This window comes from Larus michahellis, chromosome 4, assembly GCF_964199755.1.
Source record: "Larus michahellis chromosome 4, bLarMic1.1, whole genome shotgun sequence".
NCBI classification, from domain to species: domain Eukaryota; kingdom Metazoa; phylum Chordata; class Aves; order Charadriiformes; family Laridae; genus Larus; species Larus michahellis.
The window spans coordinates 40,501,505-40,604,397 of NC_133899.1; the positions used below are offsets into that span (position 1 = coordinate 40,501,505).

The 102,893-nt window shown below is 40.9% G+C and overlaps 6 protein-coding genes and 1 long non-coding RNA gene across 18 annotated transcripts; 4 read left to right on the forward strand and 3 right to left on the reverse strand.

The window, feature by feature from the left end:
- Positions 1-346: 346 nt before the first annotated feature.
- CPSF2 (cleavage and polyadenylation specific factor 2) lies at positions 347-15,007 on the reverse strand. Of its 4 annotated transcripts, none has more exons than XM_074584186.1 (15): positions 14,851-15,007; positions 13,094-13,279; positions 11,445-11,604; positions 11,251-11,356; positions 10,003-10,132; positions 9,559-9,674; positions 8,791-8,978; positions 7,994-8,284; positions 7,145-7,245; positions 6,620-6,820; positions 5,830-5,982; positions 5,034-5,259; positions 3,106-3,405; positions 1,999-2,133; positions 347-1,893 (listed from the first exon to the last, which is right to left on the reverse strand). In XM_074584186.1, exons 2-15 carry the CDS (start codon positions 13,240-13,242, stop codon positions 1,801-1,803), a joined length of 2,349 nt encoding a protein of 782 aa, XP_074440287.1. In that variant the 5' UTR covers positions 13,243-13,279; positions 14,851-15,007; the 3' UTR covers positions 347-1,800. The 4 variants fall into 4 exon arrangements, with proteins under 4 accessions (XP_074440287.1, XP_074440285.1, XP_074440286.1 ...); XM_074584184.1 differs by lacking the exon at positions 14,851-15,007 and adding an exon at positions 13,833-13,922; XM_074584185.1 differs by lacking the exon at positions 14,851-15,007 and adding an exon at positions 13,829-13,911.
- Positions 15,008-15,011: 4 nt separating this feature from the next.
- Positions 15,012-16,289, forward strand: NDUFB1 (NADH:ubiquinone oxidoreductase subunit B1). Its single transcript, XM_074584187.1, has 2 exons — positions 15,012-15,151; positions 15,953-16,289. Exons 1-2 carry the CDS (start codon positions 15,012-15,014, stop codon positions 15,987-15,989), a joined length of 177 nt encoding a protein of 58 aa, XP_074440288.1. The 3' UTR covers positions 15,990-16,289.
- A 1,332-nt stretch (positions 16,290-17,621) lies between these two features.
- On the reverse strand, positions 17,622-22,295 carry LOC141742286 (interferon regulatory factor 9-like). Of its 3 annotated transcripts, XM_074584190.1 has the most exons (9): positions 22,197-22,295; positions 21,386-21,567; positions 21,044-21,227; positions 20,595-20,695; positions 20,438-20,501; positions 20,251-20,325; positions 19,526-19,927; positions 18,919-19,034; positions 17,622-18,751 (listed from the first exon to the last, which is right to left on the reverse strand). In XM_074584190.1, exons 2-9 carry the CDS (start codon positions 21,554-21,556, stop codon positions 18,668-18,670), a joined length of 1,197 nt encoding a protein of 398 aa, XP_074440291.1. In that variant the 5' UTR covers positions 21,557-21,567; positions 22,197-22,295; the 3' UTR covers positions 17,622-18,667. The 3 variants fall into 3 exon arrangements, with proteins under 3 accessions (XP_074440291.1, XP_074440289.1, XP_074440290.1); XM_074584188.1 differs by lacking the exon at positions 22,197-22,295 and having other exon boundaries at positions 21,386-22,166; XM_074584189.1 differs by lacking the exons at positions 18,919-19,034; positions 22,197-22,295 and having other exon boundaries at positions 18,587-18,751; positions 21,386-22,174.
- LOC141742287 (fibronectin type III domain-containing protein 11-like) lies at positions 21,576-30,543 on the forward strand. 2 transcript variants are annotated; one of them, XM_074584191.1, is made up of 3 exons: positions 21,646-21,673; positions 26,919-27,019; positions 29,593-30,543. In XM_074584191.1, the coding sequence occupies exons 1-3, from the start codon at positions 21,646-21,648 to the stop codon at positions 30,541-30,543; spliced, it is 1,080 nt and encodes a 359-aa protein (XP_074440292.1). The 2 variants fall into 2 exon arrangements, 1 of the variants encoding a protein (XP_074440292.1); XR_012586658.1 differs by lacking the exons at positions 26,919-27,019; positions 29,593-30,543 and adding an exon at positions 24,687-25,373 and having other exon boundaries at positions 21,576-21,673.
- Positions 30,544-34,972: 4,429 nt separating this feature from the next.
- Positions 34,973-47,845, forward strand: ATXN3 (ataxin 3). 5 transcript variants are annotated; one of them, XM_074584194.1, is made up of 11 exons: positions 34,973-35,066; positions 38,584-38,748; positions 39,286-39,330; positions 40,665-40,750; positions 41,162-41,228; positions 43,598-43,685; positions 43,937-44,069; positions 45,164-45,339; positions 45,747-45,870; positions 46,626-46,705; positions 47,347-47,845. In XM_074584194.1, exons 1-11 carry the CDS (start codon positions 35,043-35,045, stop codon positions 47,439-47,441), a joined length of 1,083 nt encoding a protein of 360 aa, XP_074440295.1. In that variant the 5' UTR covers positions 34,973-35,042; the 3' UTR covers positions 47,442-47,845. The 5 variants fall into 5 exon arrangements, with proteins under 5 accessions (XP_074440295.1, XP_074440296.1, XP_074440298.1 ...); XM_074584195.1 differs by lacking the exon at positions 41,162-41,228 and having other exon boundaries at positions 35,000-35,066; positions 47,347-47,819; XM_074584197.1 differs by lacking the exons at positions 38,584-38,748; positions 39,286-39,330; positions 40,665-40,750; positions 41,162-41,228; positions 43,598-43,685 and having other exon boundaries at positions 35,049-35,066; positions 47,347-47,588.
- Positions 44,869-46,902, reverse strand: LOC141742291 (uncharacterized). The gene is made up of 2 exons (XR_012586660.1): positions 46,756-46,902; positions 44,869-46,040 (listed from the first exon to the last, which is right to left on the reverse strand). It is a non-coding gene; the product is annotated as an uncharacterized LOC141742291 (long non-coding RNA).
- A 5,769-nt stretch (positions 47,846-53,614) lies between the features above and the next one.
- TRIP11 (thyroid hormone receptor interactor 11) lies at positions 53,615-88,679 on the forward strand. Of its 2 annotated transcripts, none has more exons than XM_074584192.1 (20): positions 53,615-54,005; positions 56,475-56,551; positions 57,368-57,478; positions 58,643-58,918; positions 59,761-59,829; positions 60,550-60,715; positions 62,968-63,330; positions 64,003-64,043; positions 65,054-65,257; positions 66,360-69,395; positions 71,220-71,360; positions 71,569-71,762; positions 73,276-73,439; positions 74,868-74,971; positions 75,312-75,411; positions 81,132-81,213; positions 82,014-82,128; positions 82,684-82,806; positions 84,137-84,284; positions 86,401-88,679. In XM_074584192.1, exons 1-20 carry the CDS (start codon positions 53,867-53,869, stop codon positions 86,607-86,609), a joined length of 5,862 nt encoding a protein of 1,953 aa, XP_074440293.1. In that variant the 5' UTR covers positions 53,615-53,866; the 3' UTR covers positions 86,610-88,679. The 2 variants fall into 2 exon arrangements, with proteins under 2 accessions (XP_074440293.1, XP_074440294.1); XM_074584193.1 differs by lacking the exon at positions 86,401-88,679 and adding an exon at positions 84,519-84,648.
- The last annotated feature ends 14,214 nt before the right edge of the window (positions 88,680-102,893 follow it).

Consider the following 102,893-nt stretch of genomic DNA (forward strand, 5'->3'; position numbering starts at 1 on the left):
AAGGTCAATATGATTATGTACAAAGTAACTCACTTTATAAAAGTTCATTAGTATCAGCAACAACAGTAATACAATAGTATTCACTAACAAGCATCCAGTATCATATAGATTTACATAGCATTCCTACCAAACAGCTACAAAACCAGGGCATTTCTATGAAGTTCTCACTATCAACGCAATGGAAAATAAACATTTTTCTACACTGTTTAAAAAGAAAGAAAAAAAAAAACACAAAACAACAGCGTTGAGCTATTCAGTCATTCCTAGCCAAGATTTTCTTTGTGTAACAAAATACATTCTCACTCAGCATTAAATTTTCAAGTTTTTTTACATTTTTAGTACATCGTTCTAGCAGGTGTTTTGGGTTTTTATTTTTTGGGCTTTTTCTTTTTTACATGCAGTTCAGGTCTAAGTTACTATTTTAAACAGAATAGTCTGTAGATCAGATAGAAAGCTATTTGTCAAGAATGAATTGCAAAGTAAATTATCCTTCCATTGATAGCCCACAGGGCTATTTTTTCACACTTTTGAAAAAGGTTTTATTTAAACATACACGCAGAGAGCACATATTACATTGCTGTTGTATGCAAAACCAAGCAAGCAACCCTCCACTGCCAAAGCTGGTGGTTCACATGTGAAAAGGGGAAAAAAAGGGATTAAAGAAACTCTCAAGAGGCCATTTGTTTGCATAAATTCATTTCTGAGAAATTAAGACGCCCAAAACTGTGCTCGTCTTCACCTAAAAAGTAAGGTTAATTCTTAGTATCAGCAGCTACAGTAAGACCCACTGTCAACTAGAATGAAAAATGGCACAAAACATGCAACTAGAAGGAAACGTGGCACAAAAGCATTAGAATACATCACATGAACTCAGATTTCAAGATAAAGGATCTTCTTGAACTTGGCTCATAGCACTCTGAACAAACAGCAGTGCATGGATAATACTTTCAAAGTCTGAAGCCTTAAAAACAGAATTCAGAGATTTTATAGTTAGCATAATTTTGCAAAAGCCAGAGGTTACAAATTCTGTAAGTTTGTACAGAAGTTACTCTGAAGCACACAATTACTGGATTTTAAACTGCCCGACAATATTATCCAGCCTTCTTAGAGTACCTTTCCAAAGCAATTTTTTGATCCTGCCGATTAATATTTTATATAGAATATGAAATGCTGTTCTGGAACAAATCAGTCAGATGGAGCAGACACAACATTAAGACGCAGCCAGATTAACGCTGGGGGAAAGTTTAGGTAGTCTAGCTTTAAGTGGGCTATTAAAAATGTACTTTAACTAACCTCCAGAAAAAAAAAAAAAAGAAAGAAAAAGAGACAGACTCAAGACTGTCACCTAAATTGAAGTTATTTAAAAAAACCAAAACAATAAACCACCACACAAAACCCAAAAGGAACAAAACCAAAAGAAACCCACAGTTCCCTATCTAATCTTATTTTAGAACAGAATGACTTTTATATATTTTGTGCTCTTTGGCAGGGAATCTATGAAATCAAAACATGTCCTGACAAATTTAACCTTTCCTGAGAAGGGTTCGTAGTCATAAACTGATTTATAATGTTATGTGGGAGACAGCAAGTCGTAACAGTTTGAAAGTCAACTACATGGAATGTACCAACAGATTTATGAAGAACGACAGCAGCAGTTATTTACATGTTCAGGGTAGTTAATTATTCTTTATGCATTAGGTTTCCCCTGTATAAATTAGAAAACTACAAAAAGTCAAAATTGGGAGAAGTCTCCATAGTCTTTTTAAAAGTTCAAGTAAAAACATCTTTGCAGCACTTTCCTTAGACAATAGCGTATTGCTCATACAAAAGGTCTCTTATCCTATAGAAGTCTTGACAGAGGCAGCCTTCCAATCCAATGCGCCCTGTTTCAGTCTGAAACAAAAGACATGTTTCAATTTATTATCTTTGCACTAATGAGAAAGTTAAGTTTCATTTAGAATATTATTTACCAAAGAGTTTAAGACATAGAACACCTACCCTGCGAACAGCCACCAGGTTGTTGCACACAAGCACTCCTCCTACAAATTCAGCCTGTATACCTTCTCGCAGGAGAACTTGCTTGAAGTCAGACAGTCTCGGCTCATTCATAAACACAGACTGATGTCCAAGAACCTTTAAATAACACATACAATTTTAATACTTCTCCTACTTAACTTCCATTTTTCCAAAGACCTCCTTAGCGTTGTGTTGGCGGCAGTGTTGCCCAGACTACAGGACTATAAATGAAAAGATTGGTTCTACTTCTGTTCACCTATTTCCAGGGTAGGAAGGCCTTAGAATTTATCTGACAAGTAAAGGAAAAGTTCCCTTCTTTGCTCACATATTGAAGACAAATAGAAAGTTGCCATTGAAGATCCCTCTTCCAAGCCATGTTATGCCAGGGACAGAGCTGCAGGAAGCTGTACTGGTGACCAGTACATACTTCTATGACCATTGTCATGAATGTGAACAGACTTTAGAGTTGTCTCCACACTTATCTAGCGCCTAGAACAGGCTACATTTAAGACTGTGCAACAATATCTTAAAAAGCAATTCTAAGATTAGAAGGCACTGTAATCATTCAATGAAAAGATAAAATAATATCTGCTCGTATGCAAAGTATTTTAATTTAAGAGTAAAAATAAATTTACAGAAAAGATTAATGAACTCTCAAATCACTACTATAGAAGCAGACGTATGAATTTCAAAGATTTGTATCTCAAAGATATATATGGAAGTATCCTCCAAAGCATCAACGAAACATAATAAAATCTAAGAGTGACTAAGCGCCAATTAATTTCCAACTCTTCAAGTAGGAACTACAAATATGAAACATGCTAATTAAAAATCTTATCTTCATAAATAGATGGCACTGTGCGCTAGGCACTGTTAGCGGATGCAAAAGATCATCCTTGCTGAAAAGCATAAAATCTGAACAAAGAACCGCACCAGGTTTAACAAAGAGAAAACCAAGCATGAAAATCCAGTTTCAGTTAGGCTTTCATTTGAATAGGATCACAGTATCAACCTCTAAGCACTAGAAAAACACAAATGAATACAGGAACTCTTCAAATAAAGAAGTCCAGGTCAGCTTAATTTCTGTACCTCATGAGGCGGCAGAGGTTCCAAAGTAGGAATGATCTCGGTCTCCTCACACATCTCCTTGTCATCATCACCAAAGAGGCTTTTCATGGCCTTCTGTTGTGCAATGACACTAGAGTCTGAAGAAGGCATATCCACTTGCATTTCTAAGTCTTCATCTTCCCTCAGCTCTCCCTCTTCCAAAATAACTCCAGTATCCACTTTGGAAACTCGCATGTCCAGAACACCATCTATCCAAGCCAACTCAGCATCCTTGGCTTTACAGAACTGAAGGGAGCTGACAAGAGAATCTTTTAACCTGACCTGGGTTGCACAAAAATAGAAGTACTATTAGTTTGATGGAAAACACAGAGAGACGTCTTACTTCAAGCTTTCAAAATCAGCAGTTTTCCTTTCGCTGTCTCTCCACATAGGTTTGATTTTGGGGAGGAAAAGGAGGTAATTGGTATCGCCAAGACAAGATGTTCTATACTTTCAAAGCATAATTTGTATAACCCTCATATCACTACTCAACTTAAAAGACAGCAGAGATCAATACCTTTAACTTGAGTTAAAGTTACAGCAAGAGCAATCAATTTCTTTTAAAACATCAGAAACCTTTTTTGCAGCCAAGGAACTCCTCAGTTGGCCTTAGTAACTTCAAGGAAAGTTTCTACCGATACATTTAGGTTACTAAACAGCAGTTCCAAATTTCAACTCTTCGAAACAATTAGAATTAATATTTTATTTTAAGAAGGGATGTTGTAAATATCGGATTTTAAAGTGACCAAAACATTACTTTACCCTGATTCCTCTGGGGCATTCCAGAATTTTAACCCATTAAATAAAGCCCTACTCTGAAAGGCTGTTACCCACATGAGATTGTGTGCGATCCCCATAGTGGAATCAAGGCTGCAACTGTATGAAGGACACTGCAGCTAATTATCCACCTGCAGCACAGTCCACTCAAAAGACTCTGATGCCCCACTCACATCTATTATTTTCTAATTCCGTGTCTCCAGTGTACTTCAAACAGAAAAACAAACTAAAGCTAAGCAGAAGACTGAATTTCCCTTTTTATATAAAGGTTGAAATTAAATACAAAGCAATTACAATTTTACTCAGTTAAATATTTTGTGAAAAGTTACAGTTGTGTGATTTCTTACACGTTAGCAATCCATATAGCTCAAAAAAACCCCAACAAACCAAACCAAAACAACAAACCAACAAAAAACCCAACAACCAACAAACCAAACAAAGAAAACACCACTGTTTTAAGACTGTCAGAACTGCATATCTCTAAATAATTGGAACTTTCCACTTCCTATAGGGTAACAGATTTTTCTCTCGAAAGAAGCAGAAGTGTAATTTTTACAATTCTACTGATGTTTTTCTATTAACTTTAAAAGGACAGAAGGAATAAAAGACTAATGCCTAAACTGCATGTGAGAGACTTTCCTCTAAACAACTTCAAAAGCTGAATTGGGACCATACAGAGTTTTCATATACTTCACACAAGTTACCCAAGCTTTTTGTTTAGAGCTTAACCATGAAGATTAAATGTAATATATTAATGCTGTGCAACACATTATCATAACTTCACATTCCAAGAACCATCACATTAACTCTTTTCTGGGGGGTAGGGGCATCCTATTTATTTATTTTTAACATTAACTTGCTCCTATCTTTACACGTTCATTCACAGGTACTATTTAGTTTTTTCTTTCCCCCTCTTTGCTCTTTAAGGCTCCCCTTCGGACTCCAAAAAGAATCCTGAACTGCAAGCAGCGTACAGTGGAACTCTAAATATAAGCATTATAAATCTATGAAGACTTGAGTAAAGCAAACTGATGTTCCCACGGACAAGAACCCTTCCTTTTGCACTAGAGGTAAAAATACACTGATCTCATGTTTAAGCTTTTAAACACAACTAACAAATTCCAGTACCTTACCTGGTAAATGTGAGTTTCGCTGGTTGCATCTACAGTTTCATGCAGTTTCGGCACGTAAACTTTAATATCTTTTCCACCAAAAGCTCTGCAACATTCTGCAAGGTCCTGACTGGCCTCAGGTGGTCCATGGACAATGATCAGTTGTCTTGGTTTCATTTGGTTAATTATTTTTTTAATTGAGTCCCCATCTGAGCGTCCTTCATAGTCAATGTACGTAACCCTGGCTCTAGTTTGAATTAAAACACCAAGAATACATTTTTTTAGTTTAAAAGATTAAACCTTCGAATGCTCCAAAATATTTCATTTAAAAATAGAAGACATTTTGAAATTATTCTACATCAGCAAAAGCTGTCAGCACAAGTTATATTGTGCATCAGTAAAATACAGAATTGTCAATCATCATCATGTACTGAACACTATAAATTCCCAAAATTCACTTACATGATCCACTTACACTTATCCAAAACATGATATAAGCACATTTGAATAAGTTCTTCTTTTAACAAAATATATATACATTAGAGTATCTATGCTAACATGTGATTGTATTGGGTTTTTTTTCCTCACTCTCTGACTTGTCTCCGTTAGACAGGGAACAATTAAGAGTGGAGAACTATAAGGCTCTGTACCATGCTGCCAGAAAGACTAGTAAAAAACTAACTTAGACAGCGTGGGGGCAAAACCCAAAAGCAAGTCCGTTCCCACTTTCTTAATTCCAAGCTATCCCTTTACCCAATTTGCACTGTACTCATGTCTCCATTTGAGCAGAACTGACAAGAACAACAAAGCCACTCACTTAATTTCCATCGATTCTGATGCAGAAATACATTTGGTAGGAACATCTGATAAATCCTGGTCCATAGGCTCTTCTCCATTTGTCAAACCAGATTCTAATTTGCTTTTTTCTTCTTCTGTTGCTTGAAGTTCTGGAACTAGAAAATCCTCAGGTCTAAAGGATGAAATGTATTTTGCTTTTAATAGTCTTACAGTAAAACCAAAGCACTACATAATATAAAAACAAACAATGCTATTACTACTGATTCGTTATTGACAACAATTTTACTACACTTGCCTTCAATATTTCCATATTTGAACAGAGCTCATTTGGAAAATATCACTTTCCTATCTTAAAAAAGAACTTTGATATCTTGGGAAATACTAGCAAATGGAAGTTTTCTAGCAAGTATTCTTTATGCAAATAAGACAAGTATCGCTAGATTTTTCTACGATGAACAATGTTCTTTCCCCTCATTACAGATTTATGAAAATTATGTGTAATTTAAAGCAGAAAAAAGAAGTCATATTAAAAAAAAATCTTCTAAGATAAAAGTCAAAAAAAAAAAAGCCTGGAGTGGAAATACATCCCTAGAGGTGTGAGCACAGGTCAAGGACCAGCACTCTGCAGCTTCAGTCCTATCATAAGCTTCCTGTGAGATTTAGCACAAATTGTCCTAACTGTTCAAAAGTACTGCAGTTGTAAGACTATACAGCAGTGCTGCAAAAGGCACAAAATTATGGTTTTTATTACTTCTATTTTTGAATTATTTCATAGCTACCACATGTTAGTATGCATTACCACCACATACTTGATAATCTCGCCATATTCATCCCATTTAATTCTTTCTTCAGGGGCTGGAAACATTGGATAAGATTTCTTTGCCTGTTTGAAGAAGCTTCCTTTCCGACTACCTTCACCTTTCATCATCAAATCATGTTTGGTCTTATGTACGGTTGGCTGATCAATATCCTCTTCAGCATCGCTCTCATCACTAGAATCAATATCTGCCCTGAAACGATATTCAAAAAATAATAGCACTTTCTTTTTCTTCTGGTTTAATATTACACAAACACACTGACTGGAAAATAACAGTTGACATATCACTGACCAAGGCCAAGGGCAGTTCATGTGTCTGAGAAAGAGCTCCCAGTCAAATGGCAGATGAAAGAGGTCTATCACACAACTGATTAAAGACAACCATTCCTGATTCCTCAGGTCTACCAGAACTAGGATCTTCATTTATCCCCATAAATGGTTGCAACAGCACAATGATCACAGAGAAATCTCAACTCTGACTGTAACAGCAGAATGCAGGAACAGCCAATATACTTACTCTTTAGACTGTTCTAGCTTCTTAGCTGCTTCTTTCTTTAGTTTCTCCTTTTCTAGGTATTCTTCAAGTTCTTTTCCTTCCAACTTGACACGTTTTCTCAACTGCAGATCAAATTAAAATTAACACTACTCTGAGCAGTTGACATGATTTTAATACTTCTCTTACATGCTGCTGACAAGAATATTTGTATTTAAGTACCAAAGGCAAGTACAACTTGACTTGTATGTCACATACAAGACAAGATTATGCAAACGTGTTGCACCTTGGCGTGGCAACATCATGACAACGTTATCAACTAGTAAAGTTTACTTTAAGAGAAGAGCATTTCTGAAGGTATTAAAATAAACTTGCTTTACAAAAATTTCTTAAAACATCTTCAGGAAATACTTTTCCAATAAGTGAACACAAATACTCTGAGATGAGCAGTGTTTTTTTTAATTTCTGCGTCACTAACATCAAACCAGAAGAACCTGGCAAGTCATACTAGCAGGCAAAACAATGGTAACTTTTGTGTTCTTGTTTTCTGAAAATAAAATTAGAGTATAGGTCACTTTACAACAAAAACACAAAGGAAAGTGGAGTCTAAAGATAAATATTTAAAAGCAACTTCTTGCTCATGTCTATTATTTTTACCACACCACCAAAAAGCATTTTGTAGTTCCTAATAAGACACCTATTTTTATGTAAGTTTATCCCACAATTGGTTAAACATGCAACATACTGATTTCAGATTTCCCCTTTCCACTAGAAACGTTTTCAGTAGTCAAAAAGCAAACTGTAAGTTTACTTTTGGTCATATTCCCCCAGATGGCCCACAGTAAAAAACTCTGAAATATACAGACAACTCACCTCAATATCTATAACTTTTTCAGAAGGATTATCAATCAGGAATCGTGCTAATGTTCCAGGCGTAGTGCGATAAGTTAAAATTATAGAGTTTTTAGAATCCTGGCACCACTGAATGAAAAGATCTCTAGAAAAACCACACTCTAAGTCAGGTTGACTGGCAAGAACAACTTTTGGACTAGACACTCGAGCCAGATCAGACAGACTGTGACATAAGGAGAGATGGCGGAACTGAAAAGGATTGTTTCTCTTGTCTTCAAAGCACCTCATCAACTTGTCACTCATCCATTCAACCTAAAATAAGTATTAAGAAAGAGTTAGCTATAAGAACACAAGTTCCACAATAACGTACAAACCTGATATGAAGAACAGGATGTAATATGCACGTGATTACATCAATACTTCTCAGCAAACGTAGAAATAATGCTGACCATAAACAACGCAGAAACAAGTACTTTAAGCCCTCTTTTTTAACAGCTATAAACTATGTATTTGTGGGAGGTGTCCCTGCCCATGGCAGGGGCTTGGAACTAGATGATCTTTAAGGTCCATTCGAACCCGAACCATTCTATGATTCTATGCTAACGACTCTTGTGATAAAAACAGAAATGAGTACCAAGAAACATGCCCATAGCCATGACTGGACTCTGTGTTACTTAATCAAAAGAACTGAGACAAACATGCACTATAGAATAAGGACAACGCCCAGTATTTAGCCATTCTTTACTGTTAAAAAGAAATGCTTTTGCATACATGTTCCACTGCCCTCTTCATAATTGCATTTAAAAATCAAAACAAACCTGTGATTTAGAGAACTCCACTACATTGTAGCTGACGTTATTCAAAAGTGCTAGAGAGTAGACTCCTAATCCTGCGTCTTTCGTTCTCCAGATCTGATCAAGAAGTTGAGCAAGTTCCAGAACTCTGCCTGCTGTATCCACGGCTATTAATACGTTTCCATCACCTCGTAATGTCTCCAAAACATTAGCTAAGAAGAATTAACAACGAAACAAAAACCTACTTAACCTTTGAACCAAAATTAGAATGTTTATGGCTTGGTTTTTTGTTTGTTTTATCACACTAGCAATCATAATCAAAAGCAAATTGAACACAGAAATAAACTAAACTTCAAAAGAGATCCAAAACCACATTTCTACCAAAATTAAAGGGAGCTGGAGTTTTCTTGGTAGCTCTGAATATCTCACTGTCTTGATGCTACATTTTTTTTCTTTTTTTTATTAAAAAAAAAACCAACACAACAAAGCCACTAACTAGTAAAACGGAGTTTAAAAAAAAAGTGTGCTGAAGAAGGTAGTTTAAAAATCCCTTAAGAAGACACTAATTGATACCGGGAAAATACACTGTTTTCAAATACCATTAATCATTTTCAGGAAAATGTTTAACCCACAGTGTCAGTACCATCAGAAAAGCATAATTCAAAATTTTTAAAATTTTAATAAAGGGTCTTAGTTTGGATGCTGATGAATTTCTCATAGAAAAACAGTTTAAATATACAGTGGCTAATAAATCTCATTACTGCTAGTTTCAAGCCCAAACAGAATACATACTCAGTAGCTGTTCATCCCTTTGCTTCCTCCTGGGTTGTACATAAGTAGCATTAAATGAGTCTGTAATAAGCAATGAAGGCCTGCTCAACATTTCCAAGGAACATCCATTCAGATGGCTGTGGAAAAAAGGCAAAATCTCACTTTTTTGCATTTCTATTTTACAAGGAAAATAGAAGACAGCTAGCTTCCGGATGTTTGTGTGTACAGAAATCAAACTACTCAGTAGCTGAATGTTTCCTGCTTCAAACTTACAAATACACAAAAACTGAGTGGAATGAAGAAACCCAGTACTAATGCTTGTTTCAAACTGGTTAATCTGAATGCAAGTGAAATCAGTGGTCTTATTAAAGCTGGAAAGGCCCTGCTACTTCCGTATCTGTTTATCATACACTAAATGATGTACACTTAACATCTAAGAAATATATATTGCTATGTCAAACTTACATCTCCCTCTTGTGGTTGAAATCCACTGCATAAACAATTTCTTCCTCTCCATCCTTGACAATCTTCCAAATTGTGCCTCCTATCATGTGGCCAGCTGGCAATGGTGTGATTGACAAACCGTGTCCTTTGCCTACAAAAGTTTTCAGTATTTTAGGTATATTACATGTATTAAAATCCATTACTCTGAAAAAAAGATAGTAGTTTTAAACAACTGCACACCAAAATTATTACTGGGAAAAAAGTCAAATGAAGTATGAAAAGTCAGTAACACATCTGTCCTTCCCATTTAACCAGTAATTTGGAAATTTTTTGCAATTCACTTAAATTTTGCCCCCAGAAAAAAGAAACTAAAGCGAAGATCACTTCTTCCTTCCACCTCCCACCGGTTTTCAGAGGCGCTGCAGAGCTTACAGCTTTAGCAATAACTAAAACATGCATTATCTACTTTGATGCATCCATCACGTCTTTTTGAATCACTTCCGTTAAATATGAAAAAAGCAGCATGTTTTCAAAAAGTTTTAAGATGTAAAAGTTGGCAGCACAGACACAGCCTTGCTACAAATATCTTGAAAAAGGGCCAGCAGCCTCTCAAGGATGGCATTCCATTTCTGTTTTCCAAATTACGGGGCAAGTATTTTGGCAGATTCGGGAACTGGCAGATGCTGCATCTCAGAAGCAAGCTGCTGGTGGTCAGCTTGTACGTGTCTTTGTTTAAGAACAGGGCTTCCGTTTCATTCTGATCTTTAAATTCAACAAGAGTGAAAAGCTGCTGGTTCTCCAGATGCCAGAGTTCCCAGCAATAAGCTACAGAGTACCATTCAGAGTCAGTGAAGACATCATTAAATCATCCACACGCCGTAACTTAATCTCTGCAACCTACTGATTCTGTAGAAAGCCTTCGAGTTACTGGTTAGTGAAGGGTTCTGCGGTGTCCACCACCAGGCACGAGCAAATGGTTTTGAGACACATGAGCAAATTCCAAGTTACAAAAAAACACAAAAGAGAAACAAACGTCTAAATATGCTTTGTCGTGACCCCCTCCTCAGTGAGTGGAAATTCTATCCATTTCCACATACAATTACTGAGGCAAACGTTCAGCTGATATAGACTGACACTGGGCTACTGAATTCAGCCCTGCGAAATGTACATTTCGAAACCTACTCCCTTTAAAAAAAAGTTACTTTAACTTGTAATGACTCTGTTGCCTTTCACTAAAAGTCACTTATTGAAACTTGGTGACAACTTTACCTTTTAAGTTCACAATCTGAGAAAACTTCAGCTGTTGTATCTTATCAAAGGCTGCATCTACATCATCCAATGTAAAGAGTGTGAAATCTTCAGTATTATGGCGGGACTGAAACAAATAAGTATAGAGCATTCAAGAACTGGAGCAGTCTACCATATCAAAGACATTGTGTATGAAAGTATCAACTTAAATATACCTGGTAGAGATCATACATAAACATCTGTCCCATTTTATATACAGGAATAGTTGCATAAATGGCACAATTCAACCCCATTTTTCCAACTGCATATGGAAGAGCACCAAGGTGTAGAGGGTCAGGGTGAGAAAGAAGAACAGCATCAACCTGGTGTACATGTCTACAAAAAGAGGGATAGCAGAAGTCGGTGAAAAGAGCTCTGTATGGTGTTATATACTCCTTATTATGGCTTTTTTGAGAATATATACCCAGTCCGAATGCCAAACAAGAAAACTTAAATACTTCTACGTTTAAAACAAAGTTTTTAAAATAATAATTAAAAGTTATACATATTTCCAAATGTTTAAGTACTTAAAAATGCAGATGACTTATGAAAACATAATTTCAAGGTCTGGAAGACGTAAGTTTTCTATCAAATTCTTGATTAGAAAGACCTTAATAGATACTTGGACACCAGAAAGTACATTAAATGAGAGGCCAAAAATATTGTCAGTGCAGACGTGCTACAAATTATTTATACATCTAAAAACCTAAAACAGACCACAACTTTTCTTCTGATAAGAAAGACCAAGTAACAGGACCAAAAACACAACAATCCTTAAACTGGTATGGGTCAAATCAACATGTATTTCTACAAAAACAGAAAAGGTCGAATACATCATGTAAGAAAAGTGGCACATAAATTTCTGGGGGTTTATTCATTTTAAAAACAGAAGATTTTTTTCTTGCAAAGTGTTACACAAACTAAGAACACAGACTAAAAACTTATTATCTATCATAACTGAAAAACTTGAGGGTGTGAAACATACGCAACAAATGAAAATACAAATTGGGCTGAAAGCTTTTTGTTCCCTCACATCGTAACGAGAGCACACACATTCTTCTTGATGGCTATTATTAAAAAGATGATTTTTATCTAATTGCTTCTCAGATAAGACACTCAAAAAATTTTATAAATTATCTTTAGTACATAATAATCCTCAATTAAAAGACTTCAAACATGACATGTCTGTCAATGCTAAAAAAGTGAATCTATAAAAACAGCATCACAAAGCTTAGTTTCTTTCAGGAATTTACATGTTTCAACCCTGTAATCAATGCTTGCATCAGCAAAGCTCCTTGCTGTGAACCTGCAGAAGTTCAGTACTAAAGTCTAGGCAGGTTTATTTCTTTGCAGGGCTGGGACAACTAACAGGAGCCGTTTTCCTGACTGACAAATCTATTCAACCTGAAACAAGAGGCATGAGTTGAATCACTTTGTATTCAGCCTACACACACTAAGGATTCTCTCATTTAAAACTTAGTTAATCATTCCAAATTAGTTTAGAGCCAAGGTCAGTCTCCCATAAACTCTGCTCTGTTTCATGTTTATGAAAAAAACAAAACATCCAAGCCAAAACAAACACACAGCAGTTTGAGAATTACAGTTAACAGAGGTAACTCATTAGACTTACAAGAAAACAACCAGTTTTTACTGGAAATATTTCAGCAGCATCATTCCCTTCACATAAAACATACTTTAAACAACAAAAAAGAACAATTTTGGATTTAACATCACCATACACATATCATTGCATGGTAGTTTGAAAACTTTCAGAAAAGGACAAGACCTAGTAAAAAAAAAGAAGTGTATGAACTGAACTACTTACTTCCTCAGGGAATCAATAATATCCATAGAAAAGTTTTCATCCCAGCCACAGTCCAAAAGAAAACGAAATTCATCTACTTGCAAGAGATAGCAAAGGGCAGATTCCTCCTGCACCCCTGAAAGCGTAGTCAACTTGATAATCGACGTCATTTTGCTCTCCAAGCGTTTAATCTCCAAAAGAACTAATCTGGATGGAGGAAGAAAATGTTTCATTGACTAATGCAAAGGAAAAGTCTATTTATTTTGATCTAACTTCATGCGATTCTGAGAATACGCAGGTAACAGTTGTGAATACTGTTCAATACAGCTACTGCGTATTAATTAAGTCTCGGATATTAATTTTTGATTGATGTAGGTCTTTTGTTATTGGAAAGGTTGTGGTTGGTTTTTTTTTACAATAAAGTAGAAGGTATCACGCGGAGCAGCGCAGTTAACAGCAGCCCCAGGGCCGGACGGGGACACCCGGACATGGCGCGCCCGGGGCCGCCCCTCAGGCCTGGCGGCTGCCCGGCGCGTGGGAGCGCACAGCACCGGGCGGGTCGGGGGCTCTGCAGGGATGGCCCCGCCGGGTCCCACCGTCGAGACAGCGGCCGGCCCTGATGGGGTGCTCCTCGCCGGCCGGGCCCGGCCCCGGCCCCTTCCACAGCCGAGAGGAAGAAGAGGAAGGGAAAGGAGGACTCGGCTCGGCGCGCCCGGGACCAGCCCGCCGCGCTGCCCCCCGAGCTGCCGCCACTACCTGCCTCGAGGCCTCCCTCAGGGCCGGCGGGGAGCGCGGCCACCGGCTCCACCCGGCGCGGCGCCCTCCGCCATCTTGGGGAGGCGGGGAGAGGGAGGCGGGAGGGTGAAAGGGCAACGGGCGGCACCACCGCCGGGCCGCCGGGGGGGAGCACCCGCCTCCCCCGCCTCCTGTGGGTTCTCCCGGCCTGCTGGTGCCGCCCCCTGCCCTTGGTGTGGCCGCTGCGCAAGGCCCGGCGGCGGCGAGGAGCGGTAACGGGGGGAGGAAGCAGGAAAGGGGGGAGGCTCTGCCGTGGTACCGGCCTTCACCGGGAGCTCGGCGGGCACGGGCGGGTCCCTAGGCGGGCCGGGGGCAGCGTTTCTCCGCGCCCAGCGGAGCCGGGAGGCCGGCGGGGCCCTGCCGTGGGTCAGCACCGTGAGCGCCGGCCCGAGCCCTGGGCAGCAGCCTGGGTGGCCGAGGGCACCCCTGGGTGACCTGCGGTGTCCCTAGGCGGGCACCCATGGGTGACGTGGGATGTCCCTATGGGTGGCCATGGGGGCACCCCTGAATGGCCTGTACTGGCCATGGGGGCACCCATGGGTGGTGTGGGGCATCCCTGGATGACTCACGAGTGACATGGGGTGGCCCTGGGTGATGTGGGACATCCCTAGTGCGCTCATGGGTGACACAGAGTGTCTGTGGAGCACCGGCGGCAGGTGATGTGCGGTGGCCTTGGGCGACCCACAGGTGATATGCAGTGGCTGTGGGACACCAATAGGTGACACATGGGGTGGCCACAGGTCACCCACAGGTGAAACAGGGTGGCTGTGAGGCACCCACGGGTGATATCACTGGAGTTACTTTAACGGGTAAATAACTCCAGAACATTTAAACAGAGCTGTTTTGCCAGAGATGTTGTAAGAGATGTCATATTTCTCTCCTGTTTGGGATAAACCCCAATTTCCCAGGGCTGGGAGTTGGTGAGGGGTATTTCTGGGAGACCTATGCATGGATTTGAGAGCCACAGGTCTCTGGAAGCTCACCGTGTCCTGCAGGATGGGTCCGATGGCCCTCCTGTTCGTTAGGCTGCTGTTGCATCTGAGCAGGATTAGAAATACTGGGCGTGCAGCAGTTCCTGTGTGCAGATCTCTCGGGATTTATCAGATTTTAACTCTGCTCTGTCCCGCTGCTCTCTCTAGCAGCCATGGTGAACTTCGCCCAAGCTGTGCGGGACCACTGGGTCCACATCCTCGTTCCCTTGGGATTCGTGATTGGATGCTACTTGGACAGGATGAACGATGAGAAGCTGTCTGCCTTCAGGAACAAGAGCCAGCTGTACCGGAGGTCAGCTTCACCCTGCCTCTAGGGGATACCCCATTGTTTTGCAAAGTGCTTCTCTGCTCTTTTTGAGTCTTAAGTATGAAAAATAAAAAATTGTTGATGCTGTCAAAATATTAAAGGGAAAACAGCCCAAAAGACTTCCAGCCAGTGTTGCTGAAGGGTTGAGGTCACCAATGTCCCCTGACAGCTGGGGCTTCGGAAGCTGCCTCTGCAAGCTCGTTCTGCATCCTGCAACGCGGGAAAACATCCTTTCATCTCTAAAACTTCAGCAGGAAACACAAGGCTTGAATTTTAATTTTCAACTTTTCAGTGGCTTATAGCAAACTTTTAAAATTATCAAAGCACTTTTTAACTAAATACTTTTATAAATTTGTGTCATTTAAAAATAATAACCAAGTTTTTGAAAATTAACATTTATGTTGGCAGCTGCTCTTATCTTCACTGGAGCTGCAATTACACATTTGGGGGGACTTCTCGGGGAGAGTTTAGATGACATAATGCATTACCTCATCTGTGTCAGGTCTAATTCTTTATTAGACCATGGGGCTAACGAAACAGCAGGAAAAAAAATCATGCTGCACAGCACGACTAACTAGTAGTAGCTTGTTCAGACGACTCAATCCATTGAAGCTTGGAAAAAAAAAGAAAGACTGAAAGATTTTTAGCTGACAACGATTGCAAGGAAAGTTAAATTTATGCATAACTCTAAGGTACTCTAGAGTAATTAATTGCATTTATTAGTAATTATTCTAAAAAGATTATCCTAATTTTAATCTTTCCTCCATTTTTTTCATTTCCACACAGAGAGCTTAAGCCTGGTGAAGAAGTTACATGGAAATAAAGGCTGCTGATGAGATGGAAAGTATTTTCGTTTGATTCATCGTCTTATCTCACATGTTGGAAGAATGGGATTATGGGGTTTATCTTGAGAGAATACGTAAAGCTACAGAAAAGGACACCTGCAATCCATCAGGGCTGGCTTAATTTCCAATCTTACTTTTCAGAAGATGTAATTACATGACTAATAGGCGTCCAGGAATTACATTAGTCCACAAGCGTTGAGAACCTCCTGTCCCCAGATGTCATGCTCTGGAGGGGGGGAGAAACAGCTGTGTAATAAAGAAAAACTATGCAAAAATCATTGATGTTGTTCTTGATCTGTAGGGTGTGGAATTCATGTATTTATAGCTAATTGATGAACTAGCCTTCAAAGGAACACATCACATAGACACAGAACCTGTCTGACAGCAATTTGGGTTGTAACTGAATCTGAACAAGTGTCCCAGGGTGTCACTGGGTGCCAGTGCCCCACGGCCAGGCAGAGCCCCCATTGCAATGTCCTGTCTGTCCCTGGGCCAGGGCATGCTTTGGGGAGACAGCTATGGGGCTGTGGGGTAGTCTGGGGGAGCTATGGGGCACTGTGGGGTGCTTTCAGGGGGCTACGGGGTGCTGCTGTGCAGTTACGTGGTTGGGCAGTATGGTGGGTCTATAGGGGTGCTGTGGGGCAATTTCAGGGGGATATAAGGCACCGTTGGGATCTGTGGGGCAGTTTGGGGGACCGTGGGGCAATGTTGGGGGTCTATCAGGTGCTGTGAGGCAGTGTTGGGGGGGTTATGGACCACTGTGGGGCAGTGCTAGGGTGCCATGGGGTAATTTGGGGTGCCACGGGGCAGCATGGGGGGGGCTATGTGGTGCCGTGGGCTCACTCACCGCCGGAGGCAGATGAGGTCGATGTTGGGGAGGCAGCGCCATGCCCACTGCAGCCGCCTCAAGATCTGCGCTGCCTCCTCTCGGGGGGGAAAAAAAAACACACCCCAAAAAACCCCTTGGGGACCCACATCAGCGCCCAGACCCCCACAAACCCCCCCAGCACTCCATAGCCCGCCATACCCACACCATTCTCCCCGTTCCTCTCCTGTACCCCGCAGGCCCGCGCCAGCCCCAGCTGCAGAGAGCAGCGGGGGGCGGAGCCCAACGGCGGGGCGGGGCCTACCAGCTCCCTCAGCCAATCACGACGCCGCGCAGGGGGAGACCGACACGGGGCAGCGGCGCCACAGCAGCGCCCGTAGGGCCCATTAACCCCCAAATCCCCCCAAAATCCCCCCAAAATCCCCCCAAAATCCCCCACGCCACCTCCCCGCCGCCGTACCAGATGCGATGCTGCAGCACCTCGGGGCAGTAGAACATGGCGATGGACCCAAAATCCCCCGGATTCACTCCAAAAATGGGGCGGGGTCGGACAGAGCCCGGATCGGGCTGATTAATCCCCTAAAAAACGGGGAGCCCCGGGCGGCTCCCAAATGGGGTGAAAAAACCCGTATTGGGTTAACGGCGGCGACCCCAAAACGGTTTAACGTATACTTAGGTAAAGTTTAAAAAGTTTTGTATTTAAATGACTTTAAATAATAAATTTATATTTAAATAAATTTGTATTCGAGTAAATTAGCATTTAGTAAACCTACATTTAATTACATTTAAATTTAATTAATGCGTTTTATTTATTGTTTTTATTAAATTTAACGAATTTCATTTAATTAAATCCAACTAAATTTAAGCGAGGTTTTAAAAAAACAATTCTGTGCCCTAAACCTGCCCAAAGCCCCGCAAAAACCACAAAAGATCCCAAAACCAATATCCACAGAGTTTAAATATAGCAATTTAAAATTATAACCGGGTAACATAAAAAGGTGATTTTGGCCCCAAAATCCTGGTAAATGGCCCCAAATCCAGCACCACCCCACTTTAAGTATGAAGATATTTAATGTATAATTTGAATACCTAGATTAAAAAAGCTTTTTGTCGCAAATCAGCCCCACCCACCCCCAAAAGTGGTAACCCCAGACTTTAAATGTTGCTTTATGTAAGTTAAATCTTAAAAGCTGAATTCAACATCATACCTCTCAAACCCCTGCCCCTCGTTACTTAATTTAAACCGCCGTTTCTCTCCACTAGCTCTCGGATAGTCACTGAGGCGTCTCAAGGGGTTATTAGTCAGCTAACGAAGCCCAGCCCTATTAGCACTGGGGCTGAGGGGAGCGCAGGACGCCAGAGCCTGAAACGCCGTCCCCAGCTGCCTGACTAATCCCACACGCTTCGCGCCTCGTCCTTTATAACGTCGCTCGTCCCGCCCCCCAGCCACCCTCCGGCCAATAGGCGAGCCGCTCGCCTCAGCGCCGCTGGCCAACTCCCGCCTCGCTGCCGTTGGCAAACCTGGGCGAGGGGAGGGGCAACCCCGGAGGGAAACCGGCGACCAATCAGCGCCTTCCTCTTCCCCGCCGGGAACAGCCGCGCGGGACTGAGCCAATAGGAAGCGTTCCCGCCTTGCGCTGCTGGCTAATCAGCGGGCGCCGCCGCTTTCACGCCCTTTCACCTCAGCGTGGCGGCGCGGCGGGAAGGTGGTGGCTGGGGCGAAGGTAGCGGCTCTCCACACACCGACCGTGACTGGGACGCAGCTTTATTTAATGCTGGACGTGCAGCCCCATGGACACAGGTGAGGTCCATGGGTACTGCATGGGAGGCTCAGGCTTGCATGAGGAGGTGACAGGGGTGTCCCAAGGCAGCTGGGGTGCCGTTGAGAAGTTCCTGGGCAAAGGCTTGTTCGAGCTGCAGAGGGGAAAGAGTGGGGCGGTGAGGGGCTGAACCACATCTGTGCTCCCCCCACATCCTTCCCCAATCCTGCCCCACAGTCTTCCCCACATATGCTGCACATCTCCCCCTTCCTGCCCCACATATAACCCACATTCCCCACCTGTCCTACAGCTGCCCCTCACCTGCAGGACAAGGGTGCGGTTGTGGGGGCCATCATGGGGGCCCAGCTCCTGCCCCACAGCCAGCGTCACCCAGTGTTCAGGGCGGGGGCCCAGCCCAGCGCGGTATCGCCCCACCTCTGTGGATGGGAAGGAGGGAGGGCGTCAGAGGGGCATGTGGGGCAGAGCCTATGGGGCAGTTAGGGGGTACCTATGGGTCATGTACAGGGCTGCTGTAAGGTTATGTATGGTGCATCTAAGGGGCAGGTACAGGGCTGCTGTAGGGCAACCCATAGGGTGGTTATGGGATATCTATGGGGCAGGTGTAGGTCAGTGTGGGGCAGTTCTTGTGGTGGTACTTATGGGGAAGTTATGGGGCTGCTATGGGGCACTTATGGGGCAGCTATGGGTCAGTGATACAGCATTTACAGAGCAGTTATAGGGAACCTATGTGGTACTTATGGGTCAGTTATGGGGCAGGTACAGAACTGCTATGGAGCAGTTATGGGGCTAGTATGGGGCAGTTAGGGGCCACTTACGGAGCAGGTACAGGACTGCTATGAAGCAGTTGCAGGGTACTTATGGGGTACCTGTGGGGCAGCTCTAGACTTATAGGTCTGTGGTTACTCACCCTCCCGGAAGCGCTGGGCGTCGAAGGCCTGCACCAGCTCCCCGTCCTGTAGGGGACCTCCCTCTGCTGTGGGGCTGGCGTGTGGGGCACGGCAGTGCACCCCCAGCTTCCCGGGCCGTCGCCGCAGGAAGAGCCCTCGCCGGGCGCTGGCCACCAGCAGTCCTGGCCGAAGCCCTGCCAGCAGCTCCCCCACGGCAGGGGGGTCCCCGCTGGCCCCTGGCCCCGCAGCTTCGGAGGGCAGCGTCTCTGGGGCGGGCAGCAGCAGCAGGCGGGGCAGCATCCCGGGGCGGGGGGTGGCCCCCGGGGGCGCGGGGGGGCCTAGCAGGTAGTCACCGGGGGGCAGCCAGCCCTGCCAGGACAGCTCCCCCCCCAGCCACAGCCGCAAGCCCAGGCACGACTCGCCTGTGGAGGGAGGGGTCGAGGTGGGGACACGCAGACACCCCCCCCAAGCAGGGGACCTGCCCCCACCTTGGTGGTGGTGGGCGGTGGGGAGGGGGTGTGGCCTGGGAGGGGGCGGAGCTAGTGTCGAGCCGGGGGTGACATGAGGGGGCAGGGCTGGGGGCGGAGCCGGGGTGGGAGTGTGTGGGTGTCAGGGTAGGGGGCGTGGTCAGCGCTGGGGGTGGAGTCAGTGCTGGGGCGGGGCCGGCATGGGGGCAGGGTCAGCTCTTGGGGCCCGGCTGGTGATTGGGTGAGGGTGGGGCTTAGTACCCGGGGGCGGGGCTTACCCTGTGTCGGTGGGAGGGGCTCAGTGCTGTCCACCACGATGGCCAGTCTCAGAGGGTCTGGGGGCGGTGCTTCGGCTGGGGGTGCAGGGTCAGATGGGGTGACCCCATCATCAGCTCTACTGCTCCACAGCCCCCTAACCACCCCCCTGTTGCCCTCCCCCACCCCTCAAGTCACCCCATTTCTCACAGGCATCCTCGGTGTCCCCATTGGGCTCCTTAGCTGACACCTCATTGGGGCTGGTGGTCGACACCTGGGGATGGGGGCAGCTGTTGGCAGGCTGCTCAACACCCCTCATAACTGCACCACATGCATCCCATAGCACCACCCCCTACCCCCCACTTACCGTGGTGCTGTAGGGCTGGGCATCTCCATTGCTCCCCTCCGTGGGGCTCAATCCTGCCTCCTTCTGGGGCTGCCAGCCGCCATGCTTCAGGGGCTGCCTGCCTGTTGGGTCCAGACACCTGGGTCCCCTTCCCATCCCCTCCCCATGTCCGCTGCTCCCCAGATGTGAGTTCCCTCCCCCACCTACCCCCAACCCCAGTCCTCCCCCACCCAGTGCCCTCCAGCTATGGGTCCCACATCCCCTGCTCAGATGTGGGTCCACTCCCAAACCCAGTGACCCCCACATTTGTGTCCCCACTAAAACCCAGGTCCCCCTCTCCCACACCTGGTGCCCCCTAGATAATGGGTGCCTCACACCCATGTGCCCCCACACACCCAGTGTTCCCTCCCCATTAGTTCCCCTGACATTTGGGTGCCCCCGTGGTCCGTCTCCGGTATGTCCCCCCGCACCTGGCTTTTGGGGCAGCGTCAGGAGCTGATAGACCTTGTACGGCCGGGGCCCCTCCAGGCGGGAGCGCTCCGGCACCTCCTGTAACTCAGAGCTCTTGTTGAGGGCACAACGCAGCCGGGTCTTACAGCTGGCGGGGTCTGGACGCACTCCAGGGCGGAGCCGCCCCTTGAACTCCGCCCATGCCTGCCACACCCACAGGGGGACATGTGATGACGATGTACATGACAATGCAGGACGGCAACATGTGAAGGCAGATCACAGGGACAGAGGTGAGAGGGTGGGGTCTCAACCCCGCCCACCCCGAGCCCTGCCCTGCCCACCCCAGGCCCCGCCTGTGTCACCTGGCAGAGGGCAATGCAGGCCCCGCCCCTGGCCCCGCCCTTGCCCGCATGCTGCCAGGGTATGCGGATGGCTGTGTGACCAGCGTCGTCCCACACCAGCCCGGGGAAGTGGCCACTCTGCACCTGCGCCACCAGCCAGGGACGCAGCCGCCGCCCGCTGTGCCCTGCCATCCTGGGGGACACTGTAAACAGGGGACAAGGGGACATCAGCATCGAGATCATGGGGGTGCCAGGTCTGTGGGGACTTGGGGGCATGGACCATGGCCACCAGGACCTCAGGGACAGCAGGTCTGTGATGACGTGGTGACATTGGGACCATGGGGACTCCAGGGCCATGGGAACATGGGCGCTGGATGCCAGGTCTGGGGGGACTTGGGGACAAGGGACATGGGAACATGAGGACACCAGGACCACAGGGAGCAGGACCATAGGGACACAGGGATGGGGACACATGAGCACACCCTGTGAGGACATGGTGACATGGACACCAGATCTGTGAGGACATGGGGATTGTAGGGACATAGACACCAGGACTGTGGGGACTTACAGAGAAGTACACCCAGTCTATGGTGACATGGACCCCGAGACCATGGGGATATGGGGACACCAGGACCATGGGGATGTAGGGACATGGGGACACCAAGACCATGGGGACACCAAGACCATGGGGATGTGGGGACATAAACATCAGGACGATGGGGACACCGGGACTGTGGGGACAGGGACCGCAGGACCGTGGGGACATGAGCACCAGGTCTATGGGGACGGGGACCATGGGGACACGGGGACCCGCAGGGACGGGGCCACCTACCTCCCGTCGGTTATCTGCGCGGCGCCGCTTCCGCGAAATCACGTGACGCCGCCTGGCACCGACACGGCTTCCTTAAGCCCCGCCCTTCCTTCGTGCGCCCCTAGGACGCAGAACGGGGGGGTGGGGCCGCTCCGCCCTTATTGGTCCGCCCCCGCAGCCGTGGGGGGCGCGTCCCCAGCTCGGCCGGCGCGTGGAGGAGCGCCGCGTCCCGGCGGGGCTGGGCGATCAGCCGCAGCAGTTACTCGGTGTCGTGCCCCTTGCCGGCGGGGAGGTCAGCCCGGCCGTTAACTCATTTTTACTTTGCAAAGTTTTAGTTTTGGGTTCCAAAGCCTCATTTGCAGGCTCCAAAGCAGAATTTGCAGGATCCAGCTCCTGATTTTATGGACCAAATGCTCATTTTAAGGCCCAAAGACTCATTTTTAGGGCCTAAACCCACGTATTTATGGCCCAAAGCCTCACTTCTAGAGATCAGAGCCTCATTTTTATGGTCCTAAGGCTCTGTTTCAGTTTGCAAAGTCTCTTTTTTAGAGTCCAAAGCCATGTCTTTAGTTTCCAAAGCCTCATTTTCAGGCTCCAAAGGGGCATTTTTGGGATCCAGACAGTTGTTTTTAGGCTCTAAGCTGTATCTTGTGTGTCCAAATCCTCGGTTTTACGGTCCAAACGGCTCATTAGGTTCCAAATCCCTCATTTTTAGAGTCCAAAGCTTTGCCTCCAGTGCTGAAAGCTGTGTTTTTAGGCTGGTAAGGGGACATTGCAGACAGGTCAGGTGCAGGAACCTGGCTTGTGCAGGTGCTTCTGATGTCACTTGTAGAACAGTTCCTGATTGGGCAGGTGCAGGAACCTGGCTTGTGCAGGCATTTATATCATTGCCATCCTAGTACCTGATAGGGCAGGTATGGGAAACTGGCTTGGGCAGGTGCTTGTGATGTTACAGGTGGTAGGATTTTTAATTGAGTATTGATGGAACCTGATCATGTAGTTCTGTATGATGTCACACCTGGTGGTGTAATTAATATGGCAGGTGCAGGAGTCAGGCTTATGCTGCTGTTTTAATGTCACTGGTGGCTCTGTAGCCCATGTGGCAGGCGCAGGAACCTGGATTGTGCAGGTGTTTATGTCACTGCTGGCTTTGTCCCTGATAGGGCCGGCCCGTGTGCCTGGCTTTGTGCCTGTGATGTCACAGGTAGCTGACAAGGTGATAGCACAGGTGTGGGAACTTGGCTTTTGCAAGGGCTTGTGAAGTCACTTGTGGCACAGTTCCTGAGCAGGCAGGGGCAGGAACCAGGCTTGTGGTCAAAAAACAACACTGCAGACCTCATCACTAAACTGTCTGTTTTGCTGTATTTCCTAAAGGTGTTTTCATGTATTGAAAGTTAAATTCATTCCATGTGAATTGTCGCTTTAGTAGATGAATCAAACTAGCACTGAGGTATTCATGGGAGGCCTCAGAGAAATTCATTCCATAGGTCTGTGCTATGAATTCTTTACAGCTGAACATTTTATAAAGAGAGTCTTCTTCCCAAAGCAGCAGATAAATTTTTCAGAAGATGGAATCATGGATGCAAGCTGCTTTGTGATGGAATAGTTTTATTCTTCATAAACTAAGTTTAAAAAAAAAACAAAAAAGCAGCATATTGTAGACCTGTACATTGCTTACATAGTCATCAGAAGTACACGACTTTCTGAAGAACCACAAAAACCTTCGTAATGTGATAATTCTTGAAAACACAGAAGAATAAACATTACAGCTAAATATAGATTTTCTCTTTGTAGCTCGGCTTATGTTTTGCGCTCTAAATACTGGAGAGCAGCCAAGACTGGGCCTCTTGAAATTTCTCACTTGAAATTGGTTGGGTGATTGCCGCCATTACTCCTGACAATAAACCATGTTACATTTGATAACAGGTAACTGCAATTGTTTGGTTGCTTCAGAAAGTCTTCAACTGGTGAAGTACTTACTGTCAGTAAGAACTAGCTCTACGAGGATTTACGTGGCATTCCCCATTTATTAAAGTAGCTCAGGACTACACACGGAGGTTTAAATTAAATTGGTTTTCAAATAAAATACTGGAACCATTGCTTCACTAACAAGAACACAGATGTCCCATCCACCAAGGTGTGCAGCTTAATGAACCATCTAGTTCAGGCTAGGTGATCAAATCACCCTCATTCTTAATGTGTGGGGCTTTTTTGGTGTGGCATAAAGCATCCCTTGTTCTATACAAAACAGAAGTGCTCCAACAGGTACATAGAACATACCTGTCACTTTCAGTTTTTCCTAATTGATGTTTTCATTCTCTCTTTAAACATGAACTTTTGTCATCAAAGATGAACACCTGTGTATTGAAGTCTCACACAATTTTATAAAGCACCTGTTTTTAACCTGTCCGTGGGCATTGTCCATGGCTCCTAGGAAACGACAGGATGGACTTGGAGCCAAGAAGAAGCTGCCAGAACAAGGCTAAAATAAGATCATCGCTGTTTCTCCAGGCACCATGATTTGACCCCTGGAGAAGGTGCTGAAAGCCGAGGCAGAGAGAGCATTTCAATGATGAAGCTGGGAAAAATGAAGAGCCCATTATCTAGAGGCATGGTGGGCCTAAGAAATCACCAACCTGAAGAAAACGTGCCCAGGAGACAAGAGGACAATGCCCAACTCTCCAAGAATTTGGGTTTGGGGGCCTTCTGGCTTGACCATGGCCAATGGTGTTTGTTGCCAAGTCCAGTGGTAGCCAGCAGAGGGTCTCTGTCCGTCAGCAAAGCCCCACAGCGTTGGGATGGGGACCCCCTCACCAGGGCTGTGCTGCAGTATCCAAGCTGATTGTCCCACCTGGGATAACGGTGTCTGGCCACACTCTGCCTGTCCCAGCCAGGGAAAATGCCAGGCTTGGCCATGGGCTGGCCCTAGCTGGGATGTGCCGGCACAGGCAAGGCAGGTACTTCCCGATGTTTTGGGTTATTAAAACGATTTTGCAGCTAGACTCTTGACCTTTTGGAGACTTGATTCCACAAGACTCATGAAACCTGCCTGCTCTCCCCAAATCCAGGCCAAGTCTTGTGTGGGACAGGCTGGGCTAACTGGCACCAGCATTCCTGGCATTCCCCCCCAGCCCGGACACCTGTGCCACAGACACCTATGCCACATTCCCGCTGTCCTCTTCACTTGGATGTGTCACCCCCCACTCACAGGAAAAAGAAGGGAGGGGTAAGTGACTCAGATTCATAAGTCCCCAACAGCGTGGACTGAAGTGAGACAAATCTCAAGGTCCATATACAAACATACATTAATTTCCCAAAATGATTAGCGTAGGTCTTAACTAGGTCCATGATGATTGGTTAGGTATAATACCTATATGGTTAGTGGTAAGGTACACATTATGTTATTTAGCAACAGGTATACAACAAATTATGGTAAGCAGTAAGGTACACCTGGCATTATTTAACCACTCTAACCATTACTTAACAACTGTAAGGGGAAATAGAAACAGAGGGCTAGAGAAAGGAAAAAACAGAGAAAAAGATAACGAGATCACCAATCCCAGTTCCAGCATTGAGCCAGTCAATCATGGGGGGGTTGTCTTGTAGGAGTGCTCCTCTGTGTATTCCCCTCTTTACAAAAATCCCCCATTGTACTCATCTTCCTCCCTTTTATGTTTGCCAAATTAGCACAGCCCGCCCACCTCATTATGGGGCAGCCTTGTCTCAGGTTTCTCCCCCCCCAGGTGACTCCCCCACCCAGGTGACATGTAGCGTGATTTGTGTGGGGAGATGAGAGCTATAGTCATACATGTTTAGCATGATGTCTATAATCTTCGTTAGCATATGCAGGGTGTGCACTTTCATATGCATTTCACAGAGAATGAGGCAAAGGTCACTTCGGACACTATGGCCTTGGACAGAGAACTAACAAGCTCATCACACAACCGACAAACCGTCTTGTCTTCACAAGGCAATCTTCCCACTGCTTTTCAGGTGCTTGTGAGCCTTATCAGTTCTTTGAACACCAGGCCTGCATTACTTATCTCCTTGTGAGTGTTTTGAGACCTTCGAGCTCTCACCGTTTCTTTCAGGGAATTGACAAGCTGTCTCTTACAGGATGGTGGGACACGCACAAGCGTTTCCTTCTGGTGCATCTGCCGCAGATGCATTTTCCTTCCAGGGAGACCCAGAGGATGGTCCCAGCTCCTCCATGGACCCTACTGGCACAGTGGGGTGATGCTGCCTGGACCTTCCTAAGAGATGCTCTGTGCTCTTGTCTTCAAGCCTTCTCCCATCCCTGTGCTGGCCCTGGGGCAGCCCCCAGGGGGGGAATGCCTGGCCTGTGCCCTGCCCGGTGTGGCTGCGCTGCCCTCCTGGCAGCAGCTCCGTTCTCCACCCTGGGGGGAGTCAAGCCCTGTCACCTGTGGCCTGGCCTAGCCCCAGCTCCGCAGGGAAAGGAGATGTCACCAGAGATCAGAGGGTCAGGGCTGATCTTGGTGTTTCCTTTAAAAACAAACATTTCTTTAGCGTTTCACTGAGCCTGCAGTGGAAGAAACAGGGCAGCGCCGTGCTGGCATAGCGCTTTACCATGGACTCCCTGCAGAGTGCCACCAGCACGACCTTAAGGCTTCTCAGGATGGAGCCAACTTTTCTGCGCAATGCTGCACTCTCTGCACCTTGCAATGAGCTTGCATTTACCATTTTCTAGCTGTCCTGCCTTAACTACTTCATCTCTCTCTGCAGAGACCGGTGGCTCGAGGCTGTGTCCCTGCGGTTCACTGCTGAGATCTGGGCTCTGCAGAGAGAAGAGGGCTCTTAAACCAGCCTATGGTGAAGCAGCTCAGGTAGGCTCCTTGGCCTTGGAGCTCAGGCTCATAAAACGCTGAGGCTGCTGCCTGGCTTTGTAGAGCAGAGGCAAAACATGCTGGAGGAGCAATGTGAACATCTCGCATAGGGAAGCAAGGCTTTGGAAATCATATTTTGGATGCCCCAAAGATCACAAACCCTGTGGTCCTCAGCACGTGGTCCTTTCTTCTGCTTAGCACTCCCATCGCAACAGCAAGGGCACGAGATGTGAGCGAAACAAAATATGCCTGTTAAGGGGGAAGCACGGAGCCCTTCGCCCCTCTAATCCCCTCTTCTCTGCCCTCCGATATGATGGGAAACGGCCTGCGCACAGCCCTGGGGTGGGGGACGGAGCCTTCACACACCTTGAAGTGCAGAACGCCCAGCCCAGGATCACACCAACTCCATGCCCAGTGCCAGGAGATGCATCACATTGTGACTACAGGAGACAGTCATTCTGATCTGAGCCACCGCTGTCGGTATAGAAACAGACAACACTAATTAAGCAGGCAGAGGAGAGGGTGGCTGTGCTCCTCTCCTAATGCACACAGCCATCTCGCTTCAGGGATGGCCTGGTGTCACTGAATCCACAGCGACCCAAGGTACCACCTTTCCTCAGGGACCCGAGGGTGAAGGCAGAAGGGTGCAGCTGAGGAGCAGATTATGCAGATCTATGGAGGAGAAGGTACAAATGATTTTGAGGGCTACAGCCCTGTAGACAATTGGTGTATGTCCCCACAAACCACTGCTGCCAAGAGCAAAAAGCATCACAGTGAAAAGCAGGGGCTGGGGGGAGACATCAGTGGGTGCAGGGGGCTCAGCCGGGGCACAGCTGGGGGTGGAAACCAACAGCAGGGAATAGGGACAGCATCCACATCCACCCAAGATGCTGGAGTCTTGCCCCCGGGTGATTTGCCTGTGGCTCCCTGGGTCTGGGCAGTGGTGAGAGCAGGCAGGGACCCCCGGCACTGGCCCCGCATGCCACAATGCATCACCATGGCCAGGCCAGGGCCACTGGATGGAGCTCCCCAGGACCTGGCAAGGTGGTTGGGGCTCAATGGGGCAAGGTAAGGCAGGCTGGGGGGGGCCAGGGCTTGTCCCCCAGCCTGGGGCAGTATGAGGCGGTGGCTTCCCTGGGATGAGGGGGCTGGGTTTGAGCCACGGGGAAGGCGTTGGGGTGGTTTCAGCTCCCCTAGGTGTCCCCTTCCATCCCCTCCAAACCCTGGCCTGGGAGAGCCAAGGGCCACGCAGCCCCAGGCTTGGGCAACTGCAGGCTCCCAGGCTGCAAACATAGCAGCGCTACTGGGAAAACAGCCGTTTCTGGCAAGAAAAAAAGGGATATAAAAACAGAAAGGGAAAACAAGCACAATCTCATCTCTGTGAGAAAACAGGCTGTTCTAGAGAGCCACATTGCTCTGAAAGCTGGGTAATGTCACCCGGGGCACGTGCTGTCCCTGTTGCACTCCATACGGGGATGCCAGGAGCTGGCACTGCTTTGGCCTAGGGTTGTTTTCTTTCTGTGGAAAGAGAAAAGTGAAAGGGAAACACAGCTTGTTTTTTAAGTTGACAGGTCTCTTGGAAAAAAAGGTTGCTGCAAATGAGTGAGTTAGGGTAAATTGTCATGCAGCTAGGGGCCAGACATCTGAAAGGTTTACAAACGCTTGAAATTCCTACGAGGAAGTGCTATTAGTTCTGTTACGTATTTAGGGAAAATGAGGCTAAGAAAAATTGCTTCTTCAACTAGATATCACCATCTAGCTTCGACAAGACATGTAAGAATTAAAATATCCCGGTTAGATACTACAAGAACTGAAATAATTGTAACCAGAAATTTACATATAATAAGGAAAGCTACCCATTGCTAGATCATATCATTGCAGTCTGACTGGGGTCACAAAAATACTGTGATGTATTGGGCTGAAGCAATGATGGTGTCAGGTTATGACTGTTAATCCGCTGTTGAAGGTAGAGGTGCAAGGAAAACCACTAGCATCCTCCTGAAAGCTGTTGTGAGGTGGCACTCAGTGTATTGCATGGTTCTGGCTGCTGCATAGCAGGTCACCTGAGGGGCAGAGGGTGGTGTGATTGTGTAGCTGTAGGAACTGGCTCAGATGGGTCTCAAACCTCAACAGCCTGGCAGATTACAAAGAGAGAAAAATAAACAGAGATGTAGAAGAATGGAAAGAAATGGCTTACAGGAGTAGAAAGGCATCTAATTGGAATGAAACAGAAGATAATAAGATTGGGAGAAATTTTGGCAGAGTGTACCAGAGACTAATTCCTGACAGTGAATCTATTAAGCAGAGGTAGAACCTCTCAAGGGGGTGGGTGGGGAGAGGTAGCAGGAGACCAGTTGGTTGGAATATGTAAGACTATAGAAAACATCAGAAACCATACAACTATAAAGGAAAATTCCTCTGGAACTACACCTATTCTACCAGTTCTTTCCCATCCATACGTTTATAAGCTAAGCTTTATAATTAAGAGAGGAGAGAAGAGTCACAGCCATGATTATACTCCCTCACAAGTGCTTTTCCTTTGGTTCTTAATGTTATTATTGCTGCTTACAAAGCAACTGAGCTTTGGAATCATGGCTGTGAATTGGAATGAATTTGAAAGCAGCTCGGAGAGTACTGCACACAGCAGAGAAGATGGCAGTGCCAGCTGGGAGCAGTACTTGGAAAGGAGAAACCTCGTTCTGCAGTTCCTGCACTCTGACCTGAGCCTCCACCACCTTCACCACCAACGGAAGAAAGCTGAGCTTTTGAAGAAGTGTTGCTTTTACTTGGAGATTGAGCCCAAACACATGACTGTGAGAGAACATAACCTGCAGGTACGTCACATTGACATCTTGGAACTAATAGATCCCATCCAATGGGAGAGGATGAAGCAAGTGGGAAAAAAACAGACTGAAATCCAGCTGTTGCTTTTAACTGAGCTGTTAGAACAGCTGGAACGAGGTCGGGAGGAGCTGAACTGTTGCATAGAGACCTGTGACATGAAAACTTTCCTCTCTGGGTGGGACAGGATTATGCAGAGACTGTCCAAACTCTCTGAGTTTATGGAAACTCTCATTCCCTTGCAAGTGCCAGGACAGGTCTATGTCAAGCATCGTTTGGTGACACGTGCAGAACTCACATATATAAACCCCATCATTAGGCTTTCTCTTAGTACAAAGATGCCACTGATTTTTGATCGTGAAGAATCATTTGCACACAAGGACTGGGCCAAGCTCAAGTGGTTTGATGAAAATCCAGAGTCAGGCGTCGAACAATGTGAACTGCAGATTAAAATACTTACAAATGGGAGTCAGGCAGAAGCAGGATACAGCAGGCTTCAGCCAGTCAGCTCCAACGTGTGTATAGTCCAGGACCTGCAGCCTGGCAGATCATATGAATTCACAATTAGAAGATCACGCACTCACACATTTGTCTTTGGAGATTGGCACGACAGCATTACGTTGAAGACAAAAACTGACGCTGTTGAAGACGTGGACAGCAGCACTTGGACACTAGAAGGATAAGGTGGCACACAAGAACATTTTTCTCATTTTATCCATTTGAAAAAGATGAAAGAGAAAAACGAAACCTTATATTTAAACATTTTGCGTAAAACTGAACTCATTCTGTTTTCAACGACAATTTTACAAGTGCCTTCCCCAAATCTTCCCAGGTTAACAGTAACCCATTCCAAATTCCTCACACAAAACAACATCCTTAGGCAGCATTCAGGACTCAACACTCACTTCCCACTGCCAGAACTCACAGGTGGGAGCAGCCAGAAGTAGGCAGTTTTGCAGGACACCTTGGATGCAAAGTGCAGGAGATAGAAGCATCTCCATCATGCAGTGCTTTCCATCCACCAAAAGACGCCCAGTGTCAGCTTCTTGCAGTGATGTTGGTTTGGGGTTTTTACCCCAAGTTATTTTTCTCCCTACATCCTTCCTTCAGAACACCTGAACCACATCCTGAACGCTTAGCATAACTCACCCTAATTTATCTCCCATCGTTGGTTCCTCTCAGCATCTACACCCTGTGCCTTATAAGTACTTAAGCATGATTTCATGCTCAGCCCTCCACAGTGCATGAAAAGATCACTCTGATTGAAAAAACAACAACAAACTGACCACCCCCATAAGCCCCCACAACAAAAAGGGAAGGGTAATATGTCGACATGACCAATATGTAGAAAACAATCTTTTCTGCCATGTACTGCAGTTAATACTCATTTTCTCTTTTTTACCACTTGGTTCAGTCCAAATATAGCTGTCCCCACGCAGATTCTAGTCAAACCATCACATAGACAGACCTTTTAGTAATAAAATTCATAATTTGAATAAATTCAAATAATTTTTACAATTATGGCTTAAATATCAAAAAGAAATGTTGAGATTCATTCTTCATTCAGAGGAAAAAAAATACATCTATTTTCTTATAACACAGAGGTGACCAAGCAAAGTATTTCAGTCTAGGCTTTACCCTCCAAGGAGTAGCAGTAAACATACTTTCCCCACTGAGAGAAAAGAGATGTTTTGTGAGGTCTCTCTTGGTCTATACAAACACATGGTCAAACCACACACAAGTGCATTGGGCTGAGCCACCGCACTTGGGGTGAGTCTCCTCATTCGTGTTACATGTAATGCAATAACCATCAAAAAAACCAGGGGAGAGACTCTTCACTTACATTAGATCATGAAAATGAGACCCACTGGTTCTAAAGGGACCAAGATGACTTTATTAGAATAATACTGCCACTATGCTCAAGCATTTACCCCAACAATTCCACCATCTTTGGCAATTCTTAACATCATCTTGGAAACACACAATTGTATTTCAGTAGTCCACAAAATTATTCCCATACAAGCTTATTTTGGAATTGCAGTAATATTTGCAAAATCAGGCTGGCACAGAATCAGGGATGACATCAAAGAGGAGCAATGAATTTTACATCTTACCAGCCTTTATCAAGCATCTTTAGAACCAGAAGGAGTTACTTCCTATGGGCTTTTGTCCCTTGTGGAGTTGCCAGCCATGTGCCCATTATTACACTTCAGGAAGGGCAGAGCAAGCCAGAAGTAGAAGTGCAGGAAGGTCGTTTAAAATAAGGAAGAGAACAACAAAATTTCTCCAGAGGTTCTTGAGTCAAGTCTAAACACAGAGCCATGAGAAGAAACACAGCGTTAAATAAGGACTTTTCCAGACATGATGCTTTCTTACTGCACATTCCTCCACACTAGAAAGAGCCATGCTGCATTTTCACTTGCAAACACAGGACAACATTCATCCCTGCCATAGCGTTGTGAAGTCATGGGGACCCCTTACTTAGGTCAAGGAGGACTTGTGTCCCAGCACAGCAGGCACTTGGTGCAAAGCCACCTTGATTGCATCTTGGCTCCATCCCACCTGAACATCTGGAGACAGCCAAGTGTGTGGTCTTGGGGAGAGCTGAGACTGGCACTTCATACATTCAGAATTGAAATGAGATAAAAGACACCTTCCCTCAAAACCATCACGCTTCAAAAAGCAGCTCCGTGATTCGGCAGAGAGCACCACTTCACTGCTCTACATCTGTATCAGCCATACGTTACTGGGCAAAAGCAGCCTTCTCTAGTGAATGACAGCTTCCAGTTCACACATACATTATACACGTATATGCTGTGGTACATTTATCAAGTTTCCATCACCACTCTTAAAAATGCAAGCCATAAAACACTGAAACAAATTCATAGAGTTAGAAGTTAATAAATCAGAAGCAGCTTTAAAAAAAATATGGGGTAGGAAAGGGGGGGCTCTTACAGGAGGAGATTTCAAATAAAACTCAGAAGAGTTTAAAATACGCTTGGAAATGTCAGCATTTCCTGGTAGGAGTGGTCCTCCCTTTTTGTTAACTTTGTACTGGTGAGGACAACCTCCTTTGTACCAAGAATAAGTAAATCAATTTATAAAATCAACTTGGCTTTGGCTCTGTGATATTTACGTGATTAGAGAACAGTGCTTTGGCTAGATAGAGTTCTCTCTTTGCTTTCTTCCTTCACTTAAAAAAACCAAACCAAACAAAAATGTTTTTCTCCTTTGAGAAATGAGAAGCCTTAAAAATTCCCTGGCCTTGGTTTTAAAATGAGTGGTAGTACTCAGAAGCTTGGGTTTTGGCAAATGGCAGCTTGCCACGCAGCTCTGTTGTGCGCAGTCATTCTGCCCTCGGTGAACGGACTGAGTATTTGGTCCCCAAAGTGCAGCTGCACTGGCAGATAGGATGGGGGCTCCGCTGAGCATCTTACAGTTAATACTATCATTATCAATAAAGTCACATACTCATCCATCCATTTCCAATGCTTTTTGGTTTGCTAGAGCTGAAAGTTCCTGTCCAAGGTTGCACTGATTAAAAAACCCCCAAGATGTCAAAGCACACGCTGAAGCTGAGCTGTCACTGTGCACGGGAAGACACTGGCTCCACGAGTCATTAAATAATGGAAAGATGTGTCCTTCCCAAGGCACACGTAACACAGTTCAGGTTGAGGGACGAGCTCGTCAAGGTACAACCCATCCTCATCAGCGGAAGGCTGAAGTCTTCCTAACAAAAATCCCCTGGGCTGCAGCGTAGCAGTTGTGCTGTCTGTAACACTGAAGCAGCCTCCTCCACAAAGGGCTGTGCGCCAGGAGTTACTGGTTCCCTGTTGGCATGGGGATGGGGACAGCAGGTTAGTGGCCAGAAGAGGCTCCGATGATACCATCACAGACTGGTTGCGGAAACTTTTGCCTGACATTTCTGGCCTAAGGGTGCTGGATAACTTGCAGGGACGTTTCCTTCAGAGCGAGCTCTGGGAAATCCCAGCTCCCTTTTCAGTGTGGTCGTATCTGCGAGCAGCTTCCCTGCACATCACAGCCTTTGCCCCTTGTCCTATTGCAGTGGGCCCTGCTTAAAAGTTTGTCCCCATCTCTCCTGCAGCCCCCTTTAGGGACTGGAAGGGACTATAAGGTCTCCCTGGAGCCTTCTCTTCTCCAAGCTGAATAACCCCAACTCTCTCAGCCTGTCCTCATACCAGAGGTGCTCCAGCCCTCGGATCATCTTTGTGGCCTCCTCTGGACCCGCTCCAACAGATCCATGTCTTTTCCTGTGCTGAGGGCTCCAGACCTGGATGCAGTACTCCAGGTGGGGTCTCACCAGTGTGGAATAGAGGAGCAGAATCCCCTCCCTCGCCCTGCTGGCCACACTGCTTTTCAGGCAGCCCAAGATGCAGCTGGCTTTCTGGGCTGTGGGTGCACGTTGCTGGCTCATGATGAGCTTCTCATCCACCAGCACTCCCAAGTCCTTCTCAGCAGGGCTGCTCTCCATCCCTTCATCCCTCAGCCTGGATTGATGTTGGGGGTTGCCCCGACCCAAGTGCAGGACCCTGCACTTGTCCTTGTTGAACCTCATGAGGTTCCCACAGACCCACTTCTCCAGCCTGTCCAGGTCCCTCTGGAAGGGATCCTGTCCCTCAGGCGTGTCAACCGCACGCTCAGCGCGGTGTCACCTGCAAATCTGCTGAGGGTGCACCCGATCCCACTGCCCACATCATTGATGAAGACATTAAACAGTACTGGTCCCAGTACAGACCCCCGGGGGACACCACCTCTCACCGGTCTCCACTGGGACACTGCACCGTTGACCACTACCCTCTGGATGCGACCATCCAACAAATTCCCCACCCGCCGGACAGCCCACACATCAACCCCGCATCTCTCCAGCTGAGAGCGCAGGACGCTGTGAGGGACCGCGTCAAACCCCTCAGAGCGGCCCAGTGAAGCGTCACCCGCAGCCGTGCCCTTGCCCACGGAGGTGACACGGCGGATGTTTCCGGCCGCCCGGGACTCGTGACCAGGCACCGCCCCGGGCCCGCTCCCGCCCCCGGCACATGGCGATTCCGGCCTCCGCCCGGCCGGCGCCCGCGCGGATTGGCTACGGCCGTCCGTCCAGCAAGGGTAGCTGTGATTGGCTGGGGAGGTCACGTGAGGCGGAGGGCCCTGGCCCTTGACAATAAACATGGAGTCGATCTTCCACGAGCGGGTGAGTGGTTGGCGGGTGGGTTCCGCTCCTTGCCGGCGGAGGGGGCACCGCGCTGGGGACGCTGGGGGAACGGCCGAGCCTGTATGCTGGCCCCGGGGCTGTGCCCTGCCCGACCGGACCGCGCTGCCCCTCGCACCGCTCCGTCTGTCGGGCGAGGCCGTGTCTCGGAGTGCTCTGCCCCCGGGGGAGCCGGGGCCCCGTCGGCTGCGGCCCGGCCCGGCTCGGCTCCGCTGGGCCAGGAGACGTTGTCGACGGAGATGAGAGGGTCAGGGTCGAGCTCGGCCTTTCCCGCCGGCGGTGGCTGTTCCTTTCGGGCCTTCAGCAGCGGGCCCCGGGTAGGGGAAGGTGCCGGCTGCGGCTGGTGCCGAGCGGGCGGGCCGGGGTGAGGGGAGCAGCGGCGGGCAGGGCTGGGTCTGCGCTCTCCGCCCGGCCGCGGCCCTGTGAGGAGCAGGGGAGGGGAGAGCTGTGAAGGAAATCCGGGTTCCTCTGCTCTGCTGCCTGCTGAGCAGCGTCTCCTCGGCTGGAGCACAAATGCTGCTGTGAACTGCTGTGATTTCGTCCAGGCTTCCAAACACCAGATATTTCTGCTTTAATGCTATTCAGATATAGCTGTCTTCCCCTCCCCCCCCCCATGTGCTTTGCCAGTGCCTCTGCACTTCATTGCATTAACACTAGTTTTTATACACTGTTGTCATGTGTAATGTTTGGTTTACTTGGCAAAGAAAGCAAGATATCTGTCCAACCTTCTTAAAAATTTAAAATCCTTTTCTGAAATCCACAGAATCCGAGGAGAGTTCTTTCAAACTAGGTTTGGGTAGCAAAACTCAGCAAGCCCCGTGGTGTTAAACAGCCGCTCTTCAGATGATGAGTGTTGGATTTCAGACATTATGGCCTCTGCCACAGTGACCTTGAGTTCCAGTCTAAGTTTGAAAACTAGATCAAAACAAGTGTACCTTTCTCTTTTCTCTCTAGTGCACCTAGCCTATCGCATAATGAAATTATAACTTTTGCTCGGTTGCTTTGTAGTTTAGTAACAAAACTCTGCTGAAACTGAAGTGACAGCACAATGCATTCCAAGGTACAAGCTGACTGTAGTTGCTGGGGGTTTTGGGGAAGGAGGGTATAGTCTCGAGTGTCTCACCTGTGAAATATAACTGATCCTGGTAAGTTAGTTACACGGTTACACCTCAATGCCTCTTTTAAACTGGAATACCAAATATTTTTATCTTGTTACTGTTATTCTAGGGAAAACTTAACTGAACCTCTGTTGTTTTTTTTTCTTAAGGGTTGGTTGGTTGTTTCCCCCCCCCCATCAAGTGCACTACCTCAGTTCCTGTCAAAGTATTTAAAGTGCTGCATGTACATGCACATCCCGGACTAGAATCCGCGTGCCTCAGGTGTTATATTAAAAAGGCATGAAAAACATTGTTTTGTTAAATTGCCTTTATAAATATGTTTATAAATTTCTAGGCAGTGTAGCTTTTTTAACAGAGGAATGACAATTGCAGAAAGTAGGATTTAAGGATGGGGCTTAAGGAGCCCCTTTCTTTGATAAGACACAAGTGGTTGAAAATGCTGAAAGCAGGTTATATTGGGATAGGTTTCAATGAGAGAATTTCAGATTATGGAAGATGTGGTATTGTCTCCACACAGAAAAATGAAAGCTAATGTCTCTTAAAAACTGTAAGATCAGTTTTCTCTTCATATGCACTTCATATATACAAATTCTGCATACAAAAATTAGTGTTTATTACTTTAAGATAAAATTGTACAAATACAGAAAGGTCCTTTTTGTGAAATTAAGATTTAAGCCTGTATTACAACTCACTTTCAAAGATTTTTTTTTTAATAGCTCTTTTTTTCTAAGTCGGTTTCCTGTAATTCTGGTGGAGAAACCTGTGATTCTTGAGCAGGTTCTTCTGTTGCAGTTTTATCGCATGACCGGCAGCAGGGATGTGGTTCCGAAAGGATGGGAGCTGGTGTTTAGTCTCGAGTTCATTGTTGTGGGAAGGCTGTGAGCTGGAGCAGGTTTCTGGATTCCATTGGACTCTGGCCGTACAGCCAGTCCAGCTTGAATAACTTATTGCTCAACTGGGTGATGAAGCCTGAGGAAAATTCTGTCACCTGGGATAAAGGGAACTTTGGAGAGTCCTGCTGTGAGGGAAATCTTTGGAGATTTGTGCATATTGTTTGTATGAGGCTTTCCTGGAAGGTTAAAGAATATTCCTACAAGGCCTGCTCTTGTATTCTTCCATTTCTCTGCGTTTGGTGGGAGGGAGGGATGTTCTTTATTTTTGTTGAGGGATTTTAGTTTTGTTCTAAATGCAGTGCACGCATGTTAGAGGTCTTAATGTAACTAAAAATGAGGGCAGATTGGAACAAAAGAGAAAAGCAGGATTTTAAAACTGATGTTAATCTTGTCTTGCACTTGTAGTTTAGTTATTTGCAAAGAAAGGTTGTTTTTCATGGGAAACTGCAATTTGGTTGTTTTGGGTTTTGGTGGGTTTTTTGTTAGTTTGTTTTTTACAAGGCAGTATTTCATCTGCACTTATGAGAATAATGGAGCCTGATGTACATTCATTCAGACTAGATATTTTTGAACTTGTGCTACAAAATCATGACTGTCATTTCTAACTTACTCATTTTTAATTTGGGTTGAGAGTCTAAAAATATTATATTAGATTTCTATTATCTCCCGTGTGCTGGATATGTAATAAAGTAAGTGTTTTCCACTTAAATGCTTTAGCAACAAAAATATTTTTGTTGTTTAATGTGCTGAATTTAATTTTTTTTTCTTGTCACCCCATCATTGACATCAAGATTTTAGAACCAGTAGCACTAGCTTCTTTTACCTAGCTCCTATACATAAATTTCATGTGGAAAATGAGCTTTACAGCTTCTCCAGCTCCTAATCATTTCATCGACACTAAACAAATTGGTTATAATCTTAACTGGGTGAGTAACCTGAAGTGAAGGAAATAAATTCTGTAGATGTATAGTTTTAAATCTCTCCAGAGTCCTAATGGTCTGCCTTTCTATAGCCATGTGTGGAGAGCAGATTGCTGATACCCACACCTGGCAGGAAGAAAAGTTTAAAAAAAAAAAAAAAGCATCTGTTGCAGAAAACACTTGTTACTGGGAAGCAGAGATCTAAACTGATTCATTTTCATGTTGCAGTGATTTGGAAGAGGACAGAATCCATTGTCCTGATGGCTGCAGGGTCCTTGTGTGATTTGGTCAGGCCACTGGCAATTTTTACTGTGCTTTCAAAAATATTTCCTGAAAGGAAATAATGTGGGTTGGGTTGGGTTTTTTTTCCCCATCAAATTGATGGGAGGGTTGTATTCTATAGCTTGCAGTGTAATAGATGTGAAGACTATGTGGCATTCTGTGTGAGTGGGGAGGGCACGGACTTTGCCAGAATGAAATGGTTGAGTCATTTTACAGAGTAAAGCATTAACATATTTTTTTTTGTTGTTGTCTCTGATTTTTTTTTTTTTCCTCTTCCAATGTTTAGCAAGAAGGCTCTTTGTGTGCTCAGCACTGTCTGAATAATTTGCTCCAAGGGGAATATTTTAGTCCTGTTGAGTTATCCTCTATTGCACAGCAGTTGGATGAGGAAGAAAGAATGCGAATGGCAGAGGGAGGAGTGTCTAGTGAGGAATATAGAACGTTTTTACAGGTAAAATCTTCTTAATTTGAGGTTTCTTGATATTTGCCTGAAAGCTAATATTGCGTAGTGCAGACCTGCTATTCTTGCATAGCTGGAGAAGGTTAATTTCGTGCTTCTCAAACTTCTTAAATTTATAGGTCTTTTCATTCATGTATCTTAAATTTGGCATTTTCAAATGCTACTAGTATAGCTTTACAGTAATTCTATAAAAAGCTACTTTATTTTCATGTTATAGGTAGGAAGGTCAGGTGTGGCAAGGAAGAGGATCAGCAATTTGCCTTTTGTTTTTGTAAGCCAGTGGCAGAGATAGGAACAGAAGTTCCCATGCCTGTCTGTCTCTTAAGCACTGAGCATTTCTAATTTAAAGGTTTGAATTTTTAATTAATAAACTTATTTGGGAATGATAATCAGCCTTACAGACTAAGATATGTTTAGTTGTTGCTTTAAGTATGTGCAATTATATTTATTCTTGAAACTGAATTATTTCTGACCTTATATGCTTACACCATTTTTTCCTTCTCTCCCTCCTAACTTTGCACTGAGCAGCAGCCTTCTGTAAATATGGATGATAGTGGATTCTTCTCAATTCAAGTAAGCATGGCTCTTTACTGACAGAATTTTTTTATTTATGCAGTATACGTTCTCTTATAAAATGTAAATGGCATCGAGCTTTTTCATCTAGCTTCCAGTTTATAGGCTTAGCGTGATTAAGTGCTGGACTTCTAAATCTTCAGAGTTTTCCATTAAGAGCAGTGACTTGCAGTTCTTCAGTTCATGGGCCCTTGAACACAGAGGAGGAGCCACGGGCTCCTCAACTGTGAAAAACTGTCACCTGCTGACAATAAGCTTGTTTTCTAAGTTGCTTCTTATGGGGACTACAGGTGAAGAAGCAGACTTTAGATTTTCTCAAATTATAAACTGTAAAGCCCTTGGCAATGGTTACAGGGTTATCCCAGTGATCTGCCAAATGGAAAAAGCTGCAACGTCGGCATTCCAGATTTTATAACACACTCTGGACACTTTAGAGCTGGGGTTTTTCTTTTTCTTTTTTTTTTAAGGACCATAAGGGAAAAGTAATTAATAAGAAATACTTAAACCAGAACAACAACAAAAAAAGGTTTTGAACACTGAATTGGGGCATGTTTCTAGATGAGAGCTGTAGGCAGTGCTTTGTATCTTTGTCTGTCTCCTGAGTTTTCAGAGGTGATTGTCAATGTTCCAGAATCCCCCAAGAGCCCTCTCCCTTATGGCAGGGCAGGGCTGTTTTTCTGTTTGGTGAAAGACCATTAACAGTTCGGCATTTCTTGTTTGCTTGGTTGGGCTGCTTCAATATTGAAGCTGAAAAAAAAAAAAACAAAACAACTTCCTTATATTCTATTTTTTTTGTCCTGTTGTTGCTTTGCTCACTTGCTGCGTAGTTGACTCACTGAAAGGAAGATGAATTGTTAATTTAAAATTTCTTACAGCGTTATTTCAGAGAGTTTTAAAGAGTGATTGTAAAAGTGTTTGTGCTAATGTACCTGACTGAGCCTGTGATAATCCAGTGGTGCAAAATTTCCAGTAGTTACTGTGGGGAAGGATGACGTTGTACTGGGGGGGGGAGGGAGGGCAGTGCAGTACATTGAGAGCTGAGAGATGACAAGTTATGAAGTGCCTGTGGGAGCCGAAGCTGCAGCTTACTCTGGGGGAGTAAGCTTACTAACACATCTCAGTTAAATCCCAGTTTTGTTACTTCCCCTTAGATATAGTGTGCATGTTATGTTTGCATATAGATTCATGACAGTTGCATATTGAATAACGTGATTCCTAGGTTTCCTAGCAATGTTTTGAAATCTAAGTTTTATGAAAACAGTATAATTGTTTATAGCATTGCTTAAATTTAGCTTTGACTGGTTTGACTCATGAAAAGTGCTATTTTTTGACAGGTCATAAGCAATGCCTTGAAAGTTTGGGGTTTAGAACTAATCCTCTTCAACAGTCCAGAGTATCAGAGGCTTGGGATCGACCCTATGTAAGACTTTTTTTCTTAGCACCCTGCTTTAATTTTACAGAAAAATAATAATCTTAGTCTACGACTTAAATCTTTCTTTAAAATTACTATTTCAAGCTCTCTTGCATTCTGATGTTTTTATTATCCTGTCTGTCTTTAATTTTCTCCTTTTGGGGGTGTGTGTGAGTTTTGTCCTCTGTGCCTTCGTGAGATCTCAGTATCTGTGGCATCACAGGTACGTGGAGATGTCACTAATGTTGGCAACTTCCTAAATGTTATAAAAGCAGTATGAGTACTCTAACAGCAACAGTTGTATTACTGAAATTTTATGATAGAAGTTGAAATTAGTGATAAAAAAGAACTTAAACATTAATATACACTACAATATTAGAGTATTTAATTTTTTCTATACTTTTGTTTTTCTTTTTACAGAAATGAAAAATCATTTATTTGTAATTATAAGGAACACTGGTTTACAGTTCGAAAGTTAGGAAAACAGGTGACATTGTCTTTTTTTTATTTAAAAATTAACTTCAGAATGGGGGTGGAAAAGTGGTTGCACGTAGACCATGTGTTGGCCTTTTGCAAGCTTTTGCTGCAGTTTACTTTAGTAGTATCCCATATTAAAAAAAAAAAAAAGTAAATGTTTGTTATATCACTAAAATGCCAGGCAGCTTTTTATGAATGTTAGCCTGGGGAAAGACCCTAGGATCAGTTCCCCAGTGAACCTGTCCTCAAAGGAAAGCTGCATCTCTGGTACAGTGTGTGACATCCTAAGCTCTTTTCTTTCTTTTCTGCTTGAAAAATAGCAGAAAAAAATTTACAGGGCGGGAGGAGGGAGTCCTAGGCAAGTATTAGGATCCCTATAGAAAGCAACCTTATTTTAATGCACTAAATTATTGACATTGTAAAAATATTTTTGCCTGTTTAAATAGACAGTAGGTATAAGAAAAAGTTCAAATTTCAAATGTATTAATATTTGTGATTGCTTGTATTTAAGAGTACCCCATCAGAATAAGGTTGGGGAAAGTAGAATCACAACTTTGCACTATTTTAGAAAACTTTCTGAAACAGTTGTACTACAAGCAGAAAACAGTTATTAAAGGTAAGGGATGGCCATACAAGTATATGGTCCATATATAATAACTCAAGTCACATCCATGTCCCTTGGAACACCAGTGCAGTGCTTTATTTCAGTAGCCAGACATTGTTGTGGATCATACTGCATAAGCTTTTATAAGATAGTTTGGGTTTTGGTTTTTTTTCCAGTTTTTTTTGTCATAGAAAATATTTATGGAATAAGCTTTTACATTCTAGAATAGTAGACAGGCGTCTCTTTACTGATTTGGTTCAGTTTGTAAGTGGTGGCTACCTGTGTTGTCATCCAGGTTAAAAAAAAAATTAAAAATTAAAAAAAAGTCACGTGTGAGTAAACAAATTAAACTCTGCTGTTCTGCTTTAGTTTTAAAATATGGCTAATGTTTACAGCCAATTTTTATATATTTCATATGGAAAAGGCTGAATGGTCTCTTAAAAGTATGGGAATGTTCCTTATTATCTATACAACCATGTTACGTGGAATTTTGTGAGATAAAACATTTTGGGCTAGAATGCAAAGTCAGATGAGGGATGTTTTTTGCTTGTACCTGTGGCTTGTAGCCACATGAAGACAATACTAGGTGTCCGTTAGCTAGAGAGTAATGAGAAAGGATAGACAAAATAGGTTGGCTTAGATTTGACCTGCTTCTCTTCTGTTACAGTTAAGTGAAACTAGTTTACCAAACCTTCCTCTTCCATGTTCCCTTTTAAAAGTTCATCTGTAATCTTCCTATTGTATTTGTTTATGTAACTTTCTGTTCCCCACTCCTACGCTGTTGATGGTCTTACCCTTTCCTAGTGGCAAAGGGTGTTTTTGACAAATTAAGTGACCAAATGACATAATGATAGTTAGTCACTTACCTGTATTCCAGGTGAATTGTAGTATGGGCCTGACTGCAGCTGTATAACTGCATATATGGAAGTTTGGGTAGAGAATGGAGAAAGTTTTCTCCTTCTACTGTCTGAAATAGTGTTTCCTGGTTAAAATTGGATAATATCGAATGAGTATGGTATAAAAAAGGTTCTTCAGATTGCTTGCAATACATATGGGATTTTACAGGTAGAATATTTTGTCATCCATGTTGAATGTATTTTCCCTCTAGAAGTAGTATTATAAGTGACTAGTTCTCTTCTTCAGGGAACTAGAAATGATCTGTGTGTATTTATCTGAAGTGTCCGCTTTTGTAATATTATGCTGTACTATCAGCATATTAAATTTGAGTTCATTTTTCTTGATTTTTAAATTTTAAAATTATCTCAGAGAGAAGTAAACTATAGTTTACAGCATCACCAGCTATTACAGGCAGCACGTTTAATGAAAGTATTTCATGGAAAGAATTCAGCTTCCACTTTCTGTATCTATTAATTTCTGAAGATGCAGCGTTAACTTATGAAGGGTTTCTTCCTTCACTAGTCTCTGAACAGATTTAAAACTAGGATTAAGCAGAATTTTAGAATGATGTCTGCAATAATTCTTCTACCATTATATTTTATCTGTTTCAATCTGTTTGCCTGGTACCAGTGTTCAGTAATGGGAGAGAGCACGCAGTCATTGCCCCGCTTCAGATCTCCTCTTAGCTGAAGAGTATTTGAAGGGTAACCTTTAGCAGCATAGGTATTGTGCTTCAAAAGACTTTTAATTTGATAATTTATTTTACTAGATTTATTCGGATATTCCATCATAGAAAATGACCACAATGTACAGAAATGGATTACCAAGTAATCTTTATGCTAATTTGTTCTCTCAAACCTTTTTTTTCTTAATTACAGTGGTTTAACTTGAACTCTCTCTTGATGGGTCCAGAACTAATATCAGATACATATCTTGCACTTTTCTTGGCTCAATTACAACAGGAAGGTAATAGTAACTTGCAGATGTTAAATCTCGTTAATTAAAAGTAGGTAATAATCATTATTTATTAGAACTTATGTATTCAGTTAACTACCCTTAGTTATATGATTGAAATAGTGAAATAACCCAAGTCCTTATAATGAAAGGTAGAGCCTTACATTGTAATAAATTGCACATCGTTGTGTCCATATAGTGTGCATTTTAGAGTGTTTACGCGTGCACCTTAATGCTGTAGACTTACAATTTGTTTTTCTCAGGTTATTCCATATTTGTAGTAAAAGGTGACCTGCCAGACTGTGAGGCTGATCAGCTATTGCAGATGATTCGGGTGCAGCAGATGCAGCGACCAAAACTAATTGGAGAAGAGACAGCACAGTCAAGAGATCAGAGGTAAGGTAAATAGAGATTTCGTTTTAATAATGTCCGGTATGATTGGTTTCCATGATTAATGCCTACATGGAGACAACTCCCTTAAGACGTAATTAGAAGTACCTTCAGTGCAATATGCTTACTACTGTTCCGCACAGTAGAAGCAAGTTGGTAGAATACAAATTAAGCATGCAAAACCTACCTTAATAAGGATTCAGTCTTTCCACGTGCATGAGTGTTGTATAGTGCAGATTTTTAACTTCATGATTACAATATTTTTCCAACTATAGTAAAGTGGGTTAGCAAGTATGGTTAACAGTAGCCAGTCTATAATTAAGACTGGCTTGTGCGTTCTGTCATAAGTAGAAAGGAATGAGAAACCCGTATCTGAATTCCACATCATATGAATCATACAGCATTCCCTTTTGGAATAATATCACTGTAAATGTGGTGCTGCTCTGTTGTGATGCGTTCTAATACAAAGCATATAAAGTAATACTACTGTAATAATTTCATCACATTTTCATAGTGAATAAATTGCGTACTGATAAAAAGGCTTAAGGCTTTCCAGAGGAATTAATTCATTATTATTTCTTCTGCTTTATAAAGGTAAGCTGGTGTTGTAAATTGACGGAATAAAAACAAACTACTTGGCAGTAACGTAGAAAGTGTGTGTCATTTACAGAGGATCTGTTGCTCTCTTGTGGTCATCAAAGCTTCCTAAGAAGGAGACCACATGGCCTCCACTATTTTCTGCTGGTGTAACTGTTTAAATAGCAGTAGGTTTGAATAATGTGTCGTATTACTTTTTGTAGCCTTATTGTTTTTGAAGTTTTTCCTATTAAACAGATTCTCGTCATGATGTGCATGGGTTTAGAGTTGCAGTATTTTCATTTTTCCAGCTGTAAGCTCTGTTTGCAGCTCTTTTGTGCTTTTTATGTAGAAATTAAAATATGGGATTACATAACATATTTTCACAATAGAAGTGTTTTTTTTCTCAAAGTCTAAAAAAAAAAAGTAGAGTTGAATCGGCAGCAAATATTTACTTTAAATCTCACAATAAAAGTTAGTATCATTTCTGTCTGAATTCTGCCATAAACATACCAATTTCACAGGCTACCCAGAAGTGATGTGGACCAAGCAATAGAAGTTAACCCTCCTTTTGATGGAACAGGCATGTTGGATGAAGATGAAGAGAATTTTCAGAGAGCCCTGGCTCTAAGTAGGCAGGAAATCGATATGGAAGATGAAGAAGCTGATCTTCGCAGAGCCATTCAACTCAGCATGCAAGGTGAAGTGCTCATCTAAATTTCTCTTCCAGTGTTCATGCTGCTTGTGCTTTAGGCAGCCGCTGAAATCAGCCTCCGTCAGCCACATCAAGCTCTCTGAAAAGACTGGCACAGAGGGACAATCCAGAGTGTCCTGTAGCTATCTCCTTTCTGCTTTTTGAAAAGTTGCAACTTTCGCGTTAGCATTGATCACTAGGAAGCAAGAACAAATTGGCAAAGGGTGGCATGAGGGAAGGGAGACGGTCCTAAGGTGAGGAGAGTGAGTATCCAGTGAAATTAGCCTAGGTGCTTATTTCTCCAGCAAGCCTCTTTCTTCCTCTCAAGTTTGAAGACATTTTTCTTAAGCTGTATTTAATTTACTAACTTCATTTTACTGTAATTAGTAGGATATGGCGTGTTCTGGTTTTAGGTAGTCGTCGAAGTCAGTTCTCAGACGCATTGCTGCAGAATGTTCCTCAGTCGCCTCACACCAGTCAGACTGACTGCCTTTCTTCAGAAGAACTGCGAAGGAGAAGACAAGCGTATTTTGAAAAGTAAAGTAGTTAACAGAAAGCTGCATGTAGGAAGTACATGGCATATTTTTCAGTGCTTTTTGGGGTGTGGATGGGTTTCGGACTGAGGTCCAGCTTGACTTTTATCGTGTAACATGTTTTCCTAACAATACTTCAGTTTTGCTATTGCCAGGTGGTTCCTATGAAGAAACCTGTAAATAAGAGGGGATCTGTTAGTAATGTAACATCAGTCTTGTGAAGAAGGAAAACGTACATGTTACAGAAGTCTTTTAAATGAAATCCTGTAAATTTCTGTAATTATCTTCCTGAAGGAAGTATTCTTTCTCTTAAGACTTTGCTTCTGGTAATGATGCCTGTAATGTGCATCACGTGAAAGCGTTCTCGATGGTATTTTATGTTGCTGTTCTGGAGGACCTTCTTAATACATAGTTGGGGTATTGTAGCTTTTCCTTATTTCTGTCTCCTAGTGATGGAGGAAATAAAGACCAGGGAGAAGTGCTATGGATTGGATGAGTTAGACTTTTGCATGAGAGGATGAGAATGCAGAACATCTGAATTCTGGGAGAATAGTTGTGTGGCTTGCAATATAACGTTGGGAAGATAGGTGTCTGAAGGTTAGCAGGGTGAAACGACTGAAGAGATTTTAGGTGTAGGTGTCTTATGGTACCAAACAGCTTCTACTTCTTACTCTTAGCCTTCCTTACAACGAGATAGACTTGATACAGGTCTCATGCTGATGTTAATCTTACTCTGTTATAAATTTGTAACACTTTCAGGCAGCAGCAACAGCTGCAGCAGCAAGATCGGACCCCAGACCTACATGATAAGCCCTCAAGCACTCCAGAAGCTGACCCAGGTATTGTTTTTTAAACTGATTTCCAACACTGAAATATTTACATCTCTTACCTCTGTGTTGTGCCACTTTCCTTGTCTGCCTACTCCCTCACTTCAGCAGCCATTTGGCCCATGTATCACAGCCATTACTCTCTTTGGCAGCAAAGCAATGCACCACTTTCTTGAAAAGCGTGTTCTGTGTTGAATGTCACTATCCTGCTTCAAAGTGAAGAGCGTTACTGTTAGACCATTTGATTTCTGGCTTTGCTTTTTGTTGTTTTGTTTGGCTCGAGCATTAGAAATTGCAGTCTTTGGGATTTGTGCCAGCAATTTTGTTAGATGACAAAGTTGTATGACTGTAATAAACTTGGAGTAATATCTAACAAAACTACTGGAACCAGTTTTCAGTAGAACATAAATATGTAGGCCTTAGCAGTATTAAGTATTGGTAATCCAAAATTCATGTGTATTACTTGTTACCAAGTGACTGTTGTGGATGGGAAGCTCAGTGCAAAATGTCCAATGATTTTAAAAAACCAAAACCAGTATGGGGGGGGGTGGAAACAGGTGGGTGTGTACAAAAGGAACAAAGAAAGCATTTAACTATAGTTGAGAAGTACCTCTGTGCATTAATTACAGCTTTTATGTATTTATTTTCATTAGGAGGTGATATGAGTGAAGAAGACATGCTTCAAGCAGCCATGAATATGTCTCTGGAATCTGTTAGAAACCACTTGAATACAGAAGAGGAGAAATGACATAACTTTTTTCCCCTCTTTATTGTCAAAACACTAAGTCTCCATTATAACTTTACTGTGTGGATGTTGCACAAGCAGGGTTCATTTCAGAGTTCTGGAAGCAGGAATGAAAGGCAGGGGCTGGAGGTCAGAGTTCAGAGGGAATTTGCAAATATAAAAAAAAATTGCACTAATTTAGAAAACTGTAGCACTCCTACTACAGAACTTCTGTTCCCAAGAGTACCTGCATTAAAATTACTTAAACTAGTCACATGAACAAAGTGAGACGTGTAGTAGCTGTAACTTGCATTTAAAAAGCAAGTTTAAATTGTTTTGAAGAATTCTATAGAAAATTCAAAAGGTGCTGGAAACCAGCATCAACTGATTTCCTTCAGTACTAAAGGAAAAATAGATACAAGTAATAAGTTGTGACTATAAATGACTAAGTCCTTTATAAGAAATCACTTAAAATAGAAAAAAGAATTAAATTCTGCTTATCTTAGATAATTTATTTTGTGATTGTTTGTTCTGAGTGACTTAATGTCAACTTTTCGGTCCTGCTGTCCACTTTTGAAATGACCCATTCTGCAGGAGAAACGTGAATCCATCATTTTCATATTTTGCAGTTAAAATCTTCAGTGTATTGTTGATTATGATGATACTCCTTTCAGTGACTTCTGACTTTGTAACACTTTCTGGTTTTCCCTTCAGTTCCAGCTGTAGGTTTTCCTTTCAGTTCCAACTGTAAAATTTTCAGATCCATGTTTAAAGTAGGATTTTTTGCATTGCCCTATTGTCTTTTAGCAGATAACTTGCCTTCTTTGGTTTGGATTTTTATTATTTGTTTTTGTTTTCTTACGTTCTTTGTAGTTGTGCCACTGTCTTTACTATGAAAGTAGCATGTGATCAGTTGGGTTAAACAGGTTTTCTTGTATTTTTTACCTCCTCTGGGGTCTTTTTTCCTCTTTAAGCTCAGTCCTTCATTCTGGCCTTTCAGTATGAAAGAGCTGTAACCGAGTCTAGGAGAGAGGAGGAGGGGGTTTAGGTGCCATAAAGTCAGTGCCACACACATACGGCGCATTCCTGCAGTCTGAAATGACCCCTGCACAAGTAGCTCTTTTAAGAATGAATATTTATGTCTGTGTGGATGTTCTTTCTGAAATGCTTTTTATGAGCGTCTGTCAGAATGTTGCAGCTTTTTCAGGAATGGCCTTTACTCATGCACCTTACAATTTTTTATCATGCTGTTTCTGATTCTGAGAAAAATGGGGAGCAAAGTATGTGAGAGAGCTTATTCTATTGGTTGTAAGACGTTTGCTTTGATATCCGGGATGAATGTGTACCAGGGTGACCAAACCTGACTTTCAACTTCAGTGCAACAATTGAGATGATTCATTTTCCGAAATGGTGCTTGAAATACAAATTCTGTTTACATATAAATTATATGGGGAATATGTTTTAGATGAGAGTGTGTAAGCTGTAGTCCACTTAATGCATTAACAGTTAGCACAGGCATTCTGAGAATCTTTTGAAGATAACCCCAAATTTCTTTATCAAAATATTCTAAAGTTATATCATTGCCCAATAGTAACATGTAATTAAAATTAGTATGAAATGAATGGTAGCTAGATGGAAATATACATTCAGCATCAAGTAGTACTGTACATGAAAGGGCTCTTACCTCCCAGTGAAGATTTGTTTAGAGCAGTGGTTTCTTGATAACTTAGGATATTCTTATATTATACATAATTGGGCTGAATTCTGTTTTCCTTACCTGTGTGCTGAATTTCCACCAATGTCACCAGAACCACTGGTATGTCTAAGATAATACGGATTTTGATGTGAGACAGCATTACTTTTTAAAAACTGATTTTAAATTTTGTCTTTTTAAAATAATCTTGTTGTGCATATTATAATTAATATCTGTAATGTCTCAAATTAATATAGCTAAACAATGGCTTTAAAAGTCCGTGTGTGCATATGCCATATTGAAATGCTCTTATTTTTCAGGTTGTAAATTTCTGCTTTCGGTTTAAAATTTGTATGAAACTGAAAACAGGAAAGGAATCTGTAAAGCACTGAATTATTTCTCTGCTCGTCTGTAAATTATCCACAGCTTTAATTTCCCGTCTTTTGTTGTGCCATAAACCGCTTCTGAAATAAGACTCCTTTTTATAAACAGGTATAGGCTGGCAATTTGATACCAGTACTTGGACCTTTTATCCTCTGTTATAAGAATATAATAAAAATATATTATTTCTATAGCTATATAGTGTAGCAGCCCTATATTTAAAAAAAAAATAAAAAATTTAAGCCTCTTGAGTTGCATTAACTGTAACCCATGGTGATTACATGTTTTTATAATCACTAAAGTGTGGAGGTTTGCGTTGGAACTTTCATGTCACTGTGTAAGTTACTTCATCACCTAAGTGTTCTAATATGTGAGGAACAGACAGGAACAGTGCCTGAAAAGCACAACTGCATCAGTCATTACAGGGCTAACCCTATTCCTTTCTGTGTCGAAACGTTGTTCTACAAATACCAATTTGATTTTCAGAGGAATATCAAGGTTAATGAAGTAGGGGTATCTGCCTAGTCAAGCAGTTAAGAGGTATCAGTTTAAGCTATGTATGTTAATTGCACCAAAGGAAAAGACTAATACTAATTGCCAACAGTCCATATTTTCTAATCCAGTCCTAAAGTTCAAAATGTGTGGCCCTGCCAAGAAGCTGCCAATAAAAAGCCCATCTCATTTTTTTGGTGTGCATTCTTTCAGTGACTAACAGTTCTCAACGTGGCTGAACTATGCTCAAAAGGCGTTTACTAACTTAGAGCCTATTCCTGGTGTTACCTCGCCTGTCAAGCTGACGGTTTTTTTCCCACGTTGTAGCTTCAGGCCAAAGTCCATTGTGAAGGAGCCGTTTTATTACAGTATGATATTTGAGTGAATTTCAGACTTCATTCATCCAGCAGAATTTTAGTCTTCCTCACAGTGAACAGTCCACGTGATGTAATGCGTGGTGTTCTGCCTATAGAAATCAAAGGGGTGTTGGGATAATGGTGATACTTATATTAAATATCTTCCAAAATTATTTCTGTAAGTATAATTCTTTGAACTGCTTTCGTGGCCTTGTAATGAGGGCAGGAGGAAAAAGTGTTATAATGCAGTTGTGCTTGAATGCAATTCCTGTTATGCACAGCAAGTATAAATATGAGCTGTTTAAATGCTCATATATTTGTGGGCTTGACACTAATCTGATACAATACTGGCTTACTCTCCAACATTTGGGCTCCTTGTGCCCTTCAAACAACTTCAGCAAGTTTAAATCTAATTTTCAGCTAATGTATTCTTATTATTTTTCAGACTTAATTAATTTGCAGACAATTTAACTAATACAAAGTTAAATCTCCGATGTGTTTTAATGTTGGACTATTGCTTCTATTATAAATCTATAAAATGGCAGGGAGTTTAAAATAGCTTCTGTCCATCTACTAAACTATTTCTGTATCTCAAGACAAATATTGGTTTATTACAAAACTGACAATTAGGCTTTTAAAAATGAACGTGTTACAGTTCTAAAATGTCTGAAATTTTCTCAAATTTACCTATTGTTTCAAATATAATGATGAAAACGTACAAATGGTGGCCTTTTTACTGGGAAGTATTATGGGGAGTGGGACTGGAGACCTCTAGAACTCAGACTTACAAAGAAGTATTAAATGTACCATTCAGGTTACCAGCACATACTTTTAAAGGAATTGAAAAAAGAATCCAAGGAAAAGCAAAATTGAAGTGTAAACTTTTCTGAACGGCCTAGATATAAAATTATGTTGCTCACTCGGTAAGCCATTACTGTCTTGCATAAAACAAAACTCCTGGGAAATCTTCATAGTTACAAATCATTTAAAAAAAAAAAAAAGGAAAAAATGGTCTAACGGGTAATAAGTATATACCCCTTCCCCACATACACAATCACTTGTTCAAGTAAGAACAATAATTCATATTAATACATTTGAACTGGCCTGGTCCAAGTATTCAATTCTTGTTTCAAATTGGTTGCTTGTTTGTGTTGTATCCAGGTTTGTATCTTAAGCATGAGCTGTTTTGCAATAAACTTTTTTTTAATCTGTATACACATATTTTGCCTTATTTGCATTTCAGACATGGCGGAAATGCTTCAGTATTTAACCTGCCACAGTCACCTCTTTCCCCCAGTTACAGTTCATCAGAATGTTAAAGTATATGTGACTTTTCAACTGCATTTACCAAATCAAAATGTGTTTCCTGTATTTTCTTTGTTAAGAAAAGCAAATAATTGTTACTACACTTGTATTTTATTTTTTTTTCCTAGCACCCCCAAGTATAGCAACTGTGAATTCAGGAGGTGAAACGTATAAAAGGGTTTGAAGAGAAAGGGATGTAATATTTAAATACTATGGCGCAAAAAAAAAAAAAAAAGAGTAAAACCTTGATATTGTCTTTAAAGCATGCAAGCATTGATAAAATTTTATCTTTTGCTACATGAAACCCCATGTGTACAAAACAGTGTAGAGTTAGGATTTTGTAAGGGAATAATTTTTTTCATCTCTTGCCTAATAGTTGTGTATTTTAAAAATCATTTTCAGGAATAGATTTTTTCATCTTGAGACTCTGCTTTCAGTATCATGTTTTTGGCTCTGGATTCCTGTACAATTTTTGTCTCTATTTTGTGTATATAAAGCATATAATACTGAGAAGATTAAAAAAAAAAAAAGGAAAGCTTGAAAGGCTTTGTCATTGTTTTGACTGGAAAATGGCAGTGCTGTTTGGTATTTTGAAAATGCTCTCCAAATAGGCACGAATATATATGGTTGTATTTGATATCACTTTTTTTTAAATAAAATATGATTATAGCTTCTAATGTTTCTCTCTTGACCTGAGTATTTGCACATGCACTTTCCCTTATATGTGGATTGGACAGAGAGTCATCAAACATTGAAATCTCACCTTTGATACCAATGGGCTTTGTGCCAGATGTTGTATATATACATTAGCAGTGGGGTAATTTTCTGTTACTCATAACTGACATTTCATCATCTCTGATGCCTTTTCATCTGTCGATACTCCAAAATTTATGTAAAGACACTCCTGTTAGGAAGAAAGTTGGTGCAGATTATAGTTATGCTACGTCTTTAAAAATTGTATGCTTTCCAATTTTAAAACAGGCAACTGTTTGCTGTTTTGTTACCAGAATACACATTCTTTTTGTGGCACAATGCACCTTTTTTGTAGCGCAGTCAGTCCACAGAGCATCCTGCATGATTTCTGTGTGCCTTTATCACCAAGAGATGAAACCAGTCAGCTAAAAAATGAGTTGCAATCCTAAATAGTCAGTTTCTAGTTTCATCACTATATGCCCTTGTAAAAAGTCCCTCTACAGCTTTCTTGTAGGCCCCCTTCATCTAGATGTGTTCTAGATTTTTTCCCCAATTGCAATAAAAAGTCCACACGAACGAATAAATTTCCACTAGCAAAATGTACACCGTTTCCCTTAGGAAACGATACCTTTCAAACCAGCACAGTAAGTAAAGCAGCAAGCAGAATGCTTATGTTTATATACCAAGCTGCTGTTTATTCACACCAATACAAATTGCATGTGATATTAAAAGCAAAAAACCGAGATTTTACCCAACTGAAAAATGCTCAATTTGTTCCCACACATGCATGAGCCACACACGCCACACAAAAATGAACTTCCCAATGCAAGTTTTGCTATTTTTGTGAGCGCAACAGGAGAAAACCTGAATGAAATTTAGAAGACAAGCAGACATAGTGCTCAGGGAGAGGATTTAGTGATGGTTTTTGTCAGACTTGGGTTGATGACTGGACTCGATGATCTGAAAGGTCCCTTCAAACGACCCTTCCAACCGAGGCAATCCTGTGATCCTATGAAACAGCCACCGCCGCAGCAGAAGGGGCCGCGCGTTTCAGGAACTCGCCTATTTCGTAAAAAAAACCCACATATTCGAACAAAAGACGCCTCTATCCTTGCGGCAGCGGGGCGCGGTGTCTCGTTAGCGAGGGGTGTCCTGGGTATGTGTATGAAGCCGTACTGACGCTCCCTTCTCTGGCACCGCCGGCCACCATCCCGGCGCGGCCCGGCCCGGCCCGGCCCCGCCCCGCCGCTATCCCGGCATCCTCTGCTGCCGCGCCCACGTCACGGCGGCGCCGCTGCTCTGGCCGGCCACCCGTGGCGCTGTCACCGGGGGTGTCATGGCGACCGTCGAGGTGGCAGAGGCCGGGGCCGCCGGGAGGAGCCGCTGAGCCGGGCCGCGCCGGGGGGATGCGGGAGGAGGGGTGGACGGGACCGGTGTGCTGAGCCCGCAGCAGGAGCCTTGGCCCTCCCTAGCCAGGAGAAGGGAGGAGGCAGCCGAGCGAGGCCCGGAGCCCTCTTGAGCGGGCGGCGATGGCGTCGTGGTTGGGCGGGCTGGGCTCGGGGCTGGGCCAGTCGCTGGGGCAGGTGGGGGGCAGCTTGTCATCGCTCACCGGCCAGATCTCCAGCTTCACCAAGGACATCCTGCTGGAGGGCGCCGAGGAAGTGGGCGGTAAGCGGGGCTGAGGCGCCGGGCGGGAAGGGGGGACGCGCTTGCCGGGGCTGTCTGTGGCCAGTGCCTCCCTGCCTGGAGAGGCCGGCGTGGTGAGGGAGCCCTTCCGCCGCCGCCGGCTCCCTCAGGAGTCCTGCTAAACCCAGGCTTGGTGCCTTGTTTTGGTTTTTATTCCGCCCCACTGTCTTCAGGATCTGGATAATAATCGTATTCCCAGGCTATAATAGCGGAGGTAAACCCCTTCTCCAGGTCTGTTATTCGGAAGTTTCTCAATTACGTGAAGCGTTGTGTTGATCAGTAATGGAAGCACACAGACGACACTCTTCTTCCACTCTGTCTGCTTAGTTTATCTAAAACCCCTGTTTGATTATCTGCCTTTAGAGTGGTCTCCTAAAACTGAGGAGTAGTAGCAGTACAGAGTTGTTTGGGTTTTTTTGGCACGGGTGTGATCTAAGTCTGACGTGTCACACAGGCAAAGGCCCGGTGTTTCTCATGGTTTTGTTGTTTATATTTCTGTTGGCCGCAGAGAAACCTGTCGAGTTCTGCCATTCTCCTACAGCCAAGTAAGAGAACGTGGCCCTTCTTTATAGGGATTTAGAAGCTAGGATGATTTATATTTCGAACAGCTGCAACAAAAAAGACATCAAAGTAAGATATTCAATAAAGTAAGAGTAAATTAATTCTAAACTGTTGTCTGTTCATTATATTTAAAACAATGCCTTTTTGTTATGAGTTTTTGAATAAAACTTTTGATTTTTCTAGCAAAGCAGCTGTATAACATGTCAATAAATATCAATAGGTTAATACCACTAATATTGTTTACCATCTTGAAACTATAACTTCTTGAAAAAGAAGTGAGCATTCTTGAAACAGTCTTAAGAATAGCAACCACAAAGAACAGCTGAGACTTCTGAATACTCATCTCAAATGTGAAATTAAACAGTTTTACTTTGTTTGCAACTTCACAACTATGAAGCATTGTGAAAGTATTGTATAGAACTTGTTGTTAAGCTGATAATACTGGTCTCATGGGTGGGTTTTTTGGTGTACAGGTAAAGTGCTCAGAAGAGAGAAATTTATTCTGATAACTGCAAAGTTATCTTTTTTCACTTTTCTGAAAGACTTGCATATGAATTTAGCTTTGAAACTTATTTTATGCTGCTAAACTGTGTAGTCATCTAGTGCATTTGTTTTGCCTTTTTAAAAGATAGAGATTCCAATTCACACATTTTTACTGTAGTTTGTACAAGAGAGATGTGCTGATGTTCAGTAGTTATTTTCAGCTGCACAGATTGTTAGATACTGCTGTGAACAACTGCTGTTTCCTAAAAATTTTAGAGTAGTGCATTTTTGTTCGTTACTAACCTCGAGGGTGTAAAAATCTGGTGGCCTCTGAGTACTCTTCTGTAGAGACCTTTAAATACTATGTGTCCTAAAGAGCACTCGTCAAGCAGTTCCTTACATTTATTTTTTTTTTTAATTTCCTAGTATTCTAATGTTTCCTCATTTTTAATATTATCCCTTACATTCACTACTTTGACTACCGTCTGAACTGAAGATGGTGTTTGTGGATTGTTACTATTATTACACTTTAACATCTGAAGTATAGCAGTTTTCATGGGTAGATTGTTGCCTCTGCAGCACTTAGAGCTGCATCAGTTTTAAACAGCGCATAGGAAATGATGAAGTGCAGTATTTACTTGAAAATTATATTTATTTCAAATTTTGAAAAATTGTCAAGGTTCCTTTATAGTCATTTCAGGATATTTTTTCATTAGTAAAAGGAAATGTGGTATTTCTACCTGTTAAAAGTGGAACATGGGAGAAGTAAAGAGCCTGTTTGAGGAAGGTTGATCATGAAAGGAAGAGCATCCAGGAACAGAATTTTGTGTTTTTGTATTAGATAAACTGGTATGGTAGATGGTGTCACCTTTGTGAGGCCTATGGGGTTTTGTGCCTTTGTGTGGGGGACAGGGTTGGTGTTTTGTTGTGTGCGTTATTTTCTGGGGTTTACTGGGTTTGGGTGGGTTTTTTTCCTGAAAATTTAGTGACTGTTGTGTGTATTTTATGGAACTAATTATTGTTTTGAAACTTCACATTAGATTACTGAGAAGCACGTAACTGTCATGTCAGGGGCAAAGTCCTAAATGAGCAACACATTCAGTGACACAAAATAGTCAAGTTAAGTTTCTCTTAATTTAAAGTTTACATCCATACTTTTTTGTTACTTTTGTGATCTGACTTAAAGCCTGGATAAGAGAGAAGAACTGAATTAAGTTTATAAATACTCTATGGTCTGAAAAATAATTCTGACAGTGTTCTGATAAAAGCAGCTTTTGATATTTACCAAGGAACAAACACTGAAACAGTCTAAAGTAAGATGCCTATTAATAACTGTGGTCTTAACTGATGTCTTATTAAACTGATTTTAATCTGTTAAGTAAAATGAAAATTTTCCCTTTCTTTCAGATGTGGCAACAGAACTCCATGTGTCCAATTCTAGACTCAGAGAAATAGAAAGTATTAACGCAGCACAAAAGCTTGAAGTAAGAGATTTTGGAACACTACTGTAATTAAAAGCAATAAATAACATTTGTTTCTTGTGAAGGTGAAGTACTGCGCTGAAGTTGCTTGTCCCTGGGTAAATCTAGAAACAAGGGTGACAGTGGTGTTAGAATGTGGACAGCATGTCTTTTGCAGCAAGCTTCAAAGTATAGAGCGTGTGTGTGTTCCCTGATGCAGTTCTCTGTTGCCCTGCTGTATAGTCATTTTGACACGACTACGCCTGCTTGTGCTCTTCAAAAACTGCTTACAAATCCCACGTGCCCTTGTGGAAAGTGACTTCGTGTACTTTTACAAAGGACTTGTTGGTGTTGTGGCTTTATTCATGGCTGTAAACCAACACTTTCATGTATGTCTTAACTTCTCGATGCTCTTGAGGGCTGAAGATAGTATTTTGAGGAAGTAACTGTTCCTGCTTGCCCTTTTTCTAGACTCTTGCCATCTGCTATTGGCCAATGTCAGGGAGAGAATACGGGACTGTATTTGTGCTCTGTGGCTGTTCTTAAATTCCACCTGTGGATCATGCTAAGATGTAGTTCAGCTCTCAGTTTTTCATCTTGGTATTTACATCTGGTGGCCACAAACCCTTTTCTGAAAGTGAGTTAGATAGAGTCCATGGAAAGCTTGGACGTGAACGTGATTTTGAGCCCACACTTGGAAGTTACTGTGTGTTATGAATGAAATAACATGAGAAACCCGTACAATTTAATTGATTTCTTTACTGTTCAGGAGACTTATGTTTTTCTAATTATGTAAGAACTCTTCCGAATGTACCAACATTCATTTCTCTTTTTTGCTAGAATGAGAGACTGAAAAAAGTTTGTAGTGATTTAGAAGAAAAGCACGAAGCAGCAGAGCTTCAAATTAAGCAGTTATCTGTAGAGTACCGAAATCAGCTTCAACAGAAAGAGGTAGGATACAGAGTGAAATATTCGAGTAAGTATGTCCAATAACCATATGTATTGTGCTGTTTAATCTCTTTGTTATAGTATTGGTGCTCTTTCAGTGGAAGTATTGGTCAGAGTTATGGTTTCTTGGTTTGTTTATGTAGACACTGAGAGACTATGACATATATTTTGTTGAATCATCTAATAGAAGCAGAGCTGCCAGGAGATAGTTGAGAAAGCTCTCTGGGAACGTCGTGCATATATCAGAATTTCTGTTGTTTCTGGAATCACTGTGAGAAAGGACACTTAAACTGTTTTGGATTGCTGATTCAATTATCTTTAAGGAAAGCAATGGGAGCAAATTCTCATTTGAAGCAGTTATATTGTCTGTGGATATAATAATTATTTATATTAATGCATACAGTTAAAGGGAACAGAACTAGCTTTCATAATTTGAGAAGTGTCCCTTTTGTAATGGAAACATGAGCTTTATAACCTATTGAGTAATGTGAGGTTTCATAGCCTTTTAAATGGAAAAAGCTACCAGTGTGTCTAGAATTACACAAAAGGAGTTTTATTTCTGCTTTGTTTGTAAATGCATATGGGAGCTAAAGGAAGCAGAATTTTGAGATGTATAGAATTCTGCTTATTAAATACAACAACACAGTTCTCATGAGAAAATTGTATGCAGCTAACTTCAGTTTATTGTAAATAAGTAAATTTTCAATATGTTGAGTTTTTAAGTGTAGAAGAAATCAAATGCAATGTAAGTAACTGGGGGAGCATCATATATTGCTTAATTTTAATATCAGAATACCCTCTTTAAATATTTGAGTTTTTTGTAAGACCTGTTAGCCTGAATCTTGCTATAGTACTTAGGTACCTTGGCTGCTGAGGGCATCAGCAAACGCTTTTACTCAAGTTTGACTTAACTGAAAACTATTAAAACTTTTAATACGTCTCATGGCACGAGATATTTTGTAAAACATCAGCTAACGCTGCTTTTCTCCATTAGGAGCGTATGTGGGGTTTTTTCCTTTTCTTTTTAGTGAAAGTGTTCAGTAATTTGTGCTGGGGGGGGAGTCATTTGGTTAATTCACATTTCATAAGGCTACAAGGGGTAAAGGAAGTAGAGTGTATTTTGACATTCTTCTTATTGAAACAATGCATTGTGGTGTGTATATGCAGGTGGAAATCAGCCATCTAAAAGCTAGACAGAATGCACTACAGGAACAGCTGCAGAAAGTACAGACGGCTGCTCAGTCAGCACAGCCCGGAGCTGCTGTTTTGCCACCAGCCACTGCATCAGCTTCCTATGTTCCAGTGGGCAGACATTCCTCAGGTTTTGAAGGAGATGACATGGATTTTGGAGATATAATCTGGTCACAACAAGAAATAAACAGATTGTCCAATGATGTTTCTAGGCTTGAATCTGAGGTTGACCACTGGAAGCAGATTGCACTGGTGAGTGGTTCCCTTCTGTCTTACCCTCCCCGCTCCCCTCCAAATTAGTATTTTCATTGCATTTGTTGTTTCTGGAGTGGGTCTTTTGAAAGTTTGTGCTGTACAGATTCTGAAAGCGACATGATTTGATGAAAAAGATGGAAACCTGATGATCTTTTAGTCATTTTCTTTCTGGCACATGACTAGCGACACATTCAGTGACTAACTTCCAAATGCTGTTTCATGATGCTTTTATGCATGACGTGTCAAGTTAGGAAACAGGTTTCATAAACGTTTACCAAGAATACTACTTCAAGCTTTCATTTTAGTGCAGCCTTTTAAAAAATACTTTTCTTCATCCTGGCTGTGATATTGAGTATTGACAGCAAAATACTCTTCAAAGTGATAGTTGGGTACTTGCATACTATTTTTATTTACTTTTCTCTCAGTCCTTGATATGTCAGTTGTAATTCATGGAACAAGAAAGAATGCAATCTTTTAGCTGCTGTTGATGTGAGTCATCATTTTTCAAGCTATAGCCTGATTTCAGAGGTATACTCTTCCCATGGGGAAATATTCAAGTAAAATTAAGCAACCCGTTTGTCTTATTAAGTGCAATAACACCCCCCCATCCCAAACTCTTACACATTTGCATGTAATAATTAAAAAAAAAAAAAAACTGTGGAAAATCAAAATGTGTCCATTAAAATGTCTTTTTTTGGTCAAAATTACTGTAGGTTTGAATTTTGCTTCACATTAGCTTTGTTGTTTTCTACTTTTGAGTATCAACAGGAAGAACTTACGTGAAAAATACATGTATTTATCAGAATTTTCACACTGATATGTGATTTTTCTTTTCTCAGTCTTCCAAAGTGCAAGGGACCAATGATGCTGAACAAAGTGAAATATGCAAACTGCAAAATATTGTTAAGGTAAGATGACAATTTTTACAAACTTGTCTTTTCTTATGCTTTATTCTTGATGGTTTTGCATATGGTCACATGACTTTTGAGTGTAGTTAAAATATTTACAACATTATCACTTAGCATTTTCTCTATTAAAAATGCATGTGGGCATGTAATTGTACTACTGACTGAAATATTGATGTGCTATATTTAAAACCAGTTACTCTGAGAAAGGGTATTTATATGATTTGATGAATATAGTATGTAAACTTAAAAGAATGATGTTAGTACTTACGAGGGCAAATCACTTTCAGAAGCTGTTGGTGACTTACGAGACTGAATTTAAGATACACAAAATAATTTTTTCTCTCTTCTCTGAACATCTTGCTTTTTTTCATTGACGATTTGTGTTTTCATACCCATTTGCATGTCATCCTTGAAAGTTACTATAAATATGTCGTAGTGTATCCCAATTCCTATGAATGAGTTGTAATCTCTCTACATTTGTTTAATATTTGCTGTTATGTAGAGCGTACTGTTTGTGTAAATATATTTCTAAAAGGAATGTCTCTTAACACGTTTAAAAAAAGTAATTAAAAGCCAAGAAACTTGACATCTCCTGTGAGAAATCCTTTAATAAATTCTGTAATTTTACTAGGGAAAACTTTTTTTCTTTCTTCTGTATTTTTTCTTCCTTAAGCTGCTGTACCGTATATTACCTTTCTCTTTCTCTGATGATATTTGTAGGAGCTGAAACAGAATTTAAGTCAAGAAATAGATGAACATCAACACGAACTTTCAGTATTGCAGGATGCACACAGACAAAAGTTACTAGAGATAAGTCGTCGACACCGAGAAGAACTGAGTGAATATGAAGAGCGAATTGAAGAACTTGAGAATCAGTTACAGCAAGGTCTTTATTACCGCATGCTTTCTTTTTTATTTAATGTAATTTCCATTAAAGCGTCAAATACATATGTAACAGTGTAATAGATACCAAATACATGATGTTTAGGAATTTGAATTTCAACTCAGTTCAGCTTCATTGTTTAAGACGCATGCGTGTCCTAGTATCTTATATTCACTGTGATTGGCTTGAACACTGGAATGATAGCATTTAATCTTCTGACGTATATCAGTCTAGAAGGCCATTTTCTATACATATCAAATTTTGAGCTCTAAATTCTACACTACAGGCTACAGAGTTGGGTAGAGAGGACCCTAATGAAGTTCAGCAAGGGCAAGTGTAGGGTCCTGCACCTTGGGAGGAATAACCCCCTGCCCCAGTACAGTACAGGGGGAAAGCAGCTCTGGGACTCCTGGTGGACAACAAGTTGACCATAAGGCAGCAATGTGCCCTTGTGGCCATGAAGGCCAGTGGTCTCCTGGGGCTCACTGAAAAGGGCATGGACAGCAGGTGGAGGGAGGTCATCCTCCCCCTCTACTCTGCCCTGGTGCGGCCGCATCGGCAGTGATGGGTCCAGTGCTGGGCTCCCCAGTTAAAGAAAGATGGGGAACTACTGGAGAGAGTCCAGCAGAGGGCTATGAAGATGATCAAGGGAATGGAGCACCTCTCTTATGAGGAAGGGCTGAGAGACCTGGGTCTGTTTAGCCTAGAGAAGAGAAGATGAGAGGGGATCTCATCAATGCCGATCAATATCTAAAGGGTGGGGCCAGCCTGTTGTTCAGTGGTGCCCAGCGACAGGACAAGGGGCAAAGGGCACAGACTGGAACACAGGAAATTCCATCTCAACATGAGGAAAAACTCTTCCCTTTGAGGGTGCCAGAGCCCTGGAACAGGCTGCCCAGAGAGGGTGTGGAGTCTCCTTTTCTGGAGCTATTCCAAACCCGCCTGGGGTTCCTGTCCAACCTGCTCTGGCAGGGAGTTGGACTAGGTGATCTCTGAAGGTCCCTTCCAACCCCTATGATTCTGCGTAGAAGCAGCTCAGTAGTTCTCACAAGGAGCTTTTTATTGTCTTGTAGGTATTCCATATTCCAAAAATTAGTCATGTCAGTTAGGTTTCCTTTAGGGGCTTTGCGCAAATATATGAGATTTGCTTGTAAACCTCTATTTTATTATCTGTCAACTCAGACTTCTAAAGAGTGTGTACTCTCATCTTGGGAAGACAGATCCATTTTCTTCGTGGAAGGAAGGGAAATGTTTTCACAACCTCCTAATTTCTAAGATAGTACTGATAGGGAATGTATTTCTTAAAATCAGATGCCTGTTTAGATGTGATCTGTCTTTTACTGCACATACTACATATACAGCACGTATGTACACCAGTAGGACTAATTTAATGAAGTCAAAGGCAGGAATCCCATATCTTTTGCACTACAAGTTATCTGTAAAATAAGTACTGGTCACAGCTTTTGAAGAATTAGAGTATTTTATATTTTTGCTTTCTTGGTCTGTTTGACAACATAATACAGACTGGGGCAAGGGGAAGTGTTTGAGCTTACATTGAAATGAATTCACAGTGTGCTTTCATTGAACTTTTTTCTGTACATTTTTGTTTATGCCTTTTTATACTCTGTAGCTTACCTGGAAATTACATTGTAAGGGTTGTACAGAACTGTCAATGTCATGATAGTATGGTGGATATGTAAAAATATCAATTCTGCAAAGTGAGATCTGTAGGTGAAAAACTTTGTGCATCATTTAGCAAATGATGTACTAATTTGTAGCAAATCGTTCTCCATAACAACCATTGAAACGCAATTAATTATATTATAAACAGGTATTTATGCGTTTTGAATTCGATGGGGTTTGATAAATTATTTTTAGAAAAAAGATAATTCTTGATAAATTATTCTTAGAAAATTGAGGTATTCCAAATGCTGATAAATTAGATTCTGTCATCTCCCCACCAAGGGAGATGGGGGTCAAGTATATTTTAATTAAATTGTGAACAATGTATGTCTCGCAACACTTGTCTTTTGAGCCAGGTATGTACAAGTATTTGCAAAGCTGCTTATCAGACTAGTATAGCACTGCTTCAACTGTTAGTTCTATTTAAATAAGCTTTCTATTGATGATGATTATGTCTTTGGTTTAGACTATCTCCCTCTGTCAGGAGAAAGGGTGGAAGGGGAGACTTCTAAGCAAAAGATCTACAGTGCTGGCTTTCGTTAATACTGCAAACTGTCTTTTTTGCTTTTTAGGTGGTGTGAGCGCTGATGCCATGGATGACTCTAAAAGTAGCGAACAGAAAAAAAACGCGCAGAGCCTAGAAGGAGGAAAAGTAGAAAAGTTGCAAGTTGTGAAGGACCTAGAGGATGAAATAAGAAAATTAAATCACAAATTGTCTTCTGCCAAAGAAGAAAACAAAATTCTTCTGAAAGAGCAAGAATTGGCAAAGGTAGAAAAAATCCAAATAGTGCAAGAATATGAAAATCTTAAATCTGACTTTAGTATGCTTCAAAGTTCTGTTGCAAAGCAAGATGTTCTGAAAGAACAGGAGAAGAAGCTCCAGTCAAAGACATCACTACCAGAAGATGTTGTCAGACTACAGCAAGCACTGTTAGGTACAAAAATGGTTTATAATTTTTTATTATTATTATTTTTAGTTTATCTTCACAGGTTTTCACTGTTAATGCTCAGGACTTATTTTTAGAATTTGGAACTGAATATGAGAACCTTCTAAAAGTTAGTGGCTTAGAAAAGGGTTGTCCACTGAGGTAAGGCTAAGCAGAACAGAGACATATAATTAGGACTAGTGTGATTATCATAGGGGTTTCTGATTAGGTAAGTAATTATGCCTGACAGCTGTTTGGTTAGTTTTTTCTTTCATTAAAAGTAGGTAAGCCTCAATAGAAGTTGTTTTTTTTTAAAATTCTAAAAGAACACTTTTTGTGTGTAAAGGCAGTCTCTTGCTAATATCTTCTTAAAGCAACACTGAAACACATCTATTTAAGAAGTGTATCTGTATCTAGAAAATCTTCTAATATTGCGTAACTGCTCCAGTGTAGTAGCAAAGTCCTCCTAATGTGGACTTGGTTGTCAAAGTAATGCTGTACTTTGTGGTGGTGATTGATGGTGCGTCTGAATCTTCTACAGCACTGATGTTTATCATCACAAAATATTGTGAAACTGTTCTCTTCTGGGAAGCAGAGTTCTGTTGGGTCAAGGTGGGAGAATGATTTGGTTTTATTGTTTGGAAAGTAGTAAAATTACGTGCCTTTTTTTTTCCTTTATAGAAGCAGAAAATGAAATAGCAAGACTTTCAAGTTTAAATCAGGTAAAGCAATTTCTAAATTAAGCCACCATAAAAGTTCATAGCAGTAGTAACTGATGGAAAGCACGCACTCTGGCACTATATGTTTTTTGAAACATTCACACTTCTACATAAATAACCTTGTTATCGAGGAAATAATTGTGGATTAATTGTATAATTATATGTGGAATTGATAGAAATGTTACATTTTGACTTGTGAAACTCCACAGCGTACTCTTAAAGAAAACTAGTGGAGTCCCACCTGTCCCATTGCTACTTAGGCTGCTGTAACATACACTTTCAAAGTCTTAATATGTTCTGTAAAAATTTGTCATTTTTCACCTCTTCCACTTTAGTACGTTTCAGTTTTGACACTGTTACCAGTTGTAAAATATCTCTAATACTCTAATAATACTACATTCCATCTTACTGATGAAGTCAAGCAGTGGAACGTGCAGTTTCTGTGGAACACACCTTTTAATTTTTGGCAAGGTTGACTTAGTCCTTTGAAAACTCAGACTTGAGAGACTTGCCTTAGTTTACTTTGTATCCAGTGGTATTTTTCAATTGGGATTGTGTGTTCTACATGCATTCAAGAGTTCCCATGGCATTTTTCATGAGGGCGTTATTCAGGTGTTCTTGATTAAAACTTCCCATCTCACCATGCAGCCTACTACATGTTTAGGGTATCTCTTGGAGATACAATCATTTATCCCAGCTGTGGATCTGTACCTCAGCGATGGATATAACTTTGCTTATCAGACCCTGGCTTTTTGTGCAGAAGTTTGTAAATTGCATTCCTAAACTTAGTAATGAGAAAATGAATGTGTATGTAGGAGTGGTAGAGACATATACTTCACAATGAAGAATTTTTAACTGGGATAATATTCATGTAGGCTTAGAGATTCTAACATAAAAATGCATGCTTTGCTTTTAATTGTTGAGAGGAAATAAACGATTTTGAATCTAAATAGCTTATAAATTTCAGCAAGATAAAGTCTAATTTTAGTTTGTTTTGTTTTTTTTAACTTGAGGGACTTGAGAAGAAACTGACAAGCGCACAACCCAAAAATGAGAATATTCTTTCTGTGTATACTGAGGATCAGAATTCAGAATTAAGTCAGTTAAGACAAGATTTGGAAAGGAAAGAACATGAATTAAATGAAAGTATTGCTGAAAGGGAAACATTAATAGCGGAGTTGGAAGAATTAGACAAGCAGAATCAAGAAGCTACTCAGGTAATAAATACTGCAATTAATTATTGAACTGCTAAAATAAATGTTTAGATTTGTGTGCATGTGTATTTATCTTTTAAGTTGGTCTTTGAACATAGATAGCAGGGAAATATAAGTTATCTTCTGAGGCTTAAAAAGAATATTGGGACCAGTGTTTCTCCATATCTACTATCTTAATGCAAGATTCTGAAGTACAAGAAACCTACTTGTTATGGACAAAGAAATAATATGGCATGTCAGCTGTCCATAAGGGATGTTGCTTTCTAAACTTCTGTTAAATACTACTTGATTTTTTCCTTGCAAGACTTTTGACGTCTTTTATGCTGCTTAGACTTTGACCTCTGTCTTGTGACAGTATGCATAACATGAATGATTTTTTTAAAGAAAACCATTTTTCTTTTCCTTTCATTATTTTTAATTATTTTGAATAATTAAATTATTTTATTACAAGTTCGTAATAATACAAGCATTTCTGGAGCAGAAAAGGTCACCAATTGTATGTAATCAAAATGGAATGATACCTTTTTGTCGCTATTCTGATATATTTGACCTGTAAAGGTATAGTTGCAAGCCATGTGTTTTTTCAGTATTGATTTACTTTACGGAATTGAACATTTAAAGTGTTTTCCTATGAAATGAATCCCAGAATTTTATTTTTTTAAAAAAATAAGCTCAAACAAGAAATTGAAAACAGAATATACAGGTATGAATTTACTTCTGTAATTTGTTATTTTAAATTTAGTGCCTCTCTGATTTTAAGTAATGGTTGTTTGCTGCATATCCATTCCAACTGCCCTGACAAATTCTGACAGTTCTTTTTCTTTGGTAGTTCTCTTTTTATTCCTTGATTTAGGTGGAGTTCTTTTGGGGTTTTCTTGGGTTTAGTGAAATGTAATCTATCCCTATTTGATATTTGGTTTTAATTAATTTAGCATTAACTGGTTGATACTACTTGCCAACTTAATGTTGGCAATTAGGAAACACCTTTGTTTCCTCTCAGTTTTTTGGTTTTTTTTTTTAAATTGTTCAGAGGATAAAAATGAATGCAATAGATAGTTTGGCTGGTTCACCTCTCCTAATGAATTCTTACTTGTGTTCATTTCAGCATATGATTACACTGAAAGAGCAGCTGTCAAAACAACACACAGGAACTGATAGCATCATCAAACAGCTGAAATTTGACATAGATTTTGAAAGAAAGAAAGTATCACAGTTAGAAACCGAGAAGATGGAAGCTATTAAGGAGTTAGATAGTCAGAAAGAAAAATTAAGCCAATGTTCATATGCACTTAATGATTTGCATATAAGTAAGAAGCAGCTTCAAGATAAAATTAAAGACCTTCAGGAACAATTAAGGAAAGCCCAGGACTGTCATTTGCATAATAAAAAAGAAATCGGAGAATTGCAGCAGAGGCTAAAAGAAAGAGAGGAGGAACTTTCTGTATCATTGAGCACGTTAAAAGAAAAAAGTAATCAGGAATCTAACTACACTTGTCAAGATCCGATTCTCAAAGAAAGAGAAGTAGAAATTGCAAAACTACAGAATGACATTTCAGAAAACAAACAACTAAATGAAAACTTAGAGAAGTCTCTGTCTGATCTCAGAACAGAAAATGGAAAGCTGTTAGCAGCCATTGAAGAACTAAAACAGGAGTTAAGTGATGCCATTTCTGAGAAAAATAAAGTTTACTTGGAAAAAGACACTGTTATGGAGGCTCTGAAAATGGAAAAAAGACAGATAGAGAGCGAATTAAACCAAACAGAAAAGCGGCTTTTGGAACAAGCACATAAGTATAAGCAAACTATTGAGGAATTATCAAATGCCCGTAGTATGGATACCACTGCATTGCAGCTTGAACATGAGCGCCTGGTTAAACTCAACCAAGAGAAAGACTTTAAGATTGCTGAACTTCAAAGGAGCGTCGAGCAGATGGAAATTGACCATCAAGAAACAAAAGACATGTTGACTACTAGCTTAGGAGGACAAAAACAGTTGACAGAACTCATAAAAGAGAAAGAGGTATTTATTGAAAAATTTAAAAATCAAGCCTTACAGGTGAAGCAGGAACTTGAGGAATATATGAAAGTTTCAAAAAAACAGGATGTCTTAAAACAGAACTTGGAGGAAAAGGACAGAAGTCTTGCAGTCATGAAGGAAGAAAATAATCATTTGAAAGAAGAAATTGAACGCCTTAAGGATCAGCAAAGTAGAGCCACGCCTGTGGTTGAGCCTAAAACTCTAGATATTATTATTGAACTTGAAAGTGAGGTAACACAGTTAAAAGTGATAAAGAGTAATCTTGAAGAAGAAATAGAAGTTCTCAAAAAAACAATAGAAGATCAGAATCAAACAACAGTGCAACTTCAGCAGTCTCTGCAGGAACAAAGAAAGGAAATAGATGAGTCTAAATTTCAGTGTGAGCAAATGAATGTCACACATGAAAGACTCTCTTTAGAGAAAGATGAGGAAATTAAAAATTTGCAGAAAACAATTGAACAAATTAAAACTCAGTTGCACAAAGAGAGACAGATTATTCAGACTGATTCCCCTGATCTTTTTCAGGAAACCAAAGTTCAGACTCTTAATGGGGAAAATGGAAATGAAAAGCATGACTTGTCTAAAGCTGAAATTGAAAGACTGGTAAAAGGTATCAAAGAAAGGGAGATGGAGATAAAGCTTCTAAATGAAAAGAACATTTCTCTAAGTCAGCAAATTGATCAGTTGTCTAAGGATGAAGTTGGCAAACTTATTCGGATCATTCAAGAGAAGGATTTAGAAATACAAGCTCTCAATGCTAGAGTTTCCTCAGCTTCCTATAGGCAGGATGTTCTTTGTCTTCAGCAGCAGCTGCAAGCTTATGTTGTGGAAAGAGAACAAGTACTAGCAGTTCTAAGTGAAAAGACAAGAGAAAACAGTCAGTTAAAAACAGAGTATCGTAATATCATGGATATAGTCGCTGCTAAAGAAGCAGCTTTGGTAAGGTTGCAAGAGGAGAATCAAAAGTTATCTAACAGATCTGAAAACAGCAGTCAAGACATGTCTAGAGAAACTATACAGAATTTATCCCGTATCATTCGAGAAAAAGATATTGAAATAGATGCTCTAAGTCAAAAATGCCAAACCTTATTGACTGTCTTGCAGACATCCAGTACAGGTACTGATAACGGGTCAGGAGGTGTTACCAGTAACCAGTTTGAGAAACTTCTACAAGAACGGGATAAACTAAAACAGCAGGTAAAGAAGATGGAGGAGTGGAAGCAACAGGTAATAACCACAGTTCAGAATATGCAGCATGAGTCTGCTCACCTCCAAGAAGAGTTACACAAGCTTCAAGCACAAATTTCAGTTGAAAGCGACAGTAATTCAAAGTTGCAGGTAGATTATAACGGCTTGATTCAGAGTTACGAAGAGAATGAGAAAAAGCTGAGAAGTTTTAGTCAGGAATTAGCACAAGTTCAACACAGCATAGGACAGCTTCATAACACCAAGGATCTTCTCCTGAGTAAACTTGATTTGGTGACACCATCTGTGGCAATGGCTTCCACCGTTCCACAGCTTTCAGACATTCAGTGCAGTGCTCCCGAAGTTCTCAGTGATGAGCCGGAGTCTAAACTCCTTCAAAAGGAGTTGGAACAATTGAAAAAAAAATTGCAAGAAAAAGATTCAACTATTAGGACTCTTCAGGAAAACAATCAGCGATTATCTGATTCTGTGGCTGCAGCATCAGAGATTGAAAGAAAGAGTCAAGAAGGAACTGAGTCAGAGATGAGGCAGGTCAAAGAAAAACATGATATCCTACAGAAATCACTTAGGGAAAAAGACATATTAATTAAATCTAAAAGTGATCAGTTACTTTCTGTGAGTGAAAATCTTAGTAATAAAGAAAATGAAAATGAGCTTTTGAAGCAAGCTGTGACTAATCTTAAAGAAAGAATTTTAATTTTAGAAATGGATATTCGAAAACTGAAAGAAGAAAATGAAAAAATAGTTGCAAGATCTAGGGAAAAAGAAACAGAATTCCGAGCGCTTCAGGAGACTAATATGCAGTTTTCAATGATGCTGAAAGAGAAAGAGTTTGAGTCTCACTCAATGAAGGAAAAAGCTCTTGCTTTTGAGAAGCTGTTGAAAGAAAAAGAACAGGTACATGCATTCATATTCATTAATATCTTTTAAAATTAGTCACATGGTAATGCGTTTTTGCATATATTTAGCCGTCAGGTGTTTGCCTGAAATCCATTTGTGATTCCTTACTGCATTACGTTACAGCAAAAATCCTCCCCCTGCCATGTTAAGAAATTAAAAAGTCAGCAGGTGAGTGGTTTACAATGTTATCTGTGAAATGTGCTGCCGTAAACTAAATTTTAATTTATTTGGAAATTGCTCATTTACTGAACAGCTGCTCAAAATTTTGGTTTGGCTGTTTCATTAAGTGACCTGTATTCTTTCTACTGTATGGTACTCAAACTCCTGCAGAAGTGGCCAGCAGGACTAATTTTCCGATGTGCTTTCCTCTAATGTTTGTCATTCCAATGTGATTGCTTCGCAACATCCCTGTGAGATGTTGGGGTTTATGTATCTTGCTTTTATGGCTGGAGAAACTCCACTGCAAAAAAAAAAAAAAAAAAAAAAAAAAAAAAAAGAGGATTGGACAAGCTAAATTAGTGGTTGCTTCCCTGCAATTTGACATATGGAAAAATTGATACTTTTTTCAAAGCATATGTTCAGAGGAAAGTTGCAGTGGCTTATTAATTATTGCGTATGTAATTTGAAAATTTGAAGAACGCTTTTTGAAAAGAGCAGAGAGTTATGTGGCATCATTGATACATTGGTCAACAGCACCTTGTATGAACTGCTGCTGCTGGAGTTAACAAAGTAACAGGTGAATTTACAAGATACAAATTCATGTGGTGGGTATCTTTGGCCTGCAGACTTTCACTCCCTGGTGGTTTAGGATTTCAGTTTCACAAGCATGGAACATTCGTCTGGATGTTTTCCTTGCACAAATAGGAGTTCCTGTTACATGCTTTGTGTTTGCTATGGAGAACTAGGAAAAATAGTATTCAAGCAGTTTTGTGTGCGTCAGAGGATAACACAATGTAAAAAGAGAAGGTTTGCCTTCAGGGTTATGGTTCTACTGCAAAATGAATTTTACTATATTCAGTTTGGTTAATAAAACCAAATAATTGAAGCTCATAAGTATTAGTGATAAGGATTGGTTTACTTCTACCCAACGTATTCAATAAAAGTAACTGCTTTCAAAACAACCTGTGAGACAAGGTAAAGAGCATGCTGAAAAGTTTCAAATAACTGAAAATGCGTTCATATGTACGTGTGAATTCTGTGTAACTGACATACACTTCTCCTTTATATGCTGATGTGCAGTTACAGTAAATTGCATGTAAGTGGGAACATTGTTAATTGAAATTTGACATCTGAAAATGTGATGAACACTGCTGTGATTTGTTGAAGGTTAATCTTTGGGAGTGAGGGAGTTGTTTTTAAAGATTTCTTCATGTGTTTAGTCATCTTAAGTTCAGACAAGTTGATCTGCCTAGGCTGATGCTTTACATGTGCATGGCTTAAACGGGTATCACAGAGAACAGATTCCAAACACTGGGGCAAAAGTGAAATTCTCAAGTATTCAAGTTGTCTGAGACTCTATGTACATGATATATATCTTTCATCTAAAGATAGGTAGGTATCTATTTGTTCACAGCAGTCAGTTAAGACAATGCATCTGTATAGTGTCTTTTGGCAATAACTTCTACTTTGTCTTCTAACATGTGAGCGAATAACTTCAAAATAATATTTTCCCTGAATGTTTTTCTATGCTGTAGGGCCATGGGTGTCCTGCCCTTTTCCTTGTTATATCAGTATCGTCTTTATGCTCTTCTGAGCAAAGACTGTGTCTCCTTGGGTAAAATTATTTGCTGCATTTGAAATGCTTGTTTGTGTCTTCAACAGGGCAAGACAGGAGAATTGAATCAACTGTTAAATGAAGTTAAATCAATGCAGGAAAAGGCTGTGAGTTTTCAGCAAGAGAGGGACCAAGTCATGGTGGCACTCAAACAGAAGCAAATGGAGAGCAGTGCCCTGCAGAGCGAGGTACACCGCCAAATAACTTACAGTTGCAAGAAATAAAAAGAAATTGCATCTGTAGTATTTTCTGAATTCTTTTTTGTTAGCAATCACTTGTAAAAAGCATTTAAAATCGATACACGTGCAATGTGCTTCAATGGACATGTTTTATGTTTGCTTAAATTATTTTTATGAGAAGTGATATTATGGGCAACTTAAGGTATGTTCTACACAGATACAGCATTTGCGTGAGAAAGAGCAGCGCCTCAACCAGGAGCTGGAGAGGTTACGGAATCACCTCTTAGAAATGGAGGACTCGTACACCCGAGAAGCTTTAGCTGCAGAAGACAGAGAGGTCAAGCTAAGAAAGAAAGTTTTGGTTTTGGAAGAAAAACTTGCGTCCTCATCTACTGCAGTGGAGAATGCCAGGTAGTTTTTTCATTTATACTGCAGTGGCATTGGCTGTATTTATATATATAACAGTTAGCTAGACTGGTACTGATGGCTTTATTTTACTGAATTACCATTTTATAACATGCTAAGCAGTCGAGAAAACAAAAAGATAAAAACTTTTGTTACTTTAAATGAGGAAGGTGATTTGAAATATACTTGGCTGCTGTTGACAACTTGAGAAGGTATTTGTCCTTTTAGTAGTGACTATTGAAATCTCACATCTTTGATAGTGCTTAGATCCAGAAAAAACAAAAATCCCTCAACCTATTGATTTAGTTGTCTGTCAAATCAAAAAAGATGGGACTTTAAAGTCAAGGCTTTGTTCAGTTTGAAAGAGTCTTATTTTATAACCTTCAATGCACAAATGTGACTGTCAAGCTTTGTGAATTGCTTTCCAGACAAGTGCGTGTCCTTACTTTATACCTGATACCATGGAAAGTATACACTACTAAAAGCTTTATTAGTGTATATAGATAAAGCAAGATGCATTGAAGTTCTCATGGGTGGCAGAATCTGGGAGGCTAGAGCCAATTGTGGTTTTTTATTTATTTGCCATCATCACATTTTCAGCCAGAACAATGAGAACTTAAGTATCAAAATTACTCATGCCTATCTTGACTGCTTTAATATTGTTTTATTTAAAGGAATGTCAGTTACTTTGGGCAAAAGAATTTTTTTCTTATCTTATTACAGTTGTCCAAATGAACAAGTATTTTAATCAAAATATATGTATGTAGCTGCAGTCTTTCTTTTTTATTTAAGTACCAAAGATGGATTCTGCTCTTAATGTTTTCAGCAAAAAGATTTCTGAGTGGAATTTGTTGTGAAAAATTGTGGAAGGAAGTGGAAGAGTTGAGAGAAGGTTGTGTGTAAAAACTCTTCCTCAGAATGTTTTGTAATTCTTCATCAAACTTGTCAAATACCTTTCAAGAAATGCTGCCTGTTTCCCACCTGACATGCACTCTTAAAAAGACTGACATAGGAGAAAACAGGTTCATAATATTTTTGCATAATGTGAAGTTAAATGGGGCATTCAGTCATCAGTATGGAGCAAGATATACTGAGTTCTCGGAGACTGGCTTTAAAAGTAAAAATTGCGAGAAAGACCTATTGATTCATGTAGCAATTCGTGCAGACAATTAGCAAGATATCGATTCATTTTTTTGGTAAAAATATTGTTAATAATAAACAACAAAGATTAGTTTTTTCTTTTCCTAACGCACCTCAAACAAAAGTGGGTTGAGTTTTGGTTTTGGGGTTTATTTCTCATTGACAAACTTTTATTACCAGACTTATTTAAAGTCTGTTGTTAGGTTGTTTTTTTGTTGTTTGCTGTTTTTTTTAAAGAGGAATCAGGGGAAAAAAATTGGCTCCATTTTTATAAATTGAGCTGAAATATTAAAGGTAGGCTATTTTTGCTGGGATTTCATTTTCTCTGTGACAACTTCTGTTATTTTCTCCATAAATAATGTGTTTTGTTTTCATTAAGTCACCAAGCTAGTCTGCAAGTTGAATCTTTGCAAGAGCAATTAAACCTGGTTTCCAAGCAGAGAGATGAAACTGTGCTGCAGCTCACCATCTCACAGGACCAAGTGAAGCAGTATGCGTTGTCACTGGCCAACCTGCAGATGGTACTAGAGCAATTCCAACAGGGTGAGTTCTGTCGAGAAATAGCAAAGATTGCAACAAGCGTTTTTCCACTGGGATAGTTCATAGAATCATAGAATATTCATGGTTGGAAAGGACCTTTGAGATCATCGAGTCCAACCATACACACACAGAAAAACACCCCTACAATCTCTGCCACTAGAGCATGCCCTGAAGTGCCAAATCTTAAATACCTCTAGGGCTGCTGACGCAGCCGCCTCCCTGGGCAGGCTGTTTCAGTGCCTGACCACTCTTTCAGTAAAGTCATTCTTCCTAATATCTAATCTAAACCTCCCCTGCTGCAACTTCAGACCATTTCCTCTGGTCCTGTCATTATTCACCTGGGAGAAGAGGCCAACACCCACCTCTCTCCAACCTCCTTTCAGGTAGTTGTAGAGGGCAATGAGGCCTCCCCTCAGCCTCCTCTTCTCCAAGCTAAACATGCCCAGCTCCCTCAGCCTCTCCTTATATGACCTGGTCTCCAGACCCCTCACCAGCCTGGTAGCTCTCCTCTGGACACGCTCCAGCACTTTAATGTCCCTCTTGTACAGAGGGGCCCAGAACTGAACGCAGTACTCGAGGTGGGGCCTCACCAGTGCCGAGGACAGAGGCACGATCACTTCCCTACTCCTGCTGGCCACGCCATTCCTGATAGAAGCCAGAATGCTGTTGGCCACCTTGGCCACCTGGGCACACTGCTGGCTCATGTTAAGCTGGCCATCCACCATCACCCCCAGGTCCTTTTCTGCTGGGCAGCTTTCCAGCCACTCTTCCCCAAGCCTATGCAATTGGTCTTGGCCCATCGATCCAGCCTGTCCAGGTCCCTCTGTAGGGCCTTCCTACCCTCAAGCAGATCAACTCTCTCACCTAGTTTGGTGTCATCTGCAAACTTACTGAGGGTGCACTCAGTCCCCTCATCCAGATCATTGATAAAGGTATAAACAAAACTGGCCCCAAAACTGAGCCCTGAGGGACACCACTGGTGACCGGCCGCCAAGAGGATTTCACCCTATTAATCACAGCCCTCTCTGGTCATGGCCATCCAGCCAGTCTCTTACCCAGTGAAGAGTACCCTTGTCTATGCCATGATTCGCCAGCTTCTCCAGGAGAATGCTGTGGGGGATGGTGTCAAAGGCCTTACCAAAGTCCAGATAGACATATTTTGGTGCTTTTTAAACAGTAGTTACTTGGTTTCCTTTTTGACAGCTTGAATTTCAGAATCTGTTGCCTTTTAAAAAAAACTTAGAGAAGCAATTCTGGCCCTGTGTAAACTGATTGTCAGTATCCCACTTACGAAATATGAATGCCTTCTCTGCCTCATGAAGACCACATATGATAATGCTGAGGTTTTGCAATTGCATATCCCAAAAAAAACAGTTACATGTTGTGAATTAAGATTTTTTTGTTTTTCATGCTGTATTTTTAATCCTTTAGAAGAAAAAGCGATGTATTCAGCAGAGCTGGAGAAACACCAAAAACAGACTGCAGAATGGAGGAGAAAAGCAGAAAGCTTAGAAGAAAAAGTTGTGTCACTGCAGGTGGGCTGAATAATGAAATTGAACCCTATGAAACTAAATGCTTATTCTTGACTGTTTTTTTTGTTTTTAACTGCTGTATTAAGTGTTACTGTCTAAGAATACATCAAATTATGTAATTATTCTCTCTTCCTTGGAAGAGAGAGGGGCGCTAAAAGAAGGTCAGCAAAGTAGTATTCCTCTGCTGACCATCCGTTTTCTGAGGATATTTACAATCCAGTTACTCTAAAGAACAAATGATTGAAGTCTCTGCATCTCTTTGTTCGATCTGCATTGTATTAGTGTAATTGTGACGGTAAACTCCCTCGCTTCTCTTTTTGTTCCTTTCCTGCCCTCTATTCAGGAAAGTTTAGAAGAGGCGAATGCTGCTCTGGATGCAGCATCAAGGCTTACTGAGCAGCTTGACATCAAAGAGGAGCAGATTGAAGAACTTAAGAAAGAAGGTAACTATATATATATATTTTTTTTTTTTTAATCTCTGTTTAAAACATTCGAAGCAGCTGAGGAGAAGATGTAGTATTCCTAGTAACTTACCAAAATTCGTCTCGTATATGGAAAAGAGTAACTCTGTGCCACCTTTTGAGAACTTCCTTGTTTATAAAGCAAATTTGAAAAAGTGTATTTACCTTCTGTTTGGGATCTTTCTCAAAAGAAAGCCCTGTAGTAGTTGGTTTTTGTTCGGTTTGTGCTTTTTTTTTTTTTTTTTGCCCTGTAAATACCAAAGCCCTTCATTTAGCTCAGTAAATGTCTTCTTTAAAAAGTTTCTGAAATACCAAATGTTGTCAGATTTTCCAAAGTGACTACCTACGATATGTGACATAGGCACAGGAGTACAGTGAGGTAGAGAGAAAAGGTGTGCTGTTGGTAAGAGATGTAGAGGGAGCAGCTCTTGCTCAGAAGTGAGACTGAAGAGATTTTGTGGAAGGTCTTGGACACATCTCTAGATTGTATTTTTAGATCTCATTTCAAATAAGCTTCCTGATTGCTCGTATTTAGAAAGATGCCTTTCATATTGTTCTCATATTAAGTACTCTAATATTTGATGAATGTCATTACTGTGAATTTGAAGACAAAACTTGTCCAGATGGTAGAGGAATTTGCCAGAGAAACAGTTTTGAAAAGGAAGAATATTTACAGTGAGGGTGGCCAAACATTGGACTAGGTTGCCCAGAGACATGGAGTGTCCATCCATGGAGATATTCAAACCCAAGTGGCCGTGGGTCAGGATGGCCTGCTGAAGGTGACCCTGCTTGAGCAGAGGGCTTGGACTAGATGATCTAGAGGTCCCTTCCAACATAATTGTTTCTTTGATTTTTTGATTCTGTTTTCGGGTGTGGTTTTGTGGTCTCTTTTTTCTCCTTTTTGGCATCACTAAAACATGAATTCTGTATGAGATGCAGAGCCTTCTCTTTCACAAACACATTTAGCATTAAGACTGTACAAAAGCCTAAAAAGTCAGAATAACCTCTTACTAAAAATTGATTTAACTTCCATGTGTGGCCTTACACTATTTAGTCTAATCAAATGGAAAAAATGAAGGGTAGTTTCTATGCAATCTATTTGAATGTCAAACATCAGTAAAGATTTATAAGCTCAGAGACTCACTTGGAGGTAACAAAATAATAACATAAGGTCACTTTTTTTCCCATTACTGCATTAATTTCAGTTTTCATGAGAAAGGAGTCATAGCATTGGCCAAAGCAGGACTTAGGACCAATAATAATTTTGCTCCATTTCTGTACTTACCTCTTAGCTCTGACTTGTAATTTTGTCTGCAATGTTTCATTGAGCAAGAAGGGAAGGCTACTTCTTTGTGTCTAGTTGCATGACATTTCTGTTATGGGTGAACTTATTAACAGTACCGACTGCTGAGGGAATAGTAGGCTTTTTTCTTTTTTTTTTTTTTTTTTTTATTGTCTTCATCTGTCTTTTCCTTCTCCATTTTCCCAACTGAGTCCTACTTTCTCTTTCCCTCTTTATTTCTGTGTGTCACCATACTTTCCCATTTCTGCAGCATCCTCTGTTATGGTCAGGCTTTCACTGAGCACATGGGTTAAATCTAAAATCAGAGAAAAACTTAGGATTGATCCCTGATGTGGCCCTAAAAAGGCAGCTTGAAGAGCAGAGGTTTGCTTACTCTCTGTGGTTACTTAACAGCTCGCTCTTTCTGGTTTTTTTCCTCTTATGTCTGTGGGAAATTTTGGGGTGAATGCCTTCAATTAAGGTTTGTTGTGGGAAGACCTGGTGCATCATCTCTGCTGGATGCAATGGTAACTCTTGCCCTGAACACACACAACTAATTATTGCTGTTAATTTTTAAATTATAATTTGCCTTACTTTGAAATAACATGCTTTCTTAAAGCATACTTGCTTATGATCAGATAGTTGGTGTGAAAAGTCACTTCAGCAAGAACTCTAAAAAAATAAGATATGACTTCTCTACTATATAATTGTTTGTGTACTTACATAAATTTAATTGTGTCTAAGTGCAATTTGGCATGCAAGTGGTGTCCTAGGAGTGCTCTCTGAGTTCGCATATGAATTGTACAAGTTAAATTAAATTTCAAGCTGCTACATGAATTTGTACAACTACATACTGATTTGTTTTTGAATTCTGTATATCTCTGTCTCACTACAGACAATCACGGCAAAAGTTTTCAAACACCCTGGACTGAAATTAACTTTGGCATAGGCAAATATGGCACTCTGAAATGGGGAGCTCTTCATTACTGGTTAATTTTGATTGCAAACCTTTGCATATGAAAGCAGGGGGGCTTTGAACTTTGACAGAAAACTGGATCTCAGTATTTTATCAAGCTATGTTGTATTGGCAAGCGATTCACTTGGTAAAAAAAATGGAAAAGGGATTGTTGCATAAAGGAAACAGCACTTTAATGTTGTTGTAGAATAAATCATTTTTATTGAAAAAAAAAAAAAGGGGGCTACTCCATTTTCTCTATTTACACAAGAAAACATATAAAGTCTTATTGAAAATTGGCCAAATACATTCCCAGACACAGTTTTGTTGGCCAAATCTTTTGAAGGATTTCTTTATGGATTTTTTTGGCAGGAGAAGTGATTTTAATGGAAAAGTATAAGATGTACCAGATGCAGTCTTCTGGATTGCCATAAATGGTTAACAAATTATTGGAGACTGTTGTAAATGTCTGGTTTACAGCAGTCCATGCTGAATTTTGGCTCAGGTTTCTTTTGTTATTCAGTCTTTTCATATGCATGAAGTACGTGTTTTTTAAGTCCTTTTCAACTGTAAAATTCTATTTTAGAAGGAAATATTCCATTTAAAAAATATGGTTAGTGATAGAGTTGCATAGTCACTGTGGATGGAATATAGCTCTGTAGCTTCCTTAAAAGTTGGTTCTCTGCGACATAAAATCTTTTTGCCAAGTAAAAATAGAAAACAGTAGTATTTAATTGAAATTATTAATACATTTGTTTTAAAATTCATCATGTGAATGAAAATTGAAAAGGAAACATGGGATTGTCTTGCTTTGTAGAACAATAGCAACAGCGTGAGGTTTACTTGCAATTTGTTTTCAGATGCTGTTTGTTTATCTTTTTGTGGCATTAGTAGTTTAACTTTTTTAATTCCCTTTACTCCGTGGAGACCCAAATTGCAACTCAACTTCCATGTATGTTCCTGCAAATGTTATCTTTCTGTAATTATATTCCAAATGTTTTTCTTCAAGTATTGGGGTCCTATTTAACCAGATTTACAAAGCAGCATAATTTTAAGTAAGTTTAAACCTTGAAACCGTGGATTTATTCTCCTGTGCCTCGCCTTGGTGTTTTGAGAGAGGAGTGCTGTAGAGCAGTCACATTATTGGAATGGATTTCAGTGCGTATGGATGTAGTTGTTACAAGATATATTGTATAATACATATAACTTTGTTTTTTAACTTGGTTTGAATAAGGAGCTCAATCCTTATGTTCGTTGAATAAGAACTTTCTCAGCATGACACTTGTTAGTTTATTCTACTCTCTACTCTCTGAAATTCATATTTGTGAAGTAAAATGTTTATATAAAGATGTGGAGTATTTGAACAGGACATGTTAGGTTGTATCCATTTTTAGAAATCAACTACAAGATAGATACAAGAAAAATGTATCTTTTGTAGGTTTTGTTTTGTTTTTTTAAATGGAGTGCTTTTAATTAGCATGAGCTCAAGAAGTGTAAAAATGGTAGAGAAATTAAGTAGGTCGGCAGTTTTTCTGTAGGATTTGAAGATAAGCATTCAACCTTATAGAGAGAGAGGAAAAAAAGCTCATCGTTTCTGCTTGTAGAGCTGGCCTTCACATGGATAGTTCATATTATTATATATTTGTCAAACTTCTGTGTGTGATTAGACTTACTTGTACTTTTATTAGGAGAAAAGTAACTTCAAAGGTAGTATCTTGCAGAACCCCAGTTTGAAAAACTATATTTTTGCTGTCTTGAGGTGAAGCCATTTGTAGTTTATCTTCTGACAGTTCTTTTTATCTTGTAATTATTTGTTTTCTTGTCTGAGAATGTTTTACTGCCAGTGTTCTTAAATCCTGCGTTTGAGGATTTAAGTGAGATAAGTTTTTCTAGCACTTTTTACTCTGTGTTTTTTGTACAAACTTGTGTAGACACAAACATCGGATACACTAGGAACTAGATAAAAGTATCTTGAGTTTTTATAAGGAGGAAGCTTTGTGCCTTGTTTCCTTACAGTCAGAACGTTGTAAAATATTTATGGCAAGTAAAACTTCTAGGAGAATTCTTTTTTCTTTATTATGAGCTTTATTTTTATGAGTTTTGTGGGAGGTCAGAGGAAAACAGAGTTACTGACACAGAGTGATCGGGGTTTGTGTGTATTCTGTATTTAAGCTAGCAAGTTATTTGTGTTAGCAGAATTTTAGAATTGTAGAGAAGTTAGTGCTGTGAAATTATTGGGCAAGAGTGAATGTAACAGTATCATGCCATGGCTCCTTTTAATGAAATGGACTATTACGTTTGTATCTCCCTCATATTAAACACTCTGACATTGCGAGGCTCAAATGTGTAGACAGTAGACAAATCATTGATTAAGAGCAGGAATTTCAGAAAGCTGAAAAGTTATAGCAGTAATGAATGCAGAATCTTAACTCCTCTCTTACTCTTCTAATAGGGTCCTTTCTATAGGGCAAGAATATCATTATCAGTGTTGTGATATCTTAGATGAACCAATTTCATTGCAGCCACTACACAACAGTATGAGAACTTGGAGTCAGCGTGCAAAAAAGGCAGAAAATCTGTGTAGTGACTCCTAGCACACTCCCAGACAGCCCTGTACTAATTAACTTACAATATAGGCCCATTCACTTAATTTGCAGGCCATGATACCTGACTGAAAGTGTTTGCCATTTTCCTCTCAGTTTTGTCTTTGGTTCACGGTAGCTGTGGTGTTTTCATCTCTGCCATTTTTACCTGAAGGTTTATATTCCCAAAAGTATGGGGAATCTTGAATAAATCTCTGCAGAGCCTTTCTTGCCAGTATACTGGACTGTGAAGCACAGCACTGGTTCTAGGATGCACTGGTATGTCCCAGCGTGCTGTTTCAAGAGCTTGTATTGATTAACAGGAGCAGGAAAAGTCCTAACAGAAGAGACCCACAAGTCACTGATATTGCTCTGCCAACCGGTCATTCTCCTGGGAGACTGAAGAACTCCTTAGTACTCCAAGGCTTTAGCAACCTGAGAGTAGAGTACGCAGAATAGCTGGGTTTAGGAAATATTTGAGGTTAAGTACTGAGATCAAAAGACCTGATGCCACATGCAGTTTGGTCAGGTTATGAAAAAGATCGCCACCACACAACCATAGACCTTGATCAAGAATTTCTTCCCAATTCTGTGTTATGTAGGTGGAACAGACCAGTTCGTCAGACTGCCTGCAGCTGATTTATTTCTGTGTGTTTCTGGACTTTAGCATTGACTATCGGTCTGAAAGTTTTAGCTTACTTCAAATAATAATCGCTTAAGTTGACACTTTTTTACAAAATATCAAGATGGTTTTTTTGTTGTTTTTTTGAAAGCACTATAACAATATTAACATTTTTATTTCCAAATGTGTGTATTATTTATAAGTTTTGCAACAAAGTTTTGAAGTTTCAATTTTTAATTGCTGTGACCTAACATTTTATAGGTGAGATCAGAAGAGAAATGTTAGAAGATGTACAAAATAAACTAATGAATCTTATGAACAGCACAGAAGGAAAAGTGGACAAGTAAGTCTTTAATGAAAAACTTGATATACATTTTTATTTTTTATTCCTCACAATGTACAGATACATTACTAGCACAGCTGTAAGACTAGGGCAGAACTGGGCTTCTCTATGTGATCTTGTAATTATACTTTGATTATTTTCACATTTTTCCATTGCTTGGTGGTTATAAGTAGCAATTTTGATTCATAAAACCAATATGTATGTAAAGTTGGATTACTGATAAGTTTCTTAAGTAGAAGTGTCCTTCAATAGCATGAGCTGTGCAAATGGAGATGAAAGTTCTTAATGAACGTCTGTTAACAATGTCTAAGGTGTGAACAGCAAGCCCTTTTGTGTAGCTAGCATCACTTGGATGTGTGTAAATCTCTCTTCCTTGGTCTCTTTTTTTCCTTCTCTTTAGCCGTTAGAACTGAAATGGGGATGGGCAAATGGGTTCCCCTGTCCCCTGCCATACATCTTGATTTGGGACTGCATAGAAATATCTATATGCTCTTCTGAGTCAAGATCTTAGAATAAACCTTTTCCCTAATTGTAATGCCTACGTCAAACCTTGCTCGTGCTCAGTTCAGTTTCACCGTACTGCGTAGAATGTATCAAATACTGTCCAAATTAACACTTCCCCTATAAGAAATGTTGTAACTTGTTGGGGAAGGAAATTGCTGAGGTACCGCATTATTTCCCTGTATTAGATATGTTTATTTGGATTATTGTAAAATTAACCATGAGTATGAGGAATCAATATTACAGTATCAACTGTTACCCAAGAGCAGATTGTATAACGAGCTTCCTTTGTTCTGCAGGCTCCTGATGAGAAACCTCTTTGTTGGACATTTTCATACTCCAAAAAATAAACGTACTGAAGTGTTAAGGTTAATGGGAAGTATCTTGGGAATAAAAAAGGAAGAACTTGATCAGGTAATACTTTCCAGAACACTAGACATCCTGTTTTATTTGCGGTATCCTTGCCTGCAAATAGAATAACTTGCTGCTAAACTAGATGTGACTCTCACTGCATTTCTTGTGGGGAAAGTATGTTTTTTGTGCTCTCATCTGAGTTAATTTTTTATGTGGGACATGCTGATCTTAATGGAACTGTTTGATAACATTTTTTGATAGAATGGATCTCATTTTGCTGAGGAATGCTGATGCAGAAAGGAAGGGATTTAACTTTGTGCTGTTGTGTATAATAGCTGTAATATGTTAGTCACAGAAAAGTAAGCCAGTTCTCTAAGTACCACTAGGTAATGTGAAGAATGTGGGGCTTATCTTTTTAAATAAAGAGCCGGGTTTTTAGACTACCAGTCTTTGGGGGCAGAGAATAAGGTTTTGACAGTAATTAAAGTTTTTATTTATCTGTAGGATTCCCCACATAGTTATGGTGAATAAATATAATGAGCACAATGTTGCTGTTTCTTTTGTCTGCTGCTTTATTTTTGTTTTCCTAATTTTTTTTTTTTAAATACTTTCTAGTTATTATGTGAAGACCAAAGAGGAGTTACGAGATGGGTGACTGGCTGGCTTGGTGGAGGAGCTGGATCAAAGAGTGTCCCTAGTACACCTTTGAGGCCAACTCATCAGAACATTTTTAATAGTGTAAGAATTAATTGTGCATTCTCTATGTTTGAGTGGGAAAAAATGGGGCAGTTGCATATTTGGGGCAGTGCTGATATTTGGCTCATCAGTATATTGAGCTTCATTTACTGATGCTACTGTATCTTGCATTATTTGCGTGTATTGTGCAACTGCTTTGGCATAAGTTGTTTGGTTTTTTTTCTGCATTAAATAAATATGTAGGCATTGATGAAAATTATACAATACTAAGTGTTGGGCTAATACTGAAATCTGGTTACTGTTCCACTGGTTCCTGGGATCACTGACTTCTTACAGTATGGACATTATCTTGCAAACTGACAGTGCTGGAGGTTAAATACGTGTAAGAGTCTGGAATTCTGCAATACTCAATAGTATAGAAGACCATGACATTGTATTTTGATGACTGTGTTCCCATATGTCCTTTAAATTTAATTTGAAAAGTTTTTGCAGCTGCTGCAGCTGGAGCCTCTTATGTACAGCATATAACGTTGATATTTTAAGCTTTCAAATACTGTAAAGCAACAGTTCTCATGGCATGGTCCATGGGAGCAGTTAACCTATGGAGCTTTCCATTTTGCAGACCAGTAAATAATGCACTCAAAGATAGAGCACTGAGGGACTGGGGTTTCTGGATTCACTTTGGATTTCTGCTCATTGAGCTAGACTTTTCACATTGAGAATGGATTCCTGTAAATTAACTTAAAGTGTAGGGATGGGGTTTTGCCCACTAAAATAATGCAGGCACTCAGGCTGCCAGAGGATTGTGGTCTGATTAACTATGGATGTAAAATAGCAAAATTAATGCTTTTGTATGTATAGTACAGGCTTTACTAAGCAAAACTTTATCTTGTGGTGCTACTGACACCCTAATCATTCCATGCTTCCTTTATTCAAGACTTTTTGTCAAATAAAGAAAGCAATGTGTTTTAAGCTAAATGTTTAAGTTTTATGTGTTTCTGGAGAAGTTATTTGCTTGAGCATGGACACAGGAAATACTCTGATATCAGCAGCAGCATGGGATTCTTGAAACAATTGGCTTAAATTAATAATGGAACCATGGTGGAAGTATGTATGTTATCTTTAGAGTTTATCAATTTCACATAAACACCACTTACTGAGACAGCAAAAAAAACTGTATTTTGAAAATAAATTTCATTGTCACTCACTAAGGACTAGTTAGTACCAAGTACTAAATACTTAGTATTAAGTAGCAGTGCAGAATTTTTTGGAGGCTGCTGACAGCTTTGTGTTTTATGTACCTATGTGTTTTTAATTTACATACTTTTCAACAGAGCATCAGTAAAATATAGTAACTGGTAGCCTCTTGTAGTCTTTTTCAGAATTGTTTGTGAAATTCCTCGAAACAGAGTCTTGCCCAAGCCTTCCTCCACCCAAGCTCTCTGTTCATGATATGAAACCTTTGGGAGCAGCAGGAAGTAGTAAAACCAGCAGTACTCCATCCAACAGTCAAATGCAAGGTAACATTTGAAGAAAAATTTGAATCTTTACACAGAACATAAATGACTAAAGGCAGAATTTTCAAGGGGATTTCAGTGACTCTCTGTTTTCTCACTTGTAAATTATGAATTTGATTTCTTCCCCCTGCCACCACCCCCAATTTCCTGCTTTCTCTTCTTTTTTTTTTTTTTTCTTCTTCCTCCACCCTTCCTTCCTGCTGCTTCTGTACCCCACTTCCGAAAATCTCAATACAGAAGACTGAGGGAGCAAATTCCCTTTGACATGGAAAGGCTTTAATGGCACCTGTTAAAGCCAAACAGATGCCGCACAGACAGCGCCATATGGTTTATCAGTGAACCCAGTCCTGATTTTCAGCATCCCCGTTGATCAGCTTGGGTCTCACTGAGTGAAGAATGCACGTAATACCAGCCTTGCAGTGCCTCTCTGGTATGTAGAACCTGGTTGCTCAGAGAGGACTGAAAGAAAATCAGTTAAGTGTATGGCCTGATTTGAAATCTCTATAAGCTGTGCATGAGTGTTAACTTTGATTTTTCTGAGGCAGAGAACAATTCTGCTTATATTATGCATGTTGAAATAGCGCGCTTTTGTCTAAGTAATGTAAGATCCAAATCTTCAGTTTAAGTGATCCAGTTTGTGCTTGATTTTTTTATGTGCATTTATTTAAGACTTTACCGAAACACAGTCATGATTTGCAGAAGCTTTGTTCTGATTGAAACTTTAACTGTAAACTCAAAAAACCCCAAACAAACAAAAAAAAACCCAACCCCAAAAACCTATGTAATATATAGATCCACATAGAGAGATATATATGCTTAAACACCCTCTTTCCATTCACCTAAAGTAGTTGGATGTTACAAAGTATAAATGTCTACTGTGAAATACCAATTTATCTCTGAAAGCAGTATTTATTTTTTTAATAAATGTAAATTAAGTTTAGTTTTCTTCTTACTCTTCTTCCTTGTAGTATAACAGCAATATAAGAGGTAAAGTATCTATTTTACTTAGTAAAAAAACAGTGTCCTTGTCTGGAAGAAGTAAATTCCTGATACCTTTTATCCATTCAGGAGCTAAATTGCTGGCTTGTAAAACTAGACACCTGTTATAGATAATCCCTTTAATTGTTTGGGTACATTTAAGTTTTTTGTTCCTAGAAGTGGACCGTATGGGAGCAGTTTTTAAGTACCGGGCACAAATGTCAGTATAATATCCACACAGAAAAGCATTTATGAGAATTAGAATGTTTACAGGATGAAAGACTTTGCTTAAACAAAAAAATCTGAATAAAATCACCTATCCAAACAATTAGTTTGATATGGGAATGTCAGTTTAGTTTCTGCTCTGCATCTGGTGTAGGAACCTTGAGAACAGGTTACATCTGGAGCTGAGTGAGGATTTGATGGGGGAAGTTGGGGAGGGGCAAGTCGATTTGTTAGATTAAAAAAAAAAATAGTTTATTAATAATTTATTAAAACTAACATTTTATTACAATTTGACTAATGACCAAACGTTAAGTTTTGTCTCAGGACTAAATTGTGGCTCACTGTGTCTGTGGTGTTTATTTACGGGGGTTTTCTTGGGGCTGTTTCCTGGGGAAGCTGTGCCAATACACCATGGGGTGGGAAAACCTACCTGTGCACCACGTTGTAGTGCGTGCACAAGGGCCCTTGCGCCTTTGCATTGTGCTAGAGTCAATGTGACAGGTATTTCATGTCCGACACTGCAGGCAAAGGGTGTTCAGGTTGCCTGTGACAGAGATGTATCATTTTTTTTGGGTGGCCTGAGCTGTTACTGAATGTCAGCTGCCAGCAAGCACAATATGGTTGGCAGGTCTGTACCTGATCTTTAAGTCAGGCTTGTAACTGGTGGCCTGAAGTGTAGACATAGGAGTTGTCCAGACAAAGAAGCAGTGGCAGATGAGATCCAAGATGAGAGAAGACAGAGGGAATGAAAGTCTTTGAGAGCGTCTATGGTCCATAGCAAGAAGATAGTATTTTCACGTTGCAAAAGTAAGCAATTTTTGAATGTGTTTGTGAACAAATGCTGTAAATATTGGGTAGACTAACACATGCTTTCTAACAAAGTGGTTTTCTTGTTGGGTTTTGTTTTACATCTCAGATTCCACAGTCTCGGGAACGAGCAGAAGACCAGATATAAATCCATTTTTAGCACCTCGATCTGCAGCAGTGCCTCTCATAACACCTGCTAGTAGTTCTGGACATCTGCTTATGAAACCGATTTCTGATGCGTTGCCTACTTTTACGCCGCTGCCAGTGTCTCCTGATGCCAGTGCTGGCGCTGTACTCAAAGACCTCCTAAAACAATAAATGATCTTGTATCAATATGATGATAGTAGCACTTTAAGGAAAATGAGAACACTATGCTGTATATAATTTACCACAATGAGGCCTTCTGTAAAAAGTCACGTACTTGTTTGCAATTGTACCTTGCTTTTCTTTTAATTATGAACTAACCAGTGCTTTGGAACTTCTAATAGTGGCATGAGGAACTGCCTTCTTTATAGCAGGCATTAGTTTTGGGTGTGGGTTAAATCTTAAACTGAGGGGTAAAAAAAAAAATCTATCTTGTTGCTAGATTGTCACAAAACAAATTGAAGGATTTTTAAACCGCAGTTATACTCTGAGTTGTTTCAGTTATGCATAGACAGCATTAACTCTTTGGTGTTGAGATCCGTTTTTCCATTAAAATGATCTGCTATTGGCAGTGGGCCTTTGAGAACCATAATTTTTAAAAAAATAAAATTAAAATAAAATCTCCAGCCAAAATGGTTCTTATTTGAGGTGTTCAAATGACACAAACTCCAAAGAATAAGATGGTGAGCACATGGGAGTGTGATTATTGAGCAGCTGCAGCCTTCCACACACAATTTATGACATCTGCTTAATGTGCACTAGGACCTGTTTCTCTTATTTTACAGGATTCGTCACATTTGGGGGCAACTTGAGGCATGTTCATTTCTTTTTGCACAATGATTTGAGTTTCCCCCCCTACTAATAGCTGCTTTCAGCAGTCAAACCCATCAGCACCAAGGAGTTAACTGTGGAAGCGAGTGCTTCATTTTCTAGAGGTGTCCATATGATGCAGAGTGGGTAATTTAGCGAAAGATAGGTTCACATATATAAAGACACTTTACTCTAATGGTCTAAGATGTATATTTGAGAGACACTTTATCTTGCGGATTTTGTAGATCCAAACATAGGGTTAAAGCTTGAACACGTGTATAGAATTTAAAGGGAGGAAGATGCTTACTTATCTCAAATGTGTAAATAGGTCTTTGTAAGACCAAGGCCAAAGTCAATTATTCTGTAAATTTTGCTGTGATAACTTGTACGCTTTGTTTGGTAGGTAAACAATGAAGTTGCATACTAAAGGATAGAACCAGGAGAGACATCCTGCAAAAGTCGTCTTCATAGTGAATCTGAGATAAGACATCTTCAGTTTAAAATGTGTAATTCCTAAATCTTTTTGTATTCCATTCCTTGTTTAGTCAGTGTTAAAATAACTGTTGTGAAAGTTCTATATTAGAACTGTCAACCTTTACATCTCATTTTCATTAAGATCCTGGATCAAATTGTTGTAAGAGTTATATTTAAATAAAATTAATTACTGAAACTTGTACAGAATCAAGCAAAATAATGCAAGAAATCTTTGCATTTATTTATGTAGAGGTCAAATAGTGAAATTTCTTTTGTTGCCTTGAAATCTAGCAAAGTTTTCTTAATTATTGTATTTACCTTAAGAACTGCTTGAGTCCCTTTTCTCCAGTATGTTTGTGTTTTATGGAAGACTTATGCAAATTTGGAAGTGGATTGACCATGTTGAATTTTTATTTTAATTTCTTTACTCCATTATAGACAAGATAATTAATTTGGAAGTTTGATTACTTAAAGGATAGCAGCCACACATAGTATACCAAAGTAAATTCTGCATTACATAGTAAATGTAATGAGTATTTGAAATTACCTCGGCTGAGAACATTTCGGTATGGTACTTCAAATGTACATCTTCATTTAAACTGGACTGGAATAGGTACCTTTTTCTATAACAAATACAAAGGAAACTGAAATCAGATGGCTTCTGTGCAGTCTCTCGTGTTCTTTAGTCATGCCTATTTAAGGCTATTTAGCTGCTTCAGGATAAAATTGGCTTTGGGTGAGCCAAAGCAGAAGGAAATGCTTAGTTTTTAAAAATTATGTGACTTAGATATTGTGAATTTCAAATGGACTCATGCTGCTCACTATCCTCTGAATATACTAACTGAGCAGATCTGAACTTTTTTGTACAATTTTTTTCTTTAATTGCAGAGAACTTAATATGTACATGCTTCTCTTCCAGGAAGCTTTATAAATGCCAATAAATAAAACGTGATAAGGTCATTTGTTTCTGCATGCTGTAAATCAGTTCCATTTATACAGTGAGCTATGAGTTTGAGGAGGGAAATCTAAAACCAAGCAAAGGTATCGAAGAACTTCAGAGTTCCTCATTAAGCTGCCTCAGAGAGAAGAAAATCCTCTATAGAAGAGATATAAGAGGCTTCAGTCCTTAAGTCGTAGGACGTCTGTTGAACTATGGAGAAAGTCCCCATGGCTGAGAGGTCTCACTTCTAGGGCTTATTCCACAACTACAGCAGTGGGTTTTATTGCTTTGTTCGAAATCAAATGTGCTCTGTGTGCCAGGCAGTACTTTCCCACTGAAAAGTGTAGAACAACTTCATTTCCTCATTTCTCTCTTCTTTCTTTGACTGTTTCACAGAGTATTATAAAACTTCAAGATTTGTTTTTATTGAAAGATTAGCAGATACAGGTTTTCCTCTGATTTTTCTTCTGTGTTTACTTTTTGCTTGATAACTGTTTCGTATATGTTTACCTTACCAGCTTCCCACGTGGAAGTATGTGACTCATGTAGTCCGTCCTGTTAATTGTGTGTGTCTTTCACACAGCAGCGGAGGGGAAAAAAATTCTCTGTGGAATTCATAAGCAGGTGCAGTAGTTTAAAATTTTCATTCTTCATTTAACTTAATTGTTGTCTTTCACCTTGCTTTTGCAAGACAAAAAAGAGTATGCCCCCCCTAGTTTTGGTTTAATAAGCTGTCAGTTATCTTTAGTGGTAAGGTAACATAATTCTAGTAAGGAATTAATTTTGCAAAGTTGATATAAGGGGGAAAAATAAGGGTTAGGATTTTCCATTCTCCTCTTCAGGCTCTCATTTTTTGCTGTTCTTTGCTCATTCTGCATTCTACAGAGAGAAGGAAGTAACTGCTTGATCTTTCTAATTGTTACTGTAAAAGAAAGCACAATTTTTTTTTTAAATTAAACTCTTCTGCATTTAACCAGTTAATCACAGACATACAGCCATAGAATTTGTCACATTATAGTGATGCATGTAGAAAGACTTTTTTTTTTTTTAACCAAATGTTAGTTCCCAGACTGTGTTTTATTGTTGCTTCTTATTCATGTTCTTAACCCATTTTGCATAAATAGCTATTAATAAGGCAGGCTACCTGGGATATACATAGCAGCGACTGAGTGATAAAGCAGAAGAGGCAGAATGGAAGGTGCTTGCCTTGTAAGTATTGCACATTATCACATACCTCATGACAGCTTTCCAATTTTAAGCCTTCAGGTCTTCTTACTGCCAGTTTTGATAACTTTATTGCAGCATTATCATAATGAAGTTCAAGAATCACTTTCTCAACCTTGTAAATGTGATGTCACATCCTCTCAAACACTCCCAGTTTGGGAGTAGATTTAAATACTTGAAGAAAAAGTAGAAACATTTGTTTAATATGGAGAGACATTAGTATACTGTGGAAGTAGCAAGGATTACAGCTTCATGCATTCTTTCAAACAGAGGGGAGTCTATGATTTATCTAGACCTTCAAACCAAAGTAGTCTTTGTGTTGATATACTTTTGTCAATGTTTAAAAACATACATAAAATTCATCTATGTATATATAAACATATGGCAGTGGTAGCAGTAAGGCTTGAGGAATTAAAAGCAGTGTATGTATTTGTTTTATTTTGTCTCTTTTTTTTTTTCCCCTCACAGTAAGTTTAATAGTTTGTTGCCTGGAGTAGTTGTCTTTCAGGTGGAAAGCTTCTAATTAGCTTTCTTAGAAAATAATATATAAGAATTACCAGCCTACAATTTTTGTTCTATTTTGTTGTGCCGTTATATACTGCTGAACTTATTTGCAGCCCCGCAAAGCTTAAATATGGAAATGAGTCTTCAATAAAATATAAAGGAATAGACAGTGGCTGGCATTTTATTTAAAGGAAAAAACAATTAGTACGCGCCATGTTGTTTACAGTGGTGCAACACTGAGTCTTGGACTACTGTATTCATCTCAAGCTTATGGAAGAGTATGGCATTCTCAATTTCAGTATCTGAAAGCATCGCCTCTCTAACTCTGAAACATACTTGTGTAGGAAGTAGTCGTTAAAGCCTGTTATCAGCATAAGTGTGCAAGAAATGTGCCTGTTGTTTGCTGGTTGTGTTAGATCTGTTGAAAAGCTAACTCAGGCAAATTTATTCCAAACTGGGAATTCCACCGTGCTGCTGAAACTCTCAAACATCTTGCCAAGCAGAAGGAAATTGTATCAAGTGATTAAAGGCTTGTTTTTCTTGTAGGAAATAACAATTGGAAGATAACTTAATTTTTTCATGCATAAAAAGGGCATTTATCATTCAGTAAGTGCCCATATTAAGTAATTTGGGGTCACACTGTGCCTTCTTACTGAGCTTGTGGCATTGCTGGTTAAGTCTAATTTCTTTTTAAATGTTCACAGATGTTGTGCATCATCCTTGAGCACCGATAGTGAATTAATCTTTCTCTACTCTTGTGTAAAGAGCTTCTCACAGATTAGACTTTAAAATTAGTATCGCTTGCACTCAAGTTTCTGTCAGTCTCTGCCAAACTGCCTTTGAAAAGGTTAACCTTTCTTGGTCTGTGATGATCAGCTAATAAATATTACTGTGAATATCCACAGTAACACCAAAAACATTTCCCAGGCCTCTTAAGCAGACTGAAAACACCCCTTATTCTCTATTTGTAGCCATTTTGATTTGAGTTCTTTTACACCTTTGGTTGTGTGGTTTTTTGTGGGTTTTGGATTGTTCTCATTGGGAACCGTACACAAATGTTTCCTCCTTTGAGGAAACGCAAGCAGCTCCCTTGCTACTCCTAGTTACAACCAGAAAGAAAATGCCGCTTTTCTTAAGTCTGCTTTCTGCTAATACTGTTTTATTCCTGTTACCACAGCAATATTTTCTTCCAGTGTGGATGTACACTATTTAGAGTTCCTCCTGTAACTATAAATTCTTGCTCACGTTGTAGTACCGCAGCTGGAATGGCTCTTGTGGTTGCAGAAGCTGGGCATGGATGCCACTACATCACCTGACGAGATAAGAATGTCTTTCAAATGTTTGCGTGTATTTGTGGAGTTGGCAGCTCAAAGAGGAGCGACATCTTGAATTGCTCAGAGAGAGATGCAGATTCAGAGCAAGTCAAAAGTTTAAGGTAAAAAAAGAGGGGGATGGGACAGCGCCCATGTTCCTCTACTGAATCCTCAGCATAAGGAGGACATGAACCTGTTGGAACGGGTCCAGCAGAGGGCCACAAACATGATCAGAGGCTGGAGCCCCACTGCTGTGAGGACAGGCTGAGAGGGTTGGGGTTGTTCAGCCTGAAGAAGAGAAGGCTCCGGGGAGACCTTAGAGCCCCTTCCAGCCCCTAAAGGGGCTCCAGGAAAGCTGGAGAGGGCCTCTTTCTTGATTGAGGAGTGTAGTGATAGGACGAGGGAGAACAGTTTTAAACTGAAAGAGGGGAGACTTAGATGAGACATTAGTACACTAGTAAGAAATTCTTTACTGTGAGGGTGGTGAGCCCCTGGCCCAGGTTGCCCAGAGAAGCTGTGGCTGCCCCATCCCTGGAGGTGTTCAAGGCCAGGCTGGACGGGGCTTTGAGCAACCTGGTCTGGTGGGAGGTGTCCCTGCCCAGGGCAGGGGGGTTGGAACTAGATGATCTTTAAGGTCCCTTCCAACCCAAACCATTCTGTGATTCTATAAAAGTTTAAGGTAAAAAAAGAGGGGGTTGGGACAGCACTCGTGCTCCTTTGCTGAATTCTAACTAAAATGTGCCTCTGACAGCAGAAAATTTGAAGGTGAATTTTTTTCTGAAGAAAAGGCTGTTCTTTGCCACCAAGATTAGAAAATGTCTTTCTGAATGTACTTTGCTATTTGCGAGTGTCCTGACAAACCCCAAAATAACTAGTATCGTTTGGTGTATGCAATACAAGAGTTGTCTTCCTTACAACATCCTAAAAAATGAGAGTATTTCATGTGTGTCTTGCATCAAAACCTTCTCAGCTTCACTTTTATCAGTACGTTTGCTCCTGCTGAAGTGTGTGTGAGAGGTTGTGGTCTTCTGCTTGTCCCCAGAGAAATACAGCTAGAGAACTCAATACTTGCTTTTCAACAGCGCTGATAATGTTCCCCAGGCTTTGGGAAGACCCTTCTTGTTACCAAGAAAGTGGTGTTGTGGTTTAGTCTTGGTACTTCACGTGGCTGCTGAACTTGTCAGGAGCAGAGAGTTTCGCATGTGTATCAGGTGGGAATTGTGTGAGTAAATGAGTGAAAGAAATTGTATGCAGTGTCTGCCAGGGAACAGACCAGAAGTCATATTTCCTCATGGCTCAGTTGAGTTTTCAATGCTTGTAATTAACCATTTGCTTTAATGAGAGAACCATTTCAAACATATTAAGTCTGTGGAAAAAGGTAGTAATATTTGAGTTATGGTCAACTATTATTAGAGGATTTTGTCAATGATTAACAGAACAGAATTCAGAAACCTGGTCGCATGTGGCATTTCAACAAGCACAGACAGATTACAGATCAAGGGTATCAGGGAAACAAACTGCTTATGCCTATTTTTTGTGTTTGTTAACAAAGTGGGCAAGTCTGACCCTCGCTGTACCAACAACCTGCAATGTTGGTCCATCTCCCTTAGCGTAAAGGAAACCTAACTCTCTCTGCATATGGTTGGAACGTCAACCGATACGATCAAGGTGAGGGGAATCTGGCAGTGCTTCTGGATGCTTCACCCTAAGGTTTTCGTTTGCACCGTCAGGTGCTGCCTGTGTTACCCCTGTGAATTTCAGGATGGTCATGTGAGATGGATTGTATCGCAGCATGGGCAGCTTTGGGGCACGAACCAAAGAGGTTTTATAGATTTGGGGCAGCTAGGACGTATGTCTCGTATCATTACGAAATAGTAACTATTAGCCATCACTGTAGCACAGCCACTTTGTATCTAATGTTTGTTGATGGAATAATTAATAGTCTGAGGGGTCGGGCAAAAGAAGCACATAACACACTTGGAACAGTGTGTATTTTATCATTTGGCAGCTTTCTGTGAAGGTGTTTTTCTATCAGGCGAGGGTAGTTGGATGATTGATCTCGACGCAGTAAAAGCAGAGTGGTGGTAGCTCCTGACACCCTAGAATGGGAAGCGTTGCTAAAGAGGAAGCCAAGAGTTATAATGCTTTAAATTTAAACTTTTGTAAATTAGGGAGTCAGGAGCTAAGCGCGTGCTAAGGTTTTGAGAATTTGACCTTTGGACACTGCCCATAGACACAGTCTTGGGAAGCAATGCCACAGGAGCCCGTGCTAAGTTTGGCAGAGGCAATTGGATTTATACAACTAAATAAAGGTGCCCTGATATATACAAATAGGGTATCCTCAATCCATGGCGTTCCTGAACAGTAAGTATAGCATTATCAATAAAAATATATTTAGCTTAAGCAACAAAGTGGCAGTGGGATGTAAATAGCACAGCAGCAAGTGGTAGTAGCAGTTCTGAACAAATAAGGCGAGTTGGATAAAAATATTAGCTCCTAAATGGGAACACGTCTAAAAGACAAGAGCTGCGAATGTTATTTCTCAGAAGAATTATTAGTGACTGTGAGAGTGATCCTGAACATTTTGTGGTGCAAATGTCTGAGAAACTGCATATAGGAAGGGAAGTAAAGGATTCAGCTAGTCATGGGGGGAGCCAGCCACATGAAAGGACTGGTTGTAAAATTAATGTTTAAAATGTTTCCCCATCTCCTGCAGTTTTCTCTATTGTTATAAGGTATGAAAGTACTTGAGTGACCCTTTTGTTTGTAATAAAAGGGTGTTTTCAGAATTACAAGCAAATCACTGAGTTGATTTCAGTTCATCCATATGTTTCTATTTACATGCCCTACCATGGATCCAACACTAAATTGTACCAGGAGTAAAAACATAGTAAAGAAAGTAGCTTGAATGGTAGACCGGAGCACTGAAAAAGAGTCATCAAAACTGAAACTTTTTTCTGGAAATAGAATTGGAAAATATTTAGACTGCACTTTGCTCTCTATGCTGAAGTAGTGGATGCCAATAAAAATGAAGGCAAACAGAAGACTGCCTTATTTTTGACAATAGGAGCAGGAACAGATGTGTTTAATGGTTTTGAGCTAACTTAGAGGAGGCTGATTATGAAACTACAACAATTTGAGGAGTGCAGGATTCTAAAGAAAACCGAGTGAGTCATAACTAGACTTGCCAGATCTGTCTGGACCCAAACCCAGACTCTGAATACGCACTGTCTGCAGAGGAGGCAGGATCAAGGACCTGCAGACTACCACCTGCAGGCAAAGGTCTTGTAGATTTTGTAGGTCTTTACTGGATCATCGACAGAGCGACGACTATGGTGTGCTGCCCAGAACCAGCCTGCTTGGACTGGGGATGCCGGGACCCTTCAGCACTCTGGCTGCGATGGTCTTCTCCTGAACTCAAATCATCAGTTCCAACTTCCTTGTACTGGTACTTCTCATAGTCAGATGCTTTGCGGCCAACCTGAAGCCTGCGCTGCCCTGGCCAAATGTCACTAGTAAGTCTAGTTACATGAAAGAAAAGATTTCCATTACAAAATAAAATGGGAATTGATCAAAACCCAAAGGGACAGCCTTCCAGTTCTGGAGGTATAAGCAAACCCCTGCTGAGAGACCAAACTGAGACTGAACTGAGCCTGTAACTGACAGGAAGAAGGTGGTGTGTACTCTGTCACAGTGACAAAGCCTTGACTTTACGCTTGGCACTGAGCCCCACGCTCGCCCATGGTACTGATGCATCTACGACTGCTCCTAAAAATAAAGTGCAGAGGAGAGGAGATGGGCTTGGTGCTGAGAAGTTGCACTTCAAAAAGCAGTTGGACTTCACTTCTTGGGTCCTTCCCTCTTCTAAAGGTATCTCAGCAGACCTCCAATGGCATGTTCCAGTGCCAAAACCTCTGGGAGTCTTAGCCACACCTAATAGGGCCTCAGTGCCCATTCCATGGTCCCTTTCTTGTGCTAGTAAGGGTGGCTGCAAAGGCTGTAGATGAAATCCTAGGCTTAGAAAGACCCAGCAAACTTTATACCCGAATTCCCAAGTTTTAGTTGGGACAAGTTCCTGTTTGCTATTTGCAGGTGCCAGTTAGGAGTTGGCTGGAGCCAGTTGCAGTTGCATGAAGTAACAGAGTAAAGGTTAAAATAAATCCGTATACCACAGATCAGAGCTATTTTTCTGAGATATGTTGTTAAGGATAATTGCCAAGAAAATGTATGCCTAGAAGTTCAAGACAAAAGTCTGCTGTGCTGTGCTACTGGTTTGCCTGATATAGTGGTTTTACTGTTCTGTATTTTATTAAGCATTATATGGAAACCTATTATTTGGTACCTTCTGTTCTTCTACTAAGTACTAAGGCGATTTTGCGAGAGGTTCCACTTATGATAAATAATTCAGCTGTTACATACCTTCACATTTAATTCAGTTACACTTAGTTTCCAAATGTCAAGTAAGTTCTGATGAATTGCTACTCTTCATTTTCTTAATTTGTTCTACAACCTCCTCTGCTGGTACTTCAATTTTAGACAGATCCTCCCAAATACGATCTTTTTTACTATTTTTTTTTAATTCCACTATGGGAACCTCTTGAAGTTTCTCTAGCAAATGCAGATGAAGAAGAATCACTTAACTTTCTACTGTGATTTTATCTTTTCTAGGCACTATTTTTATACCTTGTTCATCTGTTGGCTTTGCAGACTGTTTGGCAGTTTTCCTGCTCTTGGTGTGTCTGAAAAAGAAATTATTATTAGCTTTTATGCCTCTTACGATTTGTTTCTCAAACTTTCTTGGCCTGCTTTTCTGTTTTTCACATTTAACCTGTCAGAGTTTTTATTCCTTTCTATTCTCTTCAGCTGGCACAACTTCAGCCTCTTGATTTTTGCTCTGAAACAGGGGACAAAATGGGGACTGATTGCTTTATCAGGCTGCAGTTAGGGGCTTTGTTAGCAGTACAAATGTCTCTGTTGGGAGAAGGGTCCAGTTCCACCGGCTTTTCTCATGGATGCTTGAGGTTCTGGTTCCCCCCATCACCCGAACGGACTGGGAACAGCCAGGGGAGCTCCTGATACTGCAGAGCTCCTCGCGCTCTGCCAGCCCGCGCAAGTCAAAGCAAAGGCCAGCAGATTAAAAAGAAAAAAAGAAATAATCTGTGCTGTAAACTGCATCCTTTTGCAAGACTTCGTAAGCCCTGCAGTGCATGTACAGCAGAGCTGGCAAACGGGTACATCCCCTGCTCCCTGGAATTGCCACCTATCGCGCTCTGAACCGTTTCCTTCCAGCAGCCCTCATGGCCGCAGAGAGGTGACTAATGAGCCTGAAATCAGACAGACAACACACGTCACTTCTATCACCTAGTTTCAGAGCCAATTTATTTGCAGACAGCATTTTTAACTTAGAAAACCCCAAAAGTAAACAGGTAAATTGTGAAATGGTGTAATCCCTGCCATGGGAATAAGTAAATTAAGTGCAGTAGTTTTTAGATTGAAGAAAAGTTTATAAATGTCTTCTGGGGCTAGGATAGCAGCTGAGTAAGTACAAAACAGTCAAAATTATCTCTCTCCTCATCTGGAAACTTTCTCCCACTCCTGTATTTGTTGAATGTATAACCCTGGAAATCATAAGACAAGGAAAAGATCCAAAAACATGGGCATCTCTGCTGATTGTTTTATTGGTAAAAAGAAACCATAAGTCTTTGCTTATATGTGCACCTAAAGAGTGAAACGTGTTTAAAAAGGGAATGTTTTCCACCACTTGGAAAGAGAGAAGCTCTGGAAGAGAGGGCTGATGTCAAATATTTTTCTACTCTGGATTCATCAGCAGGGTTCTGGCAGGTGCCCTTACAAAAATAGTGCACATACTTGTGAACATTCAAACATCCCCGTTGAGAGATGGCATTTCCACAGACTTGTTTGGGTTTGCTCAGAACCTGAAGTGTTTTAATGGAAAATGCAGGATATACTCGCTGCCATGGAGGGTGATCTTTTGCTCTGGCTAAAACCAAAGTGAATTGCCTAAGCAGGCTCAAAGGAGAATGGATGCTCAACCAAATCTGGAAAGGAAAAAAACAAAAACAAAAAAAAAACCCACCCAAAATGTGAGTTCTGTGTGATGGAAACGAAGTACCTGGGAGAGGAGGAGGCACAGGTGAAGCTGATGCTTTACTAGCACAGATGCCCAGCAGACAGGGAGCGCCGCCAGGTTAACCTGGAAGGGTGAGCTGCTGTCTCCAGCCAGCTGATGCTGTTGTGGCAGATGTGCCTGGCATCTACGGTGTGGAGCACGAGTTAGTAAAGAACTTGAGAAACTGCAAAAGATGCTGCAGTTTTGAGGCATTTAAGGATGAAATAAATCATCCCCGAATATTTCTAAGAGAGGTTTTAGTACATACTTCTATCTGCTCATAATTGGAGACCAATGGTTTCTGTATCCCAGGCACTCGCAAAGACTGAATGTTGGCTTGCTCAAATAGAGAAACAGACTTTAGTCTTGCTCCAGAAGTATTAAGAGTTTTAGGTCTTTATTTATGGAAGGTCATTCTTAGCTGAAACCGGCCATAAAAGATTTATGCTTGTTATTAAAAGGGGCTGGTAAGCATCTTGTCACGAGATTAAAGAGCATTGTTTTCAACCGCGCTGTCTAGACCCTTTGACAAAAATGCAGGGGAGAAGAGAGCAGCCTAGCTTATGTACATGTCAGTCTTATAAAATAAACACAAACTAAAATGCCTGTCTAGTTTCAGGCAAAATGTGAATTGCGGTTCCCAGAGCTATGCTTGAGGATGAGATTCAACAACAATAAAAAAAAAAAAAAAAAAAAAAGAAATTAATGGTGGCCAGGGCATCATGTTCTCGATGCTCACAACAACTCAAGGGGGAGCTATGAGTTCTCAAGGAGATCTTTTGTCTTCACTTACAGGATGATGTTCTATACCGTTTTTACAGGAAAATAGTTTTAAATGCTGGTCACTTAAGGAGTGAAAAATCAAGAAGAGTGTTGTATACTGTTGCAAATGAATGGTAATACGAAGAGATCTGCTGAGAGTTGCCACGTGCACCAAAAATGCTGTGAAAGACTCTGCATTTTTCCTGGCAATCTTATAAAAAGCTTTTAGTTTGTTTGCTTACCTTACTTTTGTTGGGAGGAAAAAAAACCCTGAAAAATACTGAAGCATTCTTCCAAGAATATTACTCTCTTTTGCCTCAGGCAGCCTTCCTAGACCTTCCTAGAAACACTACAGCTAAACAGGCAGCCATGAGCATCGAACTTGATCTCACTAAGGGAACTACACCTGGAACAGTTTTGTCTTACAGCAGATGCAGTTCACTGGCCATAGGTTTAAGCTGTTTGGGTTTCAGGATACATACTGCTAGATCCTGCTGTTCCTCATTTAATGGGATGATTAATGTGTTTTCAAAGCGATGAAATGGACTCAGATGCCAGTCCACATTTAGTGATGTTGCATTTCGGAGTGGAACCAGTGGTGCCCAGTTTTTTACACTGATCACTTTGTTCCTAAAAGAAAATGTGCTGTTAGAAACTGGTATCGGAATGACCACTACTATAAGATCTATAAGATGTAGAGTTAGATAAGGTAAAACACAACTTCAGATTATGTGGTCTGGCTGGTAGGGTCCTCTGAGAACATCTGCTACAACATTAAAAGGGAACTATGCTTAGTGATCTTGGGAAGCAGTGATCTCCTCAGCGGTACTGTCATCCCATGCTTCAGATGGACAGACTGACATTCCCGAGGAGGGAAGGATGGGATGCTGTATTGGCTCGGTTTTCCCATGGATTTCTCACACAGCTGGTAACTGTACCAGAGTGAGACAACTCAGCCCCAAGAGACCTCAGCACAACAGGAGCTGTTGCCCTTTCCCCTTCCTAACGACAGAGTGCGACCTGCACATCGATGCAATGCGCCAAGACATCTCAGAGACTCTACATTCGCAGGACATTTTAGTTAGCACTAGTGATGTTTTTAAAATTACACATTACGTTAATTTTCACTGTTAATTCTTGTTTGTGTTATGTTTGGCTAGGAAAGGAAAATATGTGTGGGACTGTGCTGTTGAGCTTCTGGCCAGAGCCATCTGGAAGAGGTTATCGCATCACTGATGTTATGAGATGGCAGTTACAGCTCAGACACTGAATGAAGCAGACCTCAGCAGACCTCAGCAGACCTCAGACCTCTCCCACCTTTGAAAAAGGAGAGGAAACCCTCCCCAGACACCAAGAAGTTGCAACTGGAATTCTGTCCTGGGAGGTGGAAGAAACAAGCCCTACTCCTTTTCAGGCAGAATTAGGGTTTGGGACCAAGTTTTCCAGGTGCTTGGTGCTATTCATGTGGCAGTAGGGCACGGTGTGTAGTTCAAACCGCTGCCTGTCATGTGTTATATCAAAGTAAGACAATATTAAAAGCTTGCTTATTTGGCAGTCTCCAAGAACACTTAGATCAATCACCACAGTCAGGTGAAAGCCCAGCTTGTGAATCTCATGGAGCTTAGGTGCTATCAAAATGCAATTGATCCTGCAAATGCCCAGCAGTTGTGCTCTAAGTGTTTTACCAGTTTTGCTGATAGAAAATTTGGTTCCATGATGTTTGGTGGGAGCAAAATGGATGTTTTAAGCATCTAAAGCTTGGACATAGGACCTTAAAGCATCAGTTACTGGCAAAGTCCTTGGGTGAATTCAGGTCTGTATGACTGTGTAAAAGGTGTCTAAGACTTGTCACATCCAATGACTTTGGGCTCGCACACCTATCGCCATACAGACCTGTGTGATTTGACTCTGCTCCTGCAGTTTGACAATGTCCTTGAGAATGTTCAGAGAGGGTGAACTTTAAAAAATGACAAGAACATCTCAGAAGGGTATTTGGCAAATATAGTTCTGGAGAAATGTGAGTATTATTTCTGATAGAATTTAAAAAAAGGAGATGAAGTGTTGTAGAAGTTAGTAGATGAGGACTTGTCTTTGTGAAGCAGGCTTTTTGTTCAGGAGTGCTGAGTGTGTAGTTAACTCTTACTGAGATCCCTGACCTAAATACAGCATTCAGAAGCCTTTAGATTATGTCCTTCAGTGCCGAGGGTTCCTGCTAACCGAGTGTTGTACGTTATCTGCAGGAGCATGGCGTAATTCATACATTCGGTCTTCTCATCCAAGGAGGGTAGAGTGAAGGTTGTATGACATAGCTTGTGCCCCTTATGGTTATATATTACACAATTTTTGAAATCCAAGGCCCAAACATAATTAGAGCTATAGTTTCAACCCTAGCTATGCACAGAGCAAACTTGTAAGAACACACTCAGTTATTTAACAGAGCCCCATTTTGTACTGTGGACTGTTCTGCACCTCCTCACGAAGACAAAGAAATCGTCAACATAATCTAAATAAACTAGTGGATTTTGTGGCATAGTTGAGACCCTTGAAGTGAGAGTGCTGCTAGACCTGAAGTTTAGCCACCATCCTCAGTGTAAATGCTGAAGGTGTCAGCAGATGGTTTTGAAAGATGTGTTGAGTTGTCCATGTTTTTATAGGGTGAACAAAAGAGTTTTTATGTGCCACAAACGTCTTCCTTTATGCAACTCTTCATATCAAAGAGAATGGTGGGAAGGGTGTGGCTGCATTTCATTATTTTGTGGCTGGTGATAGTTACAGAAAGGTGCTGCAGAAATTCCGCTTAGCCATGACATCAAATCCTTTTATTTAGGAAAAAAAAGTCACTGCACTGTAAACGAGCCCAGGTTGTGGTTTGGTACACTTTTTACACTCTGGGTTTTATCCACTCCAGCTGTCAGATGGAGACAGGAAAAATCAAAACATTTGCACAGTATCCCTTCTTAAGGGAGCCCCTGAGGTGGTCAGGTCTGGATCCACCTCCTGTCTCCAGCGCTGGAGCACCTCTGCCAGTTGGCTGATGAATCAAACCTCTTTAGTCTAAGGCAATTCCGTGGGAGCAGACCGGTGCTGCGCTCATATGGTGGTTCTGGCACGTGTACAATGATTTTACCATGTGATGGTGAGAAAAATCCAGTGGATCAGCAAGTGGATTATCGACAAGGTTATGAGGCGAGTTCTTCATCCACCCAAATGGATGCTCAGAGCACCTGCTTGGCTGTAGAGCTGTTTCTCATGGTTTCAGTAGATCTCCACACACCTAAGATACAGTAAGCACTGCTACTTTCAGACTTGTTAGCTCTCCATATCCCCAAGTGTGTTGAGAAACTTATGGAGCAATGAGAGTACTTGCTGTCAACCTTTTGCCACAATGAAAATTTGCCCAGTCTTTGCTTTCTCTCTCTTGCCTGTTTGCTGATCCCTGACAGAACTTTCCTCCACAACATGCCCAGCGAGCTTCTTCAGAGGTCTTGTGTGAGCTTTTGTTAAGCTTTTGGGAAGTCTATTTTAAATAAGTTAATTGGTTCTTATTTGTCTGCAAATGTTTGAATAATTCTAGGAGAGTGTTTAATTTTCCAGGCAATGGAAGTGACGTAAGCAAGTTACTAAGAGACAAATTGTCAGAAATGTCATGGAGCGCCTGGTGCTGTCATTTTTTAAAGGTAATTTGGACAATTCCAGCCAGTTAGTGAGGTACGGAGCCCTCATGCTTCCCACCGATATGACTTGTGGGTTGAAACAGTTCAACCGTTGTATCTAGAGCTGGATATCTATGCTTAGGGGCCAATTTTATGAATATCTGTTATAACAACTCTATTTCTCTATTTCTTATTCTCTTACAGAGAGATGTATGATAGATTTTTATCTTTCGGACATTTCATGTTCCTTAGGAATAAAAGGTTTCCTCAGATGGAAGACTCCACAGATATGCAAAGTATTCATTTTATGACTATGTCTGTGTTTAATTTCAGTGTTCATCTTTGGATCTTTGCAGCATCCGATTGCTAACCTCTCACATCTCATAAATGTTCTGCTTGACCTACTAAAGCTCTGCCTGTGGCAAAGTTGCAAAACACCTGAAAAAGTACTTTATTTCCTTCCTCTTCAGTCATAACTGGAGATCTGCAAGATATATCTTTCCTGAGAAATATTTCTTTTCACAAACAGCTCCCTTAAGCGTGGGGTCAGTTTAAAAAGGGCTGGTGTCTGTCAACAAGCCATTTGGTTTCCTTTGAGCGTTTTAATTTGTTTATTCCTGTTTTCAAACAATCCCCAAGCAATATCGT

Excerpts from the sequence above, each read along its gene's own strand:
- TRIP11 (XM_074584192.1), top strand. The coding sequence starts at position 53,867 with ATGGCGTCGTGGTTGGGCGGGCTGGGCTCGGGGCTGGGCCAGTCGCTG. Across the intron at positions 58,919-59,760 it reads ACTGGAAGCAGATTGCACTG|TCTTCCAAAGTGCAAGGGAC; the intron begins GTGAGTGGTTCC and ends TTCTTTTCTCAG. Across the intron at positions 71,763-73,275 it reads ACTGCAGTGGAGAATGCCAG|TCACCAAGCTAGTCTGCAAG; the intron begins GTAGTTTTTTCA and ends GTTTTCATTAAG.
- ATXN3 (XM_074584194.1), top strand. The coding sequence starts at position 35,043 with ATGGAGTCGATCTTCCACGAGCGG. Across the intron at positions 35,067-38,583 it reads AGTCGATCTTCCACGAGCGG|CAAGAAGGCTCTTTGTGTGC; the intron begins GTGAGTGGTTGG and ends TCCAATGTTTAG. Across the intron at positions 39,331-40,664 it reads GTGGATTCTTCTCAATTCAA|GTCATAAGCAATGCCTTGAA; the intron begins GTAAGCATGGCT and ends ATTTTTTGACAG.
- CPSF2 (XM_074584183.1), bottom strand. The coding sequence starts at position 13,305 with ATGAAACATTTTCTTCCTCCATCCAGATTAGTTCTTTTGGAGATTAAA. Across the intron at positions 11,605-13,093 it reads ATTATTGATTCCCTGAGGAA|ACATGTACACCAGGTTGATG; the intron begins GTAAGTAGTTCA and ends CTCTTTTTGTAG. Across the intron at positions 8,285-8,790 it reads TGGAGTTCTCTAAATCACAG|GTTGAATGGATGAGTGACAA; the intron begins GTTTGTTTTGAT and ends TACTTATTTTAG.
- LOC141742287 (XM_074584191.1), top strand. The coding sequence starts at position 21,646 with ATGGCCACCAGGACCTCAGGGACAGCAG. Across the intron at positions 21,674-26,918 it reads CAGGACCTCAGGGACAGCAG|AGACCGGTGGCTCGAGGCTG; the intron begins GTCTGTGATGAC and ends CTCTCTCTGCAG. Across the intron at positions 27,020-29,592 it reads CCTATGGTGAAGCAGCTCAG|CAACTGAGCTTTGGAATCAT; the intron begins GTAGGCTCCTTG and ends CTGCTTACAAAG.
- NDUFB1 (XM_074584187.1), top strand. The coding sequence starts at position 15,012 with ATGGTGAACTTCGCCCAAGCTGTGCGGGACCACTGGGTCCACATCCTC. Across the intron at positions 15,152-15,952 it reads AAGAGCCAGCTGTACCGGAG|AGAGCTTAAGCCTGGTGAAG; the intron begins GTCAGCTTCACC and ends ATTTCCACACAG.
- LOC141742286 (XM_074584188.1), bottom strand. The coding sequence starts at position 21,907 with ATGTCCCTACAATCCCCATGTCCTCACAGATCTGGTGTCCATGTCACC. Across the intron at positions 21,228-21,385 it reads CCTGCATTGCCCTCTGCCAG|GCATGGGCGGAGTTCAAGGG; the intron begins GTGACACAGGCG and ends TGGGTGTGGCAG. Across the intron at positions 19,035-19,525 it reads CGCCCAGCGCTTCCGGGAGG|AGGTGGGGCGATACCGCGCT; the intron begins GTGAGTAACCAC and ends TCCCATCCACAG.